General features: G+C 45.9%; 1 protein-coding gene across 3 annotated transcripts; it reads right to left on the bottom strand.

Moving 5' to 3' along the window:
• Window positions 1–75,397: 75,397 nt before the first annotated feature.
• On the bottom strand, window positions 75,398–132,183 carry GATA5 (GATA binding protein 5). Of its 3 annotated transcripts, none has more exons than XM_083507631.1 (7): window positions 131,915–132,183; window positions 104,437–105,107; window positions 88,637–88,806; window positions 80,568–80,693; window positions 78,719–78,806; window positions 76,929–77,053; window positions 75,398–76,144 (listed from the first exon to the last, which is right to left on the bottom strand). In XM_083507631.1, the coding sequence occupies exons 2-7, from the start codon at window positions 104,969–104,971 to the stop codon at window positions 75,989–75,991; spliced, it is 1,200 nt and encodes a 399-aa protein (XP_083363757.1). In that variant the 5' UTR covers window positions 104,972–105,107; window positions 131,915–132,183; the 3' UTR covers window positions 75,398–75,988. The 3 variants fall into 3 exon arrangements, with proteins under 3 accessions (XP_083363757.1, XP_083363758.1, XP_083363756.1); XM_083507632.1 differs by lacking the exon at window positions 131,915–132,183 and adding an exon at window positions 113,087–113,195; XM_083507630.1 differs by lacking the exon at window positions 131,915–132,183 and adding an exon at window positions 111,552–111,985.
• Between the last annotated feature and the right edge of the window lie 11,996 nt (window positions 132,184–144,179).

Below are 144,179 nucleotides of genomic sequence, written 5' to 3'. Positions count from 1 at the left end.
GAATATGGAATAATTATACTGGCTGACCTTAGAGGGCTGTTTTAAAGATGATTGAGGTTATGCATGTAAAGACCTTTGAACATTCTTAAAGTGTTGCATAAGGGAGAAAAAAGACCTCAAAAGCTGCCTTGCTGGAACAAGACCAAATCTTTGTGTCTCTCTGTGGCAGTGTGCAGTAGATGTGCACACAGTTTTTTCTGCCTGCATTGATGCTCTCCAGCTCCAGAGAATGGTTATCTGAAGGACCAAGCTGCTTCGGAAGTCTCCTAAGTACCATAAGATCACACTGAATAATTTAAAGAATATGCTTAGCCCTGGGAGAATGCATGGAAATTTTGATGCCAAGTGGCAAATAATAAAAATATTTGCACTAAGTTCATTTCTACAACTGCACATAAAAATACCTCCCCCTTCCCCCCTCCAGGGTATATATCTAGGAGGGCGGGGGGAACAGAGAGAGAGACCTGTAATAAAATATAAATTCCAAACAGCAATAAAATGTTTATCGCTTTTGGGGTTATGAGTGTTCAGCTTTTACGGCTATGAAAATCAATTTACTGAGCAGAGCTTTACTGCAAAATCGAGAAGTTAAAATCTGAATTCGTTCTCCTGTAGCCAGATCTATTTATTTCCTAGTCAATGCGGTAAGAGAAAGCAAGCTCCCCCAGAGCAGATGTCACCCCGACTGACAGCCTCCCAGAAAACCATCTTGTTAAACATCTGTTATGACCTGCCAGCAACATGTGCTGATCTTTCTGTTTCCCTTTATGGGGAGCACGCGAGAGAACCTGGGCCTGAAGGCTGAAGGCTACAGTTGAGATCAAGTTCTCTTCTTCCACTGGAAAATAATTGCACAGAACAAGGACAGACAAACCTGCCAATTTCATTTTTTCTTAGTTCCCTATTTCCCCCAGCTTAAATTCTCTACATTTCTGAAGCAATTTTCAATAAAAAAAAAGAATTTACATGAAAATTCACCAGCGTTCAATGCAAATTTCTCCTGGTACGCACATTTTGCAAGCAGTTCACCAATGATGCAGTTTCGTATGCCATTTTACCAATACATGCATTTTTATGCCCATGTTTCCTCCAATTAATGCATTTCCATAATACATTGCAAAATCGGGAGAAGGGCACATTTTGAAGGGCAATTGTGTTGTGGTTTTGCATATTGATTTGAGACGCATGAATTAGGTAGTTTCTAATTGAAATGCAAACAAAATGGTATTTCTCCCCCATGCCTAGAACTGAATAGACCCATCCGTCTTCTGATAGGAAATGATCTGCGGGAAGGGGGACAAAAATGGGGGGTCAAGGAGGGTCAGTTCATGGGGGAGTGAGTGAGAAATGTCCCTATTTTCATCTAAGGAATGTTAGAGGGTCAGCTACTGACTTATAGGCTCACTGATCATGTACACATTGCTTAGGGGCATAATAAATAACAACAACAACAATTTATTATGTTTCCCCAGCCACTCTGGGTGGCTCCCAACAGAATATTAAAAACATAATAAAACATCAAATATTAAAAACTTCCCTAAACAGGGCTGCCTTCAGATGTCTTCTAAAAGTCTGGTAGTTGTTTATTTCCTTGACATCTGATGGTAGGGCATTCCATAGGGTGAGCGCCACGACTGAGAAGGCCCTCTGCCTGGTTGTCTGTAACTTCACTTCTCGCAGGGACGGAACCACCAGAAGGCCCTCAGAGTTGGACCTCGGTGTCTGGGCAGAACGATGGGGGTGGAGACGCTCCTTCAGGTATACTGGGCCGAGGCCGTTTAGGGCTTTAAAGGACAGCACCAAAACTTTAAATTGTGCTCAGAAACATACTGGGAGCCAATGTAGGTCTTTCAAGACTGGTGTTATGTGGTCTCAGCGGCCACTCCCAGTCACCAGTCTAGCTGCCGCATTCTGGATTAGTTGTAGTTTCCGGGTCACTTTCAAAGGTAGTCCCACATAGAGCGCGTTGCAGTAGTCCAAGCAAGAGATAACTAGAGCATGCACCACTCTGGCGAGACAATCCGCGGGCAGGTAGGATCTCAGCCTGCATACCAGATGGAGCTAGAAAACAGCTGCCCTGGACACGACACAGAATTGACCTGCACCTCCATGGACAGCTGTGAGTCCAAAATGACGCCCAGGCTGTGCACCTGGTCCTTCAAAGGTCAGCACCAACACTTTGATTTGTGCTCGGATGTAGTGGGAGCCAAAGTAGGTCTTTCTGGACTGGTGTTATGTGGTCTCGGCGGCCACTCCCATTGTTACCTGGGCATCCTCGTGGGTCTTCTTTGTTGTGAACGCAGCTTAAAGGTAAAGGGACCCCTTACCATTAGGTCCAGTCGTGACCAACTCTGGGGTTGCGGCGCTCATCTTGCTTTATTGGCCGAGGGAGCCGGCGTACAGCTTCCGGGTCATGTGGCCAGCATGAATAAGCTGCTTCTGGCGAATCAGAGCAGTGCATGAAAATGCCGTTTACCTTCCCGCCGAAGCGGTACCAATTTATCTAGTTGCACTTTGACGTGCTTTTGAACTGTTAGGTTGTCAGGAGCAGGGACCGAGCAACGGGAGCTCACCCCGTCGCGAGGATTCAAACCGCCGACCTTCTGATCGGCAAGTCCTAGGCTCTGTGGTTTAACCCACAGCGCCACCCGCGTCCCTGTGAACGCAGCTTAGAAGATGAATAACACAGGCTCATGTGGATCACTAAACCCCATGGTTCTCTTAAGACAGGCCCCCCTCATCCATGACCTGTAGCACTACAGGCTTTTAGTGGATGCCGCTGCAGAAGGCTGCCTGTCAGCTTATCCAGATTCTACCATCGGCTTCCCAGCATCTCACTTTCACTGTTGACAGCTTCTTGGATTTACATGGTATTTGAGGAGTTTCTGTTTTGGCTCCATGGAGATTTTGGAAGTGTACGCAGCCACGCCACCCCTTCTTACTCCCAGATATAAAATATGAGTGGAAGACATTTAGAGCAACACACACGCACGCACAAACATTCCCCCCTGTATCCAAGAAATTAAACTAGGCAGTTCCAGAGTGCCGACTGAGCAAATGATCTTTTCTAGACTACCACATTCCAGCGGCCCTTGATTGACAAGATGACACCGGAGCCGTTCTGACCACCTCTTTCCTGGGATCCACTGGCTATTGGAAGGCACCCAAGATTTATAGAGGAGCCTTTGAGCAGAGGGATAGAGTAAACAGCCGTGTCTCTATGAGCAAGTGATATAGCACACTGCTATAATTCTGCCTCATTAAGGTCACCGGGATCTGCTGGAGTGTGTTGCCTTGGCCTTTTCACATCTCCACTGAAAGCCAGGGGGAATGGAAAGGATGCAGCCACGGATAATTAGATGAGCCCCGGAGAAATGTCGCCTTGATTTAAGCATCATGATCTGGCAGCAGCGGTGCAGAACCTGATCGCAGTGCCAAATGTAACACATGGGTAAATGAATACTAGGGGTGCTAGCATGGGTGGTTAATTGGTAAACACACAATTTTTAAAGATATTGGGGTTATATTGCATGTTTGGTATTATCTGAAGAATTGGATTTATTTGATTTTAAATAATAACAATCACTTTTCTCACTGAACTATCTTAAGGCAGTTTAGGACACATCTGCACTGTACATTTAAAGCACATTCTTTGGCTTCCCCCAAAGAATTCTGGGAACTGTAGTCTGTTTAATGTGTTGGATTCTGTGAGGGCGTAAGCTACCATTCCCAGTATTTCTGCACGGAAACCATGTGCTTTAAATGCACCTGAGTGCTTTAAATTATTGTGTGGATATGACCTCTAAGAAGAAAGAAATAAAAAGAAACTGTAATGTGTATGGGTTGCTCGTGCGTAAGTTGCCGCCTCTCCAGGCTTTGTTGCCTTGCTAAACCTTTCAGTCTGGGCAGCCCTTCACTTCGTGGCTGCCTCAGTTGCTAGCAGAATCCGTCAGTGGGCGTTTCTTAAATCTTTTCCAACATAAAGGTTGTTTGACACCCAGTCTCCTCCTACTCTCTCTGCACGGAAGTCTTCTGCGCAGGGTGGGCGTGGGTAGCGGAGGACCCGTGCTCTCCCCGCTGGTGTCCGGTGAAGCGTCCTGGAGCCCTCTCTCCGATTCCCCCATCTGCCCCCCTTTATCCCTGGTGTTGCGCTGATTTGCTTCCCCATCTGCTGAGCTGCCTCTCTCCCTGCTGCGCCCTTCTCCAGCATCATTTGAGAGCCTTCCCTCCGCCTCTAGCTCTGATGTCAGTTCCCTGACAGAAACATTAAAACCGAACTGCAGAATTGTTTCACTGAACTTCCACCCCACCCTGGAACCACAGTGAAGAAATCCTATAAATCCTATAAACAAGCAAATATTTTGCTGTGATTTTTATGTATTGTTCTTCAAAAACATCTAAATTCGAGGTACTAAATAATTAGGGATGATGGTGAGATCCACTGGCAGCAACTATAGGGGGCCCTGGGGGCCTGGGCACCCACACCGTGGGGCTCTGGCGTGATGTCCAAGGCCCTGCGAGGCCTTGGAAGCAACGTCCAAGGGCCTGCCAGGCCTCTGACGCGACTTCCCAGTATAAACCAGAAGTCACATCAGAGGTCTCGTGAGGCCTTGGACTTGACCTCCAAAGCCCCACAGGGTCTCGGAAGTGCCGCTGCGGCATGGTGATGTAATGTGACATCATTATGTCATGACATCATGATGTCACATTATGTCACGGGTGCCATTGGCTGCCCATAAACTGGGGCACAAGTCAGCACCCCTAGTGAGATCCAAGCAAGCTGGTGGCAAGTATTTTGGTGTCGATTTGGAGGAGGACAACTGCAGAGACTCAATGGCACCTAAAAAATACCCACCACTTGGCTGGATTTCTTTAGAGCACCATGTTAGCTTTCCTCAACATAGACCTATTATTTCTCAACACCCACTACCACCAAAAAAGTAAACTGGTAGCCCCAGATTATTTGCAGACTGGGGTTCAGCCATTGCCAGTAAGGTGAGAGATGTGTTTTATTTTATTTAAAAGCATTACTAAACCACTTTATCTTTTAAAGATCTCTATGTTGAATGGAAAAACAACGCCCGTTAAAATAAAAATGCAGCCTCAAGCCAATTGAGCAACAATTTAAAAACATATAAAAGCAAGTAAGAAAAAGAGAGTCAGGGGATTTGTACAGAAAAACCAGGATACAATCTTAGGGATCAAGGAAATCCCAGGTAAGAAGTTAAGCCCTAACAACCTTCATAAGTCTCCACAATCCCACTAGAAATATGTCACCACAACAGAATAAAATCCAATCAATTAACTCAAATAGGTATTAAAGGTATTAAATTCTCGTTTAACTGTAGAGTCCCTTCTCCAAAGTGACCAAAGCTTTCCCTGACTTGCGAAGTAGCTCACAAGGAGGGACAGAGCTCCTATGCTAGCTTCCTGGCAGGTGAGTCGCTGTTGCTTACGGAGAGATGGAGGAACAAGATGGCGGCCAGAGGGGTTGTTATGTACTGAGTTGAATAGGATCCAAAATGCAGCAGTCTGATTGGTCTACAGGAGCCACCCAATCCAGCTCCAGGTAGAAGTGAATCCACAACCTGATTGGCCTACAGGAGAATCCCGGAATTACCTAATCACTTGGGGCCCATTGTATATAAAGCAGTAGATAATGTATATATATGTATCTAAAGCAGTATATAATGTATGTAAAGCAGATATTCTGGGGGAAATTCGATTCCTCCTCACCACTATGAGCTGAATAAAGAGCATGAAATCCACTCTCGACTCCGAGTATATTTCAGGGGTGCAAATGCACCATCAGGAATGCCAGATTTTTAAAATGATTTATTAAATTTGTATACCGCTCTATACCCGCAGGTCTCAGGGCGGTTTCTCGGTGTTTTGGCAGTGTGTTTGCACTGCACCAACCTCCCCGGCATCTTTCCCATCCCCTTCCCAGAAAGCAACAGAGACCCCTACCTTTTGGCAAGCTGGCAAAGCACCTCCACCCCCCACAACTCACCCAGAAAGCTGCTTCAGAAAAGATCCTTCCCCCCTGCAGGATTGGGAAATGAAATCAGAGCAAATTAGGGGCAAACCAGATTTGCCATACAAATTGTAATTGGAGTGCTATTTTGTATCATTCAGCTTTTTGGACTGATGAAGCGTGTGGCGAAACCTGTAATATATCCGGAGAACAGGTCTCCTTTTGCCCACTTGCGTTATTCCCACCAGGGTGGTGGCCTTGATTTGCCTTCCTGTGATTGATCCATGCATACGGCTTTGTGTTTCCAACTCAAGACCCACTGAGAACATCTCAGCCAGTTCAATCTCTGAAAAACTTTTTCATATTCTCCAGTGTGCTACCCTTGCCATTGTGGCGGCACGGGGTTGCCGTTCTGCGATTGGACTTACGCTACCTCTTGAACAGTTCATTTATCCAGTCTGTATAACGTTTATTGCACATGTAACTTGTTAAGATACAGTTGTACATTTATCCACTCCATGTTTACAGTATCTCCAGGCTTTGTTTTGCACATGGCACCTTAGTATGTTTGTTGCTTGAATGGTTACAAGTCTATCTCTATTCTAGCTATTATTCTAGTAAATTTGGTTTTATACTTATAAGCAGTGGCGTAGCGTGGGTTGTCAGCACCCGGGGCAAGGCAAGTAATTTGCGCCCCCTAACCCGTGGATTTGCGCCCCCTAACCCATGGATTTGCACCCCCTAACCCTACCCCCCAGATGTTGCGGCCGGTGCGGCCGGCCCCCCCTGCACCCCCACGCTACGCCACTGCTTATAAGCCAGTTTGTGGTGGTGTTGTTTTGTTGGCAAACCAGATTTGACATTGACGACACATCGAGTGCTATTTTTCTAGAAAAAGAAGTGTCGGAACTCACCACAAACACCTCACTTGTTCTCTTAGAGTGGCAATGGTACCCACATGAGAGGTGCCAGAACTAAGTTCAAGCGAGTTCTGGATGAAAAAAAGCCCTGGTCACATCAATATGATTCATCTTTGCATTGTCTGGTGTTTGTTGTTGTTTAGTCATTTAGTCGTGTCCGACTCTTTGTGACCCCATGGACCAGAGCATGCCAGGCACTTCTGCCTTCCACTGCCTCCCGCAGTTTGGTCAAACTCATGCTGTAGTTTCGAAAACACTGTCCAACCATCTCGTCCTCTGTCGTCCCCTTCTCCTTGTGCCCTCCATCTTTCCCAACATCAGGGTCTTTTCCAGGGAGTCTTCTCTTCTCATGAGGTGGCCAAAGCATTGGAGTCTCAGCTTCAGGATCTGTCCTTCCAGTGAGCACTCAGGGCTGATTTCCTTAAGAATGGATAGGTTTGATCTTCCTGCAGTCCATGGGACTCTCAAGAGTCTCCTCCAGCACCATAATTCAAAAGCATCAATTCTTCAGAAATCAGCCTTCTTTATGGTCCAGCTCTCACTTCCATACATCATTACTGGGAAAACCATAGCTTTAACTATACGGACCTTTGTTGGCAAGGTGATGTCTCTGCTTTTTAAGATGCTGTTTATGTTTGTCATTGCTTTTCTTCCAAGAAGCAGGCGTCTTTTAATTTTGTGACTGCTGGCACCATCTGCAGTGATCATGCAGCCCAAGAAAGTAAAATCTCTCACTGCCTCCATTTCTTCCCCTTCTATTTGCCAGGAGGTGATGGGACCAGTGGCCATGATCTTCGTTGTTACACTGTGGTATATTTTTATGATACAGCGGTATATAAATATTTTTACAGATAAATGAATAATAGCCCTTGCATTTTTTATTATTTTTTTTTGTAAAAGAAGGGAGCTGGGTGGGTGGGCAGTGGGGAGAAACCAATTGGCATGGGTGGAGGTTGGCTGTAACAATTTACCTGAATTAAGCTGGCTTTCCCCAGTGCCTTTCATGTGCCTTGGGGAGAAAGCACTCGTTGCCAATGAAAGATTGGCATGTTTGTGTTGGAATTGTTATTGACTTGTTATTTACTGAACAACATTTATAACCCCACCCATTAGCCGGAAATGTATCTCAGAGCAGCTTCCAAAAATAATCGTTAAGACAGACAATTCATGTCCTCAGGTGCCTAATTCAAAAAAAGACATGACACACAAGGGAAAAAGAAGAGGAGGGCAGAGGGAAAAGCAAGCTTCAGCAAAAGTTTGTAAAACTATAGCTCTTAAAGTTATGGCCAATGTCAGTGGAAATCTTGGCTGTCTTGCCCATGATAAAGAGCAGTGCTTCTCAGTAACCCATAGGTGAATCGCAGGTGCTCAGTAGTGCAGCATGCAGAAGACCCCACGTTCAATCTCCAGCAGCTACAGGTAGGGCTGGGAAAGACATCTTGTTTGAAATCTTCAGCATCTTGTTCAGAGAGATGCTGACAGTCTGTGTTGACAATACTGGACCAGATAGATCAATGGCTTGACTCAGTCTAAGGCAGCTTCCTAAGATCCTTGACTTCTCGATCGCCTTCTTGCCGGTCCTTCCTTGAGGGGTGGGCCCTTCTGTTTATTTTGCCCAAAACAGCAACGGAAAAGTGCTTTGCAAGCTTTCAAGGAGAATGTGTATTGACCTTGTCAGGATTAATTGTGCCATAACCAAATTACTCCCTGAAACGCAGTGAGACGCTGCAGGATTTTGTAAGGTTTGCATTTTTCAAAGAGCAAAGTGTCCCGGGAGTAGGGGGTGCAGCTGCTTGCATTATGTTATAAAACCGCAGTTGCACTCTTGTGACTCCCTCCCTTCTTGAAAAGCATACAGTGCCCAAATGATGAGAGATCTTGTTAGAAGACCTCAGGCACCAGTTGTACATGGCAATAAATGTGCAAAAGAGACATTGTGAAAGTGCTGCCATCTCATAACAGAGAAGTCTGCAGCTGTAACCCTAATTACTCAGAAGTGGGGATGAAAGGATCTGTCAATTTCGGTTCTCTTAATTTTACATTTTTCCGGTTTTAAATGAATTTCTCTGCATTTTGCAGCATTTTGTATTTTTAAAAAAGAATCCTTGTGAAAATTCACCAGCATTTTAGTTTGATTCCCACCCCCCCATTAGTTTTGACTAATGCACACATCCCTGCAATCAATTCCCCCTCCTACAATGCATGTTTTGTATGTTATTTTCACTAAAATCTTCAACTTTTAATGCACACTTCTCCCTAATATATGCACTTTTGCAAACATTGTTTGGCTGGAGAGTTGCATTGCAAAATTTGGATATACCGCATCAGACCCGCTTATTTGGCTGTGTGCTGGTTACATTGTGTAGCCAAATCACATTGTCACAAAGCCAGTTCCCCACGAGGGAAGCAAGCCTTGTTCTTCCTCGAATCCGATGCAGGGAAGATGTAACCCCAATGTTTTTGTCCCTGTTTGTACTTCCCTCAAATTTCCAAAACAGGGGTACATTTCGGTGGGGATATAATGTCCCTAAAATGTGTTCACCCATTTTGGCTCAGCCAGAAACCGTAATTATTGCAGAGAGCTAGTATATTGCAGAAAAATATAAGTGAGGAAAGAGTGAGTTACCAGGTAGGTCAATAGCCTTGCTTGTCCATCATAAATGATGCTGCTGATCAAGATGCTATAACTGTTTTCTTTTGGTTTTTGGAGGTGTTCTTTGAGTGGCTTTGCAGAAACACGTTTAAACCATGTGACAGCCCCAGAGATATAAGCAGCTCTATGGGTGTAAGCAGTCATTACTGAGAAACAGGAGATGGCATTTCTCCCAGACCTATTAGCGGCTTCTGAATGAAATGTACTAGAGGCTTCCTTGATCCACTGGAATTTATATGACTCTTAATGGAGACTGTAAATTGCTGTCAGTCTGGATGACTTAATCCACGAGGTTACCTGGCAGAGGAAAGCAAAAGGGAAGGTGGAATTTGAGAGGAGATGACTGGGAGGCATCTTGGAATGGTGAGAGGAGAGACCAAGGAACAAGGAGACCAGGGATGGGTGGACTTGCAAATTTCAATTCTTCTCTGTTTCTCATTTCCGCCATCTTAACCTCAGTTATCCACATTTCCACAACAATGTGCATTTCCTTAAAGTCATCATGAAAATTCACCAGCATTTTAGTATGAATTTCTCAAAATATTTATTTATGGATCTCCCACCATTTTCTTGAAGGATCTCAAGGTGGCAAACATGGTTCTGCCTCTCTTCGTTGAATCTTCACAACAACCCTGTGAGGTAGAGTAGGCTGAGAGGCAGTGACTGGTTCGAGGATTTGAACCCTGGCCTCCCAGGTCTGACATTCAAACACCGTGCACACAATTTTCGATGCAATTTTGCATAAGGTGTACATTTTTGCAAAACAATTCCCCCTAATGCAACACATTTTTCTTTGACTTTCACTAGCATACACATTTTAGTGTGTGCAAACTTTATCCTAGTATGTGCATTTTTTGTTTGCATTGAACCACTGGAGAAGTGTCTTGCGAAATACGGGGGAATGCAATTTTCGAAGGATGGCTGCGATTTAGTTCACTTATTGTTTCAGAAACTGTGAATTAGCTAGTTTCGCCTTTAAAGATGAACTGAATTATTGTTCTCTCCCATTCCTAAAGGAAGCAAGACTTGGCCATCCGTCGGCTCATCACAGGTAATAAAAAGAGAGAGAGAAGGGATTTAATTTAACATATCAGAGCTTGTTGTCAAACTACGTTTTAAAATTTACACCTCCCCTACCCCTCCTGCCCGCACCCTGGTGACTTAACTTAAGGGCAGAGCCAGCCAAATAAAACAGTCACTGGCCATGCTGCCGGCATCAGTTTCACTTCATAAAGATACAAATTTCATAGCCCATCTCCTCCTAGGCCATCTCGACTGGGTCTTTGTACCTTTGTTTTCATTGCATGATAAACAGAGATTGAGAAATTTACGAGACAGGAAAAGAGAAACGTACAGATCATAGTGACACCAAAAAAACACAGGCAATGGCGAAAGAATTAGTTGTTGCTGTGCCTTCCTTCTTTGTTAACATTAAGAAGCATAAGGGGGTAGGGGGAGGAACAGATTACTTTTAAAAGAACTTGAAGGTGTTGCAATCCGCCATCTGCAAGAACTCATATAGCTTTGAGAAAACTAAAGAGGTCTCCTGATATGGTGGTGGTTGTGGCGGTAGGTTCAATTTCGTCTCTCCATTAGATGCCAAATTGATGGACTGATTCACCCATGCTTAATGGATTAATTGAGACTGGGCGACATGCCGCTGAACGTGTGAACAGACTCAAACATTTATATAATGTTCCTGGAGTGTACAAAATGCTTCGCAGATGTAAGCTTGCTGACATCCTTACAACAACCTTGCATGGCAGGTCAGCGTTATTAGCCCCAAGTTGCCGATGGTGCGTGTGTGTGTTTGTGTGTGTTGAGGAAGATAAACGGCTGCCTCTCCTCTTGGGAGGCGAATGTTCACTAGATTAATGACACCGGCTATTACCTGGGAAGAAAATTTCGCAAAAGCGGCAGCTACTGTGTCTTCTTTATTAGGTGATAATATGCCATGGGTTTATTATTATAAATCACCCTGTGTTCCCTTTAACTAATGAAGTCAAGCCTTTGGGGAAGATTTCTCCGGGTGTTAAGAAATCCTTTAAAAATTGCAAGCAATTAAAATATATATTTGAAGGGTCTTAATATAGCCGCTTTAATGTGGGGAGCTGAGTGTGCCAAGCTAAAATAAAAAATTGTGCATTTGCTCGAGTTTGGAACTAATCAATCACAGTTCAGCTGTTTTAAGTGTTGCAGAAGAGGTTTCATCTTCTTCCTCAACCTGGTATGCTGCAGTGTGTTGCTTTCTGTCTGGCAAAGTGACTTGGAGGTGTAGCTTTTCAGGCTGATGCACAAAGTCCACTTAATTAGCAACCCAATTCGACTTCCCACCAAGTTCTACTGAGTTCCACAAGTTTACTGCTACGTAAGGGAATGCAGCCTGCAAGTATCTATATTTAAGAGTCTGCCGGATCAGGCCAGTGGCCAAGCAGATGAGAAACCCACAAGCAGGATTTGAACACAAGAGCACTCCCCCTTCCGGTAGTTTCTGTGCACAATTCAAAGCGTTGGTGCTCACCTTTCAAGTCCTACACAGTCTCAGCTCTGTATAGCTGAAGGAGCGTCTCCACCCCCATCGTTCTGCCCAGACACTGAGGTCCAACTCCAAGGGCCTTTTATGTCAGTTTGCATTTCTTAGTGCAGAAAGTATTGATCTCATGTGCAAAGTTCTTTCCTACTCTTATTAGGGAGCCAGTGTGGTGTAGTGGTTAAGAGCAGTAGTCTCGTAATCTGGGGAACCGGGTTCGCGTCTCCACTCCTCCACATGCAGCTGCTGGGTGACCTTGGGCCAGTCACACTTCTCTGAAGTCTCTCAGCCCCACTCACCTCACAGAGTGTTTGTTGTGGGGGAGGAAGGGAAAGGAGAATGTGAGCCGCTTTGAGACTCCTGAAAGGGAGTGAAAGGCGGGATATCAAATCCAAACTCTTCTTATTATTATTAATACAAGAAACTACTAGAAGCTTCTCTATGTGAGAGAAGCAGAGGTGGAAGGTTTAATGGTTATTTGGGTTATACCTTTTGGGAAGCTGCTTTGAACTAGTTCTCTGTATTCTGCAGAATCATGCTGACTATAAATATAAGCCAAAAAGTCCCCGGCTCTTACTTTTCTCTTTCTCTCTCTTCCTTCTGATGTGGTGTTTCTGTTTCTGTACATAGGATCCTTAGTGCTAAGGTTTATTATGAGTTAAGTTTATAAATGCTGCAACTGGGTTTTGTATGAACTGAGCCAAACCTTATTGTATTAGATTTGATAACCATTACTCTCATTTGCCTTCAGCACAAGTAAAGCTCTGCTTGCATGAAGTACTATTGCCTCTGATCTATTTTTTTGGAACTCTGATGAACTCTGCAATGTGTTTAAGGTTTTCCTCCACATGTATGACAACGTATGATATTTTAGTGGTTCCCTCATTGTGAGAAATGAAGTTACAGGGAACCTGGCAGAGGGCCTTCTTGGTAATGGCACCCACGCTGTGGAACGCCCTCCCATCAGATGTCAAAGAGATACATAACCTTACAACCTTTAGAAGACATCTGAAGGCAGCCCTGTTCGGGAAAGTTGTTAATGTTTCATGTTTTACAGTGGTACCTCTGGATATGAACGGGATCCGTTCTGGAGCCCCGTTCGCATCTAGAAGCAAACGTAACAGCGACGGCACGTCTGCGCACACGCACATCGCTTTTTTGCCACTTCTGCGCATGCATGTGACGTCATTTTGAGCGTCTGCGCATGCGCAAGCAGCAAAATCCAGAAGTGACACGCTCTGTTACTTCCGGATTGCCGCAGTGCGCAACTTGAACGCACTCAACCTGAAGCGCATTCAACTCGAGGTATGACTGTATTATGTTTCTGTATATGCTGGAAGTCTCCCAGAGTTGTTGTCATTTGGTTTCCATTAATTGGACTGCCCCTCAAATAGAATACTCTTTTAAGCAAAGGACTCTCTGCTATAAAGTGGAACACATGGCAATCCTATTCCTGAGCCACAGGCTCATACTTGGACTTTTTAAATCAGCTCCTCACTCTCTTCTTTGAAAAACTATATATTGGCAGATTCAGCAAAGGTCCTCTCTGGCGTGGGTTTTCAGTTTCCTAAGGTGAGGACAGAGAGGCCCGCAACAGCCAGTGCCAATGACTAGGCTGCAAAGCATCATTTGCGTATTAAAAATCCGGCATGTTGATGTGAATTAGCCTTTAGTTTACCTTTGGGGGAGAAAGACTAATATGACATGACGTGGCCGCTATAAATATTAATGTGGAGTAAACTATGTTTGCATATAGTAAATATTAATGAGGCATTAATATTCATGCTGTAAGCCACAGTTGCCTTTGAGGAACGCTTCAGATGAGTTTTTATGGGTGATGATATTAATAGATTTTGCTGTCCTCTCCTTTTGCTCCCTCCAGGCATACCAAATCACTTGGGTAAAGGGGTATGTTCACACCCACTGCTTCTAACAAATGGCAGTAGCTCACTCCCGCACTGTGGACCTGAAATACTTCATGCCTGTTCTCTTCATCTGTCCTTCTTCATGTGTATTTGAGGGAAATTAGGAGTTGATCTGGACCAAGCACCCCCAAACTCGGTCCTCCAGATGTTTTGGGACTTCAATTCCCATCATCCCTAGCTAACAGGACCAGTGGTCAGGGATGATGGGAATTGTAGTCCCAAAACATCTGGAGGACTGAGTTTGGGGTTGCCTGATCTGGACGCTGAGAATAATTAGCTGAAAATGGCCGCACATGTTCTTTTGGTGGCTGCGTTAAACATTTAGAAAGTCCTGCCTCCCCCACAAAATCCCAGGCTTTAAAACCCTATCTAAAATATTCTATACAACTTACAGATGTTTTTAAAATATCAAGTGGTTTATAAATGCTTTTAAATGAAAGAAAGAAAGAAAGAAAGAAAGAAAGAAAGAAAGAAAGAAAGAAAGAAAGAAAGAAAGAAAAGGAGTGGCTAGGAGGCGCTGCCATCCAGTATCTGCCACCTGAGACAATTGTGCCACTCTGTCTAATGATAGGGCCGGCCCTCATTGTAGGACAAGGTCTTCTTACTGCAGGATGTCTCCTCCAATTTGAGGAGGGCTCCTTGCTGTGATGGAAGGAGCAGGTGGGTAGCTAGCACATCCCTGCTTGTTCTCTCTCATGAAATTCCTAATTCACAGGAACTTTCACAGCTGAAAAGGGCTATAGCACAGGGCTGTATCTTGGGTGTGTATGGGTATAATCTATGCCCTACCATTACGGACCGGTGTCCAGGGCGAGAGGCAGGCTTTGTTCCTTTTCATCTCTGCTTCAGATTGCAACTCATGAACGTTGCAGGATGTGGGGCCCACCAGGCTGAAGGCAGACCACCAGGCTTGCAGCACCCACCATCTCCTACCACTGAAGACGGTGAAATAATGGAATATTTAAACAAACCTGTGGTCAACTGCTATAGAGTGAGCTGTATGCAGCTTGGTAGCTTCAGTCGACAAAACCTTGGAAACAGATCTGAATACAGTATCCTAGCTATCTGCCTGCCTGCCTGCCACTATCATTATTGTTCCACTGATAATGTCCTATTGTTGAGATCACTTCACAATTCTAATCTTATTTATTATAAGTATCACCCTAATTCTTTGGTTGCTTCCAGGCAACCTATTTATTAAGCATTCACCCTAATTCATTTGCACAAAGTTTGTGGGGCGTATAGACATTGCCAGCTATTTATTAAGCATCTGCCCTGATTTGTTTACAAGGAGATAATCCAATGCTGTCTTTGTCCATGGAGTTTTCTTGGCAGGGATACTGGAGTGGCTTGCCGGTTCCTGCTCCAGGTGGATCACGTTTGGTCAAAACTCTCCACTATGACCTGTCCATCTTGGGTGGCCCTGCACAGCATAGCTCAAAGCTTCTCTGAGTTATTCAAGCCCCTTCGCCACGGCAAGGCAGTGATCCATGAAGGGGACAGATCACTGGAAGGGCAGATCGTGAAGCTGAGGCTCCAATACTTTGGCCACCTCATGAGAAGAGAAGACTCCCTGGAAAAGACCCTGGTGTTGGGAAAGATTGAGGGCACAAGGAGAAGGGGACGACAGAGGGTGGGATGGTTGGATAGTGTTCTCGAAGCTACAAACATGAGTCTGACCAAACTGCGGGAGGCAGTGGAAGACATGAGTGCCTGGCGCGCTCTGGTCCATGGGGTCATGAAGAGTCGGACATGACTAAACGACTCAACAACAACAATCCAATGTTGCATCAAAGTAAATGTTATCCCACACTTTCCAGGACTTTCCTTCCCATCACTTTCCTTCTTGCAAAAAGAGCACCAAATCAACTTTAATTGTGCACGCTGCATTTGCTAGTATGTGATTAAACCCCACTCCAAAATAGTATCCGCCTGGAAGTGCCCTTTTTCAAGAAAACAAATCTCTCAAGGAGTGCCCTGAACTTCCTGGACCTTGAGAATGGGGGAAGGAGCCAAAGGAAGCAATCATTTTAATATAAAGATCGCCCTGTATTATGACAGGCCTTTGGTAGTGTTGTTTGGTATCGACGCATCATCCCGTGTCTTTGCAATTTTTAGATGACTCAGCATGCAACTCTGTGTGGTCCATCATTTTATATTGACTTTCCCCAAACATTTGCCATTAAATAAACTGCGATAACACTTCATAAATATTTTCCTAACATGTGGAATGTTTGACATGAATTTCAGCTATTTAAAAACGAATAAACAATTGGATGTTGGAGAATAAGCAGAAGCTATGTGTGTGTGTGTGTGTGTGTGTGTGTGTGTGTGTGTGTGTGTGTGTGTATATATATATATATATCACATCAAAGGCATCATAAGTATCTCCTTAAAGAAACTTTGCTATGTCTGTTTATTTGGTGAGTGGGTGCAATTGTCTAGCCAGGCTAAGGCCTTGGCAAATGAAGCCAACTGAGTGAGCTTTGTGAGGTGTTAACTCTTCATATTGTCAGAACTCAGCTGAGCTATGGTTCAGTGGTAGATCATGAGTCTCTCTTGCTGGTCTACTCAGATTTAGACCCTGGTATCTTCAGGACGCGGGTGGCGCTGTGGGTTAAACCACAGAGCCTAGGACTTGCCGATCAGAAGGTCGGTGGTTCGAATCCCTGCAATGGGGTGAGCTCCCGTTGCTCAGTCCCTGCTAACCTAGCAGCTTGAAAGCATGTCAAAGTGCAAGTAGATAAATAGGTACTGCTCTGGCAGGAAGGTAAACGGCATTTCCGTGAGCAGCTCTGGTTTGCCAGAAGCGGCTTAGTCATGCTGGCCACATGACCCAGAAGTTGTACGCCAGTTCCCTTGGCCAATAAAGTGAAATGAGCGCCGCAACCCCACATTCAGTCATGACTGGACCTAATGGTCAGGGGTCCCTTTACCTTTATCTTCAGGTGCAAAAGGGAGTGTGCCCTTTAGCCTGAAACCCTGGAGGACTACTGATAGTCAGTGAACACAACACTAAACTAGCTGGAACAATGAGTTGACCGATTTCAGGTTAGACTGTTGGTCTGTCAAGCCCTGTATCAACCACACTGGTCTGGCAGAAGATCTCCAGGTATTCTGCCAAACAGAGCTCTTTCACATCGCCTGCTACCTGAGTTTTCTAAACTGGAGATGCCAGGGATTGTTTGACCTTTAAAGCCTTAAACGGCTCAGGACCGCAATACCTCAAGGACCACCTCTTCCCATATGAACTCACCTGGACCCTGAGATCATCTTCTGAGGCCCTTCTTCGTGTGCTGCCTCCTTGAGAGGTCTGGAGGGTGGCAACATGAAAACGGGGCCTTCTTTGCAGTGGCTCCCTGCCTGTGGAATGCTCTCCCCAGGGAAGTTCACCTGGTGCCTTCATTATACAGCTTTAGGTGCCAGGCAAAAACGTTCCTTTATAACCAGTCCTTTGGTTGATTTTATTGACATCCAACACCCTTTTAGAATGTGGTTCTTTTGGGGTTTTTTAAATTGGTTTTTAGTTTGATTTTATATGTTGTGGTCTTGTTTGTGAACCGCCCTGAGACCTCCGGGTATAGGGTGGTGTATAAATTGAATTAATAATAATAATAATAATAATAATAATAATAATGCCCCAAACCTTCCTTAGTCAAGGCATGTACAGTAGCACTGAGTTAGGGTCCCCACCTAACTCCTGCGAATCTGCATGAACCCCCAACTCTCCATGCCTGAAGGCTCAAAGTACAGTATGTTGTCTTAGTCTGGCTGGTGGCCTCAAATTTCAGAAATGTGACAATGCCTACTCTCAGAGTATACATTTTTTTATGGACATAGGAGATTGGTTTTAGTATGGTAGTCCTTGGTTCAAATGTTGCTTCTGCCACAGGCAAGCTACTCTTTCTTAGCCTCACATCTACAATGTGAAAATATTTGGCCTGATTCCCCAGTTGTTGTTAGACCTTGACTCACATCAGTCCCAACAAGCCTGGCCAATCATCAGAGACGAGGGAATGAAGCATAGCATCATCCAGTAGGCCACAGGTTCTCCTGTGATAAACCATGGAGAGGACAGTCTGGTTTGTACCATCTGCCATTCTCCCATTGGCTACCAGGGAACCAGTCCCTCCAGAGCTGGGCTTAACTCCCTCTCCAGCCCCATCTAGACATGCCCTTTAGAGGCAGTGATTCATTCATACCCACAGGCCTTGCATGGACCAATAGTATGGCAGAGACATACGTGTGTACCTGTTCCCTGCCCTAACCTAGTCTAGGTGGTGCTCTAACAGAGTGTGGGACACTTTGCAGCGGAGGGAGGGTACAGGATCCTTTGATCCTTTACTTCTGGGTGGGGTGACACTTCACGGAAATATTTGTCAGGGGAAAAATGTAGCCAGTCGAGGGGATTTTTGTGAGAGGCGTAGCCTGGATGAAAGAGGAAACAAATTGAAAATAACAGCTCATTTAGCAAGAGATAGTCAGGAGCCTTTAATCTATTGTCTTCAAATGTTCCAAATAGTGAAAAGTTTCCTTGCTCGGTAATGATAACAAGTGGTCCAAGCTGGGAAAAAGGGAGAAGCCAGCGATCTGTATTTATTTTTCCATGCGGCACATATCAAGATGGAGTTGTCCGAAGGAGCCACCATATTAGTTATCATGCGCACACTTGCCTGTCTCTTTATAGAAATGCCTGCGTTGGTTATGAGAAAGGATAGCAGACAGTCTTGCTTTGAAACAGTGCAGGCAAGTTCCAGCCAAGAGAGCCAACAGCTTGGATAACATACAAATGGTTTCTTTGTTGAGGCTCCTGGAAGGAAAGCCTTGGAAATGAATCTAAAGGAAGAAACTCTGATCAGGGATCTATGACTTAATAGTTACACAGCCCTGGCTCACAAGGCTGGAAAGGAAAAGTTGGGCCGATCCCTCCCACCCCTGCAATGTGTAACCCTGTGGCTTAAGACAGACATCCTTCAACAGGGAGAAGATTTCATAATAGTGACCTCCAGGTCTTAGAATCATAGAATCATAAAATCATAGAATCATAGAGTTGGAAGAGACCACAAGGGCCATCGAGTCCAACCCCCTGCCAAGCAGGAAACACCATCAGAGCACTCCTGACATATGGTTGTCAAGCCTCTGCTTAAAGACCTCCAAAGAAGGAGACTCCAGCACACTCCTTGGCAGCAAATTCCTTGTTGGATCCCAACTCCAAAAAATGTTATTATCATCCTCAATGCTTATAAAGCACTGCACCTATATTAAAAGATAAGGTAGTCCTGGCTCACCATCTACTAGACACAATATGAGAAAAGAATGAATGAAGAGGGAAGAAGAAGGTCTCCCTCACCATTGGCCATGTTGATGGGTTGATATGAGTTGTAACCTATCCACACCTTGATGGTGCCGTGCTGGCCACCCCTGCAATAAATGTGTTTTTGTTGCCTATCCACAATAGCAAAAAAGGTGTGTGTTTCTATCCATCTTAGGTGCTTCTGTTTGCATCTCAGGTATAAGGCTGTATACACATTTTAGTAGTAAAGGTAAACGTAAAGGGACCCCTGACCATTAGGTCTAGTCATGACCGACTCTGGGGTTGTGGTGTTCATCTCGCTTTATTGGCCAAAGGGAGCTGGTGTACAGCTTCCGGGTCGTGGTCAGCATGACTAAGCCACTTCTGGTGAACCAGAGCAGCGCACGGAAACACAGTTTACCTTCCTGCCGGAGTGGTCCCTATTTATCTACTTGCACTTTGATGTGCTTTCGAACTGCTAGGTTGGCAGGAGCAGGGACCGAGCAATGGGAGCTCACCCATCGCGGGGATTCGAACCACCGACCTTCTGATCAGCAAGTCCTAGGCTCTGTGGTTTAACCTACAGCACCACCCTAGTAGTAATAAAAATGATGATGATGATGATGATGTTCCACAACATTGGCCAAGCAGGTTCTTCTAGAAGCCCCTAAACAGAACAAGAAGGTGAGGATAAATCCAAGGCCGGTGACAGAAAATGGCAAAGTTGGGCAATTGCTAGGCTCCCAAGACCAGTGATAGCCCTGCCATCTTTAGAGTGATGCCATTTCCACTTTGCACAAAGACTGGATGTAATCTAAGAGAATGTTCAGTTTGGATGTTCAGCACCATCCAGGTTAAGGGTCCCCCTCCGCTGAGGTTACAGTGCCCCAAATCTCCCCTCTGCGTAAGTCATTATTATTTCTCCTTTACAAATAGGGAAACTAGGGTTGGAGCTCATATCACCCACTTCCAGGACTAAGAGCCAAACTGCATGCCATGTGAAAAGAAGCATTCTTAAGTAAAGGTGGTTAAAAACGGCTGCCACTGTTTTAAAAAGAAAACAACAGCCAGGATGTGGGTGTGCATTGGGATTGGGTTGGGATTGTGAGTTGGGTGGGAGGAGGCTTAACTCTTTCCCTCTTTTTTCTTTTGTTTTATTGACTTCCCACCCTGTTTTCCATGGTGGTTTTTTATTTCTCCCCCTTTACTGCACCCTATCTTCTGTCCCTTATCCCATAACAACAATGCAACAATCTCTAATTCCTTCTGTTGCTGATAGTTCAAATCCTGTTGGTGAGTTCATCATACTATAGTATTTCTTTAAGTAATCCTAAAAAGGCTTCCCTTCTTCCACAAAAGAATCATCAGTAGGTTGTCTTATTTTGACTGAGACCTCTGGATATAGGGCGGTATATAAATTCAATATACAGTGGTACCTCGGGTACCACTTTACAGATTGCTTCAAGTTACAGACGCTTCAGGTTACAGACTCCGCTAACCCAGAAATAGTACCTCGGGTTAAGAACTTTGCTTCAGGATGAGAAGAGAAATTGTGCAGTGGCGGCATGGCAGCAGCAGCAGGAGGCCCCATTAGCTAAAGCAGTGCTTCAGGTTAAGAACAGTTTCAGGTTAAGAACGAATTAAGTTCTTAACCCAAGGTACCACTGTAAATTCAATATACAGTGGTACCTATGGACGCGAATGGGATCCATTCCGGAGCCCTGTTTGCATCCTGAAGCAAATGTAAGACGCGACTGCGTGTCTACAGGTCACATTTCGCCACTTCCGCGCATGCGCATGATGTCATTTTGAGCGTCTGCGCGAGCGGCGAAACCCGGAAGTAACACATTCCGTTACTTCCGGGTCACCACGGAGCGCAACCCCAAAAATGCTTAACCTGAAGCGTATTCATCCTGAGGTATGACTGTATATAAAAAAACTGACAGTTAACTTTTCCAGTTCCACATAGGCCATCAATTTACTTATACATTCTTCTTGGGTGGGAACATCTCCCTTCCATTTCTGTGCATAGAGAATCCTACCTGTTGTTGTTACATACATAGTCAGCTTAGTCTGTTGTTGTAGTCATAGAATCACAGAATCATAGAGTTGGAAGAAACCCCCAAAGGCTATCTATTCCAACCCCCTGAAATGCAGGAATCTCAACTCAAACATCTAAGACAGATGGCCCTTCAACCTCTGCTTAAAAATCTCCGGAGAAGGAGAGTCCACCACCTCCTGAAGGAGACCATTCAACTGTCAAACAGCTCTTACTGTCAAAAAGTTCTTCCTGATGTTTAGTCAAAATCTCCTTTTTTGTAACTTGAAGCCATTGATTTGATTCCTAACCATCTCAAGGGCACCAGGTTGGGAAAGGCTGTTGCAGATGTTAGCCGTAATATTTTCTCACCCGGTTTGCTCTGGGGGAGGATTACAGGCACGAGGCCAAATTCTTTGTGGAAACCGCTGGCCTTTTTAATTCCCTCGCTTCCGTTCTAGAACTGCGATGGCCACCTGATAGGGGCGGCTGTCGGCTTTTCTCATGTCAGGCCCAAATTGGCCGCGAGAGATTGGGCGGTTGTATATGCGACTTGACTTCTTACACCTTCCGTGTTGTTTCCCCCAGATTGCGACGCAGCCGCTGCAGAGTGGAAACAGCACCCAGCTCTGTCTTATCCCCAGCACTCCCACTCAGCAGCAGGAAAAAGCTGGTGGGCCACAAAGGAGCCAGTCTGGCTGATTTCGGCCGAGCCAGTTACTGGAGCAGATAAGTAAACACTCAGCCAGCTCTGACATAAATTACGAGAGTCCTTGACAGCAAGACACTGACCAGGGTCGCCGATAAGGAGGGAGAAGGCCTTGCTTGTCTCTCGTTCCCATTTGCCTGTTTCACAATAACTGTCAGGGGGAAAGAATAGACACTTCAGCAACCAACAGACAAACGGGTATTCCCGTCACCTTGAGAGTGCATTGTCAGGACTGTCTCAAGGCACCGTGGATGGGCAAACCTGCCATTCTTTGCAGTGGCGTAGCCTGGGGGGGTGCAGGGGGGGCCGGCCGCACCGGGCGCAACATCTGGGGGTTAGGGTTAGGGGGCACAAATCCATGGGTTAGGGGGCGCAAATTACTTGCCTTGCCCCGGGTGCTGACAACCCACGCTACGCCACTGATTCTTTGTTCCTCTCAGTTTCTCATTTCCACATAGTTTGCATTAAGAAACAACTCCTTGTGGAAATTCATCGGCCCCACAGTGTGAATTTCTCCCAGGTTTGTATGTATTTTTTGTGTAATCTACACATTTTTGCAAAGCAGTTCACCTTGTCATAACACATCTTTGTGTGCTATTTTCACTATCATGTTTGATCTTGTGGACGCTTCACCCCAGTGTTTGCATAACGTTTTAGAAAAGGTAGATTTGCCTTTAGAACCGAATCAAATTTCTCCTCTGTTCCTGAAGGGCACTTCCAGACTGTCATTATTTTGGGGTGGGAGTCAGCCACACACCAACAAATTCAGATTGCACAATTAAAGGTTTTCCCACCACCATACACACAAACACAATTGAACTTTTTGCAAAAATGATGGGGAAGTGCACTGGAAATGGTGGGATAATATTTTCTCATTGTGATGCCATCTAACTCCCTTCCAACAATGAATGAATCCTCAATAAATTGCTCCCTGTCTCATAACACTGCAACTTGTAGACATCTGTTGAAGCTGAATGTTGGAAGATTTAGATAAAAGAAAGTACCTCTTCACTCAGCAATTAGTTAACCTGTGGAACTCACTCCCACAGGGGTGATGGGCACCAACTTGGCCACAGTGAAATCAGGATGTTGGTCTAGATGGACCTGAAAACAACAACAACAACAATTTATACCCGCCCATTTGGCTGAGTTTCCCCAGCCACTCTGGGCGGCTCCCAACAGAATATTTAAAACACACTAAAACATCAAACATTAAAAACTTCCCTAAACAGGGCTGCCTTCAGATGTCTTTTAAAAGTCAGATAATTGTTTATTTCCTTGAGGATGTTCCACAGGGCGGGCACCACCACCAAGAAGGCCCTCTGCCTGATTCCCTGTAACTTGGCTTCTCGCAGTGAGGGAACCCCCAGAAGGCCCTTGAAGCTGGACCTCACGATGGGGGTGGAGACGCTCCTTCAGGTATACATACTACATCTTATGTTCATATGTAGCACTATGATGGGGGGAAATGCCTTTCATCATGCTGTTTGGGTGACAGCCCTTCTATGTGCTTCTCTCTGACTGCTAGCCATAGGAAGTGTATCTCTGATACTAGAACAGATGTGACTATTATTTCTAACAAATGAAATAATAATAATAATAATAATAATAATAATAATAATAATAATAATAATAATAATTTATTATTTGTACCCCGCCCATCTGGCTGGGTTTCCCCAGCCACTCTGGGTGGCTTCCAACAAAGATGAAAAATACACTAAAATGTCACATATTAAAAACTTCCCTGAACAGGGCTGCCTTCAGATGTCTTCTGAATGTCAGGTAGTTGTTTATCGCTTTGACATCTGATGGGAGGGCGTTCCACAGGGCGGGCGCCACTACCGAAAAGGCCCTCTGCCTGGTTCCCTGTAACTTGGCCTCTCGCAGTGAGGGAACCACCAGAAGGCCCTCGGAGCTGGACCTCAGTGTCCGGGCAGAACGATGGGGGTGGAGACGCTCCTTCAGGTATACTGGTCCAAGGCCGTTTAGGGCTTTAAAGGTCAGCACCAACACTTTGAATTGTGCTTGGAAACGTACTGGGAGCCAATGTAGGTCTTTCAAGACCGGTGTTATATGGTCTTGGCGGCCGCTCCAAGTCACCAGTCTAGCTGCCACATTCTGGATTAGTTGTAGTTTCCAGGTCACCTTCAAAGGTAGCCCCACGTAGAGCGCATTGCAGTAGTCCAAGCGGGAGATAACCAAAGCATGCACCACTCTGGCGAGACAGTCTGCAGGCAGATAGGGTCTCAGCCTACGTACCAGATGGAGCTGGTAAACAGCTGAAAAAGACAACTAACCATGTCCACTCAGAAGTAAGTCCTATTGCTTGATGGTAGAGTAAGACTGGTGGGGCACTCCTTCATTCACCCCTTTTGGCCGGCCCAGTATTATAGATGAGCGCAACCAGGGCTTCTGTTTTGTTTCCAGGGTTAAGATGCAAAGTTTGGAACTCGAAGTACACATATATCCGCACACAGTCAGCTCACGAAAGGGATCTCAGGAGATTCAGTGAAGGGTTGAGTTAGTCCGCTCTTCTCAAGGAGGGTTTCAATTAGCTCCACGTCTCCTGCGTGTGACAGCTTCACCAAGTTGATAAGTGGGAACGAGCTCAGACTTGCGTTGGCTAATCGATAGATACACCCGGGGAGATGGGATTTTGGTGCCAAGATGTACGGTTTGCTCAAATGAGTAATTGTGCTATTAGAACAACCCAGCACTGCGGTTCTGTTGGCAAGGGGACGACATGGACTGCACTCTTCAGCAAAGTTATATAACTCGAGCCAGGATGACCTTACCCTGGGGGCTGTGGACCACTCTCAAGAAAGAAGAGTTTGAAGAGTTTGGATTTGATATCCCACTTTATCATTACCCAAAGGAGTCTCAAAGCGGCTAACATTCTCCTTTCCCTTCCTCCCCCACAACAAACACTCTGTGAGGTGAGTGAGGCTGAGAGACTTCAGAGAAGTGTGACCAGCCCAAGGTCACCCAGCAGCTGCATGTGGAGGAGCAGGGAAACGAACCCGGTTCACCAGATTACGAGTCCACCGCTCTTAACCACTACACCGCTCTTAACCACTACAAAGGAGGGATCTGGCCCTGGGGAAGAAATGCCCACGATTTAGCCCAAAATCCTTCGTTGGTTTGGATCCAAAGATGGGAAGTTGTCCCTTTGGGGTCAGCCCCACCAATGATGCAACTCACCATTTCTGGCAGGCCTGGCTTATAGTCTCACTTCCCACAGCACCAATGCAAAGTGTGCTGGTTTGGGGAGTGTTCTGAGCAGCTACAGCCCCTCAGGCCAATGGTATACAGCCTCGGAGAGCCTAGCCCTGATGTTTAAAAAAGGTAAAGGGACCCCTGATCATTAGGTCCAGTCGTGACCGACTCTGGGGTTACAGCGCTCATCTCGCTTTATTGGCCGAGGGAGCCGGTGTACAGCTTCGGGGTCATGTGGCCAGCATGACTAAGCCGCTTCTGGCAAATCAAAGCAGTGCATGGAAACACCATTTACCTTCCCGCCAGAGCAGTACCTATTTATCTACTTGCACTATGAAGTGCTTTCGAACTGCTAGGTTGGCACGAGCAGGGATCAAGCAACGGGAGCTCACCCCGTCGCAGGGATTCGAACGGCCGACCTTCTGATCGGCAAGTCCTAGGCTCTGTGGTTTAACCCACAGCACCACCTGCATCAATCCCTCCCAAAACAACTGCTTCTTAGAGACAGCTACTTCTGCAAGGGGTGCGTCTCCCCACTCTCCCCCCCTTCATCTAGCTGCCTCTCCAGCATAACCCCTTCTTGTTGCTGACTCCATGTAATATTGAATGTTTCACCAACAGCTGCCATAACCATTAACCAAGATCATTGTGAAGAGGACAGATTTGTCCCCCAAGAGCCTTAGAGGGGCTCAGGGGTTCATCCTCCGGGGACAGCAACCTCCAGACCACCCTGAAGAATTCTGCTGGACAGCTACTCAATAATGCAATGGATTCAGCAAAGCACGGAAATGTTTTAGATAGGCCCTGAAACACCCCCTGTCCTTCCCTCTGCTTTTAGCTGAGATGCTGGATTGAATTTTAACAATTTGCTGAACTTAAGTGCTGCTCCTGGTCTTTCATTGTGTTCTGTCGTCTAAATGAATTTTACAGGAGTGTGGTGCTAGCCTGTGAAATGTACTTTTAACCCCCCCTTTTAAGTTATTGTATTTTATTGGGACACTGCGTTTTGTGCATGTGATTTAGTGTTAGCCACCTTGTGCAAGCTTGGCCTTAAAAGCAAGACACATAAACATTTAAATAAACAAACACACTCTTTTATTTCAGCCTGCCAATAGGTGCAGACCAACAGCCTGGTTGTCATTTATCTGCCTAAGTATTTCAGAGCTGGCTCCAAGTTTGGAGAGCCCTTTGTTATAGCACCCTTCCCGTATTGGTACACGTCTCTTGTGGCAAGGTCTGGCTCCTCTTCCTTCCTCCAGACCTTCCCACTGAGGAGGGGATGGATAGGGGACTCAGCCATAACGCTGCAAATAAAACGTTTTGTTATAAAGTGCATTATACAAATGTGACACTAGATGGCGATGGGGAGCTATGGCAAATTCAATATATTTTTCAAAACGTTTTTTTAAAAAGCATATTTCACAGCGTTTTTCTATATGTGTCTAGATTCCACCTGGGAAGAGGCCTTACAAAAAGAAGCGGGAAGAAAGGCACAAGGCAACAGCAGGGGCGGGAGGCCTTGTTGCTGCTACGATGGAGGTTATGTGTCTGTTGTTGCACTTGCCCACAATCAGGGGCAGACCTTGGTAATATGGCACCCAGTACAAGGCCAAAATTTAATGTCGCCTCAGCCTTCAAGCTGCTTTCCCAAAGCTGGGGAAGTGAGGGCTCTACAGTCCTGCCCCCTTCCCAAAGCCTAGTTAGTGATCTCCCAGCTTTGGGAAGGAGATGGGAAGGCTCTAGGACTCTGCCAGAGCCAAGTGCCCCTTCCCCTAACCTGGCAACTTGCTACCTGAAGCAAATGCTTACAGTTCTAGGCTTTGGGGAAGAGGTGGGAAGCCGCTCCCTCAGCTCGGCGCCTTGTGCGAGGGAACCAGTCATGCTGCTTGTTATGTACTGAGTTGAATAGGATCCAAAATGCAGCAGTCTGATTGGTCCTAGAACAATAGGATCCAAAATGCAGCAGTCTGATTGGTCCTAGAACAATAGGATTCAGAATGCAGCAGTCTGATTGGTCCTAGAGCAATGCAGCAGTATGATTGGTCTGCAGGAGCCACCCAGTCCAGCTCCAGATGGAAGTGAATCCGCAACCTGATTGGCCTACAGGAGAATCCCGGAATTAGCCAATCACGGGCAGCCCATTGTGTAAATAATGTATATAAAGCAGATACTTTGGGGAAACATTCATTCTTCCTCACCACTATGAGCCAAATAAAGAGCATGAAATCCACTCTCGACTCTGAGTATATTTCACTGCTCTAAATCCATCTCTGCCACAATGTACTGACATAGTGCTGCTCCAAGACATCACAGATAATCAAAATGGCGGCCATCCAGGGCTCTTCAGAGTTCCAGGAAAGTGGGACTAGGACAGTCACCCTTGGCAGCTGCCTAAGGAATGGATGTTGTCTGCGGATGCCAGGAACAGTTTGTACACTACACAGGTTCAGAGCCTGAGGCAGGAAACCCTTCGTCTGACTTCTGCCACGAAACCACTTAAGTGGCTTTGGGGAAATGTCCACCTCGCCATCTCAGCCTTGCACCTGCGATACGGGGACAGCTGTTGTGGTCTACCTTACAAGGGCGTCGCTAGGAGAGATGTATGTCGAGCATTTTGAACCCCCTGAAGTGCGACATCAGTATGATATTTTTATTTATTTATTTGTCCCTGGCAATGCCGCCTGGTTCTTGGATGGATTGTACCTGTTTCCAGTGAGGTTTGGCGCACTTGCTGAAGGGTTTGTCTCCCTAGGCCTGCTTTATCAGGTGTTTTCATCTCGAGATAAGTCTTTTGTGCAGCTGTCTCTTCACACCCTCCAATTCCTCCCCTGCCTTGCCAAGAAATATAAACCCGGCCTGCTCATGACTCTTGAGAGAGACGATTATGAAAGATTTTAATCAGATGCCCTCCTCTTCTCTTCTTCTCCATTCTCAGTTTCAGAAAATTCTCCTCCCTTTGGCTCGGTTTAACCCAGGCTTGCAGGCCTCCTTGTTAGACACTCTCAGCCACCCTTCAGTATTTGCTTATCCATCTTTCCATCTATATTTCCTGCTGGGTTCTGCTTATTTTTACATGTTCGCCTAAGTGTTTATTCTTTTGGAAAGCCTTCCGTTCTGTGCATGGCATCTTCCTGGCAACCCCCTTCTCCAGCTTTCTATATCCACGCCCCCCTCTCTTGAGGGGACGGGAGGGATTAACTCTGGATTTATTTCAATTTTAATCTCGCTGGCTGTTTATTAAACAATCTCCCCATTTATCTGCAGACCATTTTCTTTACATTATAAAATTTCAATCAAAATTCCTTCAGGCAATCTTGCGTCCCCCCTTCCTGTGATCTCTAAATCGTATTTATGCTCAACTTTGACCCCGCCTGGCTGGCTTCCCAGGAGCAGCTTCAAGGAAGCTTAAGAGTGTATTATAGGCTGCTTCCTGAGGACTCAAGAGTCCTAAAATGGGTGAGCAGTGGTATGTCTGAGGGGGGATTTGAACTCATGGCTATACTGATCAACCAAAGACTCTGTGGAAAGTTCATTTCTCTGGGCTGGCATCCCAGGCCATCAAAATATTCTATTGGGCAGGAGAACATTGGTTTCCTTATTTATTACATCTATATCTCGCCATTCCTCCAAGAAGCTCATTGGGGCATAAAGGGCCCTTCCTCCCCCAAATTGCATCCTCACAACAACCCTGTAAGGTAATCTAGGCTGAGATACAGTGATTGTATAAAGTCAGTCAGTTGCTTCATGCTGGAATGAAGATTTGAACCAGGGTTTCTACAGCTGTGGTCCAATGCTCCTCTAAACCCAGGTGTGAGGAACATCAGGCCCAGGGGGTAAATGCAGTCCTCCAGCCCTCAGGACTCTTTCCTACAGGGCTGACCCAATAAAATTTGGCACCCTAGGTGGACATCAGAGTAGTCAATGGCTGGACCAGGGAGGTGGAACAACATGGAGCAAATGGAATGTTTTTGGAAGAAGGAAATTTGTCCGTTGGACTACAGTGCAGCTTGTAGGAAATAACTTTAGTAGGACTGAACTCCGATTAATTGGCAACCCTTTTTTTAAAGAAATGAAAGTTAACTTTCTTTAATATAGGTCAATGGGAAAAATGTAAAAGAAAAATAGAAGGGATATATCCTTGACCGCCTTCTCCTAGGAAAGGAAGCACCTCTTCAAAGATGGCATCCGCTGCAAGATATGGGTGCACATTGCCAAAAAATACAGTATCCCCTTTGCTTCAAAAGTGTTATGTACGTTGTAGGGAAATGCATGCTGATTGACTTGATTAACTAGTTAAAATCATGTTGATTCTTCAGCGAAGAGGTCTTTAATCAACCCATCAAATATCTGAATGACTATAGGTAGGAGATGGCCCTCTGTTGCTCCAGAAGGTCGATCTTGAATCACTGGGTGCAAATGTTAGGGGGTGAGAGTTTTGCTAAACACTTGGGGGGAAGGTCCTAACCGTAAGAGGTGCTTGGCAGTGGAGCAGACCACCTTGGTGTGGGGTGAGCTGTCCTATCCTGGAGGCAATTAAGCAGAGGCTGCATGGCTGTATCTCAAGGATTCTGTTGTTGCGTCCTGCATTGCCAGATCCTGCACTGAGCATGAGATTGGACTTGATGACTTGTCTGCTCACCTTTCAACTCTGTGGGTGCTATTCAAAGTTTTATGCAGCGTGGGCCCACTGAAATGAATGAACATGACTAAATGAGGTCCATTCATATCAATAGGTCTAGTGAAGCTTTGTTGAAACCATTCCAGGATTCTACTTTTGTTTCATCAAGACTTTGGGTTCTTTTGCTAAACGAGTAGAATTATTACCTGCTTTGGAATTGGAGCACCTTCTCCAACCTGGTGCCCTCCAGAAGTTTTGGAGTATAACTCATAGAATCGCAGAGTTAGAAGGGACCCCAAAGGTCATCAAGTGAAAACCCCTGCAATGCAGGAACTCCCATCAGCTCCAGCATATACTCACTGCCAAACAATGCTTGAAACGACTTCGAGAAGCAGAAGACAGAGACCGCATCAAGCCCTTTTTTCAATGGGCATCATTGAAAAAAATGATCTCTTTCAGCTTCTGCTTTCTGGAAGATGGTACAGGGTTATAAAGACTAGGACTAGCCGCCTGAGAAACAGTTTCTATCCAAATGCGATTTTGGTTTTAGATGCAGTGTAAGGTAGTCTTTGGGACGTGGGTGGCGCTGTGGGTTAAACCACAGAGCCTAGGACTTGGCGGTTCGAATCCCCACGATGGGGTGAGCTCCTGTTGCTCAGTCCCTGCTCCTGCCGACCTAGCAGTTCGAAAGCATGTCAACGTGCAAGTAGATGAATAGGTACCACTCCAGCGGGAAGGTAAACGGCGTTTCCATGCGCTGCTCTGGTTCACCAGAAGCGACTTAGTCATGCTGGCCACATGACCCAGAAGCTGTACGCCGGCTCCCTCGGCCAATAAAGTGAGATGAGGGCCATAACCCCAGAGTCGGTCAAGACTGGACCTAATGGTCAGGGGTCCCTTTACCTTTACATTTAAGGTAGTCTTTGTGTGAGTATATTGTATTCAATTATGAGGTATCAGAGTTTTTAGGGGCTAACCAGGCTGGGATAGCTGGGATAGCAGGCTTGTTGGTTTTTGAATGTCTGATGTAGATTTTTTAAATTTCGTTGTTCTGTATGGGACAATGACAATAAAGATTATCGTATCATAGCAGAGATCACTAGTGGAGAAAATGAGACCATCTGTCACCTGAAGGCTGATTATATGAGACCCTTTCCCTTTGCTACCTAAACACAAAACCTCTCACTCCCCTTTCCCATTTTACACAAGAAGGAGGTGCAGCAACCCCAAAGCGTGGGATCTCTAACCATCTCCAGATTCCTTCCCACCTCTGGTGCGACGTGCCAGGAACTACCGCCCACCTCTTTCTCTCTTGTGGCGCCTACCGATTCCACTCTGAAAACCTCCCTGGTTTATCACAGCTGGGAGAGCTCCTGTGAAGGCCCCTGGTGCCTGCCGCTTGTCAACAAGGCCTCTTATCTTCTCAAAACATTGACTTAACCCTTTGTCTTGCAGCCACATGGAACAATGTGGGGAGAGGGGGAAGGTGGAGTGTGAGGGGTTCTGGGGCCGTCCAGGCTGAAAAGCTGCCTCTTGGGAACTTCTATACTTTAAGCACAACATGTCCCGCCTGCCTGGGACAAAACCAATCTTAATTGGGGGGGCTACTGGACATCAAGTCTGCGTATGGACTCTGCCTTTAGAGCATATTCAAAGCACGTTTCCCCCCTCAAAGAATTCTGGGCACTGTTGTTTGTTAACTATCATGCCCAGAACTCTTTTAGATGAAAAATGGGCTTTGGGTGGGTGTGCTCTAAAGGTGCCGTGCGCCCACAGTCCGAGTCTTTAGGGATTCCCCAGGAGCGATGACCATGGTGTACTTACAGGAAGTGTCACTACCAGGGGAAACAGGTCTTTTCCAGGTGGCCTGTTTATTGAGAGTTCAACCTTGATTTATTTGCAGGGAGGTGAGATGACACTGGTTATTTATTGAGCATTCGTTTTGATTTGTTGTGAAAAGGTTAATTATTATTATTATTATTATTATTATTTATACCCCGCCCATCTGGCTGGATTTCCCCAGCCACTCTGGGCGGCTCCCAACAGAATATTAAAAACACGATAAAACATCAGTTATTAAAAACTTCCCTAAACAGGGCTGCCTTCAGATGTCTTCCAAAAGTCAGGTAGTTGTTTATTTCCTTGACATCTGATGGGAGGGTGTTCCACAGGGTGGGTGGCACCACTGTGAAGGCCCTCTGGAACCTCACTTCTCACAGTGAGGGAACCACCAGAAGGGCCTTGGAGCTGGACCTCAGTGTCTGGGCAGAACGATGGGGGTGGAGACGCTCCTTCAGGTATACTGGGCTGAGACCGTTTAGGCTTTAAAGGTCAGCACCAACACTTTGAATTGTGCTCGGAAACGTACTGGGAGCCAACGTAGGTTAGGCGAAGGGGCATCAAGCAAGGGTTGTCCTACACAATGGAGGTTTTGGAGCTCTCATATTTCAGTGGCACCCTGTGTGATGCTAAAATTTGGCACCCCCACCACTCGTGCTCCGTTCTACATCTACCCTGTGGTTCTGGCAGTCCCTGCCCTAAAACCACCTCTGTCCCACATTTCCCATTGCATTTCCCCTCCTTACTGTGAAAAGTCTGTTCTTTGGTGGGAAGTGGATTAGTTGCACCAGTGTGGTTTAGTGGACAGAGTCTTGGACTAAGACCTGGGAGACCCACTCGGCCATGAAGCTCACTGAGTGAGCTAGGACCAGCCATCATCTCTCAGCCTAATCTACCTTACCTATGGTGCTACCTATGGTGGTGGAGGAGACTCTTGAGAGTCCCATGGACTGCAAGAAGATCAAACCGATCCATTCTGAAGGAAATCAGCCCTGAGTGCTCACTGGAAGGACAGATCCTGAAGCTGAGGCTCCAATACTTTGGCCACCTCATGAGAAGAGAAGACTTCCTGGAAAAGACCCTGATGTTGGGAAAGATTGAGGGCACCAGGAGAAGGGGACAAGATGGTTGGACAGTGTTCTCGAAGCTACCAGCATGAGTTTGATCAAACTGTGGGAGGCAGTGGAAGGCAGGAGTGCCTGGCGTGCTCTGGTCCATGGGGTCAGACACAACTAAATGACTAAACAACAATCTACCATACAGGGTTTTCATTAGGATGAAATGGGGAGGGAAACCAAGCATTCTACCTTGAGCTCCTTGGAGGATAGTGGATTATAAACGTGGCACCATTATAACAAAGACCTCCAAATCGACTATCGTTGTGCAACCCGAATTTGCTTGCCATTAGCCACTTCACCCTTAAAAGGAGAACGGAGTCATTTTAACAATCTCCTTGATTCCACTTATCCAATATGACAGGATCTCCTGTTTTCCTAAAGCTCTCCTTCTCCGTCTCTCTTTTTTAACAAGTATTGAGCCTGGTTTCTGATATGAACCAGAGGCCCAAGTGGTAGAACTAAAATGTAAGAGGGTATTTTGCGTGTAATAACCAAAAGGAGTTTGTGAGTCTTATCGCCAGAGATAAGGGACTGGCTCCCGGCCCCCTCTTTCGGACTTGGCTGGCACCATTAAATATACAACTCACCTAAAAGAGAAATGAGGCTGGATTTTCCCTAATCACTCCCTTGTTTCATGTCTCTCCTGCCCCTCTCTCTCCCCTTTTAAATGTGGGAAAGACACATTAAGACATAGGGCTACGATCTGAAATGTTTCGAGGGAGAAGAAGGTGCAATCCAGATCCATTCAACCCTACTGGCATTTGGTCAGTGACATCTACGGGCTGTGTGACTCGCACTCAGGATTTCAAAACAATTGATTACGATTGATTGTGAAGCTTTCAGATCTATTTCGAGAGATGTTATTTAATTAGCTGTTACAGCTCTTACATTGTCCATACGTTAAGAGTAGAAGCATGATTGATGTTGTGTTTGTACGATGTCAGGCAGGCCCAAGCTATTTGTAGAGTAAGTCATAGACTTTCATCTTCGATGAATATTTGTGAAAGTGCTTTTCTCCTTGCCCCCATGATCAAGCTGCTGAAAGCCCACTGAGAGCCCACTATTTGCAATAAAGAAAAAGAGAGCGCTGTGTTACCATTATGCTAAGCATTTCTAAAGTCTAGAGACTAGTATGGTGTAACCACTTCACCTAATATTATCTATGTATTTATTTATTTATTATTATTTATTGAATATCTAATCTGAACTTTCCAAAACAATACATGAATCAGGACACAGACACAGTGGCGTAGCGTGGGTTGTCAGCACCCGGGGCAAGGCAAGTAATTTGCACCCCCTAACCCGTGGATTTGCGCCCCCTAACCCGTGGATTTGCGCCCCCTAACCCTAACCCCCAGATGTTGCGCCCGGTGCGGCTGGCCCCCTGCACCCCCACGCTACGCCACTGCACAGCCATCCTTCCAAATTGCCAGATTTTATTTATTGATTATATTTATTAAATTTGAATAGCACCCTTCATCTGAAGATTGCAGGGCGGTTCAAAATATAAAAAGAGACAAAATATGAATATATATATATATATAAAACAAAAACAAAAACAAGCCAAGAACCTCCCCTCCCACAATCACATTTTAAAGGACATAGAATGTTAATCGGCCAAAGGCCTGGTTCTAAAGAAACGTTTAAAGATGTATTATGCAGGCACCAGGCAAGCCTCCCTGAGGAGAGAATCCCTCAAATGGGGAGCCACCACAGAAAAGGCCCGTTCTTGTGTTGCCACCCTCCTGGTCTCTTGTGGAGAAGACACACAAAGAACGGCAACAGATGATGATCGCAGGGTTTGGGTTGGTTCATATGGGGAAAGATAGTCCTGGAAGTATTGCGGGAATACAGTTAATACAGATTTTACAAAACAGTTCTCCAGACAAGTTAAAAGGTAAAGGGACCCCTGACCATGACCGACTCTGGGGTTGCGGTGCTCATCTTGCTTTATTGGCCGAGGGAGCCGGCGTACAGCTTCCGGGTCATGTGGCCAGCATGATTAAGCTGCTTCTGGCAAACCAGAGCAGTGCACGGAAACGCCGTTTACCTTCCTGCCAGAGTGGTACCTATTTATCTACAGTATTTTTCGCCCTATAGGACGCACTTTTTCCCCTCCAAAAATGAAGGGGAAATCTGGGTGCGTCCTATGGGGCAAATGCAGACTTTTGCTGAAGCTTGGAGAGCGAGAGGGGTCGGTGCGCACCGACCCCTCTTGCTCTCCAGGCTTCAGGAACACATCCGCAGCCTAGGCAGCCCTACAGGAGGTCCGGCAGGGATGTCTAGGCTGCGGATAGCAGCCTGCCGCCCAGCGGGCGGGGCGCCCTGAAGCAGAGCGCCCCCCTCGCCAGGCAGACATCCGCAGCGTGGGGAGCCTTGCAGGAGTTCCCCACAAGGCTCCCCACGCTGCGGATAGCAGCCTGCCGCCCCGCGGGGGGGGGGCGCCCTGATGCACAGCGCCCCTCGCGCGGGGCAGACATCGGCCAGCCCCACAAGCTCGGGGGACAGCAGGGAGGCGCAGCGCCACCATCCCGCTGTTCCTCGACCTGGTTCTGTTTCCCCGACCTGCTTTTGGGGGGGAAATAAAGGGAAATTTTTTTTCCTTTATTTCCCCCCCAAAAAACTAGGTGCGTCCTATGGGACGGAGCGTCCTATGGGGCGAAAAATACGGTATATGAAGAGAAATCAGTTCTAAAATGCGGGTGAAATTTCTTTTCATCGCAGTGATGTGGAAATGTGCAGGACTGAATTTAAGATGGGAGAAACAAGGATTTGAGAGAAACCAAAATAGATGGATTCTCATTTTTGGAGACACCCATTTCCCCCGCTCGGCTGACCTGTTGAAACAACCAGACACCAAACTGTTCAAAGGGAAAAATAGTTCTTCTGCTGCATAACATAATCGTTGGGTTTTTACGACTGGCGTTGCTGAACTGGCTGGTGAAACTGGCTGTCAGGTGGCAACTGGGCATTGTCAATGCGGTCAGAGTGAGTGGCGTTCCCACACGTCCACTGCGGTGGAAGACATGACCGCATTGGGAATATATCCCAAGACAATCACAGTAGGAAAAATCTCGCATGCTTGGGCAACGCCAGGAGGGCACCTGGTAAGGATCACTCATCACCGCCAGCCCTCGATCCGATTCAGCGTTACCTTTTCAGGCTTTCGGAGATAATGGAAGCTGGCAAGCCTGTTGGTTTTAATCAGTTCAAGGCAAGGCTGAGCAATATAAATGACTCTCCCGGGAGAAGACAGGATTCCGCATTCCAAATGGGTATGATCAAATGCATTACTCTAATTTTAAAGCCAGGGAATTGGGGGGTGGGGAGTTTGTGCGTGGTGTACTGAGTTTTGAAGTGAAGCTATAAGGCGGCTCTCCCACCCCAATTCAGCACCTGAAGTTTGGTTCCCTCATATCTCATGCCTTGTATGAATATTGCAAAAGCAGAAGAAAAAGTAGAAGGGATCCTTTTAAAAAGCCAAGCATACATGATGGAATCATGTGCCCTGTTCAGAAGTTTGTTAATTGTATCTGTGAAAGGAAGGCCTGAACACAGAAGACTTGATTTCCAATCATTCTGCAGAGGACCAGGACTGCAACTGAATAATGAGAAGTTTCTTTTCCTCCTGATATTTTCATACCAGCCCAAAGTGCAATGCATTTGTTTTTCAAAATTCTGACTTTTTGTTGTTTGTTCCAGGTATAATTCCAGTTCCTTTATATTATTGGCTATTATTGTTGTTCAAGATAATGGAAGGAAACAACAGATGGAGAGAAGTTCCACAGGTCTCCTTTTTGAACTGGGGTAGTCAACGTGGTCCCTTCCAGATGTTGCAGGACTGCAACTCCCTTCACCCCTGACCATTGACCACGCTGGCTGAGGTTGATGGGAGTTGGAGTCCAACAGCACCTCAAGGGCACCACATTGGATACCCATGTTATAGAACTACAATTCCCAGGATTCCAGTGGAGGAGAAACCATGGCAGAATACCAATCTAAGTTTGAGCAGCTAGCTTTCAGCAGTGTGATTCTGGTAATACGTATGACTTGTAACATTATCCCTAAGATTCCTAGGTCTATATTTGTCCTTAGCACCTCATCATTTCTTTCGGGGCTTTGCATTGTCTTGAATCTTGTAAAATGTAAGGTTCAGCCAACAGTCTCAGTCAGAGATGCTCTTTTTTCTTTTTTTAAAAGTCCCAAGAAAATTTTATGAAGCATAGACAAAGCAAGATCCTGTGCCTGCTTCATCCAGATCTTGAGAAGGCACAGATGAACATGCCAGACATGATTTCCTAAATATCAGACAGAGCTGAATCTTGTTATTGATAAACCAGGCCCATTCAGCAAATCTCAATTCACTGCTGTTTTGTGTTGGAGGAACACACTTTCGATTTGGCTGTAAACCAAAAGTGACAAAGGGTATAATGCTTTTCTTTAAAAACAGCTCAAAAACTTCTCCCCTTTTTTGCAAATTTGCCAAAAATACCTCAACAACTTTTCTGTCCGGATTTTCACTGTCTGAAATATGGCAACCTTAAGCTAAGAGGTCCCATCATTTTCCACTTGCAAAAAAAAAGAAAAGGAAAAGTCTATTGCTTAGGACAAGGATAGAGAGCCTCTGCTCCATTGAATGTTGTTGGATTGCAACTTCCAACATCCCTGAATATTAGCCATGCTTGCTGGGCTCATGGGAGTTAGAGACCAACAACATATTGAGAATTGCAGGTTTGCAGTCTCTGGTTTAGGGCCAAACTGCATAGTGCTACATTAAACATGTGGTGTGACATCACATGAATCTACTAGGCTTTTGAAGCCACATGCAACTTTTTTTTAAAAAAAAAAAATCAACACAGGTTGTTTAGGTGTACTGTATTTATGAATTGCTTCTCACAACAAAACAAATACCAAAGCAAGTTTTTTTCCTTTTCTTTTCAAGATCATTTATCTGAAAGAAAAACAATGCACTATGATGTAATTTCCTAGAGAAGAAAATACAAGAAATTTACAAGTCACATCATGACCTCCTCAAAGAATAAAGAGTTCCAGAATTCATGTATGACCACTGTTGTGTCTTTTTGTATTTTTTTTCCTGGATGCATATGTAATCAGGTTCCAACAGGTGATGTAAAATGATTGTGTTCTTTCTTTTCCTTGCATAACCTGGATTTTATATGTAATTTTCTCTGCCATTGCTAATGTACAAGTTGTTCTATACCATGCTGGTGAGTCTAGGTTATTCAATTTTTTTCCACCATCGAAAGATACTTTGTCTAGCCACAATTGGCAAATGCAAAATTAAGTATTTAGACTTCATATCCTTATTCTGTCCTGTAAACACAGAAAATACAAATAATTCTGGATTATGTTAATTTAGAAGACCAGATTTCTTAGCCACATCCTCGTGGCTGATTCTGTAGTTGCCACTAGACTTGGTGAAGACAGGGGAAAACAACTGCCATGAGATCACAGGGGGAAAACAAGTGTATTTTTTCCAGGTTTTAAGTGCAAAGCAAAGTTCATTGCCAAAGCGTGGGTTCATAAAATAAACAACAATCACAATTAGGCATTCAGTTTATGTTTCTTTCTAACCCTTGCCCGTATTGCAGCTACTGATGGCTTCCCATTGGACTGAGAAGGGCTTTATGGTCTGCTGTGCTACCATAAATAAACTTTAATTTCCCATTATTAACCCCCACAGAATGACTGCTACCCTGATGATAATTAACACGGCTGCTTGTTGGCACTGCACTTTGGTTTATGACGGTGTGTTTTTGGCGCACAAGGGAAAACCTTTGAACTCGTTTTACAGATCCTCTGAAGGACATTCCTGGGTCTCTTGAGAAGGAAGTTTAACCCTCCTGACTCTATGTGCAATAGATAACCTGGTTCTGAGGGCAGGTGAAGCCGCTGTTGCCAATTCAAATGCACTGCTTCTCACAGAGTGCACTCCTCTTGTGCTTCAGAAAACACCTGGAAAGTTGTGCTTGGTGCAAAGTTTCTCCCATGCCACAGCCTCTTAGCATGTTGAAAGCTTGCAGGCCAGTGAGTACAATTTGATATGCCAGCACTGGGAGACAGTGGAGGAGTGTGCCTTTGGAGGTGAGGTCAAGCTGTTGGAAGGCTTCAGCACCTGCTGTGGCAGAAGAGACTGATGCAGGAGAGACATGTTTTGTTGCAGGTTGAAGCCTGACAAGACAGAAGTACTGTTTTGGGGAAACAGGAGGTGGGCAGGTGTGGAGGACTCCCTGGTCCTGAATGGGGTAACTGTGCCCCTGAAGGAACAGGTGTGCAGGCTGGGAGTCATTTTGGACTCACAACTGTCCATGGAGGTCAATTCTGTGTCCAGGGCAGCTGTTTACCAGCTCCATCTGGCACGCAGGCTGAGACCCTACCTGCCCACGGATTGTCTCACCAGAGTGGTGCATGCTCTAGTTATCTCCTACTTGGATTACTGCAATGCACTCTATGTGGGGCTACCTTTGAAGGTGACCCGGAAACTACAACTAATCCAGAATGCGGCAGCTAGACTGGTTACTGGGAGTGCCTCCAAGACCACATAGCAGCGGTCTTGAAAGACCTACATTGGATCCGAGTAGGCTTCCGAGCACAATTCAAAGTGTTGGTGCTGACCTTTAAAGCCCTAAATGGCCTCCGTCCTGTATACCTGAAGGAGCGTCTCCACCCCCATCGTTCTACCCGGACACTGAGGTCCAGCACCGAGGGCCTTCTGGTGGTTCCGTCCCTGCGAGAAGTGAGGTTACAGACAACCAGGCAGAGGGAGAAGCCAAGCTACAGGGAACCAGACAGAGGGCCTTCTCGGTAGTGCCACCCGCCCTGTGAAATGCCCTCCCACCAAATGTCAAAGAGAAAAACAACTACCAGACTTTTAGAAGACATCTGAACGGAAGCTTTTAATGTTTAACAGACCACTGTATTTTAATATTTTGTTGGAAGCCACCCAAAGTGGCTGGGGAAGCCTAGCCAGATGGGAGGGGAACAAATAATAAATTATTATTATTATTATTGCAGATGGAGCAGATGAAGGCATCTACTTGTGCACTGCAGATAAAGCTTGGCATTTCTTCTCTCTGCGCTCTTCTTCCTAGAGGTCATGTGATCTCTCCCACTGACTAAGGCAACTCATGCCTTGTGCCAATAAGGTTGAGTGTATAACTCGTAAACTGTTGCCGCCTGTGTTGTTTTTGCAGTGCTGATGTGACCTCTCCAATATTAAGATTCATCAGAATCATTTTTAAAGCAGCATGATCAACCAAGTTTCTAGCTCTCAGGGCGGTGAAGATATGTTTGAAAACACCTAGTGAAATATCAGGCTTGGGTTGAGGTTGCTGAGCAGGAATACTAGTCAGCTGAAGAACATAGGAAGCTATGATACATTAAGTGTGACCATGGGCCCATCTAGCTGATTATGCTCTACACTGACTGGCAGCAGCTCTCCAAAGCTTCACACAGGGAGTCTTTTTTCAGCCATACCTGAGACATCAGAGATTGAAACTGGGACATTTTGCATGAAAAGCATCTGCTGTTCTACTATGTTGTGGCCCTTCCTCTAGATTTCTATTCCATCCTTGGTTTTTCCCCATCCCAAGGCTAACAGAGGCAGAACAGCTTATGCAAAATAACCATAAAAGCAAATGTACTGAATATTCACAATTTTCATAATTAATATTCATAATATTCATAATTAGACAGCATCTTAAAAAGCAGAGACATCACCTTGCCAACAAAGGTCTGTATAGTTAAAGCTATGGTTTTCCCAGTAGTGATGTATGGAAGTGAGAGCTGGACCATAAAGAAGGCTGATCACCAAAGTATTGATGCTTTTGAATTATGGTGCTCGAGGAGACTCTTGAGAGTCCCATGGACTGCAAGAAGAACAAACCTATCCATTCTGAAGGAAATCAGCCCTGAGTGCTCACTGGAAGGACAGAACGTGAAGCTGAGGCTCCAATACTTTGGCCACCTCATGAGAAGAGAAGACTCCCTGGAAAAGACCCTGATGTTGGGTAAGATTGAGGGCACAAGGAGAAGGGGACAACAGAGGACGAGATGGTTGGACAATGTTCTTGTAGCTACGAACATGAGTTTGACCAAACTGCGGGAGGCAGTGGAAGACAGGAGTGCCTGGCGTGTTCTGGTCCATGGGGTCATGAAGAGTTGGACATGACTAAACGACTAAACAACAACAATATTCATAATTAAACACGCCAGAACATTTTTTGTTGGCAGCACTTTATATCAGAAGGAGGAGTTTTGATTTGATATCCCACTTTATCACTACCCTAAGAGTCTCAAAGCGGCAAACAATCTCCTTTCCCTTCCCCTCCCACAACAAGCACTCTGTGAGGTGAGTGGGGCTGAGAGACTTCAGAGAAGTGTGACTGGCCCAAGGTCACCCAGCAGCTGCATGTGGAGGAGCGGGGAAGCGAACCTGGTTCACCAGATTACGAGTCCACCGCTCTTAACCACTACACCACAGTGGCTCTCAGCATACAGTTAGGACAGGAATGGGGAGCATGTGGCCTTCCAGATGTTTCTGGATTCAAGATTTGATTATCCTCCACCATTGGTTATGCTGGCCAAGGCTGGTGGGAGTTGGAAGTCTCCTGTTATGGTCAATAGTTATTACAATCCCTTTGTAAGGATTGCACCACATTTTTTTTAAAAAAACAAAACACCACATCATTGCACCCATGTCCCCATATAATAAACAAGAGGATTTGTGTGTCCAGTTCTGTGGGAGTTTGAGGCTTGCAGGGGAAGCTGGCAGGATCCAGTGAAGACAAATCAAAGTCAGATTAAAGCACAGAGCAGGCAAGAACAGGACCTTGGACAGCTCCAAAGAGGAGGAAAAGTGCTCTCATTGTAAGGCAACTACAGGAAGATGTTGTCCCAGCAGGGAGTAAGAGCCTATGGAAGCCGTATGTTGGCTGATCAGACCTGCGGTGAGCTAAGTGCCACCTGCCTGGGAGAACTGGCTGTGTAGTTAATAACAATAACAATAACAATAACAATAACAATAACAATAACAATAACAATAACAATAACAATAACAATAACAATAACAATAACAATAACAATAACAATAACAATAACAATAACAATAACAATTTATTTATTTATACCCCCAGCCACTCTGGGTGGCTTCCAACCGAATACAGTGGTACCTCTGGTTACATACTTAATTCGTTCCAGAGGTCTGTTCTTAACCTGAAACTGTTCTTAACCTGAAGCACCACTTTAGCTAATGTAGCTCCCGCCGCTGCGTGATTTCTGTTCTCATCCTGAAGCAAAGTTCTTAACCCGAGGTACTATTTCTGGGTTAGCGGAGTCTGTAACCTGAAGCGTATGTAACCTGAGGTACCACTGAATTAAAAACAATACAGCATCAGACATTAAAAACTCCCCTAAACAGGGCCGCCTTCAGTTGTCTTTTAAAAGTAAAATAGTTGTTTATTGCTTTGACATCTGAAGGGAGGGTGTTCCACAGGGCGGGCGCCACTACCGAAAAGGCCCTCTGCCTGGTTCCCTGTAACCTCACTTCTTGCAGCGAGGGAACCGCCAGAAGGCCCTCAGTGCAGGACTTCAGTGTCCAGGCTAGATGATGGGGGTGGAGATGCTCCTTCAGGTATACAGGACTGAGGCCATTTAGTTAAAGGGACCGTGTTTTGTTTAGCTTTCTTAGACTTATGTAAGGCTTGAAAGATATGGTGCACTGCAGGGGAGCCATGGGAAGGCAGTGTTGTACCCTCTGGTCAGTAGGGCTCAGAATAAAGCAAGTAGTCAGCATTCTTTGAAACCTGTGACCAAGAAATGAAATCTAGGATGAGGTTTGGTACTTCATAGCTTGGTTTTCTTTTTTCTTTTCTTTTCTTTTTTTAAATATACATCTTTACTGATTTAAAATACTATCATACAAATACATTACATATGGTTACAACAGAGTTTCACACGAAAATGAAAAAAAAGAATAAAAATAAAAAGCAAAAAAGATTTAACATTAAAATAAAAGAATATCGATTGTATTATCATATCTTGACCAATAAAGTCTTCTGGAACAAAATCTTCCAGCCATTCTCGTTGTTTTTTAATATCTTGATTTTATTGCACGGTTTATTTTATAGCTTTTTCTGCATATTCTTCTAAGATATTTCCCCCAATTATTTATTATACACAAGTATCATTCAATTCTGCCAGGATAGTTTCATTTTTACAGTGTGATCTTATATGTTGTTGTTGTTGTTTAGTCGTTTAATCGTGTCCGACTCTTCGTGACCCCATGGACCAGAGCACGCCAGGCACTCCTGTCTTCCCCTGCCTCCTGCAGTTTGATCAAACTCATGCTGGTAGCTTCGAGAACACTGTCCAGCCATCTCGTCCTCTGTCGTCCCCTTCTCCTTGTGCCCTCCATCTTTCCTAACATCAGGGTCTTTTCCAGGGAGTCTTCTCTTCTCATGAGGTGGCCAAAGTATTGGAGCCTCAGCTTCAGGATCTGTCCTTCCAGTGAGCACTCAGGGCTGATTTCTTTCAGAATGGATAGGTTTGTTCTTCTTGCAGTCCATGGGACTCTCAAGAGTCTCCTCCAGCACCATAATTCAAAAGCATCAATTATTTGGCGGTCAGCCTTCTTTATGGTCCAGCTCTCACTTCCATACATCACTACTGGGAAAACCATGGCTTTTACTATACGGACCTTTGTTGGCAAGGTGATGTCTCTACTTTTTGAGATGCTGTCTTATATATATGTGATCTTATATACTGCTTGAATAATATCCATTCTCTATATACTTTTTGATTTAGGGCTCCCCTAACTTTTCCAGTCAGCTTTGCTAAATGAAAATACTCTACCATGAGTGTTTGCCAGTCTATTATTGTTGGTACAGAACTATATCACAGCTTGGTTTTCAATCACTGTGAACATTAGAGTCCAGGATCCAATCTGACTGTGCACCTTTACTTCCTTAGTTCCTTAGTGGCAAAGAACACATACTTTGCATTCAGAAGGTCCCAGGTTTAGTTCTTAGTATCTCTAACTGAAAAGGGTCAGGGAGCAGCTGAATGGATAGACCTTTGCAAAAGACCCCAGGGAGTATGCTACCGGTTAGAATGGATGATACTGGTCTAAGACAGGCAAGCTGTATAGTTTTAGACAGACAAGTGCCTCAACAAGAGCAAGCGTTGCATGTTTCCAGTTAAATAGATTTGTTATTAGATGGTGCATTTCATGCTGTGCCGGACTGCTGTTTCTTTATACAAGTAACTTTTTAAGGAGGCAAATGGACTGAGGAAGATAGATGTTGTATCCTTCGCTTGCATTATTGGACTGTTTGTCATCCTTAATACATTTGGAAACAGTGGTGAAGCTGTGAAGTTGCACTGGTATTTTATTCATCCAGATATATAATAGAATCAAAGAACTGTAGAGTTTGGAAGGGACCTCAAGGTTCATCTAGTCCATGGGTAGGCAAACTAAGGCCCGGGGGCTGGATCTGGCCCAATCGCCTTCTCAATCTGGCCCGCGGACAGTCCGGAAATCAACGTGTTTTTACATGAATAGAATGTGTCCTTTTATTTAAAATGCATCTCTGGGTTATTTGTGTGGCCTGCCTGGTGTTTTTACATGAGTAGAATGTGTGCTTTTATTTACAGTGGATGCTCAGGTTGCGAACATGATCTGTGCAGGATGCGCCTTCGCAACCCGCAGAGTTCACAACCTGCAGCGGCGCATCTGTGCATGCACGGGTTGCCATTCAGAGCTTCTGTGCATGTGCAAAGTGCGATTTAGCGCTTCTGCACATGTGCGACCCAAAACCCAGAAGTACTTCTGGGATTCAGCGGGTCCGTAACCTGAAAAAACGTAACCTGAAGTGTCTGTAACCCGAGGTATGACTGTAAAATGCATTTCTGGGTTCTTTGTGGGGCATAGGAATTAGTCATTCCCCCCCCAAAAAAATATAGTCCAGCCCCCCACAAGGTCTGAGGGACAGCAAACTGGCACCCTGCTGAAAAAGTTTGCTGACCCCTGATCTAGTCCAACCCCCTGCAATCTCAGCTAAAGCATCCATGACAGATGACCATCCAACCTCTGCTTAGAAACCTCCAAGGAGGAAGAGCCTACAAGAGCCTACAACCTCCAGAAGGAGACCATTCCACTGTTGGACAGCTCTTATGGTCAGAAAGTTTCTCCTGATGTTTAGTTGGAATCTCCTTTCTTGTAACTTGAAGTCATTGGTTCAAGTCCTCCCCTCCAGAGCAGGAAAAAACAAGTGTGCGTCTGTTTGCTACCTTTTTTCCAGGACTAACTTCAAGCGGGCCAAGTGGTCTCCCATCCAGGCGGTAACCAGGCTCAGACCTGCTTAGCTTTAGCAAGCTTGCTGTATATCATGTGCTTTCTAACTAGGGACCAATGTCTGGTTAGTGCAGTAGGGGATGAGTCGTAGTTCAGTGGCAGAACATGTGGTTTGGATGCAGAAAGTCTCTGCATCTCAAGTTAAAAGTAATACTGCCAGGAGTGGTGGAGGAAAGAGACCCAGGAAAGCTACTTTCTATAAGAACAGGCAATAACAGTGGTCTGACTCAGGAAAGACACCTTCATATGTTCTCCTCGTATGCCTACATCTCTCATATACATTAATGTTTGCTACATAAAGTGTTGTTCTGAAGAGCACTGTTGTAGCGAAGGCAAAAAAACTTCCCATAGGTGTGTGCAACATGTTCCTCTCCAAAGAACCCATTCACTGCCATGATGGGTGTTTTGCTAGTCTTTACTCTGTTGTTGTTTTTTATGTCTTATTGCAGTGTGCACAGAAAACGCAGGGATGCCCTTAGCTCTCACTCTCACTGATTACAATTCCCCTCCCACAAATCAATCAACTAAAGTTTTCAGTTGATTGATTTATTAAGTGGCTGCATTTTTATTTTTATTTTTTTGCTATCTGCGCTCCCTCTAGCTCAGCTGAACCATGTATGTATGTATGAAAATGCCTTCCACAGAGCTATTCTGGAATGGGAACAATGCAACTCTGGCTCGAGTCATTACTATGACAAACAGTTATGGCAAGTGAGCACTTGCTGCCAATGTTTTCGCTTTCTTTTAAGTGCAGCACATTTCACTCTAAGTGGCTTCGGGGAGGCCAGAGGAACCATTTATAATTAAAACGAGCGGCCCTCAAAAGAAAACAGATACAATTCCAGAAGGTGTTAGCTGCTTATAGCTATAATAAAGCATTCATAATTAATTGAGTGCCCATATAAATATTACAGAACCCTTTAATAATCTGCAGATAACTTTTGAGGCTTGCTGGAGACGGGATGCTGCGGAGGCAACGTTGGTGCGCCTGTGGTGGTGAACATAGAAAACTGCCTTGCACCAGATCAGATTGTTTTGTCTGTCTAGCTTAACATTGCCTGCATTCTGACGGGCAACAGAGCTCCAGGCTTTTTTTGGCACAGGGTTTTTCCCATCAGCTGCTGCCAGATTATCTTTCAACTGGAGGTTCCAAGGACTGAAACTGGGACTTGTTTTGTGCATGCAGAGCACATTCTCTGCCCCAGGCGTCAGGGAACCTTAGGCCTGGGAAAGCTGTATGCCATTTTAGTTTCCCAGTGTGGCCCCTGATGTGGTGGATTGGAGTTACTCGTGCATAAATTGTCCCCGTTAGGGAGCTTAACTGCCTGGGTTAAACCGTCCTGACTGCACAGCCCATCTCAGCGTGGCTGCCTCAGTCGCTAGCAGAATCTGTCTGTGGGTGTTTTTTAAACCTTTTCCAGCATAAAAGCTGTTTGAGACCTAGTCGTCTCCGCCTCTCACTGCGCGGGAGTCTTCTGCGCAGGGAGGGCGTGGGTAGTGGAGGACCAGTGCTCTCCTCACTGATGTCCAGGGAAGAATCCTGGAGCTCTCCCCCCACTTCTCCCATTTGCTCTCCTGGATCCTTGGTGTTACGCTGATTTCCTTCCCCCTCTACCAAGCTGCGTCTCCCCCTGGTGCTAGTACCTTCTCCTGCAGAATCCGAAAGCCTCTCCTTCTCCTTTTGCTCTGATGTCAGTTTCCTGACACCTGACATAGTCTGAGGCATTGGCCAAATCAATGTGGTTTTCCCACCATCACCCGCAGGTGCCGCCATTTCCATTTTCTTTTTGTTATAACAACTTTATTGAATTTTTAACATATTAAACAATGAGATTCAAAGTTGCCTACAAGAAAATGCAAAACACCAGTCATATGTACAAAATAATAATAATAATAATTTTTATTTATACCCCGCCCTCCCCAGCCAAGACCGGGCTCAGGGTGGCTAACACCAGATATAAAACAATTGATTGAAATACAACTTAAAAAACAAGATTAAAATACAACATTAAAATGCAGCCTCATTTCAGCAGAAACTCCAAAACCTTTGGGGGGATGAAAATGTCAAGTCTTCACCAAGGCTAACTATCCAGACTGGTCCTACGTGGGCCAGAAAAAAGCCAGGGAAGTCCCCAAGTAGGAGTTCCATCACAGAAGGAGAAAAGGAAAGAGGGGGAGGGGATCAAGTTGATTCCAAGCCAAAGGCCAGGCGGAACAACTCTGTCTTACAGGCCCTGCGGAAAGAAATCAGATCCTGCAGGGCCCTGGTCTCGTGAGACAGAGCGTTCCAAGAGGCCGGAGCCAATGTTCAAAAGGCCCTGGCTCTGGTTGAGGCTAATCTGACTTCCTTAGGGCCCAGGACCACTAGGGTGTTACTATTTAGGGACCTTAAGGTCCTCCGTGGGGCATACTGGGAGAGGCATACTGTGGGGCATACCAGAATAACTAAAAAGACCCTTTATCAAATTTATATTAGGCATATCTCATCATTTATCCCCACATAGAAAGGCAGACTCCCCCATCTCCCATCTGGGTTCCCACTTCTCCCAGTTGCTCACCATGAGAGATCCTACCCTGCTTTTCTTGCAGGTACGTCTCACCTCCAGCTATCCCCTTCTTGCGTGTGTCCTCCTTGATTCATCATTTCCATTTTCCACTGCCCCCCGCAACTGACAATTCAGTAGCCATCATTGCTGGGGCTCCAACAATTGCCCAAGGATGCCATATTCTGCTCCTTCTCTCTGTCTCCAGTGCTTCTGAGTTTTCAATTAGCCACCTTCTCAGTGACATTCCATAGACTCTTCTGATGAGCACAGTAATTCCCAGACTGGGGTGCTCTCATCTGCCAGGGGACATTATTTCATAAAGCAATTTGCAACTGCTGTGAGTGCTTAGTATCACCCCACAGAGGAGGGTGCCTGCTACATCTCTGCATGATTTACTGCTCTGGGCCGTTTTCCAATCAGCCTTCACTGGTGTGCTTGTGTGCGCATAATCCAATCATTCCTAGCCCAGTGTTTCAGCAGAAGGCTCCCCTTCCCCTTCAGATAAAACTGTCCATTGCATCACTGCTTGAGCTGCGTTTCTGCTCTGAGCTTGCCTCTTCTTAATCAGGAGGCTTGCCCAGAACAATGACTCACATAGGAGCACATTCAATAGGTTCCACTACGAGTGAGTCATTATTCTTCCTTGTGCCAAACAACACACATTAATTGTAGACTTGCGATGAATGTGCCTAGTTTTTAACAGCTGCTCTGAGGGAGCCGGATTAGGGTTGGAGCCATAGCACAGAGATAGGGGATGTAAAACTTCCCCCTTGTGCTAGGATCCTGATGACCCTCTCCTGCAAAAGGGAGCCACTAAGATTGTGAAATCTTCCAGCAAAGAGTTGCTCAGCCTCCTTGCTCCTGGTTTTTGGGAAGGATGATTAAGGAGCTCCCCTTTTGGAGAGGTTTTGAGACTGTCCAGGCAATTGGGGAACTGTTTTCTCGAATATTGCACAGTGTTCTTTGTTACTGTTTTAATCTGCGGTTTTAAATTAGGCCCGTCAAAAGGCGGTATAAACAGATTGGGCTGCATCCAATGTTCTCTGTCCAGTAGTGTGAGAAATCATGTGCTTGTAGGTGGCTGGGTTTAAATGCTGTGCAGCAGAGGAATCTGATGGAACAGTTGTGCTATTCAAAGTCACTGCAGGACATATTGTACAATCTGTTGTGCAGCAAAGTTACCAGCAGCATCATATGCAACCATGTTCCTCTGGCACAAAATTTTTTGCCAGTGGAACAAGCATTCCATCTAAGGGGCTTTAACTTAGAGCTACGTTGAAAATAACCCATTGCAATGCCATCCAATCCAGACTTCCAGGAACTGAAATGAATGAAGAAGCCTGTGGTGCTAAAAAGCACCGTGGATATGGATGGAGGAGGAAGTTGTTTGGTCTTCAATGGCCCCAGGCTTGCTTGCAGTTAGGAACACAACCCCCCCCCCATCAGATTTTGAACTTTTCCATATTTTGTGATGCATTTTTGGTGCACAAAAATACGTGTTTTATCAGAGCTGGTTAGGTGGAGCTCAGCTGAATTATGCAAGGCACCACCACCAACATAGGATGTGGGTGGCACTGTGGTATAAACCACTGAGCCACTTGGGCTTGCCGATCAGAAGGTTGGCAGTTCGAATCCCTGCACGCTTCCATTGCTGTGTCCTTGCTCCTGCCAACCTAGCAGTTCGAAAGCATGCCAGTGCAAGTAGATAAATAGGTACCACTCCGGTGGGAAGGTAAACAGCATTTCCATGCATTCTGGCTTCCATAATGGTGTTCCATTGTGCCAGAAGTTGTTTAGTCATGCTGGCCACATGACCCGGAAAACTGTCTGTGTACAAATACCAGCTTCCTCAGCCTGAAAGTGAGATGAGCACCAAAACCCCATAGTCGCCTTTCACTGGACTTAACTGTCCAGGCGTCCTTTACCTTTACTTTTTTACCTATGAACACTTGAAGCTGCTTTGTACTGAGTCAGACCATTAGGCCTTCTTGCGGAATACTACCTAGACTGATTGGCAGTGACTCACCAAGGTTTCAGGTAATGGACATTTCCAAACCTACCTCAAGATGCTATGGACAGAACCTGGGGCATTCTTCTTGCAAGTTGTTCTGCCGCTGAGCTAGAGTTCGCAGAGTTTCTCGGGAAAAGGAGAAGCTGCGAACTGCGGCTTTGTGAAGGAAGTAGGGGTCTCCTAGGATCTCCTAGCAACTCCCAGGTACACGGGTGGCACTGTGGGTTAAACCACAGAGCCTAGGACTTGCCGATCAGAAGGTCGGCGGTTCAAATCCCCGCGACGGGGTGAACTACCGTTGCTCGGTCCCTGCTCCTGTCAACCTAGCAGTTAGAAAGCACATCAAAGTGCAAGTAGATAAATAGGTACCGCTCCGGCGGGAAGGTAAACGGTGTTTCCGTGCGCTGCTCTGGTTCGCCAGAAGCGGCTTAGTCATGCTGGCCACATGACCCGGAAGCTGTACGCCGGCTCCCTCGGCCAATAAAGCGAGATGAGCACCGCAACCCCAGAGTCGGCCACGACTGGACCTAATGGTCAGGGGTCCCTTTACCTTTACCTAGCAACTCCCAGCACCCTTAACAAACTTTAGTTCTCAGATACTTTGGGGGCAGGAGCCTTAATTGATTTCCGTGAGCCTGAGTGCAGCTAACAGTGGATATCACCCGTAATGTCTAGTTAAGGCCTTCACTTCGAAAGTGGATCCTGCCATGCGAGCAAGGAAGACGACACTGCAAGATGTTTTCCCAACAACATCCTATGCATGGAGTGAAGCCTTACCGAAGTTTATTGTTCCTTCAAGATGGCCAGGCTATAACTACTCTGCTCCCATTACCAACAGTATCAGAGGCGGCATGTAAACCAAAGTGCAGGTATGATTCAGAGAAGCCGCAGATATGCTGGTTGCAACCCACACATGGATTAATGAAGTTTGACTGGGCTGCCTTGTGTCTGGCTTTGTGTATATGTAAGCGATAACGAACCCCCGAAGTATGTTTGCCTTTGAAAAAGCACATCGCTTGATTGATTGCATCAGGAGCCAACACCAATGTTACATGCTCCGCCACCATGGATTTCAGCATCCTTTGTCTCTCTAATCTTTCAGAAGCCGTGGCCACAGGGCATTGCCAGTGACGTGGTGAGGAGACTCCAGACAAGCATGGCTTCTTCCAAGGCTTGCGTTTGACTGCCTACGCCCAAACCAGACATGACTTGGAGTTGCATGAAGGGTGAGATTTGATTGGCCCTCTGCAGTTGTCTTCCCAGTCAATATTCCAACCTTCCTGCATGGTGAAAAACTGGGTGGGTGGGGAAGGGTTAAGCAACCAACTCCCTCTCCCACCCGCTGACCATTCTCCTGCTCAGAGCTGCAACCTCTCCGGCACTGCTTTGGGTTCAAAACAGACAATAAGCCTCAACTTAACTCTGTGCTGGACTGGAGTATACCAATATAACCTTAAGAACAGGCATAGGCAAACTCTGGCCCTCCAGATGTTTGGGACTACAATTCCCATCATCCCTAGCTAACAGGACCAGTGGTCAGGGGTGATGGGAACTGTAGTCCCAAACATCTGAAGGGCTGGAGTTTGCCTATGCCTGCTTAAGAAGATAGAGCATAGCTATCAAGACAACTGGGTGTCTATCTGTCATGGATTATTTAGCTGAGATTCCTGTATTGCAGGGGGTTGGACTAGATGAACCTTGGGGGTCCCTTCCAACTCTACAATCCTATGATTCTACGAATATAAGAAGAGTCCTGCTGGATCAGGCCAGTAGCCCATCTAGTCCAGCATCCTGTTCTTCCAGTGCCTATGGAAAGCCTGAGATAAGGACCGGAGTGCAATAGCACTTTCTGCATTGGCATTGCCAGCGACTGCTATTCAGCGACATCGTTTCTGATGGCTGCAATTCAAATCACTTTTCTTCGCTGCTGTACCAGCGCTGAGCTGAGGAGGCGCCATCTCAAAGCCTGGTAAGTAAGGCACTGGGCTTTGGGAAGGAGGCAGGAGGCACTAACAGGGGCCTAGAGTCCTAGAGTCTTCCCTCCTCCTTCCCAAATCCTAGTTAGCACTTTACCAGCTGGGGGGGGGGAGGAGGAGGGAGGGCTCTGGGACCCTGCCAGAGCCCTCACACCTCCTCCCTAAAGCTGGGTGCCTCCTTACCCACCTTTGGAAAGGCAGGGCAAGGGCTGGTGTTTGTGTGTGACAAATTTTGGCCTTGCCAAAGTCCCCAAGTCTGCCACCGGTTGTACACACCAGAGGAGAGGCAGGGGTGTCTTAATTGGCACACATTGCATTATTCACTTACCTGCACAGAACTCCTATTCAATGAAATTGCCGCCTGCTCATGTGCTGTCATTGGCACACCTGCAATGGCTGCCTCAAATGCCTGCACCTCGGCTGGACTGCAGCTGGCATTTTCAAATCAAATGGAATCCAATTTGAGGGGAAACACAGCAAAAACGAGTGTTTCTCAAGAAACGACGGCATACCTATGGATTGCAGCTAGAGCTGTGTGTACTCGGCTTCAAACACCAGCAACAGGAGCACACCGGAGCGGGAGTTAAAAGGGAACACGCACCCACAGCTAAAGATTTCTTCATTGGAACCGTCTTCGCTCTCTCATGTCCGGAGCATTTTCAAAAACAGTCAGCAGAGGGAGCCTCAAGCTGTTTTTCTTCTTTGGAAGAACGCAGGTCATTTCCCGCAAGACTGCACAATTTGGGAGACTGAAATGCGAAGCTCCCTATGGGTGCATTTGCACACCATCCAGATGGGAGAAGGTGATAAAGCCAACCCTCAAAGATAAAGAGAGTTCAACTCTTACGCTTGTCTTGGACAGTAGTGGCAGCCAGTGACCCCTCTGGCCTGGAGCTGGGGAGCACACCATGGCAAACATATTGAGGCCGAAGTCAGTGCACATGGCCAGCTTGGTGTGGGAGGAAGGGAGGCATAGCTTAGCAGCAGAGCAGATGATTGCATGCGCAAGATCCCAGGTTGGTCCATGCCATCTCTAGTTAAGAGGGTGAGAAGGAGCTGATTGGAAAGACTTCTCCTTTAGACAGAGGGTTCTGCTCTCAGTCAAAACAGACAAGAGTGAGCTAGCTGGGCAAATAACTTTACCCGGTATAAGCTTCCTCTAGAGCCATGGTTCCCAACTTGGGGCACATGCCACACAGGGGGGCAATTTGGAAGCTTGTTTAGTCCAAGTTAAATGTGACACGGGTGGCACTGTGGGTTAAACCACAGAGCCTAGGGCTTGCCGATCAGAAGGTTGGCGGTTCGAATCCCCACAATGGGGTGAGCTCCCGTTGCTCAATTCTAGCTCCTGCCAACCTAGCAGTTCAAAAGCACGAAGTGCAAGTAGATAAATAGGTGCCGCTCCGGCGGGAAGGTAAACGGCATTTCCGTGTGCTGCTCTGGTTTGCCAGAAGCGGCTCGGTCTTGCTGGCCACATGACCTGGAAGCTGTACGCCGGCTCCCTCGGCCAATAAAGCCAGATGAGCGCCACAACCCCAGAGTCGTCTGCAACTGGACCTAATGGTCAGGGGTCCCTTTACCTTTTACCTTAGTCCAAGTTAATGGCCTTTTAGGCTTCCTCCATGTGAATAGGAGTTCGCTTTTTTAATAATAAGAATTATATGCCACAGAGGGGGGTGGGCACCAGAATTTTAGAGATGCTTAGGTGGGGCATGGCCAAAAAGAAGGTTGGGAACCACTGCTCTAGAGACAAGTGCTGAGTGTCAGGGTAGCAGTAATGAGTCCTAGAGGGGCACTGTATCTTTAAGGGTGCCGAGCCTCTTGTTGTTATTTAGTAATTTTCCTCAAAAAGTGACCTACAAAAATAGAGCAAACTCTTATGTACTGAGTTGAATAGGATCCAAAATGCAGCAGTCTGATTAGTCCTAGAACAATAGGATCCAAAATGCAGCAGTCTGATTGGTCCTAGAACAATAGGATTCAGAATGCAGCAGTCTGATTGGTCCTAGAACAATGCAGCAGTATGATTGGTCTGCAGGAGCCACCCAATCCAGCTCCAGGTGGAAGTGAATCCGCAACCTGATTGGCCTACAGGAGAATCCTGGAATTAGCCAGTCACGTGGGGCCCATTGTGTAAATAATGTATATAAAGCAGATATTGTGGGGGAACTTTCATTCCTCGCTACTATGAGCTGAATAAAGAGCATGAAACCCACACTCAACTCCGAGTATATTTCACAAACATTAAAACCAATTTTAACACACGCATCCAATAAAAACCTAAAACCACGTCCGTGTAGATAAAAGTCTGGCCTTACAGATCCTTCCCCACAAAAAGAGGCAACATACCGGTATATCTGAAACCCCTCAAATTCAGGACCCAAGCCTGGTTAAAAAGGGATGTTTTTTCCTGGCGCCTAAAAACAGATGACGATGGCTCCAGGCGTGCTTCTCTGGGAAGAGCATTCCGCAAGCAATGGAAAGGAGGACTAGCGGAAGCAGCCAGTATAAAATAAATAAGATCACAGGCAGGGACATGGAAAAGCCACCCCGTGTTTCTTGACTGGAGCCTATATTAAAAGCACCAAGCTAGACTCACATGCCGGCCGGAGGATAGATGGAGATTATTTGCTGGTGAAAGGAAGTCTGAATTCCAACTAAGTTAAACGTTGTGGTAGCCTGTACAATTGTTGTATTGGTTGTAAGAGGGTTGTGGAAGCCCCACGATTGCTGCTGTGCAACTTTGGAGGGTGCGTTACAGGAATAACTTAAAAATAAACCCCCTGCACCCAGCTTCACAGGCCTAAAAATAAGATCTCTTCCACACAGATAAACCAGCAAACCCCATTTACCCTCCTGCCCCTCGACTATATATAAAACCTCTCCATCTACCAAGCCGAAAAACATTCCAGGCAAATTCCTGTCACAGGATATTTTTAGCTGCTATTGTCTGCTCTGACATTGTGCTGCGCAGTGCGGACTAGGACATTGCAGAGGGCCCGTCATGCTTCCACAATTAATTGCTTTCAGGAGGAAGTTCTGGTGGAGTATTCACAGAAGTGCATTTTTGTCCTTCGGTTTGTGAGTCGGCTTTCCTTCTCAGAGGGAGAGAGGGTAAACAGGTTGCATTCTCGCTCTGGGTAGAAGTCCTTAAAGGTAAAGGGACCCCTGACCATTAGGTCCAGTCATGGCTGACTCTGGAGTTGCGGCGCTCATCTTGCTTTATTGGCTGAGGGAGCTGGCGTACAGCTTCCGGGTCATGTGGCCAACATGACTAAGCCACTTCTGGCGAACCAGAGCAGCGCACGGAAACGCCGTTTACCTTCCCGCCGGAGCGGTACCTATTTATCTACTTGCACTTTGATGTGCTTTTGAACTGCTAGGTTGGCAGGAGCAGGGACCGAGCAATGGGAGCTTACCCCGCCGCGGGGATTCCAACCGCCGACCTTCTGATCGGCAAGTCCTAGGCTCTGTGGTTTAACCCACAGCGCCACCCGCGTCCCTAGGCTTTGTGAATTACAAGTGCACTCCTAAGCGCACATCCCTATGTGCATTTAGGACAGGGGTGCTTCTCTGCCTGTCCCTCAGAACTCTCCTCATGCCATACGCCTTCCCCCCAGCCCTTACTGCTCCCGCTTTGCACCTTCCTAGAGTACTTATACCTGAGTTGGATGTGATCCTGAACTCAGATAAAGCTTCTTGCTTTCCTGGAAGGAGGTCTGTGTGGGATGGGCATTGAGGAAAACTGGATAAAGAAACAGGTGTGTGCAGTGGCAGAGGAAGAGACGTTTGGGGGGAGCACACCGCCCCCAGCAGCACGATCCTGGTGCAGTGCCATCGTGGCTGCCCCCCACCCATGCTGGGTGCCATGCCCCCACAGGCGGCATGCCACGCTCCTGCGGGTGGCACACCACGCCATGCCCCCAGGACACCCCCCACCCCCAGGACACGCGCCAGCCCCACCCCTGCCTTCTCTCTGCCCCCCCCCCCGGTGCCGGAGCATGAAGCTCCGCCACTGGGGGTGGGGTGGGGATTCAGTTTGGAATTTGCAAATTAAACCACAGAACTCACTCCTGCAGGAAGCTGTGATGGCAATAATAATAATAATAATAATAATAATAATAATAATAATAATATTTTGATGGCAATAATAATAATAATAATAATAATAATAATAATTTATACCCCGCCCATCTGGCTGGGCTTCCCCAGCCACTCTGGGCGGCTTCCCAAAAAATATTAAAATACAGTAATACATCAAACATTAAAAGCTTCCCTAAACAGGGCTGCCTTCAGATGTCTTCTGAAAGTCTGGTAGTTGTTGCTCTCTTTGACATCTGGTGGGAGGGCGTTCCACAGTGCAGGTGCCAATACCGCGAAGGCCCTCTGCCTGGTTCTCTGTAACTTGGCTTCTCGCAGTGAGGGAACAGCCAGAAGGCCCTTGGTGCTGGACCTCAGTGTCCGGGCAGAACGATTGGGGTGGAGACGCTCCTTCAGATATACTGGATTAAAAGAGGATTAGACGAATTCACGGAAGAGGAGGCCGTCAATGCCTGCAAGCCATGATGGCTATGTTCTACCTGCACAGCTGGAGGCAGCAAAGCTTCTGAATACCAGTTGCTGGAAACCACAGGGCTCGACTTCTGCTTGTGGGTTTCCCACAGGGATCTGGATGACGACTGTGAGAACAGGGTGCTGGACCAGATGGGCTTTTGGCCTGATCCTGCAAGCTCTTACGTTTTTATGAATTCTGGCTGTTCTCACTTGATAAGAAAAGTACACAGCTGTTGCCCATTAAGATGCTGACAAGGAGGACTCTCCATCCTTGGAGGTTTTTAAGGAGAGGCTGGGACGGCCATCTGTCCTGGATGCTTTAGTTGTGATTCCTGCACTGAAGGAGGTTGCACTAGATGACACTCAGAGTCCCTTGAAACCCTACAATTCTACAATGCAGGAAGTTTCTCTAACCCTCCTCCCCAAACTGACCATTTGATATAGTATAGTTCTGTAGCCAGTGGCATAGCGTGGGTTGCCTGGGGCCAGGCAGGTGACAGACAACCACCAATGTCCCTTCCAACTCTACAATTGTATGGTTCTACAACTTTCAAGCAATGATTACAAATGGATGCAAAAATGTGGCAAACACAGGAGTTGGAAAAGGGACAGTTGAGAGATAAGGGTATTTGTTTTTAAAAATGGGCACAAATTAGAGATAAATTTGTAATGTAAGCAGGGGAAGAAATGGAAATACCCAAGGAAAAGTGGGAAGCCAGTTTTTGGAATTTTTTTATTAAATTAGTTTTAATTTGGCATTGATGTCTTATAAATTTGGGAAATGAATAAAAATTAATTGGCATAAACAAACAAACAAACAAATGTGGTGAACCACGGTTAAGATTGGGAAAATGAGAAGCAGATGGACAGATTCACACATGCCTGCTCTAGATGCAATCCCTACAGAAAGACTTGCTGATGTGAATATGGGCCAAATCTCCCCCTCCATAATCATCTTCTTCAAAATGGTTCTGCTCTACTTTCCTGTCACAACTGAGGAAGAATTTTGAACCTACTGGGAGCAGCAGCCGTAGTGCCGGCGTCTGACCCGGGTGGAAAAGCCCGTCCCCTTTTGCGGCCCGAGTCACAGGCAGCCAATTGGGACGGGGAAAGACTCCGATAGCATCCCTTTACATAAATAAAGCTATATGTCAAATTGTTGTGTTTGGACATGGGGCTGAAATATCGTGTGCCAAGCGACGAGCTTATAAACATTAAAGCCATATGCTGCAGCGAGGAGCTCTGCGGCCCAAGTGCGCCGGCGTTGCTGCAGAAGCCTCATTTATCCGCCAAGCTGCACTCGGGAAATTGGCAAGGAAAGCAAAGAGACGAACCCAGCCTGACCCCGCTGCATGGAGCATGCTGAGCCCCAGGGGCTGGAGAAGAAGGAAATCCAAACCATTTACATGGGCCTTCGGACATTTATCATCCCATAATCTGTTTGGCTCAAGTAGAGGCATTTAATGTGTCAATCACGTCCGCATTACTGTAGCCATTCATTATTACAGCAGGATGAGATACTGAAGAAAACTCCCAGCAAGGGCAAGCAGGGTGGGTGGATGGATGGGGGAATACTTTCTGGAGGTTTAGGAAGGTTGGATCACTCCTGGAAGATGTCTTGGCTTTCAGTGTTCTGAGCAGAATGGAATCATACTCAGTTAGATGTACACGATGCAAAGATTGAATGAGAAGTCAATGTACAATCGGGTACAACCAGACGTGCCTCAGGCAGTAGGTGTTCTAAATAAGTGGCATACCCTCCAACATTTCTCAGATGAAAATAGGGACATCCCCAGAGCCTAGGACATGCCGATCAGAAGGTCGGCAGTTCAAATCCCCACGATGGGGTGAGCTCCCGTTGTTCGGTCCCTGCTCCTGCCAACCTAGCAGTTCGAAAGCACGTCAAAGTGCAAGTAGATAAATAGGTACCGCTCTGGCGGGAAGGTTAACAGCGTTTCTGTGCGCTGCTCTGGTTCGCCAGAAGCGGCTTAGTCATGCTGGCCACATGACCCGGAAGCTGTCTGCAGACAAACGCTGGCTCCCTCGACCAATAAAGTGAGATGAGCGCCGCAACCCCAGAGTTGGTCACGACTGGACCTAATGGTCAGGGGTCCCTTTACCTTTATCTTTAAGGGGGGCAATTTAAGAAGCTGTTGCACAGTTAATACCATGTCGGAAAGCGACACATGGCCACTATTGAACCAATGTGTGTCAGAACACTGCGTAAAACAACAGCATTCCTTCAGCATGCAAAAAAAGCAAACAAGAAGATATCATGATGATCGAAAGCAGTGACGGTGGAGGAGTCTGGAATCCCAGAGAATGGGCCAGGGCACGTGTAGATTTATGACCTTTTCAATTTGGAAACGAGCTTTTTAGGGAATAGGCAGGCTTGGTATTAAACAGCTCAAAGTCCTGTTTCCAGGAAATGCAAATTCTGTAACAAGAAAAGGGGGGTTCTGAAACCTGAAACCAAGCAAATTTGCACAATTTTTCTGTGTGTCCTCTAAACACTCAAGAAGTTGGGTGACTACCTATCAGGGATATGGTAGCAATGGATTTCCTGCATCGCTTGCCCCCAGGTCGGTCTAGGTGAGATTGGAGATCCCTCCTAAATCTTGGGATTCTATGGGTCTATTCTCCAGAATCATCTCCAGTGTGTATTATTATTATTATTATTATTATTATTATTATTATTATTATTACTACTACTATTTCTATACTGACCTTCATCCAAGGATCACAAGGCGGTTTACAATATAAAAACACAAAAATACATACCATAGTAACAAAAATAATACTCCGTATGCACAAAGTTTTAAAGACCATGATTTTTAAAAATTTGGGGTGCCAGGATAGTTCAGTTGGTAGAGCATAGGGTCTTAGAATCAAAGAACTGTAGAGTTGCAATCCCCTGCAATGCAGGAATATGCAGCTGTTCTATACAGTGATCAAGCCTGTAACCTTGGCGTTACCAGCACCAAGCTCTTACCCACTGAGCTATGAAAAGTGCATGAGACTCTTAATCTCAGGGCTGTGTGTTTGAGCCCCACATTGGGCAAAAAGATTCCTGCATCGCAGGGGGGTTGGACTAGATGACCCTCAGTGTCCCTTCCAACTCTACAATTCAATGGTTCCATGAATTAATGAACGGGGGCAACTAGGGGTACCCTAGCTGGGATACATGGAAGTCATCTCTTTGTCTCCCTCTATAGGTAAAAGGCAAAGGACCCCTGGATGGTTAAGTCCAGTCAAAGGTTTCTATGGGGTTGCAGTGCTCATCTCGCTTTTAGGCCAAGGGAGCCGGCGTTTGTCCACAGACAGCTTTCCGGGTCATGTGGCCAGCAGGACTAAACCGCTTCTGGCGCAACGGGACACCGTGACGGAAATCAGAGCACACAGAAATGCTGTTTACCTTCCTGCTACAGCAGTACCTATTTATCCACTTGCACTGGTGTGCTTTCGAACTGCTAGGTTTCTCCTTCATGGGGATTCAAACCTCCAACCTTCTGATTGGCAAGCCCAGGAGGCTCAGTGGTTTAGACCATGGGTAGGCAAACTAAGGCCTGAGGGCCGGATCCAGCCCAATCGTATTCTAAATCCAGCCCGCGGATGGTCTGGGAATCAGTGTGCTTTTACCTGAGTAGAATGTGTCCTTTAATTTAAAATGCATCTCTGGGTTATTTGTGGGGCATAGGAATTCGTTAATATTTTTTTTCAAAATATAGTCCGGCCCCCCACAAGGTCTGAGGGACAGTGGACCGCCCCCCTGCTGAAAAAGTTTGCTGACCTCTGTTTTAGACACAGCGCCACCCGTATGGTATCCCTCTATAGAGAAGTTCAGGTGGTGGTGGAGAGATGCAACATTTGCAAACACGCGCACACCCTACATGATACTCTCCAATAAAAGTTAAAAATGTTGCAGAAGGCACTCCTTTTAACGCAGAGGCTCTCCTGGGATCTTAGTCAGCAGTATGTAAAGGTCCCTTGCTCCATAAATCACCTTTAAAGCCTCCTTCAGGAGAGCAAGGAAATTTAAAAGGGCAGTTAGCTCCTGGCGTGGAGATGTAGGACTTTATTTGGGTATTTAGTTTCCTCTTTCATTCATAAAATAAACATTTCTGATTTATTTCAACGAGGCTGCATGCTCACTCCGTGTTTTCTTAAAGGACTCCAGAGCAGCCCGGCAACGTTAAACGCTTTCGAGAAGTTGACCCAGGAAAAGGACAGCCTTTTAAATTATGCCCATTCAGGAAATGGTTGGATTCAACACTTTAGATGGAAAGGTTAAAATGTTTGTGCTGAATTGTATTAAATCTTTCTACAGTAAATCCAGGAGGAAGCTGGACGTTTGAAGGAACCCACTTATTCTTGGTGTCTCAAAACGCCTCCTGTACTTTCAAAGGGAAGTGGTCATTAATCAGGCAGGACAAGCCCCAGCTAATAAAAGCTGCTGTTAAATTGGAACAAGTTTTCCATTTTTAGTTTTTAGTGGGTTTTTTTTTTCCATTGTAAAGCCCTCTCTTTTAATATAAGTCTGTGGTGACTCTTTCTTACCCTCTGTCCTGGAACAAAATCCAAAGAAACAGCAGCAACCTTAAAACAAAAAAAAACCCCCAACCCTTCTTAAGTGCATTCATATTTATCCGGGATAAAAAGTGTGATCCATGGCAAAACTTGGAACTAAATATATTAAGAATGGCTTTGATAGGTCAGAACAAGCTGCATTTAGAGCTGCATTCTATGGCCAGCAGTAGTCAGCCAGATTCCTATGGCAAGCAATGAAACAACTGTCCACCTCTGCCTGTCTGCAGCAGCTGGTTCAGAGGTACACTGCCCCTGTACAAGGAAGCTTTATTCTTAGCTCTCATTAGGTGCTCACAAGCCACACACATTGCATATCTCCTCAACCTCTTATATTTAAGAGTAGACTTCTACTGAACATGTGGGTTCCTTTAGCTATTGTTGATAGCCATCAATACATCACTCTTCTTGAATTTGCTTAGTGATGAGGGACTTGGGGCCACCCATATGATGTTGGACTACAACTCCCATCAGCCTTGATTACCGGCCATGCTGGTTGAGACTGATGGGAGTTAGAGTCCAACAATTTAGGGAGGACACAGGTTCGCTATCAATGGTCCAGTCTCCCCTTTCAATGCCTTCTATGCTAGTAGCCATCACCTTAATAGTGGATTCCATAAGGAGGAGAGGGGCAGGGAACCTACCCATACAAGATATGGGTATTCAGTGGGAAGTGAAATGATCTCTCTGCACATGGTCAGAGGCACTCTCTGTTGCATATATCAATAATGTGCTGCTTGAAGCAACTGGATGCATAAAGACTGAATCCTTTTGGAATAAAACATTGTCCAGACCCATAAGTTTGAGTCAGGCTTCCCTTGCAAAACCATCTTCAAAACACAACAAAAATATTTAAAATGCATCCTAATAATTCCACACAATATCTTGTGCATGTCCAGCATCTTAGAAATCAAAGGCAATTCCAAACAGACCTAGAAGCAAATATCTCTTTCTTCCTACAGTCTCCGTTTTCTCTCCCTTCAGGAGACTCATTTACACCTCTTGTGGCATTCAGAGAAAGGCTAAAACAAAAAATGGAGACCCACCAATTAACATATGCATAAAGTGTAAAAGGGACGCGGGTGGTGCTGTGGGTTAAACCACAGAGCCTAGGACTTGCTGATCAGAAGGTCTGTGGTTCGAATCCCCGAGACGGGGTGAGCTCCCGTTGCTCGGTCCCTGCTCCTGCCAACCTAGCAATTCGAAAGCACGTCAAAGTGCAAGTAGATAAATAGGTACCGCTCCGGCGGGAAGGTAAATGGCGTTTCTGTGCTCTGCTCTGGTTTGCCAGAAGCGGCTTAGTCATGCTGGCCACATGACCCGGAAGCTGTACGCCGGCTCCCTCGGCCAATAAAGCGAGATGAGCGCCGCAACCCCAGAGTCGGTCATGACTGGACCTAATGGTCAGGGGTCCCTTTGCCCTTTACCTTAAAGTGTATTCCTTTCTCTTTCATGTGATCTAAGTCAGGCACGTGACAGAGCAGAGAACAACAATTTATTATCAACCCATCCAGGTGCTTAGAGAGCTCCTGTTCTTCTTCTTTAGCATCAATGAAATCTTCCAGTTGAACCCATTCAGCAACGCACACAAGCATTCTCCATTTCAGCGTGAATTAAACCATTATACCTGACATTCACATCCTCCTACAGGTGCTCAGAGGGGCACTTTATCTTCACAACAACCTTGTGAGGCGATTAGGCAAAGTAGGCTACCCAGGATCACTGCTGATCCACTAATGAACCTAGCATACCTTCAAGCCCAGAAGTCTCGCTCCTGTGCCATCGGTGGTACAGTAGGGTACTTCGAAACTGCCCCCAAAAGTCCTGCTCTGCTGGCACCACTGCATGACTCCTTCATTCCACAGCACCCCCCCCCCCCGACGCTCTGAGAAATTATGTGGCCTCAGACGGAAAGTTTGCCGATCCTGCAACTTCTGAAAGGCAAAAGGGCACATTTCGAGTGATAAAAGTCAACCGCTTCAGGGCGAAGGCTTTGACCATCTTGAAACCTTGTGATTAAAACCAGACACACAGAAATAAATGAGTTGTTAATATTTCATGCCCCAAAGTGGCTAAATCCTTTCTAATCACATTTTAATCCCAGGCAAAGTAAGAATGTTTAAAGGGGGAGAGAAAGTCGCCGGTGCCGCTCACAGTGTGTAAAGGATGGGGACAATACATTGAGGGGAGATGTGGCGAGCCAGACTGAGGGCATCTTCAAGAGAAAAGACCAGGGGTGGCCGATGGTTCCAAGGTGGGAAGGGAGCTGATGTCGTCGAGCCAAGCTGATGGTTTGCCCATGAGGCCATCTCCTCCCTGCTCCGTTGAGCAAGGGCACATAAGGACATGAGAAGAGCCGTCCTGGAACAGGTCAAAGGCCCATCTATTCCAGAATCCTCTTCTCAAAGTGCCCAGCCAGAAGCAGGGGCACCGACTTATAAAAAATATTGGGGGAGCCCGCGAAAGCTCATGAATAATAAATAAGCTCATGAATATGCAGATAAAGTGGCGCCGCCTCCTCGTGAGCAAATAGGGGAGAGCGTGCTGCGCCTATTAATCAGCTCCGAAGGAAATTGGGTGGAGCTTTTGCTCGGGAGGGAGGGCAGGAGGCATGCAGCCCGACCCTGTGCATTTTGGGCTGGGGGAGGGGCGGCGGCGGCGCTCTGCTGGAGGGGCGCCCGAGATTATTGGGGGGCAGAGCCCCCCAAACGAATTTTTGAGGGGGCTCGGGCCCCCTCAGGCCCCATGGAGTCGGCGCCTTTGGCCAGAAGCTTCTGGCACTTTTCAGGTCACTATCATGATCCCGACTGGGGATGCAGTTCTCCATGGCATGGCAAAGCACTGTGAAGAGCCATCTGGATGAGCCATTCCAGTTTTAAGAATGTACTTGTAGCATTCTTCCCCAGTCTGCAGGTACTTGGGTAAATGGCCTCTCCCCTTACAGTGGTACTTCGGGTTACAGACACTTCAGGTTACAGATGCTTCAGGTTACAGACTCCGCTAACCCAGAAATAGTACCTCAGGTTAAGAACTTTGCTTCAGGATGAGAACAGAAATTGTGCTCCGGCAGCGCAGTGGCAGCAGGAGGCCCCATTAGCTAAAGTGGTGCTTCAGGTTAAGACCAGTTTCAGGTTAAGAACAGACCTCCGGAATGAATTAAGTTCTTAACAAGAGGTACCATTGTATACCTGAAGGAGCGTCTCCACCCCTGTCATTCAGCCTGGACACTGAGATCCCGCTCTGAGGGCCCTCTGCAAGGTTACAGGGAACCAGGCAGAGGCCCTTCTCAGTAGCAGCGCCCACCTTGTGGAACACCCTCCCATCAGATGTCAAGGGGATGCAACCTTTAGAAGACAACCAAAAGCAGCCCTGTAGAGGGAAGTTTTTAAATGTTTCACGTTTTATTGTGTTTTTGTATATGCTGGAAGCCACCCAGAGGTGGCTGAGGCAATCCTGACAGATGGCCGGGGTACAAATAATAAAATTCATTTAATTATTTATTTACTTACTGGCAGCTGTAATACTGGGAGTGACTGGCGCCCATTGGGGCTGGTAGGACAGAAGCCCGACGGACCAACCGGTGGACCCAATGACAGGCAGAGCCATCCTGATTGGTTGTAAGAAGACAGGCAGGTTGTAGGTTGGCTGATGTCAGAGACCTTGCTGAGGAGGGCTGCTCTGAGGAGGAATGATGGCAGCCTCCCCCTGCTCCTGATCAGGATCCTTAATCTTCCCAGGAGCAGGAGTAGAGTATAGATTTGGAACAGTGGTTTGCAGAGGGGCACAGTTCAGAAGGCAGAAGCTGGGAAATACTAGATGGAGAAGAAGCACTGGAAGGGAGGGAGGGAGTTAACAAATTCACTGTCCCTGGAAAGTATTCATTCGCTCTGCCCAAGGTCAAGAAGAGCAGACAAGGTGGCAGCACAGAAAGCACAGCGGTTACGAGCTCAGGTTTCAAGACACGAGTCAGGGATCAGTATGGTGGCTCGCAAATAAACAGCCAGGACTCCGACCTGCCTTTTTACAGGTTTTATTTGGTGCAAACTATGTACAGTGCAGAGATCCAAAGTTCATGTCTGCCTCAGTCCCTAGCAGATTCCGAGAGTGGGTTCTTCCTGTCCCCCCCCCCCAGCATAAGAACCTCTACACCCCCAGTCTCCACCTCTTTTCCTTACATTTGACTCCCTTGCAAAAACTAGGCGACAGAAGCTGCATGTCTGTTTCCCTATTAGCCTGCCTGGGAGTGGTGCTGGGGCTCGCAGTAACATCTGTGAGCCTTTGCCTCACCTCCCCCCACCTTTCTTCTTCCGTTTCGCCTGAGGCTTCGCTTTCACCAGTCTTTGACGAAGTGTTAAGGTAAAGGGTAAAGGGACCCCTGATCATTAGGTCCAGTTGTGACCGACTCTGGGGTTGCGGTGCTCATCTCACTTTATTGGCCGAGGGAGCTGGTGTACAGCTTCTAGGTCATGTGGCCAGCATGACTAAGCCGCTTCTGGCAAATCAGAGCAGCGCACGGAAATGCCGTTTACCTTCCTGCTGAAGCGGTACCTATTTATCTACTTGCACTTTGACGTGCTTTCAAACTGCTAGATTGGCAGGAGCAGGGACTGAGCAACGGGAGCTCACCCCGTTGCGGGGATTCGAACCGCCAACCTTCTGATCAGCAAGTCCTAGGCTCTGTGGTTTAACCCACAGCACCACCTGCGTCCTTGACGAAGTGTTACTGCTCAGCAAAGTAGGAGGCTCCCTGTATGTTCCTGCCTCCCTCCCCCCTTTTCGATGGCAGTCCCCTGACAACATGGTAGTGACGTGGGTGGCTAGGGAGGAAGTGAGTGGAACCCTTAACTGGGAGCACCTTCATTCTTAGGAAATTGATTCTTTGTTCTCTCGCTGTGATCATTAAAGTTTCTAACTGGTAAGAAGACTCTTTTTCCTTTGTTCTGTTTATCTACTGCCAAAGCGGGGAGGAAGTCAATTCCCTGAAGCCTGACGATGGCTGGCTGAGGTTGGTGGAGCGGTGCCCTAATGGGCCAGTCTCCAGTGCAGGAGTGCTATTAGTGGTGGTCAAGGGAGCCCAAACTCCAGGTTTTTGCACCCTGCATCTCTTGTCCCTTTCCCTCCATTTAATTATTATTATTCTTTGCAAAGGAGGGCGTAAAATAGACACCAGCCCAATGATAAGCAGAACCTCCTGCTCTGCTAAGTTCCATGCAAAGCTTCTTCTTCTCCCTTGGCCGGCACCCCCTGCAAAATGGGAAGGTACCCCTAAGCCCCCTGAGATAATGCTGCAGTGCTAGGATTGGGTGAAAGGAACCAATATCCATTTGAAGCTTTCAGGAGATATGGAAGCTGTAGGGCTTTGCCTGATAAGGTCCCTTGAGGGACAATCCAAGTAGGTGGAAGCGGGAAGGGTAAATAGAGGAGAGAGGGAGGGAGAGGGAGAGAGGCAGGTGGAATAAAAATATACAAGGACAGGATTCTTCACCTTACTGTCCCATTTTCCTAGGATTTAACCTAGGATGAAACAAGAAGCTTCAGATCCCCAGCTATTTCTGCTTAGCTCTTAAACAGCTAGAATTTACCACCACTTCTCTAGTCACCCCTGTTTTCTTTTCACACTTCACAGCAATGGGTGATTTCATATGCCAGAAAGTAAAGGAATCAGTAACTACACTGCTGAAGCAATGTCCTACATGCAGCTGCATCACAGAGCACTTGGATGTGCATTCTTTGGCATCTCTTAAGTGGAGCTGGGGGAAACTCCTGCCTGGAACCTGGGGCCTTCACCACTAGTCTAGTTTAGGCCCAGACTGGGGGCAGGGAGTCAACCTGACTAGTGGGCTGGCACCTAATCTCCCCTAACCCTTATGGGCCAAATTTGACAAGCAGGATCTCCCACATTCAATCACATGACTCGCAGTGGCGTCAGGCAATGGGGTGCTTTGAAGTCCCAACAGTGCAGGGGACTTGCAAGCTCTTTGAAGGCTTATTTGACTCTCCCCACTGAGCTGCCTGTTGTCTTTGTCCATTGAGTTTTCTTGGCAGGAATACTGGAGTGGCTTGCCGGTTCCTGCTCCAGGTAGATCACGTTTGGTCAAAACTCTCCTTGGGTGGCCCTGCACGGCATAGCTCATAGCTTCTCTGAGTTATTCAAGCACCTGCACCACGGCAAGGCAGATCAAACCTATTCATTCTTAAGGAAATCAGCCCTGATTGCTCACTGGAAGGACAGATCCTGAAGCTGAGGCTCCAGTACTTTGGCCACCTCATGAGAAGAGAAGACTTCCTGGAAAAGACCCTGATGTTGGGAAAGATGGGGGGCACAAGGAGAAGGGGACGACAGAGGACGAGATGGTTAGACAGTGTTCTCAAAGATACTAGCATGTGTTTGACCAAACTGCGGGACGCAGTGGAAGACAGGAGTGCCTGGCGTGTTCTGGTCCATGGGGTCACGAAGAGTCAGACACAACTAAACGACTAAACAACAACAACAACAACTCAGCTGCCTCCTTTGCCAATGATTGGGAGCATAAAGGCATCTGCATCCTTGTCTCCACCTCCCCCTTACCTCATATCAGATGTAGGGCAGGTGGCCTTGGTTTGGAGGGAAACAGCCTCATGTGCCAAATTGAGACCCATGTTGGGCCTGATTAGGCCTATGGGCTGGAGGTTCCCAATCCCTGGTTTAGAGATTATTGACCTAGATGGAACAATGGTCTGACCTAGTATAAGGCGGCAGCTTCTTGCATATGATCTCAGCCTTTGAGAATCAGAACTCTGCAGCCCTGCCAAGTGAGTGTGCCCAAGAAATGAATTGTGTTTCTTGGTCTTGGTTGCTGGAGAGGAAATCCAGAGCGAGAGAGGCTTCTGAGCTTGTTGTCCCATTTGCAAAGAGGCTTCAAATGGTCTTGTGACCGAAACGGTATTGCTGTGTGTAGCTTACCACCCCCTTTAATCTGGAGTGATAGAATGCACTTTAAATGCTTCCTGACAGCCCCCAAACAAACCCACAGCCTTCTTAGTAAGTTCCCATATAAGCTGTCAGGCTAAGAGAAACATTATCATTTATTTTTAAATGTCTTACAGCATTAGCAACTGTCGACTGTGGAAGTGCTCCCACCCACGTCTGATTGTGGTTTGAGAGTTATTAATCAAAAGAGAGAAAGATGGCAAGGTCAAACATGGACACCTCATTCGCACGGTAACCTGAACATATGAAGAGTCAGGATTGCTATGGATCAAGCAATAGCAAGAGAGAGAGAAAAAGAAAATGGTAAGCTATGTGCCAAGTTAGCTGTCACAAATGACCTTTGGGGACATCAGTTAGGGAGAAATCATGGAGGACATAGCACTAATTTCCCCTCCCCACACTGAGATTTGAACTACAAATGATAGGGATGTTATGTACTGATCTGAATCCTAGAACAATAGAATCCAGAATGCAGCAGTCTGATTGGTCTGCAGGAGCCACCCAATCCAGCTCCAGGTGGAAGTGAATCAGCGACCTGATTGGCCTGCAGGAGCAGCCAATCAGGCTTCTGGATGAAGTGGGTCAGGAGCAGCCCAGAATTAGCCAATCACGTGGGGCCCATTGTGTAAATAATGTATATATAGCTAGACGTTTTGGGGAAAGTTTCATTCATTGCTACTATGAGCTGAATAAAGAGCATGAAATTCACACTTAACTCCAAGTATATTTCATTGGAGTTCCATGATTCTGTCCTGCAAAATCTAAAACACCCTGGAGGAGGCTGGTTCTCTGTCTATCTGTTATATTTATATCCCACCTTTTCTTCAATGAGCTGAAGGTGGCATACATGGTTCTCCATTTCCCTTTTGTGCCCTCACAACAGTGCTGTGAGGTAGGTTAGGCTGAGAGACAGCGACTGGAAAAGACCACCCAGTGAGTTTCGTGGCTGAGTGGCAACCTGAACCCTGGTCTCCTTGGTCTTCTCAGCCTCCCATCATTCCTCATGTTGCTGGACCAACTTCCATCAGCATGGCCAACGACCAGGGATGATGGGAGCTGTAGGCCAATATCCTCTGGAGGGCAGCACATTGGCTACCCTTCTGCCCTAAAGTTTCATTGCTGGCCCATATTATGTCTAGCCTCCAATGGAACTCTTACAAAACATGGTGGTTGAAGTTAAGGACCTACAAGCCTTGAAACTCCTGAGTGGCCAAATGGGGACAGTATCAAACAGTCTTGGTGTCTGGCTGACAAGTGCCTTCTGTATAGGGGAAGGGCAATAATAATAATAATAATAATAATACTAATAATAATAATAATACCCCACCCATCTGGCTGGGTTCCCCCAGCCACTCTGGGCAGCTTACAGCATATCTAAAAACATAATAAAAGCATCAAACGTTAAAAACCTCCTGATACAGGGCTGCCTTCAGATGTCTTCTAAAAGTTGTGTAATTCTTTATTTCCTTGACATCTGAAGGGAGGGCATTTCACAGGGATGGTGCCACTACCAAGAAGGCCCTCTGCCTGGTTCCCTGAGGCGGACCTCAGTGTCTGGGCTGAGTGATGGGGGTGGAGATGCTCCTTCAGGTATACTGGGCCAAGGCCGTTTAGGGCTTTAAAGGTCAGCACCGACACTTTGAATTGTGCTCGGAAACATACTGGGAGCCAGTGAAGATCCTTTACAACAGGCTTCTTCAACCTCGGCCCTCCAGATGTTTTGAGACTACAATTCCCATCATCCCTGACCACTGGGCCTGCTAGCTAGGGATCATGGGAGTTGTAGGCCAAAAGCATCTGGAGGGCTGAGGTTCAGGAAGCCTGCTTTAGAAGCAGTGTTATATGATCCCGGTGGCCACTCCCAGTCATCAGTCTAGCTGCTGCATTCTGGATTAATTGTAGTTTCAGGGGTCACCTTCAAAGGTTGCCCCACATAGAGCACACTGCAGTAGTCCAAGCGAGAGATAACTAGAGCATGCACCACTCTGGCGAGACAGTCTGCAGGCAGGTAGGGTCTTAGCCTGCGTACCAGGTGGAGATGGTAGACAGCTACCCTGGACACAGAATTGACCTGCGCCTCCATGGACAACTGTGAGTCCAAAATGACTCCAGGTTGTGCACCTGGTCCTTCAGGGGCACAGTTACCCCATTCAGGACCAGGGAATCCCCCACACCAGCCCGCCTCCTGTCCCCCAAAACAGTCCTTCTGTCTTGTCAGGATTCAACCTCAATCTGTTAGCCGCCATCCATCCTATAGATGAACCTTCAGTATATAATCCATTAGAACGTGGACCACACGTCTTTGACTGTCTAATGGTCTCTGCCCGCAGCTATGATGCCTCTTCTGCCTATCACTTGCTGTCCTGTTATGCATGCACAGGGCTTAAAGACTTAGAACTGTGTCCCTGCCACACCTCCTTAACCGAAAGCACATGTGCAATATGTGCTACCCCGTCACCCCACGTGCGTTGGTGGACGCGCTCTGCTGTTGCTGCACAGCCACCTTCAGGCTATGCATTGTCACTGTCCAAAGGCCACTGGCCCAGATGGTTTTACAACATAACTGCAGCGATCTGTTCGTCCTGCCCTTTACACTGATGCCTCTGAATTTTCACAGAGTCAGCAAGTAGCACAACGAAGCTCTCACATCTATATCAGTGCAAGTTGTTCTTGTTTATGGTCATGTTAATGGTGCAATAAATCTTGAACTAACCTGGGAGACTTTAAAAAAAATAAAAAAATCCAAAGTTATCTCTAGGGGACATTACTGCTTCAATCCCACCAGGAACCTCTGCAACTTCAGTTCCACTTGGTAGCTTTGTACCTTCACAGTAATCTGTACTGCTTTGAAGAGTGAGGCCCAATCCACTAGGAATTTATTCTGGACCATTGGAATGAACAGGATCTGTGCCAGGGGCATAGGAAAGGAGGGGCGGTCTGCCCCAGGTGCCATTATGGGGGGACGGACACACACAAATGATCAAGGAACAATTACTGCCATACTAGGGCGGTTCATAAAAAACTTTTTTTTTTAAAAAAAATGCCTGCTCCAAAGATCTTATCTTACTACGCTCGGGATTATATAGCTACATATGAAATTTCATTCATATCAGTTAATAGCTTGACCCTCCTCCACGAAAATAGCTGTTTATTTGGCCGTTTTCCTGTGTTGTGAAAGCTGAAATTTCAACAAAGCATGTTCCTTTGCTAGACTTTTTTTTAGGCACCTGCTAAAAGCATTCTTCTTTAGGCAAGCATACCTAGATGCTTAGGTCATGAGAGATCTGCATTGGCTCCCAGTACGTTTCCGAGCACAATTCAAATTGTTGGTGATGACCTTTGAAGTCCTAAACGGCCTCAGCCCAGTATACCTGAAGGAGCGTCTCCACCTCCATTGTCCAGCCCGGACACTGAGATCCAGTGGCAACGGCCTTCTGGCGGTTCTCTCCCTGCGAGAAGTGAGGTCACAGGGAACCAGACAGAGGGCCTTCTCGGTAGTGGTGCCCACCCTGTGGAACATCCTACCTTAAGATGTGAAGGAAATAAGTGGCTTTCCTATCTTTAAAAGACATCTGAAGGCAGCCCTGTTTAGGGAAGTTTTTAATATTTAATGCTGTATTGTTTTTAACACTTGATTGGGAGCTACCCAGAGTGGCTGGGGAAACTCAGCCAGATGGGCGGGGTATAAATAAATTATTATTATTATTATTATTATTATTATTATTATTATTATTATTATTATTATTATTATGCTTCCATCATATGCATTCCCCATGCCCAGAAATCTAGGTATCAGGAATGAAGTTATCCTCATTAGCTTGAGGACTGGTGCCTTAATTTTAGCAACAAAAGCTTTTAACTCTCAGGAAACTCTGCTCAGTTCAGCAATCAATCCATACTCCTTTCAGTGCATGCTTCTGTATGTATTCCTGTGCACATGTCGGCTTGACCCTCGATGATTTAACTGTATTCTCTTATCACATTCACTATGTGGTCCCTGATTGGCTAGGATATTGTAGCAAAAGAAGCAGCCACCGTGTTAAAGATAAACTAGTACAGAAGCAGCAGCAGAGCTGGAGAATGATGGCTGCAAATAGGCATGGAAAAGCAACGGGTAAGGTCCCCCCCCCCCCCCGGTACCTGCACCCCTGCAAAAAGGACTTTTTTTGCATATTCTATTCTGAAGGCAAAAATGTGCTACAGCTCTATCTTAATGGGTGTTTAAGTTGAAATAGCTTCTGTCTGAGGGGGGAGTACAACAGGCACCAACAGAAATTACAGAGTGGCAGTGGAAGATCTGGAAATTGGCAGAGGAGACACGTGCTGTGATTAAAATTAAAGATTCCCAACTAAAGTTGGTAAAGTCCACTCAATACCAACTTGAATTGCAGTTGCTTAAGAAGATGTCCTGTGAACAGGCCTATGTTGCTGTTTGAATGGTGTGTTTTTTAAAGTGATCGTTTCAATTATTGTTGCGTACCATTTAAATGACATTTTATCATTGTACACCGCCCTGACGTCGCAGTATATAAATGGCAGTATATAAATACCTTTATAAATAAAGATCGCATTCAGGCTCTGTCAAGTCCAGGATGTGGACCACGAGTATTGATTTGTGTCTTTATTGTTGTTGTTTTCATGTTGTAATTTTATAATACTGAAGAGAGAAACTGCCCACTTCCCCCTTCCCAGTCATTTAGGCCTGTCCTATAAATTGACGAGAGGGATGCGGGTGGTGCTGTGGGTTAAACCACAGAGCCTAGGGCTTGTCAATCAGAAGGTTGGCGGTTTGAATCCCCGCGACGGGGTGAGCTCCCCTTGCTCGGTCCCTGCTCCTGCCAACCTAGCAGTTCAAAAGCACGTCAAAGTGCAAGTAGATAAATAGGTACCGCTCCGGCGGGAAGGTAAACGGGGTTTCCGTGCACTGCTCTGGTTCACCAGAAGCGGCTTAGTCATGCTGGCCACATGACCCGGAAGCTGTACGCTGGCTCCCTTGGCCAATAAAGCGAGATGAGCGCCGCAACCCCAGAGTCGGTCACGACTGGACCTAATGGTCAGGGGTCCCTTTACCTTTTTACACATGGACGACATATGGGAACTGGGATAGAGATGGTGGGGGAGAGGGGTTAATTTTCCTGCCTCTGCCCATTGCAGAAAAGGAACTGTTCCATTTGCTACACTGGAGACTATTGTGCAAAACCTACTCCGAGGGCTACAAGAATGAATGCACATGAGCATCGCCTTTGGGTGAGGAACGCTGCTCCATTATACTTCAGGTGTAAAAATAATGGATGCCTTGCAACAAGCCCCCTTGCAGCCCTCTGCAGAAGCAGGTTGGGCTTGCAGAGCAACTGTTTCGTTTTTTCCTCATGCTGTCATTGTTTCTTTAAGCTGCAAGTGTACAGTCCGCATTTACCAGCAGCTCATAAATAACTCTACTGGAGCCATCGGGAGTCAGCTCTTGGCAGAGTTTTGGTTCTCTCTGTGCCCGCTTTACAAAATGACTTATGCAGACAAGGTTGAGAGCATGGTTATTGCCTTTGGACATGGCTGTGGCTTGCTAGGTGTTGCTGAAGTCCAATGGCCATCATCCCTGACCATTACCCATGGTGGCTGGAGCTGAGCAGCAGCCATTGTTGGCTGATGGGGAGTCCAACATCTGCAGGGCCACCCATTCCCCACTGCTGGCTACAAGATTGATGGTCAATGGATTTAAAATAGCTCTCTCTGTGTGTGTCCCCCTTTGTTCAAGCAGTCTAAAGCATCCAGTATCTTCATTCCAACATCTCTCATCAAATCCTACACACCTTAAGCCATTTTCTTGCTCTTTGCTTCAGGAGGTTACTCACCCTGTAATCCTATTATGACACTGTGGAGTTCCAACAAGTATGTACAGAGGTGGTACCATCTGCATTATAAATAGCCATGGTTTACCCCAGAGAATCCTGGGAAGCGTAGTTTGTTAAGGGGGCTGAGAATTGCTAGGAGACTCCCTATTCCCCTCATAGAGCTATAATTGCAGAGTGGTTTAATGATCAATTGTTAGTTCCCGGGGAACTAACAATGTCCCCATAATTCACAGACAGTCTCCTCTCCATCTCCTCTCCCCTTCGGTACCGTGGGACATTGTGTGTGTCTGACATCATAAAAAAACAACACCACCACCAAACCACATATTTCTCTTTGACAAGGAAAACAACCAGTGCAGGAAGCCCTGAACCAGATTGTTTCCATAATAATGGGTAATTCCTTGACAACTTCCTGGCTATAAATAGCTCCTGCTAGATTGAAGCAAAGTTAGTGGACACACAATTGGTCATGCTGAGCTGATGACACCTCACCACTCACTTCTCTCTCACTCCCATTTTTGTTTCCATACAGCATTTCAACAGGGGAAAACAGTAAGTTTGGGTCTCTCCAAATCTCCTTATATTGGTCCCCGAATAATCTTGGAAAATCCTCACTTGTTTACAGAAGCTTGTCTGGAAAGGAACCCAAGGTCATTGAATGTAATATACTTTCACTGAATACTGGCAGATCCCAACTTGAAGGGGTTCTTCAAGAGTAAGAGGGATCTCCCAAGACCTGCTAGTCTAACCCCCTGCTCAACCCATCAAATCCAGGGATAGAGCATCTCCAAGATATGGCTGCCTAATATTTGCCTGAAGACCTCTAGAGTTGGAGAACCCGCCAATCTCTAGGTTATGAGTTCCTTTGTTGAGCTGCTCTTACCACCCTGATAGACAACTAAAATTCCAACCTCCTCCTCTAAGCCCATTAGATCTCGTCCTGTCCTCAAGGATCACACAGAACAAGTCTTTGCCCTCTGCTGCATGATAAGACAGTCAGGTATTTCCAGTGCTGTGAAATCTCCTGGCCCCAAGCTTTTCTGTTTACGTTTGACTGGCCTTTGAGGGCAAGAGCAAAGCTGAGCTACAAAGATTCAAATGCCTGTATTTGGAAAGTCAAAATTAAATTCCCAAAACACAGTAATCACCATTTTCCATAGTAGTTAGTTCATAACGAAGAGTCCTGCTGGATCAGATCAAAGGCTCATCTTCTCCAGCTTTCTGAAGCTACAAGGGCCAACCAGATGACTATAGGAAGCCCCCATGTGGACCATCAGTGCAAACTCTGGCTCATGTAACTCAGAGGCGTACGACCTCAGATAGATAGATTCATTTACTTTCTTACATTTGTACCCTACCTTTCTTCAGCCATGGAGCCCAGGGTGGTGGTCATGGGGTTCCAGGCCCTGATCAGACCCAGACCTGCTGAACCTCAGCAAGATGGCGACCTCATGTGCCTTCAGACCATACCCTGGGTGTATAATATGACAAGTAGGCAATGAAAGTCTTAATCCACAATGTGGGAGCTAGACTTGATGACTGGGAGTGGCCCCACCTCTGCTACAGTGTGATGGGCTGGTGTGTTGAGAAACTTCCTTCAACAGAATGCTTGGAAGAGCCGTTCAAGAGAATTTCTCTGTGCGATTTATTTTTTAAAAATGGTGATAAATTAGACACTCCAGAAGGTAACACACTATTAGAAGTATTTTCTTTTTAATATAAAACAGCAAATGTTTTAAAACAGGTTTGTTTTCCTCTCCTTCCTCCCCCCTTTGCCTTGCCCACACCAATAAACATTAGACTTGTTTACATTTTAATAAAATTAAGTTACTTGGTGCCACTTTCTATTATAGTCTTTATTGGGAAGTGGAGTGAAATTGCACACAGGGGAGTCATAAAAAGAGGGGAGTTGAAATCACTGTGAACAAAAGTATAGATTCTGAGATTTATTTCCTTAAAATGGATCATGGGGAAGATAGATAGCTCCTCCTCCGAAGAGAGGTCAGGGTTTCTTCCCGCTTTCGATTGGTGCTGGTAAAATTTGAAAACTTTCTGAGAGCAAAAGAGACCCATAGAGTCAGATGTGTCAAGATGTGTTGGCCATATTCAGTTCAAATGGTGCACCTTCCATGGGAAAAGAAGCCAGCATTTAGAAAACATAGACCCACATTGATCACCCAAAGTACTAAGGTAGGAAGGTCCTTTTTTTGCCTGCTATCCACTGACGTCATGGGAACAACAGGTTCATTTGCTGCCTGCTTTCAATTTTAAAAATGGGAGACCAGTTTCCTAGGCCAGTGCCAGGGCGCACCATGAGTCTTGGCGAAGAGGAACGCTTAGTCCCGACTGCTGGGTCATGGTGGCCGCAGAGAAGGCGTAGTCCTCTGGCTCGTACTTGAACTGGGTGTGGCTGTCAGCCAGAGCGTCTTCAGATTGGCTTGGACCCTACAAGGATTTGCAACAAAGAAATGAATGGGCTTGCTGTCCCCATTATAGGTGAAATTTCTATTGCATTGGTTGCTTTAACCCCTACCGTAAAGACTAAGATGTTTAACATGGGTCAGACCTCTAGTCTTCTTGATCTCTGCAGCTCCTGGCTGTATACACAAAGAATGGGAACCCTGTAGCCCTCCAGATATTGGTGGACTACAGCTCCCATCACCCCTGAGCAGTGGCCACTGTTGGCTTGGGCTGATGGGAATTGGAGTCCAACAACATCCAGAGAGCCACAGGTTCTCCATCCCCATCACACACCCTTCTTTATGCCTCCCTGCTTCTAGTTTCCCTTTCAGTGTTTCTCAAAACTTGGGTCCCCAGCTGTGGTGGACTACAACTCCCATCATCCCTAGCTAGCAGGACGAGTTGTCAGGGATGATGAGAGTTTGGTCCAACAGCTGGGGAGAAACACTAAACTCTTGCATTCCTTCTTCAGGTCTCCCACTCATTCTTCTGCAGGACTCATCTCCATTCCCATAATTCCTTTGGTCTACTGCCCCCTTTTATAGACCTCCATTTTTAATACAGGCCTTTATTTCCGTTCTGGCCTGCCATACATTAAGATTATGCCCAATTTCTAACTGGCCCAGGAGACTCTGAAATTACGGCAGCTTGGCCAATCACTGCTAGAGGAGTCAATCATTATCATCTCCACCAGCAGCACAAAATCCATGAGCATGCTACATATCATATCATTTGTCAAGATGTACTGCAGTTCCCATCATCCATTTACCTGGGAAGCTGCCACGATCGACTGCCCTGGATATTGTGCTGTTACAGAGGGTTCCGTTTTTAAAGTGACGGTGCTTTCAGAATTTGTGATGGAGGAAGGGGAATTGGTGGTTGAATTGGTGGACCCTGCAAGATAAAATGGTTTAAAGAATACATACATTAATGAAAGTGTGAAGCAGAAGCAGATTGCATTATTATTGCTAGTTATAAGCCATATGATTTATTCATATTTCCATCTCCTTCAAACTTCTGACATCTGTGCAAGGCCTCTGAGACCAAACATTTGCTTCTTTCTCAGAGGTGAGGAACCGTCAGGTCCAGGGGCTGAATGTGGCCCTTGAGGGATATCTATTTGGCCCTTGGGACCCTCCCTAGACCCTACCCCACCCCATACTTCTCACTGGCTCTCCTCTGCATGTAACTTGAGAACTTTTGCCTAGATGTCACATTTTCTGGAACTGTGATAATGGCTCTTGCTTTGGGGATGAAGGATGAAGAGGGAGGGAGGGGAATCTATGGCTTGTGTATTGCTAGAATCTAGCCTACTGTACAAAGGCAACAATCACATCTATTGCTTTCCCTGCTTTTGCCTCTGAAGAAGAAGAAGAAGAAGAGTTTGGATTTGATATCCCGCCTTTCACTCCCCTTCAGGAGTCTCAAAGCGGCTAACATTCTCCTTTCCCTTCCTCTCCCACAACAAACACTCTGTGAGGTGAGTGGGGCTGAGAGACTTCAAAGAAGTGTGACTGGCCCAAGGTCACCCAGCAGCTGCATGTGGAGGAGCGGGGAAGCGAACCCGGTTCCCCAGATTACGAGACTACCGCTCTTAACCACTACACCACACTGGCTCTCTGGCCCCTACCATCACTGCATGTGGCCCCCAGAAAGTTCCTGCAATGGAATACAACCCTCAGATTGGAATAGGCTCCCTACCTGTTTATTTTATCCCATTACCAATAGCAAATTCAACCCACTGTGCCAATCCTTTTGCAGCCAAAACAGTACCATCCACACACAAGAGGAGCAGTCCCCAAGGTTTGCACAAATAGAAAATACTTTAGAAAACCTTAGAAGATCTTAATGGGGACGTCAACCCCAAATAGCCAAACAAGGACTAAGCATTTTAATTTTATCACTTATAATTTAATCTTAGTTTTTATAATTGTCATCCTTCAAGCTCACCCTTGCCCTTGCTTTAACCCTTATCCTTTGTTATCACAGAGGGTCTAACTAGCCGGCCAGCAGAATCATAAGAAATAATTCTTTCTGGGTTGCATCTCTTCGAGCTGTGGATTTGGCTAGGGTTGGATGTGTGTGAGGGTGAAGGTTAAACACACAGAGGGAAACCTTGGCTGAACTGTGGATCACACACAGAGAGAAAGATGAACTCTCTGTGTGAACACATGGGGTGGATCTACACACGGGGGGGGGGTGTGTGCTATAAATAAGTCAGAAATTAAATCGTTATAAGAAAAAACAACGCTATGAAAAATTGCAAAAAAAATTTTTTTGCTCTCCAGCACCATCTGGTGTTGCATCTTTATAATGCATTCAAAACACTGTTTGTTTTGTTACTAATGTAGCTGACTCCATAGTGTGTATGAACTGTGTGGACACTTCATGAATTCTGCTTCACAATGGTAGAAAGAATCGACATCGAAGGATCAAATCATGCAGATACTGCCTTCCTTTCCCTAATTCTGCAGTGTAGATTGTAAGCTTTTTGGAGCAGGACAGCCATGCATGCACCGAGACGGCATTTATTTTATAATTTACTATTATTACTGATACCTGTTGAGGATTTTCCTTTGGTGATATTTTTAGGTTTCCTCTTCCTCGTCTGGATGCTTTCTTTTTTCATTGCCAGAGGTCTGGGTACCTTGACATCAAAAAGAGGAAGAATCGTCAGTACCGGCTTTGACTTGCTTTTCTGCAGAGCACTCCAGTATTCGCTTTATAGTCACTGTATCTGTGCAATGCACATGGTGTCCTTGTCCTTCAGAGGGGTTCATTTTTCTCATTGGCAGTCCTTGGGCTAGTAGATGCATGAGGCAGAGTATTTGGAGAACCTTACGACAAACACCCCCCCCCCATATTTCCTCCATTTTCCTTCCTACACTACTGGGTTAAGAGAAATAGCTGTGGCTGATGAGTACAGTATTTTTATTTCTTGAACAAGGACAGTCTTCTGTCTCTGGGACAGGTGAAACCTAGGTCCACATTTTTGAAAGACGCAAAGTACACTGGCACAGGTTCTGGCCCGATGGCAGATTCCACTTCTGAACTCAAATCAAAATGGTGCATAAAGCCTTAGACAGCTTAGGACCCTGATTCCTTATAGACCGCCTTATCTCAGAAGTACTGACCCACACCCTAAAATAGTTGTCTGAAGCCTTTTCTCTCAGTGCCCTCTCCAAGAAAAGTTTGGAGGAGAGCAATGAGAGAACAGGCCTTTTCAGTGGTAGCCCCTCAGTTGCAAAACATTCTCTCCAGGAAGGCAAATTCACGTTTCTTTCTCAAGTATTTGGGAACTGATGGAGACCACTATATTGTGCTGCCTTTATGGCAGTATTTGTCCATCCTGTTGTTGGGTAGAAGGGTTTTTGTGTCTGATTCTTTTGTGAGTTGACTTTTAGAGTCATTGTTTTTAACTACATACAGGCCACTCTCAATTTGTGTGTGTTTGATGCACACATGCTGTCCATGGAGGCGAGGGTTAATTCTGTGTCCAGGGTGGCTGTCTACCAGCTCCACCTGGTACGCAGGATGACCCTATCTGCCTGCGGACTGTCTTGCCAGAGTGGTGCATGCTCTAGTTATCTCCCACTTGGACTACTGCAATGCGCTCTACGTGCGGCTACCTTTGAAGGTGACCCGGAAACTGCAATTAATCCAGAATGCAGCAGCTAGACTGATGACTGGGAGTGGCCGCTGGGACCACATAACACCAGTCCTGAAAGACCTACATTGGCTCCCAGTATGTTTCTGAGCACAATTCAAAGTGTTGGTGCTGACCTTTAAAGCCCTAAACGGCCTTGGTCCTGTATACCTGAAGGAGCATCTCCACCCCATCATTCAGCCGGGCATTGAGATCCAGCGCCGAGGGCCTTCTGGCAGTTCCCTCATTGCGAGAAGTGAAGTTAAAGGGAACCAGGCAGAGGGCCTTCTCAGTAGTGGTGCCTGCCCTGTGGAACGCCCTCCCTTCAGATGTGAAGGAAATAAGCAGCTATCTTATTTTTAAGACATCTGAAGGCAGCCCTGTTTAGGGAAGTTTTTAATATTTAATGCTGTATTGTTTTTAACACTTGATTGGAAGCCGCCCAGAGTGGCTGGGGAAACTCAGCCAGATGGGCGGGGTATAAATAATAAATTATTATTATTATTATTATTATTATTATTATTATTATTATTATTATTATTATTTTCGGCACTGGAAGGAGGAGGGCTGGGACGGACAGCTTAATGCACTCTGCCAATGCATGCGGTGACCTGGAACGTAACTCCGGCATAAATTGAGGTGTGCGCGCCTGTATTTATTTCTGTATATTGTACTTGTTTCTGCATTTATTATTTCTCTGGGGCTTTGTGTTTGAAGAGACACATGGACAGAATACCAGGCTAATGAATACATGCTCCTTACCCCATGCAGTTTCATGTATAATCCACACGCGTTGCAAACTGGCTCCCCTTCTGCGTTCCGTCTCCAGAGCGTAGTGTTGGTCGTATGGCAGTTAGTGCAGCAGAGACCGGCGCGTCTAGAGGAGGACTGAAAAGGAAGAAATATATATAAGTGGGGTGGTGCTGAAGCGATGCTGCATTTGCATCAAGCAGGAAATGATCACATCTGAGATAAAGCCCATTTCCTAGAAGATGAGGGGTTGATGTGACATCAAATATAAACATGTCTAATTGCCTTTTAAAGCCATCCAGGATGGCTGTCACCGCTACCATCTTGGGGGAATGAATTCCATAGCTTATAACTATGTACTGGGTGGAGAAGGTAACTGAATATTAATGGAAAACTATATATTTTTTTTATTAAATTTGTTAACTGTTGAAATATACAGGATGAGTCTTTAAAAAGAGGCCCCGTGGAACATGTGTACTCTATATCCACGGGGCCTCTTTTAAAGGATTCACCCTGTATATACCGTATTTTTCGCTCTATAAGATGCACTTTTCCCCTCCTAAAAAGTAAGGGGAAATGTGTGTGCATTATGGAGCGAATGCAGGCGGGAGGCTCTGCTCAGCGCTCCCTTTAAAGAGTCGCGCGCACACACTCCGTGCGCTCTTTAAAGGGAGCACGGCTCTTGGGGGAGCCTTAGCCGTGCGCAGACTCTCCTGGGCAGTGGGATGAAAGCTCCCCTTGCACGGGAGAGGCTGCACATGGCTATCCCATAAGCCAGGATAGCTGCGCTGTGATCCCATTGGCTGTCCTGGCTTCTGGGATTCAGAATATTTTTTTTTCTTGTTTTCCTCTTCCAAAAACTAGGTGCGTCTTATGGTCTGGTGCATCTTATAGAGCGAAAAATACGGTATATATACACACACAGTGAGTGAGTGAGTGAGTGAGTGAGTGAGTGAGTGAGAAATAACCCAGTGGCCTTCCTCGCACGATGGTTGTGTAAACAAGCAAAATAGTAAAAAATTACAATGCAAGAACTGACAATGCTAAGGGTACCTGGATGAGCTGACTCTCCTACCACTACCGCCCAAAGCAATTCTCACCAGCCCCTGGTGTCTTCTTCAAGGTATGTCCATACATGTGCCCATGTTCATGAAGAAAATTAAGAGATTCTCTGGGTCTGTTGTAACCCCTTCACTTTTAAGGGCTTCAAATGAGAAAGTTTTACAAGTTAGAATTATGGAGCCCAACTTGTTCCACTGCTAAGTCTCTGACCCAAACAGAGACACATATTTTGACTGCTACATGCAATCAGCAGTTCCATGTGATGTTTGCGATGATTTGCTGCACAGATGCCAGCGTGAGAATCATACCATTGGATTTGTGCCTGGTAAAAACAAGCACTCCTCCTTTCACATGAAAAGTTAGCCTGCTCTCTCTCTCTCTCTCTCTCTCTCTCTCTCTCTCTCTCTCTCTGTGTGTGTGTGTATAGAAGTGTTTTAAAAATATCCAGGAAGCTTTGATGGCAACCAAGACAATCAAGGGTCTGGAAACTGAGCCTTATGAGGAATGGTTGAGGGAGTTGAGTATGTTTAGCCTGGAGGTTTGTGGACTCTCCTTCCTTGGAGGTTTTTAAACAGAGGTTGAATTTTTAAGCAGAGGTCTGCCATGGATGCTTTAGCTGAGATTCCTGCATTGCAGAGAGTTGGACTAGATGACCCTTGGGGTCCCTTCCAACTCTACAGTTCTATGATTCTGTGATGAGGGAAGGCTCTCTAACCCTCCACCCCAAACTGGCAGCTTGATATCGTGTAGCCTGCAGCAGATACATCTTGCAAACTAGCATACTCTCACTTTAGGTGTTTCAATAATATTTCACAGCCTTAAAGTATCAGTTCTTCATGAGCATCACCCCATCGCCTTGGAAATTACCCACAATGCAAAAAAACTGCGCATCCGTTTGTTTTGCTATTAAAAACTTGGTCCCCACAAATGATGAATTAAGTGAAGGGGAACAGGAATCAGAACGAGAAGTATTGCAAAGACCACAGTGGTGACCGGCATTTCAGGAAGACATAGTGGAATGACACATTTTAGCATTCTGGTTGTGAAGTTCCTAAATGCTCACCCACACGTTTCCCATTTCTAGGCACAGGTTTGGGATTTCCAGGTCCAGGCCTGAATGTTTTGTGTTTGTTTTCTCCCACTGCTTTATATAATAATACGTAATATGGGGCCATCCCTCCTCCTCTGCCAGGTCACGTTCTACAGTGGCTACAGCAAAAATGGCCAACGCTACAGACCTCAACAAAATTATTGGTTAAACACTGTGATCATGATAATGGAAAAAAGTGTCGACAGATCACAATATTGTTAATTAAAGTAAAATCAACTAGGACTGTAAGGATTGCTGTGATACTGTTTGATCAAACAGTGGCATGGTTTCCCCCAAAAAACAAAATCCTTAAGAAATGTCATTTCTTAAGGGTCTCTTATCAGGTATCAGCCCCCTTCAAACCACAGTTCCTAGGATTCTTTGGGGTGAAGCCATGACTGTTTAAAGACATATAAGAGTGATCAAAACATATGGTGTGACTGTGACCATAGCAGATGAGCCCTGTAGGAAAAGGACTACTCTTCCAGAAGAGAAACAGTCAGATTACAAATTCTCTCCAGAATTTGGCAATAGTGGTAAAAGACTAAGGTCTATTTTGGTTGTCGGGGAAGGAGGGAGGGAGGCACATTTGTTGCAATAGCTCCAGCATTATTCTTACTGTGCTTTTTTAAAAAGAGAAAGTGAATTCCTCCCCCCTCTTCCTATTCCACTCTGCCTTTGCAGAGCTTTGACCTTGGCTAGGAAGTTGTTGACTTCAACATTGCGCCCCGATGTGTTTGTTTATACAAAACCAGACCGAGCCCTTAAAACAGAAAGTCCACCCCAGACTGCGCTCCGCAGCCAAATGCAGCTGATAAGCTTTTGGTATCGTGGACTTTGTACAGTAATGTGTTTCATTCAAAGCACGCAGGAAAGGCACATTCGCAGCCTCAGCTACGAAGCCAGAGGACTGAACCAAGATGGAGAGTCGCACCCAGAGTCATTGTGGCTCGAACGACACACGATACTCAGCTGAACAATTATTTTCTCCAATTCTTTATATGGTTGACTCTACACACATACACACAAGTGTTTGTGTGAAAGGCAGCTCAACTGTTTTGTACTCTGGTGTACACTTGTTGAATGTTACCTGTGAATAAACACACCAGTGTGCAGCTCAATGATCTGTGTGCACAAATTGTACATCTGTTGATCATACTGTGTGGGCACCCAAGAAACAGCCATGGGTCCATGCCCCCACGTTCGGCAAAAGATGCCTGCATTGTAGGGGGTTGGACTAGATCAGGGGTGCCAAACTCAAATTCATCGGGGGCCGCATCAGCAGTTTGGTCACCCTCAAAGGGCCGGTTGTATCTGTAGGACTATGTAAAGGACATGTAAAGTGGAGGTTTCCTGTGTAGAACGGGCGGCGCCGTTAGAGGGCAGACGTTCTCTGGCTTGTAGGCTGCTGTGCATGAGCTGAAGAGGCGGCTTTCTTGTGTCAAAAAAAAAAAAAGCGAGAATAAAAGGTGAAGGCTGGCGGCCGGCGGCGGCTACACGGGCCACATGACGAGGTCTGGCGGGCTGGATTCGGCCCGTGGGCCTTGTGTTTGACACCCGTGGACTAGATGATCCTCGTGGTCCCTTCCTATGATTCTGAGGGAAAGAGATGGACAACTCTCCGCTCTGGCTAACCTTCTCCAGGCACTTTAGTTCTTAGTCAAACTTTCATTCCAGATGCATGCTTGGTTAGGAGAGGGGGCTAAGGGGAGGTTAACCAGCAATATTAGGTTAGATCTTATCTTCATGTCCAGCTACTCTATTCCAAACTTAAAAATAGAAAGCATAATGCCGGTGGTCAACAAAAGAGGTTCAAAGACTCTCTCAAGGCAAATCTAAACAAATGTAGTATAAACACCGACAACTGGGAAACACAGGCCTGTGAGAGCTCCAATTGGAGAACAGCCTTTACCAAAGGTGTCATGGGCTTTGAAGACACTCGAACTCAGGATGCAAGGGAGAAATGTGCTAAGAGGAAGGTATACTTGGCAAACCCTCACCATGATCAACTCCTGCCCAGAAACTTATGTCCCTGCTGTGGAAGGACGTGTGGATCCAGAATTGGCCTCCACAGTCACTTACGGACTCACCGTTAAAACCGTGTTAATGGAAGACAATCTTACTCGGCTATGAGTGATAGAAGAAGAAGAAGAAGAAGAAGAAGAAGAAGAAGAAGAAGAAACAACAGAAACAGCAATACTAGGAAAGGGCTTATCTTCATTCACCACTGCGATTAGAATTGGACAATTTGCCCACAATCTCCCCCTTTTTAACTTTGATTAAGGCAGATTCCAGGTGCACACTGACCAGCTGCCACTGTGTATTTTCCTCTCCCTTTCCAATACTACATTTAGGGCTTGAATAGTTTTAATCCAGCAAAGACAGAGGAAGGTCATGGGAAATACCTTTGGAATCCCAAGGACAAGTCAACATTTCTGCTGCCAGGGATGTAAGATATATTCTCCAAACAACTGAAGGGGGAGGGAAGAATGTTATACTTTAAAGCTCGGTGAGTAACAGTGGAAGGGAAAGACGCATTGGGTTGTATCCAGTGCTATTCCTGCTCAGAGTAGACCCACTGAAATTAATGAACGTGACTAACTTAGGGTCATTACTTTCAGTGGGTCTACTCCGAGTTAGCTGGAGTCCAGCCACAGAGTATAAAATTAGATGAAGTGTGAAGTTGCTGAATGTAAACACAGGCTGTCTTGACTCCAACCATGAGGCGCCAGAGTTTTGCAGACTGAATCTGGGGAATGGCTGTGTGTTTTGAAAGCTTGGGCTTCCTTTATGAAACCTAAAATTGGAACCCCAAACCTGAAAAGCAGGCCAAAAGAAAAGAAAAGCAGGGAGTAGCAGTCACGTGGTTTTAAAACCTGCATTTGGATGTATTCAGAATAAAATTGCAAGTGGAAAAAGTCACATATATGAAGAACCTTTTGCAAAAGGTTCCATAAAAGTTGCTTCACTGAATGCACACTTTCTTGCTGAAGAGAGTCTGACCCTGTAGGCATATTCAGATGTGCCTCAGTGGCAGAATGCAAAGATCAGGCAGAGGAATGGGGAATAAGGTGATCTTTTAAGCACACTGGCCCCAGGTTGCTTAAGACTTTGTATGCCAATAGCAAGACCTTGAAAACAGGTTGGTGGAAGCATAGGAAGCTGCCCCATATTGATTGAGATCCATTGTTCTGTCTAGCTCATTACCGTCTACACAGACTGGCAGCAGCAACTCTCCAGGGTTTCAGACCAAGGCTCCTCTCCCAGCCCTACCTGGAGATGCCAGGAATTGAACCCAGGCCCTTTTGCAGGGAAGGTAGATCTTCTCCTAGTACATTCAAGAACATACTGGCAGTCAGTGGAGCAACCTCAACTCAAACAGATCAGAACCACAATAACTCAAGTCCAACCCAGACCCTGCAATCATCATCTGAGGTCATTCTTCCTGGGCCTCCTCCAGAGGTCCAGAGGGTGGCAACACAAGCCGGGGCCTTTTCTGCAGTGGCTCCCTGTTTGTGGAATGCTCTCCCCAGGGATGTTTGCCTGGCACCTTCATTATGCATCTTTAGGTACCAGGCAAAAACATACCTCTTCAATCAAGCCTTTGGTTGGTTAGCATTCTCTTTCCTTTTAAATGTGTTTGTGGAAGAGGGTGTTATGGGTTTGTTTCGTTCTTGTTTTTATTATGTCTTTTGCGTTTTTATCTTGTATTTTTATGCAGTGTACTACCCCGAGATCTATGGATGGTGGTTTGTATACTAATTTAATAAACAATAAATAATAATAGGTGTTATATGTTGGCAGTAAAAAGTAAAGGTACAGTGACCCCTGGCCATTAGGTCCAGTCGTGGCCGACTCTGGGGTTGCGGCGCTCATCTCGCTCTATAGGCCAAGGGAGCTGGCGTACAGCTTCCAGGTCATGTGACCAGCATGACTAAGCCGCATCTGGCGAACCAGAGCAGCACACGGAAACGCCGTTTACCTTCCCGCTGGAGTGGTACCTATTTATCTACCTGCACTTTGGCGTGCTTTCGAACTGCTTGGTTGGCAGGGACCGAGCAACGGGAGCTCACCCCGTTGCGGGGATTCGAACCACCGACCTTCTGATCGGCAAGTCCTAGGCTCTGTGGTTTAACCCACAGCACCACCTGCGTCCCATGTTGGCAGTAGCCAACACCCAATAGCAAACAGGCTGCAGAATTCTGCACCAGTCATGGCTTCCAAACCAGCCAAGAGAGCAGCCTTATCTTCAAGATTACCAGTGCTTGAATCATCATAGACCAGCTAAACTTATCCAGGAAAGATTGCAGCTGACTCACAAACCAAAGCTGGTCGGAAACATACCTAGCCACCAAAGTAACCTGAGCCTTAAGCAAAAAGCTGGGTCCAAGAGAACCCACAGACTATATTTGCTGCTTCATAGAGAATGCAACACTATCTAAAACTGACATTACACCCATCTCCAAGATACAGGAACTACACCCAGCTTCCAGAGTCTCTGGATGTAAACTCAAGCTTATTAAACTGGATTAGACAGATTCCTTGTAGATAAGGCTACTCACCAGGATGGCTTTGTGCCTTCAGTACTGGCAGCAGTAAGCCTCTGAATACCTCTGAATACCAGTTGTTGGAAATCGCAAGTGGGGAGAGGGGTCTTGCACCCGGGGAGCTTGCTTGTGGGCTTCCCATAGGCACCTCGTATGAGAACAGAATGCTGGACTAAATGGGCCTTGGGCCCGATCCAGGGGGGTTCTGGCAGGCAGCTTTCCTCATGCAAGAGGAGAGAACAGTCCCAAGGTCTCTGCACTGGCATCCACTCAGTTTGCAAAGAGTTCAGAATATAAGCAGCCACCTGCTGGATCAGACCCATGGGGTGTGGGGTGTGTGTGTAGGTAGGACACACATAAACACACACAGAGAGAGAGAGAGAGAGAGAGAGAGAGAGAGAGAGGGGGGGGGGAGTCCAACACCCTGTTTTAACTAGTATAATGCCAGATACTTCCAGGAAGCCCATTAACCAGAACAGGAAGGCACAGCAACTGGCGTGTAGATTTTACTGGCTCTGAAAATGGAGCTTCTAATCTGCCTATCAGGTTAGAAGCAAAACAGGGAGGCAAGTGCTGTGTGGAAATCAGTCTGCCCACTCACAATATCAACACTATGCATGCCAGACCACAATATTATAGCTCAGTTGGTAGAACATGAGACTTTTAATCTCAGGGTTGTGGGTTTGCCCCCCCCCCCATTGGGCAAAAGATTCCAGCATTGGACTAGACGACCCCCATGATCTCTCCCAAGTCTACAATTTCTGTGATTCTATGATTTATTCATTTCTATATTGGAAATCTCTCCCTCCCTCTTTCCTCCCATGCAATGTGCAGAACCTCAACTAAACAATGTAAGGAATAAAATCCAGTGGAAATACAGAAATGTGTTGGGTCATCTGACAAGAAGCTGATAAAAACTGTAAATCGTTTTCATAAGGCGGCTTGCTGAAATAATCAAGAATTAAGTTGGCTTGTGAAGCTCATTGCAGATGATGCCTACTTGATTTCACTGCGAAGAGAATTCCATACCCCTGGTACCATCCGCAAGCAGAGAGAATGCAGATTTCAGACCTAAATGTGGCCCCAAGGCATTTCAATCTGAAACCGTAGAAATCTGTCCAGACTTCACACCTCTTCCAGACCCTTAATCTGTGACAAGACCTCTGACTCACCTCGATGGAGAGTGGCATGTAGGTATGTGGCCCCCGAAAGGTTGCTCATGACTGAGTGTGGCTCCTGGCTTGAAAAATACCCTGCCCCTGACACCTAAGACCCCCAGAAGCAGTAAACACAAGAGGCCATCCAATATTAAAGACCAGACAAGGTGGATGTGGAGAATCCTTTAGTAAAACAGAAGCCAACTGAGGGTTGGCCAGACTTACCAGCCTTTTCTGGGGCTTGATGAGAGGCCGGTTAATGCCATTCATTTTGTGATATAGACCACAGGCGTTGCACAGGTAGTGCCCTGTCCCATCTTTCCTCCAAAGTGGAGTGGACATCGCTCCACAGTTAACACATTCTCTGCCATCTCCGGGGAATTCCTCCAAGAACTCTGAAAGTGAAACAAAAGGCGAGACACATTTCGTTAGGCATTCAAGTGGGAACCCGGTCCCTTCACAGCATTGAGACAAGGGACACCGTAGCACATCTCAGAAATGGTAAATCTCCTACCGTGAAGTACAATAAGTCATGGAATGGGAACGATGGCATCAGAAAGCCTACAGGCTAGGTTTTGAAGCTCCTTACAGAGGCTCCCACCAGACATCATTTCCATTGCATTCATGACAATTTGTGCTCATGATGGGGCAAGACAGTCACAAGAGATCCCACCATCAATACTGCTTATACCTTCAATTTTGGGTGAGGTTGCCTCATTGCTTCACATCCAATTTGTGCATATCCCCTTAACTTCCTGCTGAAATCCCACAGAATCCATACCACAAATATTCTGGGTTTATTTTTGTCCCCCTTTTGGTACGCCATAGCCTCTCGGGGCAGCAGCAAAATGGTGGCTTGGGGAACGAGGCAGAGGGCCTTCTCTGTAGTGGCACCCACCCTGTGGAACACCCTCCCATCAGATATCAAGGAAATAAACAACTACCTGGCATTTAGAAGACATCTGAAGGCAGCCCTGTTTAGGGAGGTTTTTAATGTTTGATGTTTTATTGTGCTTTTAATTCTGTTGGGAGTCGCCCAGAATGGCTAGGCAAACCCAGCTAGATGGGTGGGCTATAAATAATTAATTATTATTAATTATGATTATTCTTATAAGCACTGCAACTGATGAACAGGAATGAATTCGCCACTAACACCCTTTTGTTGTGTCAATAATGTTAAAGGATAAACCTGCCCCCCAACCTTCCCCCTGTGAAATCCATTGCATTCCATGGGAGTGAAAGAAGGGCAAAGAATTTCAAGGAAGGATGAACCTCGTAGAGAGCATTCCTTCCTGCTCTCCTCAAACACAGCCTCGGAGTTATTGTGTGCACAAACATTTGTAAGTCGGGTATAACATTGGACTAAGGGCAGGAAGCCCAATCAGTGTGACCAAGAGACAAGAAAATGACCACTGTGTGTCTATATTTAAGACAAGGGACTGTGCTTGGGCCCCGAGAGAGAGAACCAGTCTGGATGGGTTGTGTCTTAGGTGAGAGCCAAGAGGTTGAGAGATATTGAAAAGAGGTGAGTTGGAAGGAGAAAGAGGTATGAGGCACCATCAGTACTCAATTACAGTACTCAGTTACAGTGTTGCTATCAGTATATAGAACGGGGTCAGCAAACTTACCACGCCTCAGGCCAGAGTCTCCAGCGCTGATCGCACGGCGGGCCGGAGGGCAGGGGAGCGCGTGCCCATACGCGTGCGCACACGCTATTTCCGGCGCACTTCCAGGTCGGAGGAGCACCAGAAATAGCTTGTGTGCATGTGCACGGGCCTCCTCTGACCCGGACATGCACCAGAAATAATGCATGCGCATACACAAATAATGCTTGCCCATGTACACAAGCTATTTTCAGTGCTCCTCCGACCCAGAAGTGGGCAGCCGCGCAGCACAGCACCAGTAAGAGCGGGTGGCGGTAGCCAGCGGCGGGGGTCACCATGGGCTGGATAAACGAGTCCCTCAGGCCTTATCCAGCCAGCGGGCCTTAGTTTAGGGAACCCTGATATAGAACTTTAGCTGTGATTCCTGCATTGCATTCCTGGATTGCATGACCCTTTGTGTCCCTGACAACTCTACAAGTCCATGATATGAGAAGTGAACACTTAAAACCAATAGTTTCCACTTCGTATTATTGGAAAAGGTAAAAAAGCTAAAGGACTCCTGGATGGTAAAGTCCTGTCCAAGGTGACTATGGGTTTGTGGAGCTCATCACACTTTCTGGCCGAGGGAGCCAACATTTGTCCACAGACAGCTTCCTGGGTCATGTGGCCAGCATGGCTAAACCATTTCTGGCACAACACCATGACAGAAACTAGAGTGCACAGAAACACCGTTTACCTTCCCCGCTGCAGCAGTACCTATTTATCTACTTGCACTGGTGTGCTTTTGAACTGCTAGGTTGGCAGAAGCTGGGACAGAGCAACAGGAGCTCCCCCCTTCATGTGGATTCGAACCGCTGACCTTCCGATCAGCAAGCCCAAGAGACTCAGTGGTTTAGACCACAGCGCCACCCTACTGTATCATTGGTATCTTCTTCCAGATTGCATTTTGTCCCTGCAATCTGCAATGTGCTGTATGGATTGTTTTGGGGTTATGGGTGTGGCTGTGTGTACTGTTGTAGTTCTAACTGTATTTTTATATGCCTTCCAATGAGAGGCGGGATAGAAATACAAACAAAATAGATTGTTAGGATTTCACTGATGTTCAAGAAGCTGATGCGTCTAGATTTTGCCCAAGGGGTTTAGGATCAGAGCATTAAAACGATCAAATTTCCAATACTTGTCTCTTTCTTATGTTTCTAAGAGGCAGCCATGTGTCTCCTGAGCTAGACAAATAGAAAAATGATCTACATCCCCTCCACTCAGTCCACACACACACCCCTTTTCAGTTAATTTCTTGTATTCTTTAATTAGTGATAAATGTATTGTCAATGAAGCAGCCATAAGTAATAGCCACTGACATCGGCGGAGACTCGGAGGAGTGCATGGCTTCCATTTGCCCCCAGAAAAACCCTTGCTTTGTGCTGTTTGAATGGGCGAGATGAAGTGCGACCCAGCTTGGTTGTAAAAATAAATGATCGGGATGATGTTATTCTAAGATGATAAAAGGGGAGGCGGAGGAGATCAGGAGACTTCCCTGATTTCAATCAAGCAGCGCTGCTTGCTGACTGGTGGCGACAGGCAGACTGGACAAGACCTGGTGGAATGTCTTTGGCTGATGGAGAAGGTTGGGGGATACTGAGGCCTGGGTATCAATCACACCGACAGCTCAGAGCTGACAAATGACAGACTCCGGGTAGAGGTTCGGAGTCAGTTTTACAGCATGACGCCGGCCAAATACTGACCTCGTGGTAGGCAAGGACTCGAGAGCTCTGCTCCGACGGAGGGTCAGAGCTAAGCCTTCAGGCACACACATTTGCCCTATGCTTTGGCTTTTAGGGCTGCACGTTTCAAACTGATAGGTCAAGCCAATGCTTTTTGTTGCTTAAAGGAGTCAGGCCTATTTTAAATACCAGCAAAGACTGGTTTCTCTTTCATTCCTTGCAGCAGATACACATCACAGCCAAACCAGGCGCAAGAGTTTTAATAGTAAGGATAGACTTAGCTTGTCAGATTGGGGGGGGGGCAGTAAGTGAATATACCCCTTATTGGCTTAACCTCACTCATTTATTTATTTTTAAAAGAAAAGTCTGCATGCTTGGAGAACGGCAACTCAATATTTAAGGGAAAGAGGACACTGCAGTTTTCAGGTACTGCACCAAGAATGCCTCACATGCACCTTAGCTACATAGGCTTGGATCATAAGAGGATATAATTTAGAAGGTGCTCTTGACCAAATAAAAAGGGCAGATTGACAGCCGACCTCCACCAATGCACTTTCGGAACTGAATGCCACTGCAATGCATGAAGAGGCCATTAAATAAAATAGAGATTGAATCTGATAATCTTAAAATGGAGGTATAGGTACGACAGACACATTTTATCCAGGAGAAGGGTAAATATAGGAAATATATAGATAATGGGCTGCATCCACCTAGTGCTTAATCATTGTGAGCTATGCAATCCTATGCACAGACAGAAGCAAGTCCTACTATGTTTAATTTACTCCCATCTAAAAGAATGAACTCTTGCCAACCTAGCAGCTCGAAAGCACGTCAAAGTGCAAGTAGATAAATAGGTACTGCTCCTGCGGGAAGGTAAATGGCATTTCCGTGCGCTGCTCTGGTTCGCCAGAAGCGGCTTAGTCATGCTGGCCACATGACCCAGCAGCTGTACGCCAGCTCCCTTGGCCAATAAAGCGAGATGAGTGCCGCAACCCCAGAGTCAGCCACGACTGGACCTAATGGTCAGGGGTCCCTTTACCTTTAAAAGAATGAACAGGGTTGTAGCCCTAAGTCATATAATAGCTAGAGTGGGGGCCACACGAGGAAGACCATGCATGTGGTGTTGTCATTATTAGTTATTCAGTTTCTTACCTACCCTTCACTACAAGGCCCCTGCAATTTAAAAATGCAATGTTAAAATCAATTTAAATCAAATGTCAAGGTATGTATATGAAGAGATGTGGGGAAGAGTGTTAAATGTGCATGCATACTTGAAAGTGAACATATGTTAGTCTACATTTATAAATGGAATTGCATTACACACAATCCTAAGTATAGTGTGTGTTAACTGCACATCAGGATGACTGCCTCTCTGGTGCCATGTGTATGAAGTCACATGCATTTTAGAGAGATGCTCCCTTATCCAGTTGTATTTAGAGATCTAGACACAATGCGGCGTGTTATTTCCCACCAGTTTCAGATTCTATATGCAGTTGGGCTTTTAAACAATTGATGGGCCAAGCAAAGCCAAATTATGTGGAGCATCGGGCAAAGATACATAAAGTGACAGATATGCCCACAGACTATTTTGCTGATGACACTCACACACCAAGGAAGCCAACCCATGAAGACTACCCAGAGGAGATGTCTATCATGCCAGTGGAGGCTGGTCCATTAGAGTGAATTTGGCACTGCCCCACACCAACCTGAGTCTGCCCTCAGCCAGCCTCCACCTGCCTATCTTATATCTTTCATCCAATCCATAGGGTCACCTTTCAGATTTAGATAACTTTATTGTCATTGTCCGTATATACACAGTATACACAACAACGAAAATCAAACACCCACCCAAAGACCGGGTTCACATATACATTTGCACGTATCTCCGAACTCTCATCCTATTTAGACATAATCTATAAAACATAACATAATCCAGAGTATAGCATGACCTATTAAAAACATAACATAACCTAAAACCTATCTCATTCCTTCCACTCCCTACTTACTAAACCTTGCAACTGGCCCTGAGATCATTATTTAGTGCCATCAGAGCTCTTGGATAGAAACTATTCAGAAGGCGTGTGGTTCGTGTTTTCATTGTCCTATATCTTCTGCCCGAAGGCAATAGTTCAAAGAAGTTGTGAGCAGGGTGGGTGGGATCTCTCAGAATATTATGTGACTTCTTCAAGATGCGAGACGTGAAGATCTCATCCAGGGTTGGTAGTCGGAGCCCAATAACGTTCTGGGCAATTTTAATTGTTCGCTGTAAAGCTTTTTTATCCGTTTCAGAGCTGCTCCCATACCACGATAATATACTATAGGTTAGGACACTCTCGATGGTACTATGATAATAGGACAGGAGTAGGTGCTGGGATAGATTCAGTCCCCTGAGCATTCTCAGGAAATACAACCTCCCCTGCACCTTCCTCACAACCATATTAACATTTGCAGTCCATGAGAGGTCCTCCGAGATATAAATGCCCAGGTATTTAAAACTACCAACCCTCTCCACTTCCTCGCCATTTATGTGCAATGGTAACAATACACTTTTCTTTCTCCTAAAGTCAATTATGAGTTCTTTGGTTTTTTTGGTGTTAAGCATAAGATTATTTTCTTTACACCATTGAATTAACCCCTGTACTTCTTTCCTATAAGCAGTCTCATCGTTCTCACTGATGAGCCCCACCACTGTTGTATCATCCGCAAATTTGATGATTGTGTTGGACTTATACAGTCTCAGTCTCAGTGTTGCTCTGGTAGAATTCAGCAGGGAGAAGGATGGGGTCTTGTCGTTGGTTCTGGCTCTCCATCTATTCTTGGACCTTCCTTCTCTCTGCCCTACCAGTCACCAATGGACTCCAGTCACCAATGCAGGTCATCCCACCCCAATACACAAAAAGCATGCAAAGGAGCTACAAACAAACTCCAGTGGTTGCTGGTGCAAGTCCCAACATGGGAGCTTTTTGCTCTCGGATGAAATGATGGTGGACAGCTTGACAGTAGCCAGAAACAGGAACCCTGTGGTGTAGTTTGCAAAGCATGTACAGGCATGCTCAGGGGACTTCCAGTTCAAATCTGCACCAGGGAATTCCTCTTCCCTTTCCAGGTTGCAATCCTCAAATTGAAAAGGTGATGGCCAGCAATTGGGTATCAAGTTACAACGTATCCTATGCTCTTCCATGGTACAGTTGTATGGGAGGCTTTTGACACAGGAGTGGCTTTTGTTGTCTTGCCTTTCATTGAAGCCAATGGGAGGGAAATGTCCCATGCCAGAACTGGTGGTATTGCCCAATGATAGGCGCATAACCATGTCCTAGAGGCATGTGTGAAGTGTATCACCCAAATTGCTGCATTGCAGCCATGGAACCAGAGGAGTTTGACTGGTGTAGGTGTGATGCCTGTAGAATGTATCTGGTGTTGCAGAAACATAGCCCAAAAACTCCAATACAGTGGTACCTCGGGTTACATACGCTTCAGGTTACAGACTCCGCTAACACAGAAATACTACCTCGGGTTAAGAACTTTGCTTCAGGACGAGAACACAAATCGTGCGGTGGCACAGCAGCAGTGGGAGGCCCCATTAGCTAAAGTGGTGCTTCAGGTTAAGAACAGTTTCAGGTTAAGAATGGACCTCCGGAACGAATTAAGTACGTAACCAGAGGTACCACTGTACAGGAATGCACCCTTAATCGATAGAGAGAGAGGTTAAAAATAATTAAAAGGGTTTCTTTGACTATGTCTGAAGGAAGAGGAAGAACAAGCAAGTGGTACGGTAAGTCCATGTATTGGGAACATGGAGAAATGCTATTGGGTGACAGAGCAACACGGAGACTGAGGAGGAGAAAGCTGACAATTTAAGAAGGGTGTTGACAAGCTGGAATGTGTGCAGAGGAGGGCAACCAAGATGACCAAGGGTCTGGAAACTGAGCCTTATGAGGAATGGTTGAGGGAGTTGAGTATGTTTAGCCTGGAGAAGAGGAGATATGATAGCCATCTTCAAATATCTTAAGGGCAGTCACGTGGAGGAAGGGAGCAAGCTTGTTTTCTCGTGCCCTGGAGGGTAGGACTCGAACCAACGGCTTCAAGTTGCAAGAAAGGAGATTCCAACTAAACATTCGGGAAAAACCTTCTGACAGTAAGAGCTGTTCAGCAGTGGAACAAACTCCAATGAGAGGTGGTGGACTCTCCTTTGTTGGAGGTTTTCAAGCAAAGGTTGGTTGGCCACCTGTCATGGATACTAGTTTAGATTCCTGCCTTGCAGGGGGTTGGACTAGATGACCCTCAGGGTCCCTTCCAACTCTAAGATTCTGTGATCTATTCTTTATAAGTGAAACATCAGGGATCACCTTTTCCCCTCTATTCATTTTTGGTTACTGAAATAATGTTCAATTTATTTCGGTATTTATACACTTTATATAAAGCTCCAGTGATAAACCCTTCAGACAATGATCTCCCATTTCTATACAATAAGTGGCCATTGTTGTAAAGAGGATCTGTTTAAAAGTCATTCCACAGGCAACTTCAAAGAAGAGCTGTTCTTATTTCTCTCATTAGAAGAAATGCTTCGTTTTAAAATAGGTCACCTACTACCTAGGTTTTGTTTTAGCCCTTTCATTTTTGATAAGTAAAGGACCCCTGACCACTAGGTCCAGTCGTGGCCGACTCTGGGGTTGCAGTGCTCATCTCACTTTATTGACTGAGGGAGCCGGCGTACAACTTCCGGGTCATGTGGCCAGCATGACTAAGCCGCTTCTGGTGAACCAGAGCAGCACACAGAAATGCCGTTTACCTTCCCGCCAGAGTGGTACCTATTTATCTACTTGCACTTTTGACGTGCTTTCGAGCTGCTAGGTTGGCAGGAGCAGGGACTGAGCAGCGGGAGCTCACCCCGCCGTGGCGATTCAAACCACCGACCTTCTGATCAGCAAGTCCTAGGCTCTGTGGTTTAACCCACAGCGCCACCCACATCCCTTCATTTTTGATACAGCAACTTAAAAATACACAGATCTGCTGCTCTGTTAAAGGAGTACCTGCTCTGATGCGTAGAGATATATTCTATGTTAAAATCATCAAACCAGGGAAACAATCAGAAAGCGTTTGATTTTCAGGTAAATACTGTTGTGTGCACATGTGCCCATACCAGAAAATAGAATACAGTCACCCTCAACTCATTCATGGGAAAGCTTAATTGAATACCACTGGTTTATTTCCAAGTAAAACATGGACCGGGCTTCATATCTAGACATTTAACTCTGGATTGCAATCAAGGGATATGTACTTAGCCTAGCCATTGTAAAGTTAAAAACAAACAAACAAACAAAAGTATGAAGTTCACAAACTGAGAAAACAGTACTGAATGCTTACTATCAAAAGAAACCAACCCTTGCAGCTCATGGAACATTAAGAGCAAACATTGAAGGAGGAATAAGCAAGGCTTAAACAGTTTATGAAAAAGGAATTGCCTCAGTGCTAATTTATTTCAGTGATGCACAGCATCGCTCTCTCCCAAGGATATTTAGGTAAAGAATAAAGGGACCCCTAACTGTTAAGTTCAGTCACAGACGACTTTGGAATTGTGGAGCTCATCTTGCTTTACTGGCCGAGGGATGCAAATTCAACTGATCCCTCCCACCATCAATCCCTGTGGATACATTTCACATCACAGAGCAACAGCCCAGTCTTATTATATGTTTCCTTCTGAACTTTCACTGAGCTCCATAGGGTTTACTTCCTGATTAAGGGTGCAATCCTAAATGCACTGGAATGTAAGAACAACTGGAACCAGGATTTGCATTTTGAGTGAATTAACAGAGGACTGCACTGTCAAGAATGCTGATTCTAGTCACTGAACTATTAGAAGGTATAATGATACAAACACAGGGGGGAAATGTATTGATTTGATATGAAAATTATAAATATGCTTAACAGTTGATATGACTTTTAATATGATTTAGCACCCCTACCCAAAGACAAGTCATTTCAAGTATCTAAATAATTTAATTGATCACTTGTTTGACGGAGTTAATCTGTTACAGCTCAACAATTTCCGTAACACAATAAAATAAAACCACACCCCCCAAACCTCAGTAGACATATGGCTGTGCAAAATGATCAGTAGACTGAATTCTGTAACTTAGGTTGCAAAACTGGTACTGACGGGGATGCAAATGTGCTGTGCAGTTTGATGCCACCCACAATATGTCATATTCCAGGTAGACACTCTGAAAGTCAACAGTCTTCAGTTATTTATTTCAACGGTCCTCCTCTAAGCATGACTTAGGAATACAATTCATACTTCCAATGACTCTGATCTCTGCAAGCTCAGAAAAGAGAATAATCAAGCGAAAAACTGGTGGTTATGTTTGAAAGGAGTTTTTAATGACATGCTCCTTTGCAATTTAATATATTGATTTAAACGGCTGAGAAAATTCCAAATGTAAGTAGCAGGGAGGGAAAAGACATGCCATTTTGATAATAATGGAAGTTTAAAGGGACCCAACTTTTTGTTGTTGTTACATTGTGGAAATTCCTCGCAGGTTGAAAAAGTTGCATTTTTCCACTTTCATATCCAGAATTATTTCACACCCCGTCCTGGACTCTTCTGTTGAAGATCAGTTTAGAATTTAAGGAAATAATGTACACAAATAGTACATAGAATTTCATCCTACTAGCCCCACAGAATTAAGTTCAACTCACTCCTTATGTGCTTATTCGAAAGTAAATTCCACTTTTAGGGAATTTGTGTTCAGGGATCTACTCCCAGATCACCTAGGCACAGGATTAATAGTCTTATTGCCTACTAAACACCCATATTATTATTTTGTAAATCCTAAACTGCAAGCCTGAACCTCCATACTTTTTTGGGGGGGGGTAGATTAATACTGCAATCAATTAAACTTATTTCAAAGTAAAAAGAAATTCCAGTGGTTTAATTAGGGCTGCAGTCTTCTGATCACTTACTTGAGAGTAAATCCCATTGAAGACAGTGGGATTTCTGAATAAAAATGCACAGGACCTGTCTAAACTACAGGTTGCAGCTCCTAAATACAGAAACAATGCCTTTTGGAAACCCAAGAATATTTCCTGCTAGGCTAGGGAGACCTGGTTCCGTGTGTTTTGCAAAATCCAGCTGAACTGAAAGGGCAGCGGCGAATTCACTTCGCAACGGCTCTTTGCTTGCTTCTTTCATTCGAATGCGAAAATATTTCCAGGTGATGAAAAGTAGGAGAAAGGCAGTGTTTAGAATGGCGTTCCCCGGTGCGGGGGGGGGGGGGGAAATTGGGTCACAACCCCCAAATTTTACTCCCGAAGCCTTTCCGTTCACTCTGGCGGTGGGACTCAAGGTTAAAGCACTTTTTCTCCTTTTAAGACTCGAGGACTAATTCTGCTTTGTTCTTAGGATAAAGATAAAGGGCGGAGAAAAGCAGAGACAGGGCCATCCAGCCAAGATAACAAAAGATTAAGTCGTCTTTCAAAAGGATTGAAAAGGGACTTCGGAACATAAAGCCCAAATGAAGGAATAGTTACAGGAACCAGATCGAGACGGGTTTTATTAACCAAGCGCCTGCTTAAGAAAGTGCGTTTGATTGAGATTCTTTTCTGTTTCTGTTTATTTCTTTTCTTTTCGTAAAAAAAAAGCAGTGTGAACCCAAAGTGAAGCGAAGCGGCTTTGATGGTCCTATGGCTGGGCGATTTTGAGCGGGTGTTGATGGATGGTGCCACGGCGCACGTAGCCGGGGAGGGCGAGAGATTTGTTTGGGCGAAGGCGAATTAGGAGCCTTGGAGTCTGTTCAGATCTCAACTCATTTACCCCAATAAATTACTTTTAAAAGGCGAAACGGCTGTAAATCTGCTCACCTCATTTAAACACCAAACAGCGTCACCTCTGAAAGCTGCACAACATGGATATTGTGGAGGGAGGCAGATTACTCCGGGCGCCCGAAACCACCGCTGTTATTTCTGACTCCATGGGGAAAGTGTAACCCCGTGGCTCTTTCATAGCCTATATGTGACTATAGAAAGGCCATTCACCAAGGCAGCTTTTGGAAGGGCGCGACAACAACAAAAAATCTTTTCCCTTCTGAAGTTTCGCAAGAAGGGTTTGGGAAGAGAGAGAAGGGTTTGGGAAGCAACGAATCCGGGCAAAATCCAGGGCTGGTTGTGGAATGGAATGTCAGAATCTTCTGCCTGCTTACTTAAGAGGAAGCCTAGCTGAATTCAGCGGAATTACAGTCAAGTAAACATGCATAGGACCAAGCTACATGACATCAAGGTACAGATATAAAAGTTCTTGCATGTGTTTTGGAGACTAGCGCCATTTTCCGTTGTCAATCTTCCCTTGTCAGTCACTGTTCTTGCAACTTCAAGCATTAAACTTTGAGCCATAATCCAGTTCAGTAGAAACACCCACCAATTTAAAACTGGAATTCAGACCCCTGCTTTGAAATGATTCTTTTAAAGCGACAGATAAAATCTCAGGGAACTGGATTTTTAAAGTCAAATGTCCAAAGAACAGAAGATGCTCCTATTTTTAATCTGCAGTGCTGAAAACTTCCCTTCATTTGAAGAGGGCCACCTCTTTCTTTTTTTATGTTAACAGGTGACAGGTAACGAGAAATGTTATCAGAAAGGCAAAATCCTCACCAGGCACCACGTTACTACAACTACAACCCTTCCAAAATATTCCCAGGAAAAAGCCCAATTGCCTCCCAGCCCAATGGGACAAAATGCTATTATCCTAACATATGCTGCAATGGCATATAAAATAGTTGATAGCATAGTGCTGGTCCCCATGCTAAATCAAGACTTTCCAATTCCATTCTGAAATCCCCTACCGATGAAAATTGATGGAAAACCCACTGGAGTGCAGTTGTTCATTCAAAAGAAATAAGAGATGTGCACACTTACACCCACCCACACAGACCCAATCCATGTGCAAAGCAAGGCAAGGCCAAAGTTTGATATAGATGAGCATTTGACCCCAGAATTCCTTCCCATTCGTGCTGCTCTTAATGGGGGTAAAGATCTAAGGGCAATATGCTGATGAGGCACAGCCACTAGCAGGGAACACTCCATCCCTAGTTCAGATCTGGAAGTCATGAACTCAGAAGCAGACTTAGGCGCAAGTGCCCTGCATGCAAATCAGCGCCAGCTCACTTCCAAATGAACATTGACTTCAGGCTAGACCAGTGGTGTGCAGCAAAATTTTCCGCAGGGGAACAGTTAGGCCAGAGGCACCAGCTTGCAGGGGCGATGGGGGTCACACGCGCCAGGCCTCTGACAAGATACTGCAGCCCTCCTGCCTCCTTCCCAAAACCGGGAAGGTGAAGGGAGAGCTCTTAGACCCTTTTGGAGCATCATGCCTCCCTCCCTGAGCCAGGCAGACTCTTCCCAGGCTTTAGGAAGGAGGCACCAGGCTTTGATACTTTAATTTACCAGGAACATTTAGAGGACTAGTGTAATCACCCTAGTCCACCTGACTGCACACTACTGGGCTAGATCTTGCACTCTCAGTCTCATGTCAGCCCCATTGGTATCTGCATTCATAGAAATACTTCTGAAGCGCTGTGAACATTTGATACAATCTAGTGCGACAACACAGAGCGTTGCCATCAAAGCCTTTTCTCCCTCTGGGATGCAGTTTTACACACACACACACACACACACACACACACACACACACCACATACTGCACATACTGTGTAGAAAGGCGCGCGCACACACACACACCACATACTGTATAGAAAGGCACTTTGCCTAGGAAACAGCATAAGACCTGAACAGATATATAACGACACAGAGCCATTGCACACTGAGCAAAATGCACATAGGTTTATGAATATATCGAAAGCTACTGCCAGCCAAAATATAACCAGCACACAAGCGCTTACTGAGAGACAAGCAGATGAATTCATTGCCTGAAACAAACTACGTTGCTCCTTCCCATATAGGGCATGAAAAATATCCCAAGTGTTTTTCTCAAGTTCCTTTGCATCTGAACACTAACTACAGCGATCAGGCACACATTCTAAACCGAAGGGTTCCCATATATTGCCATATACTGTCTGAAGGACAGAATTTGGCTTCCAAAGCCATGTCCCAGGCACACAGAACCCCCAAAATAGTTTATACCAGTTCCAAGCCAAGGCAGCGTTTGCTGGAGATTTTTGAATGCCAGGGTGTGGGGAGGATTTGTCTTGGCCAAAGTTTTCATTCTTCTACTATTCCATTTCATCCCTCTCTCCAGTGCCCCCATTTACAATACTACCTCTAGCAGATTATTCCATAAAGGGAGACTTAGCATTTTTAAAATGAATGATGTAGTTATGCATGCACCCACATAAAACAAAACAAAACTCGGGGACAAACTTTGAAGCCAATTTCAAACCAGCTTAAGAACCCCAAGAGAGCCATCAATCTAGTTCAGCCTTCTGTTTTCAACAGTGTTGACTCAAATGCCTCTTGCCCTGCCTTGGCTTTTAGATGCACCAAAGGTAGCCATCATAGCCAATGTCACTCAGACGCCTCTTGGAAGCTTCTTCTTAAATAATCCCCTTTTCACAGACCTATAATTTCCAGCAGACCTTAGAGGAGAACCAATTACGAATCAACTAGATACTGGTTTCAATACAGTATTAAAGCACTCTTAGGCCATGGGTGGTGAATTTCTGCCCCTCTGGATGTTGCTGGACTCTAGCTCCCATCACCCCTCACCCTCTGGCCATGTTGACTGGGGCTGATGGGAGTTTGGTCTGAAAAGATCTAGAGGACCATAACTTCCCCATCTCTGCCTTTGACTACATGCACATTTTGACTCAAAGTGAATTTACAGAATTTTCCAGGTTCTGGAACTGGGGTGGGTTTGCTTAGGAAAAATTAAGACCAGAGAGATTGTAGGTCAAACAGACAAGTACTGAACACAGTGTGATACACTCAACATAGTCCTTGTTTGCATAGAATGCCAGGTCAAACCATGACTTAGCATGAACATGCAGGCATCTAGAAAGGAGATAGTGGTTGTTTTGAGCTTCCAGTCATTCTGCTGCTGCATCGAGTGAAACCATGATTTGGCTTAGCTGCATGTTGCCCGAACCCAAGCTTGTGGTTTAACACTCCCAGACAAACCATAAGGACAGATTTTGGTTACAGCTCATGGTTTATCAGAAGTGAGGTAAAGCACGACCCTGGGATTGGATGATGCACTAAGCCAAACCATGGCTTCAGTCAATGCAAGGCAGAAACAGAACGGCCCGAGGAGAAGCAAAACAACTCTGGTTGACACTCTGGGAGCCTGTGCATTTCCTCATTCATGCTATTGAATAGACCTTCTTTGGAGGTCTTTAAGCAGAGGCTTGACAACCATATGTCAGGAGTGCTCTGATGGTGTTTCCTGCTTGGCAGGGGGTTGGACTCGATGGCCCTTGTGGTCTCTTCCAACTCTATGATTCTATGATTCTATGATTCTATGATTCTATTATGCCACCATTCAGCTTCATGTTATGTTTGAACTGGGCCACAGACTGCACACTTCTTTAACATTCATTGACAGGTTTCGCGGACTTTCATGGTGCTTTTTAAGCAACTGTTTTAATGATAATTTCTGGACAAAAGAAATGGGTGATAAGGCCTCCATCATAATGCCCTCAGGCCTGAAAAAAGTGTCCTACCCAGAATCAAAAGGTCCTCAATAGCAGAGAACCATGTGCTCTTGGAATGGCTTCTGAGAGTTGGAGTGGATGACCCTTTGGGTCCCTTCATGGGTGTAGCCAGGATTTATCTGCCTGCGGACTGTCTCGCCAGAGTGGTGCATGCTCTGGTTCTCTCCCGCTTGGACTACTGCAATGCACTCTATGTGGGGCTACCTTTGAAGGTGACTCGGAAACTACAATTAATCCAGAATGCGGCAGCTAGACTGGTGACTGGGGGCGGCCGCCAAGACCATATAACACCGGTCTTGAAAGACCTACATTGGCTCCCAGTACGTTTCCGAGCACAATTCAAAGTTTTGGTGCTGACCTTTAAAGCCCTAAATGGCCTCAGTCCAGTATACCTGAAGGAGCGTCTCCACCCCCATCATTCTGCCCAGACGCTGAGGTCCAGCGCCGAGGGCCTTCTGGCGGTTCCCTCATTGCGAGAAGCAAAGCTACAGGGAACCAGGCAGAGGGCCTTCTCGGTAGTGGCGCCCACCCTGTGGAACGCCCTTCCAGCAGATGTCAAAGCGATAAACAACTACCTGACATTCAGAAGACATCTTAAGGCAGCCCTGTTCAGGGAAGTTTTTAACGTGTGATATTTTACTGTATTTTTGGTTTCCATGGAAGCCGCCCAGAGTGGCTGGGGAGGCCCAGCCAGATGGGCGGGGTATAAATAAATTATTATTATTAATTATTATTATTATTATTATTATTATTATTATTATTATTATTATTATGTTGTGGGGTGGGGCAGCCCACCTGTTAACATCCTCTGTCTGGCTCTGTCCAGCAGATTCAGAATGAAATGTCTCAATGACCGTTGTTTTAAATTACTTCCTTTTGACGCTAAGTGCTCAGAAAAACCTGCCAAAAATCTTTCTACTTTTAGTTAAGTATCTTTACTTATTTACTTGATTTAGGGGCCCAGCTGCCCCCCTTGCCCCCTAGCTATGCCCATGGGTCTCTTCTGACTCTACAGTTCTATTAGTGGGAGATACGCTACATACCAAATGTGGGTCTCCGGCCAGGCAAGCCCCCCTGTCGCGTCTGAAGGCTGTGCAAGACGCTGCTCTCAAAGTGTCCCGCAGTCCAAGATGGCGGTATCTCCGCAGAGCTGACGTAAGCCCCGGGATAAGGGCTGGAGTAGGAGCCATTGACCGAGCGCACCAGAGCGTTTCCATACTGGTCGCGCCCCCCGGTGCCCAGCAACAAGGGGCTCTGGTAGCCTGCCTCTCGTCCTGCGCCGCTACCGCCAGGGGGGCTGTGAGAGTAGGAGAAGCCCGGCGGTGCGTGAGGGCTGCTGCCATTGAAGTGCGAGGCCTCAGCACTGGCCGGCTGCGCCCATCCTGGGTGGCTGCTCAAGGGGTGGCCCTGGTGGGCAGGTTCGCAGCTCTGTAGGTAAGGCAGGCTCTGGAGCATGGAAGGCATGCGGCTGGTGGGAACGTAGACGGCCGGGCTGGCTGGCGAGTGCAGGAAGTTGCTGGAGTCATGGGAGTATGCCGATTGGCCAGGGTTGGGGGCAAGAGTTAAGCTCTGGTACATTTTGTATCCTTCAAGGCAGGAGCAGCGCAGCTGGTGGGGCACAAACAAGGCAGCTGGACGGCAAGGGCCGGAGCTTTGGCATGAAGAACTCGGCTAATCCTCCCTGGCCGATACAACTGAAGCAGCTTTCAGGCACCTGGAACACAGGAGAGAGGAGAAATAAAGAGATGCTTTTGAGTCCTACACCTTGGCTCCTTCTGGCAAATGACAAGTTGCTTCATCCAGCCTTTCCCTTTCCCGCTCTTTTCCTCATCTGTCAGTTACATAAAAGAAATTACCGTATTTTTCGCTCTATAAGATGCACCAGACCACAAGACGCACCTAGTTTTTGGAGGAGGAAAAGAAAAAAATATTCTGAATCTCAGAAACCAGAACAGCAAGAGGGATCGCTGCGCAGTGAAAGCAGCAATCCCTCTTGCTGCTCTGGCTTCTGGGATAGCTGCGCAGCCTGCATTCGCACCATAAGACGCACACACATTTCCCCTTACTTTTTAGGAGGGAAAAAGTGAGTCTTATACAGCAAAAAATACGGTATTCAAAACATTCACTCTAGCTGTTCTGCTATCTGCTAAGCAATATTGACCCAATCTTCAGACCCAAATGTCTCAAATTCATTCATTTTCCTTTGCACATAAAAAGTTCAAAAGGGGTTATCTAATTATTAGTAGTAGCAAATGTGAACAATGATTTTTCTCTAATCAAACATATCCATTTTGCTTCCTGTAGCTTCTATCCCTGCCCTAAAAAACTTAGCAAAAGTGGTTTGAACATCACAGCAAAGATGGGAAGGAAGACTGGAACTCACAGCATTTGAAATTTGGAGTGTTCAACATTTTTAAAAATTTCTTTTGCTCACATGTTGTAACAGCAGCTTGACCGTCAAAAATCATCAGTTAGTAAAATGTCTCCTAAAAAAACTTATTTAACTGGAGATTATTATTATTTTTTTGCCTCAATGACTTGAAAAGGGCTGGTAAATATAAAGAGGCAGTGCATTTCCATTTCCATATACTAGCATATTCTCATATTATTATTTTTTGCCCTTTCTCTAACTAGGTCAGGGTAGCAAACAGGCAGGTACCCCATTGCTGTTGCCATTTTTAAATTATGAAATGTACAACTTCGGTGTTCAGCAAGGGCAGCATAAAGCTAATATAAGCTATACAGTGGTACCTCAGGTTACATACACTTCAGGTTGCATACACTTCAGGTTAAAGACTCCGCTAACCCAGAAATAGTGCTTCAGATTAAGAACTTTGCTTCAGCATGAGAACAGAAATTGTGCTCCGGCGGTGCGGCAGCAGCTTGAGGCCCCATTAGCTAAAGTGGTGCTTCAGGTTAAGTACAGTTTCAGGTTAAGTACGGACCTCCGGAACAAATTAAGTACTTAACCTGAGGTACCACTGTACAATTAAGGGAAAAGGTAAGATCTTCACACTATCCCTGCGAGGTAGGTTAGGTTCAGAGGGTGAGTGGCTTAGGTCACCTAAACAGCTTTATTGCTAAGGGCAAAGGGGTGGACAACTCTATCCTGGACACCAGCCAGCCAGTTCTGCTGTGGTTGAAGCACTTTTGGCACTCAGAAGCCAGAGGAGAGACGTTTGCAGCTCACTGATGCCCTCCATTCATGTGGTATATTTGGAAGTAAGGCCCACAGAGTTCAAAAAGGCTTGCTCCCAAGAAAGTCTGCAGAGGATTGCATCCTCAGATCTGGACCCTGGTGTAGCTCACAAGCCACTAAACATCAAACTCATGTAGATTCCAGTTGTCCCTATACTACACCCCCCCCCCCCGTGTATAAGCAACACTATGGTGACTTCAATTTCTTTATGCCTACCTAGCATTATCCCACTGAGCCCCATAGGGTTATGTTGCAATGAATGAGTTGAGGATTACAACCCGCATCTGCAGTCTGACAGACGTAAAGAGAAGTGGAACAATTGGCTATTTTTTAAAGTATTTTACGAACAATGCAAGAATGCAGTGCCCTAAAAGCAAATTCTTTTGTGAGGCTACATGGAATTTGGACCCACCCGTGTCAGTGGTGCTGATCCCCTAGCAAGTGTACAGTGCAGTCTCCAAGAACACTTCCCGACAGGGCCTTACACAGGGAGCCAGTGGCTGAGAGCTCAAGCCTACTCATTTTGTGGTATAATAATAATTTATTATTTGTACCCCACCCATCTGGCTGGGTTTCCCCAGCCACTCTGGGCGGTTTCCATAGAAACCAAAAATACAGTAAAATATCACAGATTAAAAACTTCCCTGGACAGGGCTGCCTTAAGATGTCTTCCAAATGTCAGGTAGTTATTTATCGCTTTGACATCTGATGGGAGGGCGTTCCACAGGGCGGGCGCCACTACCGAGAAGGCCCTCTGCCTGGTTCCCTGTAGCTTTGCTTCTCGCAATGAGGGAACTGCCAGAAGGCCCTCGGCGCTGGACCTCAGCATCCGGGCAGAACGATGGGGGTGGAGACGCTCCTTCAGGTATACTGGGCCGAGGCCATTTAGGGCTTTAAAGGTCAAACCAGCACTTTGAATTGTGCTCGGAAACGTACTGGGAGCCAATGTAGGTCTTTCAAGACCGGTGTTATGTGGTCTCGGCGGCCGCCCCCAGTCACCAGTCTAGCTGCCGCATTCTGGACTGGGTAGTCCTATCACCTTCATAAGAACAGCCTCCTGGATCCGGCCAATGACCCTTCTCGTCCAGCATCCTGTTTTCACAGTGGCCAACCAGATGTCTATGGGAGGCCCAAAATCAGAACCTGAGTACCACAGCAGTTGGTTTACTCTAGAAGTAGTAGCTGAATCCACTTTGAGATGCTCTAGCTATTAGTAATTGAAATATTACTGAGTTGCAGCCAACTAAGTCCTACTCCAAGAAGATTCATTGAAGAGTCTTGTGGCATCTTAAAGGCTAACAAATTCACTGTGACATAAACTTTCAAGGACAGGGGATCCACTTCATATGCCACCCAGCAGGAAATTGCTATATTCAGAAGTTGTGAATTGAAGCATAACAGCATTCTGACTTTAAGTGATTTATTTTTTATTTGCAGGGGCAGAAATATAATTTATGAACAGAAAGTCACATGGAACCCATTTGAGGCTCAAAAACGACACTGTTAACCAGATGAAATATCCTCTTCAGCTGTGAGTGAATTGATCCATCTATTACGAATTAACCAAGAACAACAAGCGTCATCCAGATAAGGGTCTTCCTTGCCACCAAGTTGAAAAGCTAATCTCTTACAAATATTTCTGGTGAGTATGGAGAACACATTTGCATGAAATGTGTCCAACTAAAATAATTAAGCGTAAGCAGTGGTGCTCTTGGGGGGCGGCATATATATATATATATATATATATATATATATATATATATAATCTCATAAGCACCACCATATTACAGTAACTTCCCCTAAACCCTAAACCCCCAGAATAGAACAGACTACCACAAGGAAACAAAAAGCAGTACAATCCTCTGCATGTTTATTGTTAATGATAATTAATTAATTTTTATAACTCCTCCCAAAGGAGCTCAGCTTACCATCTGCTAGGAATGCAAAGGATTAAAGCCCCTTACACACACACACACACACACACACACACGAAAGCTTCAGAATAAGAAAGAGAAACAATTAGCACACAAATAACATGTGGAATTTACACCCAGAAGATGTTGTGATGGCCACCAACTTTGGGAAAAGATTATATATATATATGACATATAAAACTAAAATACAATGAGCGATAAGTGCTTAAGGGACACCAGGAATCTATGCAGAAGAAGTTGCTTTTGGAAGGCCAGGTTGCAGGAAGGAACAAGAACCATCCAGCTGGCCACGGTCAAACACAGAACGGACTTTGGGTCTCATTTGGCTGTCCTTATTAGGCCAGTGGATTGTGTGTTAACTGATGCCCCGGCCTCCAAGTTCATTTACACCCCGGTCCCAAAAGCGCTGTCAGGGTTTAGTTGCATCAGCCCAGATGGATAATGAAGCCCGTTTAGAACCACATTGCCCGTTGTGGTGAATGCACTGCGCCGATATAAATGCACGCCAGAAATAGGATACTTTCTGTGCACTGAACTACATCCGAAAGCTCAGCCTATAATATTTAGACAGAAAGCTAGCAGCTTAACAGGATACACTGCAACACAGTCGCTCTTAACTGAGTTTGGAATTGGGCTAAGTACTAACAATTAATCCTGCGTGCTCCCAGCATCCACAGTAGATTTTGTCCTAATCATCACATATATGTGTAAATAAGTCCCACTTCTTTGAAAAGAACCAGGTTCCAGGTAAGTGGATGTAGAATTTCTGTCCTCAAAGGGGTTATCAACTGGCGTCAGAGTTTGCCACCATAGATGTAGTAACAAATTGCATTTAAAAAATAAATATTAATAATATTACTGCTGCTAAGACTATTTGCAGATGATTTTTTTTCTTTTTAATTGTTTTTATTAAGGATTTTCTTGGGTTATGATTTCTATGCCAGTCTACTCAGAAGCAGGGCCTAAATTCAATTAGCTGGCTCCCATTTGCTTGAACTGCAATTCATGCTCCATGCCATTTACAAGGAAAAAAGTCGTGCTGAATTTGGTGAGCCATTTTTGGACCCAGAACTTTGGAAGGAAAACCCAAGTGTTATAATCTAGGGGTTCATAGTTTTTCCTCTTTCTTGGAGCACTCTTGAATTTTTCGTCCTTACCCCCCTGCCCATAATGGTTTGGATAATTCGGATCTGTGAAAGCTCTCCCCAAAATTACACCACTATCCTCATAGCCACTTGCCACCCTAATGACAATTTTGAGGGAGAAAACCAAAAGCACTAAATCCACTTCCACGAAGGTGGCATTAAAATACAGACTTTCAAACCAACCCCCAAAACCTCATCCCACATATAAAAGCAACACTCTGCTAGAACATTTCAGAGAGCTAGTGATGAGTTAAGAGTGCTGGACTAGGAATTGCCCGAGGTGAGGGTGGACTGTGTTCAAATTCCACTCAGCCAAAAAACTACAGTACTTTAGTGACCTTGGAAATGGGTGCTTAACCTATGGTTCTTTTTAAAGTTTCAAAAAGTAAAGAAAGAAATAAAGTAGTTGAAGGATGAGGAGGTGAAGAAACGTAGAATAAGTACAGTCCTCTGAATGTTTACATGGAAGCAAATAACTCAGCTCTTGTCAATTTTTTTTTTTTTAAATGGGGGAAATGCATAAAATGAAAATAGCAGAAACCCTTTTGAAGAGTTCAGTAGGAAATCCAGATCTCTGATCCATCACATATTCAACAAATATATAGGAAGCCCCAGATGCCCTGCAAATTAACACTGCAGTAAGGGCACCAGTATTTTAATTTCACTAAAACAATTTTATGCAATACAAAATAGCAGCAATCTTTCCGTAGTTAGCGGGTTTTGGCTGCTGAAACACAGGAACCAAAGCAGGACTAGTTACTACGGAAGGCCGACTTAAACCTACGCCTATAACATTTTACTCCAAAGTAAGCCTCTGGTCTTAAGGACCTCATGAACTTTACTGTGTGGCTGCGACCTCGGCTGCAATCCCATTCACTCGGAAGTAAAGGCTGTCGCTGAAATTAAATGGGATTTCCAGTGCGCCAACCTCGCTTTGAGAGGATCTCTCGAACAGATTTAAGTTTATTTCCAACGAGCTGTAGGATCGGTAACCAACTTCGGTGCCCTACGCAGGTTTCCTTGCGGAAACAAGAATCCCCCCGATTAGTTTCGAGGATTAGAATCCCACTGACTTCAGAAGAACTTACTTCCGAGTAAAGCATAGCTTGGCTCCAAGTTTACTAGGAAGTAAAATAAAAATAAATTTAAAAATCCGAGGAAGAAGCGCTACTTGCTGACGGCTTAGCTTTTTATTAAAAAGCACACATATTGAACACACTGAATTCCAACTCAGAATTAAGCGGTTCACGAAAGCATGATTTACTCCGAAGTCAGCCCAGCTGCGCTTAACTCCGAATTAAAACTCGAATAGAATTTGCAAGATCAGATTGCAATGTTTTGGGGTTGCTGTTTTGTTTTGTTTTTTGCACGGATACATGCAAAGCTTCTAAAGAAGTAGAAAACCATCAATGCTAAAATGGGACGTAAAAATCTCCAATGTATTTGACTTTAGGATTCGGGTGGACCCCAGGAGAGCAAGTTCAGTAAAGGGGATCGGCGGCGGAGAGATAGGACCCTTGCAAGATCTATCTAATAGGGAAAAGGAATGTGCTTCCTAGGCCCATCCTATATAACCAATCCTCTCGTTAAACAGGGCGGAGGGGCGCGTCCTTTCCCTATCGGTTCTTCTGTAGAAAAACATTATCTGAACAGGGTTCCCCCACCCTTACCAAAAAAAAAAAAAAGATAAAAAAAGATGGGGGATTAATCAGGAAACTCGTAAATCACAGACACGGTTATCAATAGTGGGTCTTTGCAGAGCTAATAGAGTCGTGCCCCCCCCCCCCACCGTTCCCTTTCCCCACTTCTCCGAGTGTGGCATTATCTGGGAAGATAAACCCAGCTTGCACGAGAGATAATTTAGAGAGAGGGATACTTACGCTGGAGCAGGCAAACTTCTGAGTTGAGACGATTCGAAACAAAGTATAAGAATTAAAAAAAAAAATCCAAAAGGGGGGAAAATCCCAGGCAAACGGAAAAGGGTTTGTGCGTGTGAAGGGAGTCTAATCCCAGTATCTCCCCACCCCACCCCCTAAAAAATAAAAAAAAAAAATGCAAAAGGGGTTCTTGCTCAGCAGCCCATTCCTTTGAAGCGCGGCTGTGCTGCGTCGCCGCTGCTCCGGCTGCGCCTCTTATCTCTGATCCGCCGCGCTGATAGCTGCTGGGGACCCGGCTCGCCTATCGCGCCTGGGAGACGAGCTCCTCTCTCGCCTAATCTCGGCCTTAAAGTGATTCCCTTCATCTGCGGCTCGGCCCCTTTACGGCGGGGGGGGGGAGGGGGCCGCGTCACGTGACCGCCCCCCCCCACCTCCTGGCAAGCTGGAGAAAGAGAGAGGCATGTAGGGCAAGGTTGGGTGGCGACCATTTAAAAAAAGAGGAGGAAAAAAAGTTAGGGAGATTTCCCTGCCCTGAAGCCAGAAAGTAACTCAAGGGGATTTTTATTTTTTTTAAAGCAGGGTATGGATATCTCTTGCGTTGCCAAGGCCTCTTGATTTCTCCCTCGATTATTTCCTTTCCTCCCCGGCTGGCAGAGAAAATCGTGCGTGCTTGTGAATATACATGAAAGCACATCTCCACCCGCCTCGCCCAAAGAAGCGCGAGAACTGTAGTTTGTTCAGGGTGCCCGGAATGGAGGAAACTATAGTTCCCATGGTTCTTTCTTTTATATATATATAAAAGGGGAGAAATTGGCTTTTAAATGTCTGGTGTGCATGGAGGTTACTCGATAGACTGAATTGCCAATCGGCTACCTCCCCACCACGAAAGGGGGGGGCAGACCTAGCTACGGCTTTGATAGCATTTTAAAGACGGATTGCTTCGGAATTGTGGCCTCTGATCTCACCTCCAGCTTCGTTAAGAATCAATTTCTATAATTAAAACTGGGGGGGGGCGGAATTTGAAGGCTATAACCCTTAAACACCTTTGCATGGGAATAAATCCCTTGGGCTTCTAGCTGAGTCAACAACGCAGTTAGAGTCGTGCTACGTTTATTACTTCTGGGAAATCTCATTAACATCACTTTTAAGGGGTTTTTCTCTCCCCAATCTCTCAGCAGTCCCCCCCCCCCGATTATTTTTCTCTGTTCTGACCGTTCACCCCTATTTTGCCGACATCTCCCCCCCTCCCTTTACGCAATCCTTTCTTGTCGACCTTTTCCCTTAGGTTCTAAGTTTTTCGTATCATTAAATCCCAGTTATTCCGTATTCACTTCCCGTCTGAATTCTCTGGAACTGACATGCATCTATTTATCTATATCTCTGCAAATTCTCTCGGTCTAAGACAACTAAACCACCCCCCACGCTTAAAAAAGTCACTCGAATTAAACCGACTTTAATTGTGAGAGAGCAGCCTTGCTATCATTCATTTGAAACCTTAAAAAAAATGTATGTAGTAAATATATGAAGGATTTTCTCACCCAGGAAATCAATTCAAAATTATCAGCGGCATGAAGTTTTGACTTAAGCAGAAAAGTTTGCTTCGGATACTGACTAGGTCTAGGCTCACGTTGTTGTATATTCACATGCAACATCCACTAGGTTGATTAAAACTTGTCTTCCCCCTTAAGGGGACCATCCTTGCCTTGGGGTCCCCCCCCGAAGACCCATAAAAAGGGAGAGGAGGGAGAAAAAGCGATATCTTGGCACCAGCTGACAAACTCTGAAAACCGAGCTTTCTCCCACCGCAGAAGAAAACCCTCACACTTACCCCTGAACTTGCAACTTTTAGGATGCATTAAAACCGACCGACCGCTTTGCAGTTGTGCCGCTGGGCTGTAAGGCGAGCTTATCAGTTTCACGAAACTGTCCCGAAACCTCATTGAGCGAGTTTGCTGGCTTATTCCACGCGGAACTGGAACCTACCGCAGCCGAAATTTGAAGTAGGATGCAACGCTTTTTCTCCTTAGACGTTAAAAGTCAGGGAAAGAAGAGGATTCGCGAAAGAGCTCGTGAATTCTCAAGCTCCAGGACAGGGTGACTTTTAAAAAAAGTATATTTCTGCCTCGGGCGCAACAGAGTTAAGCAGAAATACGGTGGTTTCAAAACGATCTCGCCCCCTCCCCCAATCCTTGATGGCGCTACTAGGTCAAAGTTTGAGGGGAAGACCTTTAAAAAGAAAATAAAAAAGCGATTCTGGTTTCTGGCTGATAGCGAGGAATTTCTCAGATTTGGCCGGGCTTCGAATCAACCCAGCCAACCACATCATCGTAAGCTAGTATTACATTGTATAGCTTGATATATTTCCATTAAGCGGTTAATCTTTTCCTTTCTGACTGAAAGAGGCTTTCCCACTGCTGATTCTAGCCCGACTCTGCCTATTCTGCATGCAGTCTCGAGTCTTGTTAAGTTTAAATGGAGTTTACTCCGCCAAATAACCGTGCGTAAAGCCTACAGCCACAACAACCCAATCCCAACTATGTTTACTTGGAAGTAGGTTGTTTCAATGGGATCGCCACACTTACTTAGGAGTAAGCCCCATTAAAGAACAAACTCGCAGAGGTAGGATTGGATTGTTTACTTCCAGAGACTTGAGGCTGCTAGCTGGAAAACTTGGGTTGGATTTTGCGCCGTTTAATACATCCGCATAGGTGAGATTTACCGGCTCTGGCGATCTTGAGATTAGCGTAAAAATGTAAGGAGATGCACCAAACCCGAAGCCTATTCATTTCTGATTTGCATTATAAAAACGACAATCAAAGCCTCGGAGGATTTCAATCCGAATTGAAGCTTCAAATAATTTCGGGGGGCGTCAGAAAAATGGTTGTTGGTTGTACCCTGAGCAGACCCTAAATTCATCAGTGTGCCTGCTTTTATGTGGTTTAAACACAAGCACCTGTTGCTCTCTGGCAGCTCTTTACAGGAAAGACGGGGTGCTAGGAGTGATAGTTAAGGGCGAAACCAGTTTCTTTGGACTTCCGAATGGACCTTAATTTGCAAATCTCTTGCGCTAGAATTGGTTTCTGCAGAAGGTTCCAGGTTCGGGGTCCGGCATCTCCGGGTAGAACTGGGAAAGTCTCTCTCCCTGGAGAGCCGCTGCCAGCCAGTGTAGACAACAATGAACTAGCGGTGGCGTCTTCTATTCTCCACGGCATGCCCTCGAATAATATCCTAAATAACGACTCCCTGCTCAGTTGCTTAAACGACAAAGTGAATTGGATGTGACTTAAAAGGGGATCAGGAAAACGCGCAATTCTTTCCAGAGCAGTCCTGCTCTCTTTCTTGGATCCAGCTGACTCGAACCAGTATTACACCGGATAGCTCAGTATTCCATTGGATGTGGAGGGTCATTTATCAAAGAAATTTGTGAACCAAGGAGGCCTCCGAAGTTCAAAGAAATTCGTTTTCATCTGGCTGCCACTTATTTTAAGCTAGGGAGCTAGGAGCCTTAAAACTGAAAGCCCCAGGTTGGTCTTACTGACCTAAAAATCGAAGTGACTTCGGTTTAACAATCTTGTGACTGCGAAGTGACTTCGAATCAGAAAGATGCCCTGACTTTCTGAATGTTCGTTGAACCTCCTCTCCCGCTGCAGAACAAATTAGGAAACCGAGAACCTCTCAACCGCCAAGGAAAGCGAGGTCTCCAGCACCATAGATCCAGCTAAAAGAAGCGAATAAAGAGGAAACCAAGCGTGTGCCCACCTCCCCACTCTGGAACAAATGCTCTCTGCTATGAGCATACTGTCAGGCAGTAATTCGCCAGGTGTGGCTTCTCATGGCTACCTTGTCCGCAGTTAAAAACAACAGCCCTGCTTTTAGGGCTGAAAAAAGAGATGGCCAAGTAGCATTACTTTTGCAAATGTAAGCTGCCCCCCCCCCAAAAAAAATCAATTTGTCTTTGAACGCATTCAGCACCTTTGTGTTGACGTGCCTCAAGCAGTAACGTAGCTGGAGACAGTTGTCCCTTGGACAACTTAGTTTTAGTCTTTCTTTTCCCACTGGGTTTTAGTGTCGATTATTACTATTTTTAAAATTGGGACCCGCCTTGAAAGACTGTTGCGGCGGAGATCTGAACTCCCAGGATGTTCAGCGGGACAGACCTAACTGCAGCCTAACCTCTCTGGGTTTAGGTTGTTGTAGTCTTAGACATACTTTCCCGGGAGTAAATCGCATTGCACTTGGTGGACTTACTTCCGAGTAGACCTGCTTAGGCTTGCACGGGGGAGCCGAAAGTGATTTCCTGAGACGGAGTTTGCAGGAAAGGTTCTGAAGAGACCTTATTGTATTTTCTAAAACCAGACTCTGCCTTAATGAAATCTCGCTATGAACAGGTATTGCTTTGGAGATGTACAATCCCAGGATACTTCCCGTCCATATCTTTCGTCTTCAAAGTCCGGAAATTATAATTTCCTCAGCTCTTAACTATTCCTAATTCCTCCCCCTTCTCTGATGAATTTATATATATATATATTATTTCCTGCAACCACGTTCACTCACAGAAATAAAACATCCAGACACAAATGATCAAACACAAGAAAGCGAGAGTCATAAAAGGCGTTTGAATTTCCCTTGGGCTACATTTTCCTGCTCACTTGCTTCCGAGTAAACCCCATGGGGGTCCTACTTCCGCGTAAATAAGCATGCATGAACATCCAGCTCCAGCTCCAGCTCCCTTTATTATGGTTTTATTAAACGGACTGCGATTACATTGTCCTTGGCTACTTTTATTTGAAATAAGAATCTCTGAGAGTGGCCTTATTTTGCTGGCTGATAATCTGTTTTTTAGAAGACGGTGGGCAGAAGGTAGATCTCGGGATAATTTGCAGCAGAACCGTAAGGATTTAGCAAGACCCCCAGCAAAACGACCCCTTTTCCCTGCCCTAAACGACCCTGCAGAAATGGACGTTTGGACGGAAGAGGACTTTGTAGAAGGACTTAGTTCTGGAACGCAGAACAAATTCCTGGGCTCAGAATCCTTAAATTCTCTAGCTTTTCGTTCGGGCTCTGCATCTTTCACTTCCAGCCAAAATGAAAGTCGATCCCACAAACCCGGAGTCTCCCGGTTCTTTAGCATACATCACGTTACTTTAAAATAATTTTTAAAAGACTTCAAAGCACCAAAAAGCAACCCGCAGTCTCTCAAGATAACAAGAGCAACATAACAGACACACGAAGCTGCGGCGGATGCCTTGCAGTTCATATGGAGAAATAATCGCAGAGAGAAATAAGGGGGCAACGGTGTCCCTGGGGCTGGGGAAAGCCCTTATCGCTTCTGTGCTAATGTATCTGGTCAGTTTCCCCCTCTGCAAAATGGGGAGAAAATGGCCTGCGACGCCTAGTCTTGCAGCAGCCCGATCTTACGCACGTGTAGCCAAGATCAGTTTCCCAATGCTCAAAGGGATTTACTCCCAGGTAAGTGCGCACGATAGATTTCTTTCAGCTCCTACATGCAATGTCGGGGGCTTCATCCTTAGAGATGGGGTATACCCCCCTTTAGATTTACTAATATTGCGGCAGAACGTGGAATTATTCCCCTCCCCACCAGACCTGGTGGCGTTCAGTTGGGAACAAAGATCCTCGCTCCAAAGGAAATCCTATTGAGTTCAGTGGATGATGATTTTGATTATATATTGATTTATATCCCACCCTTTCCCATTGACAGGGACTCAAGGCAGCTTACAGATCAAATGAGAACAGCTAAAAACCCCAATCCTTTTTAAAAAAGCAATTAAACAAATTCCAAAATGAAACTATATTAATATATAGTTTTATAACTACATAAATATAGTTTTAATTCTATTGCTATTTAACTATTTATTTATCAATCCAGATTAAGGGAGCTTTGTAGGTCTACAGCTCAAAATGCATTTTATTATGGTAGGCACCAATTAATTTAACCCATGGGTAGGCAAACAAAGGCCCAGGGGCCGGATCCAGCCCAATCACCTTCTAAATCCAGCCCTCAGCATGTTTTTACATGAGTAGAATGTGTCCTTTTATTTAAAATGCACCTCTGGGTTATTTGTGGGGCCTGCCTGGTGTTTTTACATGAGTAGAATGTGTCCTTTTATTTAAAATATATCTCTGGTTTATTTGTGGGGCATAGGAATTTGTTCATTTCCCCCCCAAATATAGTCCAGACCCCCACAAGGTCTGAGGGACAGTGGACTGGCCCCCTGCTGAAAAAGTTTGCTGACCCCTTTAACCAGTAAATCACTTCAACGGAGGTTCATGTTGTATTTAGCCCTTTCTGAAACAAATACAAGCGTTTCTGAATTAAAATAGAAAACAACAGTTTGATTGAAGGGTGGGGGAACAGGGACCGAGGTGGATGCCCACAGGATGGTACTGCGGTGATACTGCAGGAGCTGTTCTCCACAACCCTCAATAAGCTGAGCCACTTCTAAGACTGCACCACCAAAATGAGCTTCTGACTAACTAAAGCAAGACATTATGACTTCTGGAGCAAAAAGACTTCTTCTTCAGTAAAGCCCCACCCTTGGTTTTACTTCATATCCAGCCTGCTGAAAAGTCCTGTTGAACTCAAAAGCCCAGATGGGTGGGGTATAAATAAATTATTATTATTATTATTATTATTATTATTATTATTATTATTATTATTATTACTACATTTTGGGTTGTGCTATATTAATTATTGTGTCTTTTTAGTTGCATCTGTTTTAGTTTATGTTGTGATCCACCTTGAGTTCCTCACTAGGAGACAGGTGGACTAATGATTGATTGATTGATTGGGCTTCAGAGTTTTCCGAATCATAAGCGGAAGTTGGACCATCCAATTGTTAATGGAACATACGTCCTCCCTCTCCCTAGTACACAAGAGAATTAATTTTTTCTCTCTATATAAGATCCAAAATAAAGAGACATAAGATTAACAGCAACAACCCTCCCCAACGAACTCCAATAAGCAATACCCCAGCCCAAGATGCTTGTGTTACAAAAGCCATTTCCCAGCATTCCATCTCACTCTCCCTACATTCTGTCACATTCTAGTGTGACCAGGAAACAGAACCTTGGGTGTTGCCATGCAAATGAAGAGGTAAAGTTATGCAGATAAGAGCAGGATTGGTTCTTAATGGTTCACCAGGTTAGGTTCCCAGCCAACAGTGTCTCAGAATCCTTCACCTTCCTCTTCACAGAACCTTCTTTACAAAATATGAGCCATCTAATCGCATTCAATCCACCAGTCCGAAAGATGGACAGGGAGAAATGTAAAGTATTGCACTTGGGCAAAAAAAATGAGAGGCATAAATACAAGATGGGTGACTCCTGGCTTGAGAGCAGTACATGTGAAAAGGATCTAGAAGTCTTGGTTGACCACAAACTTGACATGAGCCAAAAGTGAGACGCCGCAGCTAAAAAAGCCAATGCAATTCTGGGCTGCATCAATAGGAGTATAGCATCTAGATCAAGGGAAGTAATAGTGCCACTGTATTCTGCTCTGGTCAGACCTCACCTGGAGTACTGTGTCCAGTTCTGGGCACCACAATTCAAGAAGGACACTGACAAACTGGAACATGTCCAGAGGAGGGCAACCAAAATGGTCAAAGGCCTGGAAACGATGCCTTATGAGGAACGGCTAAGGGAGCTGGGCATGTTTAGCCTGGAGAAGAGGAGGTTAAGGGGTGATATGATAGCCATGTTCAAATATATAAAAGGATGTCACATAGAGGAGGGAGAAAGGTTGTTTTCTGCTGCTTCAGAAAAGCGGACACGGAGCAATGGATCCAAACTACAAGAAAGAAGATTCCACCTAAACATTAGGAAGAACTTCCTGACAGTAAGAGCTGTTTGACAGTGGAATTTGCTGCCAAGGAGTGTGGTGGAGTCTCCTACTTTGGAGGTCTTTAAGCAGAGGCTTGACAACCATATGTCAGGAGTGCTCTGATGGTGTTTCCTGCTTGGCAGGGGGTTGGACTCGATGGCCCTTGTGGTCTCTTCCAACTCTATGATTCTATGGACCTTTGGTGAATAAATCACCAGCATCTTCCTTTTGCACCAGGGTTTATTTATTTATTGTTTTGCCTTGTTCCCCTGAGGTGGAAACTGTGAGAACACTTGAAAACCATGTTCAGGGAAGACAATCTTACTCAGCTACGAGGGATCGCCAAAGAAGAAGAAGACCACTTCAGTTCACATGACTGAACTCTCCTCCATATCAAAATATTCCGTGCACATGGAAAACAAGTATGTCAGGAGAAAGGCAAGACTGGAACCCTTCTCTCTGGCAGTTACAGTAGTTTTCAATGTGGAGGGGATTTTTGAATGGTGTAATTATGTGAGCCTCTACCTGCAGTCTTGAAATCGTTCAGCTCAGACATCTCAGTAAGAACTACGCCCAAGGTTACCCCAAACCCACTAGGTTTACTCAGGGCCAGCCCACCCATGAGGCAAGGTGAGGCAACTGCCTGAGGCAGCAGGACTCACAGGGGCAGCAGATCTGGCCTCCAAGGAAGGCTGTCATTGCTGAGTGACAGTAATGGCTGCAACACACTCCTTGGAGGCCAGATCCACCACCTTTTCCGTAGGCTCCTCATGCTGCGTCTTGGTGAATAAGAGGCATTGCAGGTCTCCTTCCACCTTTTTGTCAATTTACCAGTAGATCTTTATTCCCCGCTTGGTATGGATGTAAATCTCCACTCCCTGTTTTGTGGCTCTCCTTAGGTTCCGAAATGTTTTGGGCCAGCCCTGGGTTTACCGTAGAAGCTGTAATTTATGTGGTGGAAGTTGCTTGCTCTAAGCAGCCCTATTAGGACAGTCCTTGTGTAGCTTAAAGGGAAGCGGGTGGTGCTGTGGGTTAAACCACAGAGCCTAGGGCTTGCTGATCAGAAGGTTGGCGGTTCGAATCCCCACGATGGGTGAGCTCCCATTGCTCGGTCCCTGCTCTTGCCAACCTAGCAGTTCAAAAGCATGTCAAAGTGCAAGTAGATAAATAGGTACCACTCTGGCAGGAAGGTAAACGGCTTTTCCGTGTGCTCTTCTGGTTCGCCAGAAGCGGCTTAGTCATGCTGGCCACATGACCTGGAAGCTGTACTGGCTCCCTTGGCCAGTAAAGCGAGATGAGCGCTGCAAGCCCAGAGTCGGCCACAATTGGACCTAATGGTCAGGGGTCCCTTTACCTTTACCTTTGTGTAGCTTAAATTGATGTCCCAATGGCAAGGTTACAAGGCGGGGGGGGGGATTTGGCCTCATTTCGCACCAGTGGGTAGAAAGCAAAGGGAGAGATGGATGGTAGTGTGTATGGAGAGGAACTGAGGGAGGGGGGCAAAATGGATGGAGCGATGGGAGGAGGAGGAGGAGGAGGAGGGGGAGGGAGGGAGGGGGAAATCCTCAGTAATGAATTAGTCCAGACCTCTGGCAAGAGTAATCTTTGCCCAGAAGGGTGCCAGGAAAGGGACAGAACAAAAGAGAGGAAAGGGTGTGGTAGAAAATGTGTGTGAGAGAAGGGTGTGGAAGAAAGAAAGAAAAACAGGTGGAGAAAGAGAGAGGAGGGGGAGAGAAGGTGGCTGCTGTGAGAACAGGGTGCTGGACAAGATGCCCCATTCTCTCTTTTTATGTTGTTACACATAAAGAGAGGATTAAGTGACAGGACAAGAGAGGAGAAGGGCACTTTTGACTCTAGCCCTACCCACCTTGGTCTGCCAGCAAGTGGCCCCTGAAAGATTACTCTCAAGGGAATGTGGCCCTGGGCAGGAAAACAAAAGCTGCCCCACCCCTGCTCTAGGTGCATAATCTATCTGGAAATGAGTGGGGCTTAAGGGAATGGCTGCCACTCTCATTATCGTCTTGCAGGATTTATTTACAGTTAAGCAGTTTGCAAATGTTGTTCAATAAATAAATCTGGCAGGGGCTTGTTCACCCAAAACAGTTCGGATGGCTTCCTGTGCCTCTGCTACCTCCTGCAAAAATCTGTGACTTAATAAAATGTGGCCCTAGTTCCAGCCAATATCTTATGTCTTGGCTCTTTATTCCTACCTCTGTCTGCAAAGCCACATTTGTTGCTCAGCTTCTCTTCATTTCAAGTGGGTTGGATCAGACCTGCAAGAATGGACAGTGACTATTATTCAGTCCATCAGACTTAGCCATTCTCAAGGAAATCAGCCCTGAGTGCTCACTGGAAGGACAGATCATGAAGCTGAGGCTCCAATACTTTGGCCACCTCATGAGAAGAAGAGACTCCCTGGAAAAGACCCTGATGTTGGGGAAGATGGAGGGCACAAGGAGAAGGGGACGATGGAGGACAAGATGGTTGGACAGTGTTCTCGAAGCTACCAGCATGAGTTTGACCAAACTGCGGGAAGCAGTGGAAGACAGGAGTGGCTGGCGTGCTCTGGTCCATGGGGTCACGAAGAGTCGGACACGACTAAATGACTAAACAACAACAACATTATTCAGTCCTAAATACTCCCATGGAAAGAGGGGAGAATCAAGCACCTTCCTTCTGTCATCTCCAGAAAAGTAAAAATGGCCCAGGCACCTGATGCTTGTCAGAAAACAGAGCGAGTGGGTGAGGAACTTCAGCTCACCTTTTCTGGCTTGACATGACTGCAGAGAAGCTAGCAAAGCAATTATCTGCCCTGTAGTCATTTCAGCTCTCATTGCCTTGTAGGCCATAAGTCTTTGGCCCAGTACCAACCACCTTGGATCTGAGGATCAGATGATGAAGCCTTCTTGGTGGTGCTGACATTGGGGGCTGCTTGGATGGCAGCGACTAGCCACAGGGCCTTTTTGGTGGTGGTTCTCCTTTTGTGGGATGCCCTCCCTCGAGAGGTGCATCTGCTGTCCTCTTTATTGACTTTCAGGAGATATTTACAAACATTCTGGTTTACCCAGGCATTTGATGGTTGAAGAACATTGCTCCTGGCAATGCTGAGATCACCAGTTGAGAATGGTTTTAGCTTTTTTTCAGAACGTTTTAAACTGTTTTTAGTTGCTATGTTTTAATGTTTCATCACCACTCTGTCTGCTGCCCTTGGACCCTTCAGGAGGAAGGGTGGGAGAAAAATTGAATGAATTTATAGAGCAATAAGAACATAGGAACCTACTGGATCAGGGCAATGGCTCAAGAGCCCAGTGTTCTGTTTTCACAGCAGCCAACCAGAGGCCTATGAGAAGCAGCAACTGAGTGCAGCAGTGCTCCGTCCATCTGCAATTCCTGGCAACTGGTATTCAGAAGCATACAGGGGTGGAACATAGTCATCATTGATAGAAGCTGCTTATCCACCATGAATTGATTGACCTATCCTCCTTCAAAGTCATCCTTGTTCGTGGCCATCACTACCTCTTGTGGAAGTGACTTCTGTAGTGTCACTATGTGCTATGTGAATAAATACTTTCTTCTGTCTGCCCTGAATCTTCCAGCCATCAGCTTCATTTCAGTACATTTCCGAGCACAATTCAAAGTGTTGGTGCTGACCTTTAAAGCCCTAAACAGCCTCGGCCCAGTATATCTGAAGGAGCATCTCCACCCCCATCGTTCTACCCGGACACTGAGGTCCAGCGCCGAGGGCCGTCTGGCAGTTCCTTCGCTGCGAGAAGCCAAGTTACAGGGAACCAGGCAGAGGGCCTTCTCGGTAGTGGCACCCGCCCTGTGGAATGCCCTCCCACCATATGTCGAAGAGAACAACTACTACCAGACTTTTAGAAGACATCTGAAGGCAGCCCTGTTTAGGGAAGCTTTTAATGTTTGATGGATTACTGCATTTTACTATTTTGTTGGAAGCTGCCCAGAGTGGCTGGGGAAGAGCAGCCAGATGGGCAGGGTATTAATAATAAATTATTAATTATTATTATTATTTATTATTATTATTATTATTATTATTATTATTATTATTATTATTATCATCATCATCATCATCATCATCATCATCATCATCATCATCATTATCTGTCCACGAGTTCCAGGGTTATGGGAGGTGTGGTGGCAGAAATCTCTATCCACTTTCTCTATACCATGCATAATTTCAAACACTTCTATCACGTTGCCTCTGACTCACCTTTCCTCTAAACCAGAAAGTCTCCTGATCTCTGGATTATCTTATCTGTGGTTTGCTGGAAACCACAGAAGGGGAGAACTCTTTTGTGCTTGAGTTCTACTTGAGGGTTTCCCCCAGGCTTCTGGTTGACCATTATGAGAAGATGATGCTGGAGTCTGGACTGGGTGGGCCATTGGCTTGATTCAGCAGGGTCTTTTATGCTCTCCTTCAAAACAAGCCAAGCTTGCCAGCTTGCTCTCCTGAGAGGGCTACTATAGCACAATCGGATCCCTTCATCTGCCCCAGCTGCAACAAAACATGTCACTCCCTACAGCCAAAGCAGGTGTGCAACCTTCCAACAGCTTGACCTCACCCCCAAAGGTGCACTCCTCCACTGTCTCTTGAGACAGATGGGTCCCAGCCTGTTGGGCACAGCTTCTCTTTTCACAGTGATGGGAAAAGCTGCGCTTACACTGCAATTCTATACCCACTTAACTATGAAGTACTGTAGCACCACTGAACTCAATGGGACTCATTTCTGAGCTAGCAGCATTCCACAACCACAGAGCATGCCCAGTCCCGACTGGGTAGTTTTTCTGGGTCCCCCTCCTTCATTTTTTCCCACCCTCTCAATTCCACCCCCCCCCCTACTTCTGAGTATGTTGGGATTCTTTCAGTCTGTTCAGGGTTGGGGCCATTTTTCTGTACAATGAGTACATGCTTCCTTTGAACACTGGAAATATAATGTGTCAGACATTAAATTTCTATTTTTAGCTATTGTGCTTATAATGGACATTAATAGGCTGGCCCGTCATTCATTTCCCTAACGGGTTATAAGAACTGCCTTGCTGCGCCTCAGACCAAAGGCGCTCCCAATCCAATGTTATATATCAGGTGTGGGCAATGGTTGGTTCTCCAACTACAGCTCCCATCACCCTTTGCCATTGATTGTGTTAGCTGGGGCTGATGAAAGCTGTAGTTCGGCAACCTCTGGCAGCGTTTCTCAACCTGTGGGTCCCCAGATGTTGTTGGACTACAACTCCCATCATCCCTGAGCTCTGGCCTTGATAGCTAGGGATGATGGGAGTTGTAGTCCAACAACATCTGGGGACCCTGCCTGGAGGAACAAAGTTTTTTTAATTGACGTATACAGACCTTCTTCTAGAAACAATCTTGACAGCTATACTGTACTGTCAACTCTAGTAGAAATTCACTGATCTTCAAAAGCACAGTCTCTCTTGTCTATATTGCAGAATAATCTTGCGAGTCACTCTTGAATACAGTCGGCAATACTGTATAAGACTTCGTGGGTGTAGATAAAGAGGAATCATTTAAACAGATGAAGTAAGAATACAGCAGACTGGTGGCAGCGGAGCAGATCTCAGAAGGAATAGTCTCTGGAAGGACACAGAAAGCCAGATGATTCCAGGGACCTAGCCTCTGCAAACACTTGTTGGAAGTGAAACGAAATCAAATCCCCAAACCACATTTTATTTGCAAGGGGGAAATTCCTTTGGATTGCCAAAACACAACTGCATGCATTGCCAGGACACAATTACATGCGGTAACATGGATAAGCCAGATTTTTTTGAGTGCGTGTGTGCGGAGATAAGAAAAAATAAATAAACGAGTGCAGGATCCAAATGTAGGATAGTTCATTCTCCCCCCTCTTTATCTTGCTTCTCTTACAAAAAGCATGGTCAGATAAAGGACCGTAATTACCCTAGCATTATTTTCCAGCGCAAGGCCAGAAGTACTCCGAGCGCTGGGTATTAATAATTCGCAGCTGGGCTGAATCCAAAGGTTGAGGGGAGGGGGAGGGGAGAGTAGATTTAGGAGGGTTGAGCTGTCCAGGTAAGTTTTCTTCCAGGACCCTGCGACAGACAGAGCGGCGCCCTTTAGACGCCCCACGCCTAATCCATCCCCTCCCCACACGTTTCGCTTTTGATTTGTGGACCTTTCGCCCTAACAAAGACACGTGGCGTCCTTAGCAGGGGTTGAGAATAGGAATCGGTGGCTTTCCACTAAATCCGGGGCTGCTTGTCGGCTGCGGGGAGGGGCCGAATCAAAGGGAAAACAGGCCTGGCATTAGGAAGAGACCTGGGTTCAAATCCTGTCTTTTTCATGGACCTGGAGAACCCGGGACCTTGCGCGCATCACTCCTTCCCAGATGCCCCTCTCTGCCCGCAAAATGGAAACAATTTCAGAGATTGAGTCTCTCAATCCCAAATCTGTTTTTAACAGGGCTGAGCAGGGGTGCCAAGTTTAATAAAATATTGAGGGGGTGGGTGGGCAGGTAAGCCCCGCCCCGCAAATTGATCACATGTCGAGGTGCACGCACACCATTTAAATGACAATGCCCATTAACTTGGGGAGCGGCCCCGTCAAATATTTTATGGGGGGTGGCAAAGACCCCTCGGCCCCTAGGAGTTGGTTCCTATGGGGCTGAGCGATTAAAACTGTGCCTCCCAAACTTTGCCCCCCCACAACTTGGTTCCAGTGCCTTTTACCCTGCCCTATAAAAAGCATTTTTCAAAACAGTAAGAATTAATTTCACATTGATTCAGACTCCAGTTTAAAGTTATTTAGTTTGATTAGTTCAAGAAAACTCATGCACTTGATCCAATGATTCCAGCTTTTCAAAATCTGATGGTCATTTACATGGACATAGTCAATGGACTGCAAGAAGATCAAATCTATCCATTCTGAAGGAAATCAGCCCTGAGTGCTCACTGGAAGGACAGATCCTGAAGCTGAGGCTCCAATACTTTGGCCACCTCATGAGAAGAGAAGACTCCCTGGAAAAGACCCTGATGTTGGGAAAGATTGAAGGCACAAGGAGAAGGGGACGACAGAGGACGAGATGGTTGGGCAGTGTTCTAGAAGTTACCAGCATGAGTTTGACCAAACTGTGGGAGGCAGTGGAAGACAAGAGTGCCTGGCGTGCTCTGGTCCATGGGGTCACGAAGAGTCGGACACGACTAAACAACAACAACAACAAAAGTGGGGGGGCAGCTCCCCCCTAGATCAATCAAAATCAATACAAATCTAAGGTTTTGTCCCCCTATCAACAATCATTTACACCTCCAGTGACACCCTGCCACACTCTGCGCTTAAGAAGCATAGCCTGTGATAATTCTTACTATGTGTACATATTTATAACATTCGAATGCCTCCTTCCTACAAGGAGCTGAGTCTCCCTCCCCGCTTTATCCTCGCGCCAACCCTGTAAGGCTAGGAGACATCAGCTGGCCTAAGGTCGCCTAAGCTTTGCGTCTGAGTGGAGATTTTGCAGCTAAGTCCCCTGCTGTAATGGCAGTGCACTAACCACTATACCTGACCCGGGTGGCACTGTGGTCTAAACCACAGAGCCTAGGGCTTGCCGATCAGAAGGTCGGTGGTTCGAATCCCCGCGACGGGGTGAGCTCCCGTTTTTTGGTCCCTGCTCCTGCCAACCTAGCAGTTCGAAAGCAGGTCAGAGTGCATGTAGATAAATAGGTACCGCTCCAGCGGGAAGGTGAATGGCGCTTCGTGCGCTGCTCTGGTTCGCCAGAAGCTGTTTAGTCATGCTGGCCACATGACCCGGAAGCTGTACACCGGCTCCCTGGCCAATAAAGCGAGATGAGCGCTGCAACCCCAGAGTCATCCAGGACTGGACCTAACGGTCAGGGATCCCCTTTACCTTTAACCACTATACCAGACTGTACTTGTGGCATGTTTTAAGGGGCATCTGGACCCAGAAGTAATCCCCACTGCATTCTGCCTGGGAGAAGGGAGAGAGAAAAAGACTCAAGTTCCCTACCTTGTCCTTTCTGAAGAAGAAGAAGAAGAGTTTGGATTTGATATCCCGCCTTTCACTCCCTTTAAGGAGTCTCAAAGCGGCTAACATTCTCCTTTCCCTTCCTCTCCCACAACACACGCTCTGTGAGGTGAGTGGGGCTGAGAGACTTCAAAGAAGTGTGACTGGCCCAAGGTCACCCAGCAGCTGCACGTGGAGGAGCGGAGACGCGAACCCCGTTCACCAGATTACATGACTACCGCTCTTAACCACTACACCACACTGGCTCTCACTGAGTTCTCTTCTGAACTCACCTGTGCTGTTCATTTCCTCAGGTGCTAGCCTTATGCACTCTCAGGGTTGTTAACCTCATTTCCTAACTCCTTTTTCATCCTCACCATGGGAGAAGAGACATAGTTGTTCGTGTCTCCTGCTGAGATGCCAGAACACGCATGACTCGAAGCATCTCCAACTAAGTTAGACAGAACTAGGAATCCCCCCCATTCCTCCCCCCCCCATTTTGCAATTAGTTTTTTTTAATAAAAAAATTAACTTGCAATTAGTTTCTTGATTCAGGAAGCCCCAGCAAGGGGCTTGATTGATTCAGGGGGCCCTCTCGCCCCCACTCTCTTATTTTTAATTACAGTACTGTGTCATTTAAATGGGATTGTTTTGGTGTATATTTTAATAAGGGGTGATTCTATTTTTATGTTGCAACGCGATGGATTTTCTTTGGCATTAATTTTAATTGTGTATTTTAATTGATGCACGTGCGATTTGTTTTTATACTTGTGAACTGCTGAGAAGCCTATTCTGCACTCCGTAGGATATGAAGAAATAAATAAATAACATTAGTAAATCAAATCTCCATTCCTCCACGATCCTACTATGCCAAAGCGACTTATTCTCTCACCACCCCTTTCTTTCTACGATATGGTAATAACTATGCTGACCTATAGTGGAGCATTTACCCTGTTTAAGAACCAGCAAGTATTTATTTTAACCCTTACTCCGCATTTCTTGGACCGTGCACAGTCCCAAATAGAAGCAGACCCTTCAGATTCTTCTTTTATTTCCTTGGGGAGGGTGGCCTCGAGAGAACTTCCACTCTCCCCTCAAAGCGCCAGGAGTTCTGCCTGTGAATTTCCCCTTAAAAGCTGCTCTACAGCTTCTACTGGTGGAGAGCTGGGGTCCCATCATCTCAGCCCCAGCCAGCGTGCCCAATGGTCAGGGAGGATGGGAGCTGGGAGTTCAGCAGCGCCTGGAAAATTACAGGTTCCCTGTCCCTCTGCTCCGACCTTCTCCTCCACGTAGTCTGAAAACCATGGCTGTCAGCCCAAGATGATTCCTTCTACCTGCATTGCATTGCATTACATTTGCAGACGTGGTCGCGCCGCTGCATGGCTTTTCCCTCCCAAGAAGGGGACCTTTCACAGCCACCTTTCTGTGTGTCTCTCTGACGGGGGTGCCAACTTGAATAAAATATGGGGGGGGATGTTTCCAGGCAAGCCCCACCCCGCACAATTGATTGCATGACAACGGTGCGTTCACACCATTTGAGTGGCAATGCTCATCAGCTTGGAGGGGGCAGCCCCCTCAAATATTTTATTGGGGGTGGAGGCCCCTCGGCACCTAGGAGTTGGCTCCTATGCTCTCTGATGCTTCGGCCGTCGAAGATTCACGGGGTGGCGACTTTCCACCTCTATTCTTTGGAGTCTCAGTCCATTGAAATGGCAGCGATGCCCAGCGGAGTCGCCTCTAATGACATATAACATACATTCAGCATCAGGTCTTTTCTTGTGATCCTCACCAGAAACACCTGACTGTCCGTCGTTGGAAACAGAAAACTGGGTTAGACGAAACTTCGGTATTTGAGCTAGCAGTACTTCTCATAGGTTCCCAGTATTACATACACTGTATATATATGTTTGCAAATGATAATACTTTATAGAAAGGCTAGAAATTGTCTATTCTCCCTCAAATAACTGGAACTTCCAGGAAACCGTCGCGCTGTTCATTTCCAGAGTTCGGGGCAAGAGATAGTCGGCATTTGCGTCTGAAAAACGGCCGTTTCGGTCCATCCTACTTATTTCACATGGAAGAGATTTAAGAGTGTTTTTCCCGCGTCTCAGGACGTGCGTTGCCCGACTCGGAAGTAAGCTCCCTTTTCTTTAATGAGGCTTGCTCACAATTAAATGTGGAGCAGTCTTAAAAGTACTTCATTTTGGCTGGGTCTTGTCCCGCCTTTATCCCGCTTAATTAAACCTGGCTAAAGTACAGTAAGTTTCAAATCTGGCTGCCGAAACCTGAGCACAGAGAACGTTCCCTAAAGCTGGAAATCCAGTTCCATAGCTGAAAAATTACGCAGGACCTCAAAGAGCAAATTCAAAATGAAGATCTTTGATATCTCCTGATTTTTTTCCGGATTGTTATGCTCTTAGGTAATTCGGGATTCTGGAAACTTAAGTGACCATTTTCTGACCGTCTTAATTACTCCCTTGTCATGGTAGAATGATGTGTATTGGATCTGTGCAGAATGTCTGTGAATTTTGAGTCAGACGATAGACTGTTCCGTATGCAGCTCATGGACATATATCGTCTATTTTAGAGGATGCCACTAGAATAGCTTAATGCAGTTAAAAGTGATTTTTAGATCTAGATTTTAAAGATGCACGCCATCTTTAAAATAAATACTACACACCCATTCATATCAAGACTTTTTGTGCCAACTACATCTGTACTTTTACGCGGCGATGTGTTTCCCATCTGGGTAGCATTATTAACTTGACAACGTATGCAAAATATAAAATACTTCTTAAAAAACACACACAATCATTTTATGTTTATATGATTCCGTACATTATTATCATTATTATTATTATTTTAAATGGGCTGCGTGCGCGCTCGTGTGATTTACTAGCAATTTCCAGAGGGCAATACATCTGTTAGTATTTGCGGTGCCACAAAGCTCATTTTTATGTGTTCGTTGCAGCCTCTCTAGAAAACGTTACAAAATAGTTTTCTATTGTTCGTAGATTCCCACTGACAAGTTAAGGTGATCGGGATCGCTCTGCGTTAACCGTTCAGATCAAAACAATCATTATTTACAGCTTTCAGCAACGGTTAAATAATGTTTAATATCTGGTTAGTGTTAAAAGGGATCGAAGCGCAGCATTTAACCGAAGTCGAGTTAACAACTCAATTCTTCATTAGGTCGTTAAATTATGCTTTAATGAACTGTATTCATTAAGGATGGGGTGTCAGTCGATTTTATATCTCGATGAGGCGATTTGTCTGCCATATATTTGTCTGTCCATCTACTTGCGCAAGAGATCTAAAAACCAGCGTTTTCTTAGAAACCCGTTTTTCCTGTAGTTTGTCCAGTCTATAGTCAGTGAATACCGGCTCCAATGCAAGCTGAGATCTATCGAGTAAACAGATCACTCCCTACTCCCCCGGTGCTAATAAAATACAATAATAAAAAATAATAAATATATCGATGAAACGCCTTGAGATTTGTTTTCTTCAAAGGCACACACGATCTCTCAAATGATTAAAAACAACCAGGAAGCGCTTTGAGGGACGTGGGCACAGCTGCCCAGCTCATCAGGCGCAATCCCAGACTACTGGGATTTACTTTCGAGCAATAAACTTGTTTGGCACCAACTCATGCACTTTGTTTAGAAGATCGACTTCGGGGGACAAATTGCGAATGACACTGATTGCAACTGGGGAAGAATTATTCTAGGGAAAAGAAAATCTGCTCTCGATAAGCGGACAGCGAAGGACTTAGGGCCCCGCGATCTCAGGCTGTATGGACACTTTTACATTGAAAGCATATTATTTGCCTCAAACAGTTCTGGGACTTATAGTTTGGAAAGGGTGCTGGGAATTATAGCTCTGTGGGCGGGAAAACTACAGCTCCCAAGATTGCTTGGGGGAAATAATGTGCTTTAAATGTATGCATAGGCACCAACCACATATTTCGGCTTAGCCTGTTTGGGGGTCGGGCTGATAATCAGGTTAACCTAGGAATGTCTTTCCTTCCAAATAAGATGTACGAGCAGGCAAACCGTTTTCGAGGGCGGCTGCTGAATTATTTCTTACCTCTTCCCTTGCCTTACATAATAGACCCCGCCCCACCCCGAAATGCAGCCTGGTTAAAGCGACTAACTTTGATTAAAAACCGCAGGCCACTTAAAACTTGGCGATCCCCTTAAATCACGGAAGTCGCAGTTGCTTATTTTATGTTTTTCAGCTGTTAGCTCAATGCGAAGCAAATTCAGCGCGTCTCTTTTCGCGGTGAAATTGACTTAAGACCGTAGCCTTGCAAAAGCCCTGAAACTGCCAAGACGACTGCAGTGCTGCGAAATTAACATTTAGGATCCCAGAGTGCGTGTTCTATATAGCGCACACCTGACGATCGGAACGTCAGTTTCATAACCTGATGGTGGGTCAGTTCAGGAAGCAAACCTTTCCCTCGAAAGCCCAGAGAAGATTCAAATCCACAAACACACACACACACCCCGCCTCTCTACCTGTCCAGAGTAGTTTTTCTCTAGGCGTTTTGGGTCCCGATTCCAAGCGCCTCTTGCAAGGAACAAGCGAGGAGGCGCTTCCGCCAGGCGCGCAGCAACAGAAAAAAGAGAGAAGATTGCTGGGGGTTGGGGAGAGAGACAGGCATCTTATTTGGAAAGTAGGAGAGATTATTTTGGAAGGTGGAAGGCAGTAAAAGATCGGAGAAGAGAGACCCAGACAGAGGGATCGAGAGAGGGAGGCCGAAGGGAGTGGGAAGGCAGAGATGTTACGCGAAGTGAAAAGGAACAGCCTCGCGGGCTGGTTGGAAGGAAATGAAGATAAGAAGGGTCGGCGGGGAGGAGGCCGAAGAGGCATCTCGGAAAGCCGGAGAAACCCGTCTCTGGAAAGGGTTAAACAAACAGATCGCCCTGCAGGGGAATAATATTATTTGCCTTGCTTGACTCCGGCTGGCGGGGATTCCCTTTGGGTGAGAAAATGCCAAACCGGGCTCAGTCCTCCAAACGGGTTTCCTCACCCTCCACCCGCAGGACAAGAGGGAGTCTTAACGCAGGGATCGCTTTCTCAGGATAATAAATTTATTTATTGTGATTCCTGCATTGCAAAAGGGTTGGACTAGATGGACTCCTTGGGTTCTTTCCAGCTCTACGGTTCTATGATCCTTTAGTTTGTTGTTGTTTAGTCGTTTAGTCGTGTCCGACTCTTCGTGACCCCATGGACCAAAGCACACCAGGCACTACTGTCTTCCACTGCCTCCCGTAGTTTGGTCAAACTCATGCTGGTAGCTTCGAGAACACTGTCCAACCATCTTGTCCTCTGTCATCCCCTTCTCCTTGTGCCCTCCATCTTTCCCAACATCAGGGTCTTTTCTAGGGAGTCTTCTCTTCTCATGAGGTGGCCAAAGTATTGGAGCCTCAGCTTCAGGATCTGTCCTTCCAGTGAGCACTCAGGGCTCCTTCAGAATGGATAGGTCTGATCTTCTTGCAGTCCATGGGACTCTCAAGAGTCTCCTCCAGAACCATCATTCAGAAGCATCAATTCTTCCGCGATCAGCCTACTTTATGGTCCAGCTCTCACTTCCATACATCGCTACTGGGAAAACCATAGCTTTAACTATCCTTTAGTTAGCACACCTTAAAGGTTAAGGTCCGCAGGCCGGAGGAAGTTAAGCGCGTCTAAGGTCCTAAGATCCTAAGCGCACGTGCCGAATAGCCAACCTCAATGGAGGCCTAGGTTAGGGCTCCTCTGAAATCCATGGCGCAATCGTATTCCCACTTCCTCAGAATCCAGGGCCATTTCAACGGGATCCCGTTCATTTCAACAGGAATAACTTCTCAGTATGTAGCGTCGCTTCCCCCAACGTTTGATACCCTAAAAGGCCTGTTTACGCAGAAGTAAGTCTCGCCGAGTTCGAGGGAGCTTGCTCTCAAGTAAGTGCACCTAGGATCATAGCCTAAGGAATTTACCCCGCGTTTATTTCAATGGGATTGAAACGCAGTTAACCCTCACAGGATGGAGACCAGTTAGTGGCGTGCAGTCAATAAATCTATCGCGAAAATGGCAAGGGGTGGTGCGTGTTTTTTTTTTTTGGGGGGGGGGGGAATGACCTGACATTTCTAAATATGAGATGGGGAGGATGAGGGAGGAAAAAAACCAACTCGTGGTCGTGGGAGCGGGCCACAAAGCAAACCCACCCACAATTTTGCTAACTAGAACATTACACTTTGAAGGTGACGCGTAGCTTCATGCAGGACCGTGTGAATAGGACCCCGTTGGAATTCAGTAGAAAATGCTGGTCTGCGTTGCTCAGATTTCGGGTGATAGGCATGAAGAACACAATTCACTTGCTCTAGGGGAACCAATTTGCGGGGAGGCGTGCTGAAAGAACAATTTCTCCTGGTCTCAGCCCGCTTGCCAAAAGCTTTTCAAATCTGAATTCTGAATCTGAATGTTCAGCTGTCCTTCTGGATTTAAAGGTTTTATGGTCTGTGATGGGGAACAAGAAGTACTATACTGTACAGTCAAAGCGAAACCCTATTAAATGTCATTGATTTTAAGCAGAGAGTTGAGAACATGCGTACACGTCTCCCACTGAATGCAATGGGACTTGAAAATGCATAATTTTATTTGGATTATATCCAAGATGTATTTTTTCCCGTGCAGGTTAGGCATCATGGTTGCCAAAGAATTCATCAGCAAAATGTAAGATTTAAGGGGGTCTCTGTTTTTCCAAAATGAAGTGTACCTAAAAATGTGTTTCAAAAGAAAGTTCCAAAACTTGTGGAAGTTCCAGAACCTGAATCATATTTCTGAAAGTTTTCCTAAAGTTGAATGTGTGTGAAATCATCAGCCTTAAGGCTCTTGGGCATTCCATCGAAGCCAGTGGGGTTCAACTTCATGTAAATGTGCCTGGCTGCCTTATATCCAAGGGCTTCACTTCAACCTGACTGTAAAGGGAGGTCAGCTGGAATACAGTAGAATAAGGAGTCCAGGGTTATATTACAGCAAACATGACAATGAGCAGCAAGGTTCAGTTGCTTCACATTTTCTTCTGCTCCACTTGGGGATGGTGGAATAGATGCTGAGGAGAGATATTTGCGATTCTGGTCTGATTCATTTAAGAATCTTCTATGTTAGATCCCATACAGCCTGACATGCTTTTATAGTCTTGCTCATAGAATTGTAGAGATGGAAGGGGCTCTGGGGGAATCATCTAGTCCAGGGTTTCCCAAATGTGGGTCTCCAGCTGTTTTTGGACTACAGTTCTCAGCATCCCTGACCACTGGTCCTGCTAGCTAGGGATGATGGGAGTTGTAGTCCAAAAACAACTGGAGACCCAAGTTTGGGAAACCCTGGTAGTCCAACCATATTCCTGCAATGCAGGAATATGCAATTGTCCCATAAGGGGAACAAACCTGCAGCCTTGACATTGTCACCTTCAAACTTGGCATTATTAACACTATGGCGCTGTGGGTTAAACCACAGAGCCTAGGACTTGCTGATCAGAAGGTCGGCGGTTCGAATCCCCACAACGGGGTGAGCTCCCGTTGCTTGGTCCCTGCCAACCTAGCAGTTCGAAAGACGTCAAGGTGCAAGTAGATAAATAGGTACCACTCTGGCAGGAAGGTAAACGGCATTTCTGTGTGCTGCTCTGGTTCACCAGAAGCGGCTTAGTCATGCTGGCCACATGACCCAGAAGCTGCACGCTGGCTCCCTCAGCCAATAAAGTAAGATGAGCGCCACAACCCCAGAGTCGGCCATGACTGAACCTAATGGTCAGGGGTCCCTTTAAAGGTAAAGGTAAAGGTACCCCTGCCCGTACGGGCCAGTCGTGACAGACTCTAGGGTTGTGCACTCATCTCACTCTAGAGGCCGAGAGCCAGCACTGTCCGCAGACACTTCCGGGTCACGTGGCCAGCGTGACAAGCTGCATCTGGCGAGCCAGCGCAACACACGGAAATGCTATTTACCTTCCCGCTGGTAAGCGGTCCCTATTTATCTACTTGCACCCGGGGGTGCTTTTGAACTGCTAGGTTGGCAGGCGCTGGGACCGAACGACGGGAGCGCATCCCGCCGCGGGGATTCGAACCGCCGACCATGCGATCGGCAAGTCCTAGGCGCTGAGGTTTTACCCACAGCGCCACCCGTGACCCGGGTTGGCCACAACTGGACCTAATGGTCAGGGGTCCCTTTACCTTTACCTTAATAAACCATTGAGCCTTGGGCTTGCTGATCAAAAGGTCAGTGGCTTGAATCCCCGCAACAGGGTGAGCTCCTGTTGCTCGGTCCCAGCTCCTGCCAACCTAGCAGTTCGAAAGCATGCCCAAAAGTGCAAGTAGATAAATAGGTACCACTCCGGTACGTGCGCTGCTCTGGTTTCGCCAGATGTGACTTAGTCATGCTGGCCACATGACCTGGAAAAGCTGTCTGCGGAGCAGACAAACACCAGCTCCCTCGGCCTGTAAAGCGAGATGAGCGCCGCAACCCTAGAGTCGTTCACGACTGGACTTAACTGTCAGGGGTCCATTTACCCTTACCTAACCAACTGCGCAATCCAGCTTTATTTTGCCTAGGCTACAGAAAGCCTTTAAGCCGACACCCGAACTTGCAATTACAGGATTTATTGAAACTGACTGAACATTTTGTGGCTTTGTGCCTGGGCTGGAGTGCCCCATTTTGATCACCACCACTTGGTGGAACATGGTTGACAGGGCATCTCTGTCTGTGGAGCAGATGTAGCCCGGATGGCTACATACATCTAGAAACCTGTAGCGGGCTGAATGTCGTCTGTAGGATTGCAGTCTGTGCACAACTCTTGGTGATATCAGTTGGGAGGTAAGGAACTTTTGTTTGGAATGGTGTGCAGGATGCTACATTTAATCAACAGCCATGCTAAAATGGAATTTTTGGAGCGACGCTCATATCCTAGTTCTGAACCATTAGCATACTGCCAATGAACAGCTTGTCTTGCACAAGTTCTGTTGGGATGAATTGGAATTGGAGTTGTACAGGAGCACATTGCCGCCTCATTTGCAACATGCTTTTAAAGCAGCCATAAAAAGGTAAAGGGACCCCTGACCATTAGGTCCAATCGTGACCGACTCTGGGGTTGCGGCACTCATCTCACTTTATTGGCCAAGGGAGCCGGCGTACAGCTTCTGGGTCATGTGGCCAGCATGACTAAGCTGCTTCTGGCAAACCAGAGCAATGCATGGAAAAGCTGTTTACCTTCCCGCCGGAGCAATACCTATTTATCTACTTGCACTTTGACGTACTTTCAAACTGCTAGGTTGGCAGGAGCAGGGACAGAGTGACAGGAGCTCACCCCGTCGCAGGGATTCAAACCGTCGACCTTCTGATCGGCAAGTCCTAGGCTCTGTGGTTTAACCCACAGCGCCACCCACATCCCTAAAGCAGCCATAGCTGTCTTCAAAGCATTCTGGGATCTGCAGCTTCCTGAGAATGCTGAGTGTGGTTAGGAGACCCCAGGGGCGCCGACTTATAAAAAATATTGGGGGAGCCCGCGAAAGCTCATGAATAATAAATAAGCTCATGAATATGCAGATAAAGTGGCGCCGCCTCCTCGTGAGCGAATAGGGGAGAGCATGCTGCGCCTATTAATCAGCTCCGAAGGAAATTGGGTGGAGCTTTTGCTCGGGAGGAAGGGCAGGAGGCATGCAGCCCGACCCTGTGCATTTTGGGCTGGGGGAGGGGCGGCGGTGGCGCTCTGCTGGAGGGGCGCCCGATATTATTGGGGGGGCGGAGCCCCCCCAAACGAATTTTTGAGGGGGCTCGGGCCCCCTCAGGCCCCATAGAGTCGGCGCCTATGGAGACCCGTATTCTACTTACAGAGCTCCAATTCTCAGAGTGGTTTAACAATAAAACCCTCTTCACAAGGAACTACTGAACCTCACAACAACATCATAAATGAATGACTATCTCAAAGCCTGATTAAATGTGAATGGCTTTGCCTGGTACCTAAAAGCTGGCAATCTTGGCGTCAGGTTGAGTTTCTCTGGGGTTGTAAAGCAGTCCTTTTATTTCCCCTGAGTGTCTCAGATGGTGCATCGTTCAAGGAAAAAGTGGTGGCTTCCAATGGGGTTCATAGATTTTATTACCCTGGGATGCTGTGGAACACCCAAGGCATTCTGGGAAAATTGAAGCATCCTATGCTGTCGCTGCCACTACTGCTACCATCACAGGGGAGCAGCAGGGAGAGAAAAAAATGAGTTAAAGAAATGGGGGTGGGGGAGTCACAGAAACAAAAATGAAAGAAGCAATATGGAACCAATAACGAAACAAGTGTGATTTTTTATGAATGAGCAATTGAACCCATGAGATAATGAATCATGAAAATGATTGGAATAATAAAATGAACATTTCCACCCTCACACAGCACTGATTCAGATGAACATTTAGGAAGTGGTCACATGTAGCCACTTGAAAACACCGCAGAGATTACTATATTGCTCTTGTGGGACAGCTTTGCTGTTTGTACCATCCTGACTACAGCTGGAAGATGTAGCCACACCTCAGGTGCAGGTGTGTGCTAAAACATGTGGTGGAATGCGTGATTTGCTAGGGCTGCAAACTGGGAAATAATACAGAGAGTTCTGCCTCACAGGAGGTGGGAAATAATACTGAGAGTTCTGCCTCACAGGAGGTGGGACTACAAAAAGGTGTGCCAACATGGTCATCTGTGTGAATCCTTATGGTAGGTAAGCTGTGAATCTGTCCAATTTGGTTTCTCTTTTTCCCCAATCTTAAATTCATTTTTTAATATATAATGTATTCCCACACCAGTTTGCATTTTTTTAAATCCTCAAGATAAAATCATTTTAGGGCAAATGCCTTCTACTATACATGCACTTGTAGCTTACTTTTTTTTTGGGGGGGGGGCAAATAAATCTTACCTACTAGCATGCATTTTTGTATGGTATTTTCCTAATATATGAACATTTATGCATGTTTTACCTCAGTGTGTGTATTTTTGTATGCAGTACTCGGCCGATTAAGTGCACTGCAGAATTTGGAGAAGTGGGGAATTTAGTTCGCATACAGTTTTGGAAGTGCAAATTACCATATTTTTTGCTCTATAAGACTCACTTTTTCCCTCCTAAAAAGTAAGGGGAAATGTGTGTGCATCTCATGGAGCGAATGCAGGCTGCGCAGCTATCCCAGAAGCCAGAACAGCAAGAGGGATTGCTGCTTTCACTGTGCAGCGATCCCTCTTGCTGTTCTGGCTTCTGAGATTCAGAATATTTTTTTTTCTTGTTTTCCTCCTCCAAAAACTAGGTGCATCTCGTGTTCTGGTGCGTCTTATAGAGCGAAAAATACGGTAGGTAGGTTCACACTCAAATGGGAATGGAAATCAAATTTCTCCTCCATCCCTAGCTCTTTATCAGCTTCCATCCTGGGTGAGATGCAGAAATAGCCACAAGCCTGGTGGAGTGTCTGGCCTAATGAGCAGAGCAACTCGTTCCCCTGTGGACCAGTTGCTGAGAATAAAAGTCCCCACCTCCCCGCAGCTTTCCAAGGATTTCCCCAAGCAATCAGAGACTGTGCCTGTGCGAAGCCAACCTCTCATCCACCTTTTTCATACCTCTTCTGGTTCTGGGAGACAAGTGGATGGGGTGGGGTACACCTATGACTCTTCTCCAACCTGACTCATCTCTGACGCTTGGCCTCCCTCTTCCCCTTTTCCTGCTTCAGCTTCTGCCTGATTCCGAACTTCTCTCTGTCACAGACTCCACCAGTTCACTAAGTCCTGTTGCCTTTTTAGCGTCCAAACCTCTTCATCCCAGTCTTCTCCCTCTGACCACTCGTTGTCACCCCACCACCACTCCCTGGGCTCTGAGCCTTCGTCCCTTGGGGGTTCCCCAGCTGGTTCCTCTCACCATTCCTCTGTGTCCAAGCAGTCCATGACAAGTAGGAATGCTGAGGTAACACTACAGGTGGCTCTATACACAGGAAAACCCCGCTATAAATAAATAACTAATAAATTAAATCATTATAACAAAAGAAAAAAAAATCTCTATGTAAAATCGCATAGAAAAGTTTTGTGCTCTCCAGCGCCATCTGGTGCTGCATGTTTATAATGCATTTAAAACGTTGCTTTTTGACTAATGTAGCTGGGTCCTATGTATATTGCTTTTGAGCCCAATATAGGATTAATATATTGGGATTTTAGGATTAATAATGTGCACTGTTACCACCATTAAATCATGGGAGGGGTGTTTCCAGCTACTGCACCCCTTGCCCTTGGAAGCCTTATAATAAACTGTTGCGGGAGAGGGACTGCAAGCAACATCATGAGAGGAGAGAAACTCTGAAGCAGGCTTCCTCAACTTCTGCCCTCCAGATGTTTTGAGACTACAATTCCCAGCATCCCTGACCACTGGTCCTGCTAGCTAGGGATCATGGGAGTTGTAGGCCAAAAACATCTGGAGGGCCAAGGTTGAGGAAGCCTGCTCTGAAGCTCCCTTGTAATTTTTTGCTCTTGGCTGCTACATGTTGATTAAGTAATCTTGGTATATTTATAGCATTGGAATGTGGCTTTTTTGGTAAGTTATTACATTTGCTATTGTTTTGCTAACTTATTATGACATTGTTATTGTTTTGCTATGTTATTATGACATTGTGTTTATAGTGCATCTCAGTTTCCTTGTTGTAATTTGCTTTGAGCATGATTTTGTGTGTGTGTGTGTGTGTGTGTGTAAAAGTGTCATACAAATAAAATGAATGAATGAATGAAAAAGTGAAAATGTGAAAGTTGGTCCCATGTTGCAGCTTGGGAGTCAGAGGCCGGTCTTGGGTCTGGACCAGTTGAAGGCCACTGCTGCTGTGATGGGCTTCTTCTAGGGCACTTCTAGGCTGTTGCTATGCGCAGGTGGGATTCAGTTCCATGGCAGCAATTTCAGCTAAAGTGGATCCAGTGCTCTAGAACATCCAACCCACTCCCCCCCCCAAACTAGACTTAATGCAGTAAGGAAAGTGACAGGGAAAGTGTGGGATAACAATTGCTCGATGTGATTTTGTCTAACCTCCCCGCAAACAAATCAGAACGAGTGCTCAGTGAACTGCCAACATCATCCAACCTCCACACGAACTTTGTGTAAACTAGCCGGAATGAATGCTTAATAAGCAGATAAGCTGGATGCGACCTTAAATGACCGCTGGGATATCCTTATGCTGCCTGTATCTGGGTGCTTCCAGATGACCTGATTATTGAGCATCCATGGGTGTAGCCAAGAGGGTGGCAGGGAGGGGCAGCTGCCCCCCATCAAGTAAAACAGTAGAAAACAGTAGAAATACTTAACTGGCCAATCACAATGGTTTGGCGCCCCCCAAGTCCTGCTCCCCTAACAAAAATCCTGGCTACGCCCATGTGAGCATCCATCCTGATTTGTTTGCAGGGAGGTTAGACGATGTGGCATCAAAGCAAGAACCACCAATTGCTTTCCCTCCATCACTTACCTTATTGTAAAACGTTCCAGTCTTTTGGGAAAGTGGATTTCTTGGGCAAGAACACCAAATCAGCTATAACTGAGCAATCTAGATTTACTGGTACAGTGGTACCTCGGGGGTTAAGTACTTAATTTGTTCCGTAGGTCCGTTCTTAACCTGAAACTGTTCTTAACCTGAAGCACCACTTAAGCTAATAGGGCCTCCTGCTGCTGCCGCGCTGCTGGAGCACGATTTCTGTTCTCATCCTGAAGCAAAGTTCTTAACCCGAGGTACTATTTCTGGGTTAGCGGAGTCTGTAACCTGAAGCGTATGTAACCTGAAGTGTATGTAACACGAGGTACCACTGTATGTGAATGAATCTCACCCAAATACTGTGCCAGTCTGAAAACACCCTCAGTCTAAACCAAGCTGTAGTGACGTTGCTTTCCAGAATCCCATGACCCCTGCATACGCTCCAAGATTTCTGCAATAATAATAATAATAATAATAATAATAATAATAATAATAATAATTTATTATTGAAACCCCGCACATCTGGCTGAGTTTCCCCAGCCACTCTGGGCGGCTCCCAATCGAGGGTTAAAAACAATACAGTGGTAATGAAAATAGGGACGTCCTATTCCATAACAACAACAACAACAATTTTACCATTTATACCCTGCCCCAACCACTCGGAACAGTTTCCAGCTTATATAAAAACATAATAAAACTTTAAACATAAAAAACTTCCCTATACAGGGCTGCCTTCAGATGCCTTGGGGGGGTCGGATAACTCCATACCCTCCAACATTTCTCTGACGAAAATAGGGACACCCTAAGGAAAAGTGGGACATTGTGGGATCAAATCAGAAACTGGGATGGCTTCTGTAAATCCGGGACTGTCCGTGGAAAATAGGGACACTTGGAGGGTCTGTCCTTGTTTCCATAAAAGAAGGGTCTCTCTTCCAACAATACTTGGCTTTCCTTCCTGAATTCCCCCCCCCCCCAGAGCCCATAAAGTGGGGGAAGGGCAGGAGGAGGAGGCTATTTTGGTTTATTAACCTCCTTGCGGCCAGGTGAAAGGTTAAATTCACATGATTCATGGGAGGCCGGGAGACAGCACTTTGTTGCTAGGAGTGTGGGGAATGCGCAGGGCTCCAGCGAAGGAGTCTGACTAATCTTTAAGGGAGAGGGCCAGGCTCCTGTCTGACTGCTGCAGCCCCAGCAGTTCTGTGTTTCATTTCAGACTGTCATTCTCCTATCTCTCAGCTCACTCCCAGTTCTAGCCTCCTGCCAGATCCTGGGAACTGTTTGCTCAGGCAAATTTATAGATGAAGAGAAGCGAGGAGGTGGAGGGAGGAGGAGGAGGAGGCGCGATTGCAGAGAGGAAGGGAAGCCCAGCTCGCTATTGTTCATCTGGGCCAAAGGAAAAGCTGCAACCTTCGCGAACTGTGACATAATCTTGAATGGAGGACACACATGGGGAGACTGCGGCCCTCCAGACATGGTTGGACAACCGCTCCCATCGCCTCTGATGGGTCTTGCTGTCTGGGACTGATGAGAGTTAAGAGTCCAACGATATCTGGAGAGCCACAGCTTCCTGGTCCCTGCAGTAGAGTGAGGGGGGTTGTTGTTGTTTGTTTGTTTGTTTCTTGCTTGCTAGCTTGCATTTATAATGTTATGTGTTTGCGGGGAGGGTTAGGCCATACTCCAAAGTCCCTCCTAATGCCTGGACCCAGCAAAGATTCACTTGTTGGAATAGCCAGGCTAACTTAATGGCCTAAGTAAAGATCTTGAAAATAGCAAAGAAAATGGATTTGTGCCAGAGGGAAGTGCGTAGACCCTCCCTCCTTCAATCGGCTGGTAGTTAGAAGGACAAAAGCCAGAGGCTGAGATGTTCATGAGCTAGAAGTTAGAAGCAGGCAGCAGGCGGAAGGAAGCCTGGAGGGGAGAGAAATGCTTGATTTCTGCTGGAAACCAATTCTGTGGCTATGGGAGAAACAAGACCTTCTTGTGGTGTTAATGTTGTGAGCCCCTCAGGTTGTACCTTGGTTTTCAAACAGCTTAGTTCTTGAACATTTTGGTTCCCAAACGCCGCAAACCCAGAAGTGAGTTTTCCGGTTTGTGAACTATTTTGGGAAGCTGAACATCCGATGGGGCTTCTGAATGTTTTGGAAGTCAAACAGACTTCCGGAATGGATGCCATCCAACTTCCGAGGTGCAAATAAACCATATATCATAAAGACAACACAGTCTCGTCATTCCAAGGAATCTGAACCCTGGCTAAGCTCCTTGAACCGCTGAACACTCACGATGCTCAGAGATTGGGGTGGCATGCAACACTATCTCACCTTCATCCCCCCCCCCGGAGCTCAAGGTGACATAAATTGTTCTCCCCCTCCTCATTTAATCCCCACAACAACCCTGTGAGATAGGTTAGGCTGAGAGGCAATGACTGGCCCAAGATCACCCAGTGAACGTCACGGCTGTGTTGAGATTTGAACCCTGGTCTCCGAGCTCCTAATCTGAAACTCTACTCACTGTACTACATTGCCAAGGAACTGCCTGCCACCATTGGCACCATCAGCTATGAAGGTTGTTTGTTTCTCCTTCTCGTTCCCCCCGTGAAATCTTCAGTGTGTCCCAGTTTGACCTTTCAAGTTAGGAGCGTTTCCAAACATTCAAATAGGAGAGAGGGCAGAGAGACTGTTGCAACAGCTCTTAACTGTGTGATATTCTTTTTGTAAAAAAGCTGTTTCTAGAGAGATGGTCCACTTCCAGGTCTCTGTCCCTCGAAAAGAGGCCACCAGTTTCCCCAAACCAGTCTATTCTCTTCCCCTCCATCTCAGCTTTCTAATAGTACTTTTTAAAAAACACATCCTGAAAGCCTTGAAGAGCTGGTCATAAAGACTGTTCACACATTCTGCCAAGTGCATTGAACATCTCTACTCATTCCAACCCCCTAACCTGCCCAGCACACAGGAAGTTTGGATTGCACCCAAAATTATGCTTTTATGGACTACTTACATTAATAGATAGGGGACACAGGTGGCGCTGCGGGTTAAACCACAGAGCCTAGGACTTGCCGATCAGAAGGTCAGCGGTTTGAATCTCTGCGACGGGGTGAGCTCGGTCCCTGCTCCTGCCAACCTAGCAGTTTGAAAGCACGTCAAAGTGCCTGACAATGTGAGTTTAAAGAATGCAATGTTGGGAGGACGTGAGGAGGTCCACAGGAGATTAACTTTTGGAAAGATAATATGAAAGTTAATTTTTTCTTTTTTCTTTCTTTCTTCTTTCTTTTCTCTTACTCTTTATTTTTTG

The sequence above is a fragment of the Podarcis liolepis genome (assembly GCF_965112155.1).
Source record: "Podarcis liolepis genome assembly, chromosome: 6".
NCBI lineage: Eukaryota > Metazoa > Chordata > Lepidosauria > Squamata > Lacertidae > Podarcis > Podarcis liolepis.
The sequence above is the reverse complement of the archived record's forward strand: the minus strand, read 5'-3'. Positions and strand labels throughout refer to the sequence as shown.

What these genes read in the sequence shown, in the direction of transcription:
- GATA5 (XM_083507631.1), bottom strand. Translation starts at nt 104,971, where the DNA reads ATGTACCAGAGCTTAACTCTTGCCCCCAACCCTGGCCAATCGGCATAC. An exon ending in TCAAGCCCCAGAAAAGGCTG is followed by an intron (nt 80,694 to 88,636) that starts GTAAGTCTGGCC and finishes CTTCCTTTTCAG; the next exon opens with TCCTCCTCTAGACGCGCCGG. An exon ending in CAAAGGAAAATCCTCAACAG is followed by an intron (nt 77,054 to 78,718) that starts GTATCAGTAATA and finishes TTTATCTTGCAG; the next exon opens with GGTCCACCAATTCAACCACC.